The following is a 144,179-nucleotide window of genomic DNA, read 5'->3' as shown; positions in this document are numbered from 1 at the left end:
AAATTTATTTAAATTTATTCTGTTTGTGAAATGTGCACTGAAAATTTGGAGAGCTATAACAAACCACATTGATTACAGGCCTGTCGGTCTCAGTAACATTATGTGCAAATCTCTGAAACACAATATTGCTAAATTAATTAACAGTACCATAAATGACATGCAACCTGACCCACCAGATTTATTTACATTTTGTTTATAGAAGGTCATGCCTAATCAACCAGATCAACTTTTTTGACAAGGTCACTGAAGCATTAGATGAGGACAAGACTGTCCATATTGCCTACTTTAAGCATGCTAAAATGCATAACACCATTCCTCATGCAGGCTTCATAAGCAAACTCTTGAGTCTCAGTATTACAGTATTAACCCTTAAATTCTCCATAGGGTAACTAATTGGCTTACATGATGAACTTATATAATCCATGTAAGGGTCTCTCCTCTGGGTATATAAATGTTACTAGCAGTATCCCAACAGCTTTAGTCTCGGGTCACCTCACCTCTTGTTTGGAATCTACTTCCTGAAAGTAAAATCAGGTATCCAAGGTCTATGGATATTGATGAGTACAAATTGGATGCCGTTATTAACTCACTGTAAGATACCCAAATTCTCCAGGGAGGTCTAAATCCAACCTGGACTCGGTGTACTACTCCAGGACAAATCCTAAATGCTATGAAATGTAGCATAGTTATTTTTGGTAGTGCTCTCATCACACCCTTTTGTCATATTGCTGGCAAAATCTTAAAACAGACTCCATGCCCACATAAATAAGGAGCTCTTTTTGACAGCCATGTTTCAGCTGCGTTAAAAAGGTGCTTTTGCCTTGCAGAGTTTATCTGTCATAGCATCTCTCCTTGAACTAATGATGTCCTTGCCACCTTCAGTTGTCCCACATCATATCCATTATCAAATATATTGCTCCTCTGGAAAGTATTTATCCATATACCTTGTACAACCTCAGCAGCTCCACAATTCCTACTGGGAAAAATCTCAGATTTAAACCACTTAGGCTACCCCGACAGAGTAAAATCTCTCTTCCTCAAGTCAATCTCTTACAGGCTCCTTAGATGAATCTCTGTCTAGCATTTCTTGGTGTGGAAGGCCACTCAAGTTTCAATCTACTTTATCTTCAAAGATCAAACAACTCAACTGAAATCCACCTCAGTGACATAAATATCTACTGTGAGATCAGCAATGCCTGCTGACATGATAGTTTTCTTAATTAACAAATCTCCGCCTTTTGAAATAGACTTCTTCTGCATATCAAGATAAGTACCCAAATCACAATATCTGGATGGGTAACCATAAATTCATACTTGGTGTTAATGAATATGTTATCCTATCCAGAAAGAACTAGTCTATCCTTACAATTATGTAGGTGACATGAGTAAGCTTTCTGATGCTTCTTCAACCCTAAGTAGTATAAACATATGAATCCAAAATCAGGCTACATAATCCAATTGAAAGAACAGAAAACATAAAGAGATAATGATAGCTGTCTTGGCCACAAAAGTGTTATCAGAATCATATTTAATTTTTTTTATGTTCAAACTTTTACCAGAACTCATTTTATGAGGAAAATGTAAGAGACTGTATAAGGGAGATCTCCTGACCATAGCCTACTGATAGCATCCAGATCTCTAACATAAAATGTCAAAGGTTGGCAGTGCAATTGGTCCGAGTCTATGCTTAAAAAGGGTAAATAACCGTAGATTTCTCTTACAAATAGTAGCATTATGTAGGGTCTTTGTGCCTCAGAACTTTTTATTAGTCATTGGTATAAAACATCTTTGAAAATAGTTAAGTTTGAGAAGAAGGCAGATTTAAAAGTCATAGGGCAATCATCTTAGAAGAGAAAACACAGTGTCATTTTTTTAATAGAAAGTATAGTATGTGTTTGAAGAAATCTTTATTAGAGGTTATAGGATCAAACATTGTAAATGAATTAAAGAATTTGTGAAACAGACATAATTTTACATGTCTTATGAAGAGTAGAACAAGTAAAATGGTGATTAATGAGGATTTGCCACTTACCAAATAGGTAAGAAAATGGCTGACAAGGAAAGCTGAAAGGTGTCCATGTACTGTTTGCTTCCGTGTTATCTTATGTATGCCTATAGATGTATATATATATATAACATAGAAGAGTAGCCCACAAAAGACAGCTAAGTTAACAGCAAATAATAGTTATCCATTGAAATAAGTGGCAATTGGCATTCAGTTATTAAAATATTCCGATTTATTTCAACAAAGCAAGATTCACCAAAGTTCACTCTGATGAAATTAACCACTCAATTATCATCTTCTTTAATGTAGAATATCTTAGTGAAGTAAAAAAGTACAAGAAAGCTAGTGTTATTCTTTTTTTTTCTGTAGGAAGTATGCTCAGGTGAACTCTGTTTACCCATCATGCAAAAAGATGTAGTCTTGTGGCCCTTGTACCTCCCACATTATATAAAGCACCTCAAAGTCACTCTGTCTTGTCATGTCTCCTATAGCAACAGCTATAAAGTACTAGGACATGAACTTTCACACAACATAGAAATATATACACCTGATTCCCTTTTCCTATATGCCTAACAAACATAAAAACCTTCTGTCATCCCCTTATAGCGTACATATTCATGACCATATCTCCCTTACTCTCTGCTAGAACTAAAATACTTGTAAGGAAGTCCATCACATATCGATATTGTCTGTATGAAATAGATCACAGTTTCAGCATGCTGCATACATTTTTCTTGAGCCTTTTTTGGTTTTCTATACCATCAGTATATCGATCTGTAATGCAGACTGAATATTTAACCCATGCTGTATAGCACCCTTGCTACTCTCTTTCCCTTCAGCACTTCGTTTTCTTTATTGCACTATTGATTTAATTTATTTAAAGCCACATCAAATCAGAACTCTTCATAGCTATGTATATGCTATGCAAACTCATCTTTTCATGTTTTCATTCCCTCCCGGTATATCTGTTCCCTTGTCTGCCTTCCCCTCACCATTCCTTTCATTATTCCTTTTTTCATTACTTCATCATATATCACCCCCCCTCCTCTATAAACTCCTAACTAATGGTCGCCTTTACTCAAAGCATTCCTCTTGCCCATTAAACCAGACATTTTTCACATTTCTAATACCTTTATGTTCCCATCATTGCAATCCCTGGCATATCTCTGTTATCATACCTCTATAACACAAACCATATAGGCCTATTTGTCCTAACTTCACCAGTTTCTTTAGTCTTCCTATCCACCTTCACATATCTCTGTCTGACAGTTTCCATTCCCCACAAAACTCTCACCATGTTTAACTGCCCCATCCTTTCCCATCTTAGACATCTTAATGAATTATTTTCCAACACACTTTATTTGCTGTGCTAAACTTATTACTGACATGTGCTGGATGAACTCTGACATCTGCTACCTTCCCATGCAATTTGATGCCCTTGCTATTCTGCCATCTTCTATTTTCACACAGAATTATCACATACCTTCTATATATTAATGGGAATCAGAAGTCATGGTTCTCTCCTAGAAAATAATGATTTACCCTGATTTGCTGAGTGCAAGGGAGCTACATCAGTGGGAACATTATTGGCTATGTTGGAAATAACATGCACATATACTATATGCCTACTTCTCTCCTCTTACATCCAGCTAACAGTGCCATAGTTCTTACTAGCTATATCCTGACCTTTTCTAAGTCAGTTATCCTCAATATTTCAGCCTTCAGATCTACACAAATTGTTTACAAAAGTTTACAAAGTACGATACATGCTTTTGAAACTATGTACCCCCTCCATTGGATTACAGCACCTGCATCTCTCTCAGCAACCCTGCAGATCTAATGGCCCACTGATTTTTTTTCAATCATAAAGCAGTTCAAATGCCTCCCAAGAATTTTGAAACACCAACATTTCTGGCAAGTGAACCGTAATATCCTGTGACAGCAGCATACAGTATTCAATGACCATGTACAAACCACTCATGCTAAATTCACACCAAACTCCCCGCAAAAGCTTCCACAACCTTTACACCAACCTCAGTATAATCATTATGAAATGACTATGCAAAAGTGATTACTACTATTGGATGTTGTGTTACACAAACACACCGCCATTGATCTTACATTCATCAAAATACATCAAAATACATACATAAAACACTTCCTCTGCTATGACCCTTCCCTGTAACCTTTTACTTATACTGCAAATAAAAATTTATAAAAAATTTCTTGGACGTTCCAGGTCCATTTTTACTCATAAGGCTGGACCATCACCAAAATTTCTTCTGTTAGCTCTGGTAGTTAGCCTTCTTCACTTATTCTGTTAAAAAAAACTCATAAATACATACATACATGCATACATGCATACATACATACATACATACTTATGTTACATATCTGAGGAATAATTAAGATGTGGAAATGTTTCACTGAAGGAGTAATTAGACCTATGAGCAAAGGCTTGAGGAAGACGCAAGAAGAAAACAAAGAGGTTAAAGGTCACGGTAGCCTTAACAGCTAACAGTTAAATTAATGCAAAAGATAGGACATACAAGAGATAGAAAGGATGGGTGAAGAAGTAGAATAGAAACCCAACAAGGAACCAAGCATGGGAGAGCACTGCAATGCAGAAATTTCACAATGGGGTTAGCCAGTGGTATCAGGAAATGGTACATAAACTTATGTTGCCACATTACAGTAATAAGAAAAGGAGGGATAAGTCCTGGCATGCATATCACAGAGAGGATCAAGATCAGTGAAGACTGGGGAATGACATGGGTATTCAGTGAATACTTTACCCTAGGCTTAGGTAGCTCATGATGTAGCTCTTCAGTTCAACATGGAAATGAGAAATAATTCTGTGAACTATGGGCTGTTTACTCTTAATAGCAGCAAGGAAAGTCATATAGTGACTTGTGAGAGAAAAACTTGTTCATAGATGACAGCAATCTGCAGATCAAAAACTCACATAGTTTCATTGCAGAAAGGTGGTATCAGGGTACATTGTTGTAGTTTTCTGGTTATGATACAGAAGAACTAAGCAGTAAAATGCTAATAAATGTAAAGTACATGAACTTCCCCAAGATCTTTCACTCCTTCAGACATGCACCTGATAGAAAAACTGCAGGGTTTGGTACAAAGCCTAGACTGAAGAACTGCATTTGTCCAAATCTGATGGGACACTCCAGTGAGAAGGACTAAGTGAAAAGTCTGGTATCTGACACAGAAAATACTGCAGAGAAGGACAATGTAAAAAGTCTGGTATCTGTGACAGAGAATATTGCACAGATAGCTCTTGAGTCTACTATGTTCAAAGGATATGTTTCATACATATCAAAACAGAGACATGATTAGCCTCTTTGCTGCTGAAAGAATGATACATACAACATGAAAGATTGCTGGGCAATTGTAGCAGAGGATTTGTAAACACTGAAAGTATGCAGAATGATAATGATTTAAGGTACTTGTAGACATATGCAGTGGACTGTACTTGGCTAATAATAACAGGCTCTGAAGTGTCAGCTAGGTGGAGTAGGCAGATATTTATAGACTACAGACAGGATCTGAGAGTCAACCCCATACCTGCAGTTGTCCAGAAGAGACAATGTGAGAGAGAGAAGCATGAATAGGAAATCTGGAATATGTTTTCAGGGCAATTGTTACCTGACACAAACAGTTAATGTTTCAGTTTTATGATGACTTGCTCAGGCTATACCTTTAACTCTGTTCATTTATAGATGGATTACAAAAATATGGATATCTGATTAAACAGCTTCAGCAGAAAGTCACCTGGTTAGTGTGTGAGACAGAGGTGAAATGTTATAGCCATAGCAAAGAAGAGATGCAGTGTATTTACTATAGGTCAGATTAAATGTGGGAGTACATGATATGGGAGCAGAGTATCATACTGGGGAAATGTGTAGTAGTCAACCTGAACAAGATAGAAAGGGACTGGACAGGAGGCATGCACAGCAGATTACAGTCGCAAACTGTTCCCAAAAACTAGAAAAGTGTCTCTTTGTAGACTCATGGAGTGGATTAACAGAATGGGCAAGGGAAAGAAAATCGGTGGAGGAAGTTTTGAGAGCACTAGATAACTGGGAACAATGTAAAGGTGAAGATAAGGATGTGGGGAGGTTACATGTAGAAAGCCCTTAGAGTCAGAGCAGAAAAGGTAAACTGTATCTTAGAATCAACCACATGTAATTTACAATAAAATAAAATGTGTCTCTGTGGAACAATGGATAGCACAATGAACTTTTAGAAAAATGTTAAAAGGCTGTGAGTTCAAACCCTGCCAGAGTTGATTTTTCTCATCAAATCTTCTCTTACTAGTGAGCACTAGAAGATCAACCTGGGAAGGCCCTCCTGTCTGAGTGTTAAAGTCCTGAGTAGCATCCTGCCATCGCCCAGAATTATACCGCAGTACAAGGACAAAATGATTGACTTCAACAATTGTCTAAGCTTCTGGTGTCATTCTAAGGGAATCCAGCATCTGTCTGCTGGGATGACATGGTCGACAGACCATGATGCTTTGCCAGAGATGGCCTGCACCTGTCACCCCTAGGATTCTGGATACTGGCTAAGGCTCTTGCCACCCCTATAGTGCCTTTTTCAGGCAAGGTTCAAATGACAAATTCACCACTGTAACAAGAACATACAAGCAAAAACTGAGGGTAATGTTATTCAATGCTAGAAGTCTAAATCTCAAAATGCACTCCCTTGAGGCACTCCTTAAAATGGAGAACATCAGTATCTGTGCAGTGACTGGCACCTGGTTCAAGGCTCCAGACAGCAGCCCTGCATTACCAGGCTATAACTCATACTACACTTTTCGACCACCTAACCTGGACCGGAACACCAAAGGCAGAGGTGTGTCCATATTCATTAAGGATATCCACACCTCCAGGCTAGTTGCTCAGCATAATGGATCCGAGGTTATCCAAGTGCAACTAACTCTGGGCAAACTGCAATCCAAATTGTAGCTTGCTACAGATCCCCCACCATGCACCAGGATTCCCACTCCTCTTTTCTTGATATACTGAAAAATATTAGGATTCAAACAAACACCCCAAAAATGGGAAATTTCAACTACCCTGCCATTAACTGGTAAAACTACGCATGTACCAAATCCTTCACTCAATGCTTTCTGGAATTCATAAATTCCAATGCCCTGGATCAACTTATCCACACCCCCAACAGGGGCAACAATATCCTAGACCTGGTCATTACCAACATGAGTGACCGGTGTTCCACACCTGAAGTCAACTCCTCTTTGGTGAGATCCGACCATATGATAATCACCCTAGATATCCACATCCTGCCCCCACCCCCCATTAAGGAAACCACGAAAAAAAAATTTCTCCAAAGCTAACTTCATGCTTCTTAAGACAGAACTGGTGAACTTCATGACACCCATGCAGAGGGACAATATCGTTACGACTGCTGAATCCTACACAAATGCACTCTATAAGCACTTACATGTGTGCATGGATCATTCTATCCCTTAACAGAACCAAGACACTATCCTCCAAAAAAATAGGAAATCAATCTGGTGGTCCCCTGCCATAAACAAACTCTACAACAGAAGGAAGAAACTGTTGCAAAAGAGAGTAAAATCCCATGAGTGGAGGAGCTCCCTGGTCAGCCTCAGTAAGAAGCTGAGATCTCTTATAAGATCCTCCAAAGCTAGCTATGAAAACAAAATCATACTGATTCTAGGGACAACCACAAAGCATTCCATAGCTATGTCAAGAATCTCAATGGCAACACCCAGATTTACTTTGAGTTATAGCACAATGACATGAAAATTACAGAACCAACTGATATTGCCAACATCCTGGCAGATGAATTCAGTGCAACTTTACCCCCCTCTCACCCCCTAAAGGGCCAATATATATACAGGAAGAATGCAGAGTCCCTGTAATCACAACTACACAGATAAAAGCTGCACTCTCTAAAGCCAAAAACACAGCATCCATGGGAACGGACAATATCCCAGGCTGTGTTTTACATGAACTTCAGAACGAACTGGCTCCCCACCTAAGCACCATGTTCATTCATAGACTCACATTAGGCTTTGTGCCCACTGAATGGCGTACAGCAACACTTATCCCACTCCACAAAGGGGGAGCCACCACTGATCCCAGGAACTATTGCCCTATTAGCCTGATGAGCCTGGTCTGTAAGGCCATGAATGTATCATCATGGAACTCATAAACAAAGACATTGGTAACCTCCAAACTCTGAACCCCACCCAGTTTGGGTTTGTGAAAGGCAGATCATGCCTTCTGAACCTGATCAACTTCTTTGAGGCAGTCACCAAAGCCATAGATGAGGGTAAGGTTGTTCAACAGCCTATCTTGACCTTGCCAAGGCTTTCAACACCATCTCCCATTCTGGAATTATAGCTTAACTCATTAAACTAGGTATAAATCACTACATCACAAGATGGGTTGCCAACTGGCTCACTGAGAACCCACACTGTAAAAGTTGCAGGCTCCAAATCTGACTTCAAACTAGTGACAAGTGGAGTACCACAGGGTACAGTCCTGGGACCTCTCCTGTTTGGGATCTACTTCTCTGAAGTACAGGCCAACACAGAAGGGCTTTGGCTAATGAAGTTTGCAGATGACTGCAAACTAGGAATTTTAGTTGAGTCCCCAAATGATGTGGACATCCTACAGAAGGGCCTTACTGAGACAGACACCTGGTGTCAGAGCCATGGCCTCAAGCTCAATGCCAAAAAGTGCACTGTCATCCACTTTGGTAAAAATGGTTTACCTTTATAATGCCAAATCACAGTGGTACGAATGCTCATATGAGTGACTCTAACCATGAAAGTGAAAACGGCGATAGTGCTTAATGTTCGAAAAACAGCAAATCAAAAAGCAGATTCGCTGTTTTTCGAACATTAATGTCGAATGAAAAAAAAAAAAGAAGTGTAAAGCAGGGGGGCAAGACCCCTGCATCCCCCATATGGGGGGCTGCTCCCCACACCCCTCCTACTTTAATATTCTAACTCCGAGATTGCACTACAGTGTGGAAAGGGACCATTTCCCGATCCCAACTATAATGCAATCTGTCCCACAATGTTGAATGTTCAATGAGCGAATGTCAATGTGCAAACTGTCTTTTGTCCAGTTGCTGTTCTCCTGTGTGCAATACACACAACTAAAGGTAAACCAGTAAAAACTCTGTACCCATGAACTACCACATAGGTGGCAGTCTACTTAACACATCGCCACAGTAGTCAGGAAATCCTTCTACATGGCACACCTCATCACAAATGGGTTCTCATCCAGGAAAAAAGAGTTTGTTTCCCTCTACTTGACACTTATTAGCCCCATTATAGAGTACAACGCCCCTTTTGGAATGTACCTCACAAGACATCTGCAGCAGCTGGAAAGGCCAGAGAAGTACCTCAGAAAAGGATTACTGGCCTCAAACAGATGCCCTACACTGACCATCTCAAAAAACTCCAGCTTTACTCCGTAGCATATCGCCTACTCTGAGGTGATCTCTGCCTAACATATAAAGCTATGTCAAACCCAGAGCTGTTGGATATGCTACACCTAAAGAAATCCCAATCTCTCTGAGCTACACACTCTAGGGACCTAAACCTTGTCACTACAATAAACACAACATGCTGGAGGGATAGATTCTTGCCCACAGACTTCCCATACTCTGGAACAAGCTACCCATCTATGTCATGCAAAGTTCCTCATTAGCACTCTTCAAGAAAAATCTTGATGAGTGGATGGGAAATAGGAAATACACCCCGGGGATCACTACTGTGGCTTTGCTTGACAGGGACACAGGAAAATAACTTTCTTGGGTGTTGTAAGCTAGGGAATCTTGTTGGCTAGGCTTACTTAGACCCTTGGGGTGATAGCCTAGTACCTACTTATGAACCTATAATTACCCTGAATTTCATATTTTTTCACCCACTTAGTTACACAGTAATAGACAGAGCATCATCCCCCTTTTTTAATCTTATTTTTAAAGTCTGCAACATTTGGGTCAAGACTACTGATCACTGGAGAGCCTACAAACTGTTTCTTAGAGTCATCTTGGGATTAACTCTTCTCATTTGCCCATTGAGAGAGAATTGGTTAGAGACATTATGTCCTTGCCTTTCCAGAGACTAGCAATCACTGGAAGGCCTAAACACTGGTTCTTAGAAATCAGCTAGGGATTACTGCTACTGTTTAACCCCAATGAGAGAAGGAACACAGTAACATTAATTCTTGACTGTCTCTGAGTGAGTAGTACATCTGGGGCTTCCCTCGCTTGGTCTAGTTGATATTTTGGTAGAAACATCTTCAGGTTTAAATGCTGGACTGTTGTGCAACTGAACTCTCTGTTGTGTTGAACTGATTGACTCCTAGACAGAACACTATTCATGATTCTTGGCAAACCTGATGGCATAACTCTCATGTTAAGGCTTCTGCATACCGCTATAGCTTTTATTGTCCCCAGAGAGCCATTTTTAGGAAGACTCCTCCTAGGAGGCATTCTGACATAGTAAACTCTATCTTAAATTTGGACAAAATCATGGTGGTATTACTCAGTACTAGGAATCTAAATAAAAAGATGCCAGAACTTGAGATTCTCCTGTGACTCAAATGTCCATATTTCTGTAGTTACAAGAATGTGCTTAGTTCCTCTCATGTCTTTAGGTTCTTTGGTAACTGCTGGAAGTATTTATAACTGTCAGAAACATCAATTCAGCCATGCTCCTGATTTGGAGCTTCTGTAGATCCAACTTACCCTTAATAAATCCAACAATGACTTAATTGTTAGCCACTGTTCCCAACAAATGTCCCCTAAAGATCAGCAATATTATGTTAACACAATCAAGTAGTGAACTATTAAACCAACTACCATCTTGCAAGGGGACTTCAAATACACAAAATTGATTGGTGCACTTAGACATCTGAAAATGGATTCCCTTTTTCTTTCGTAGATTTTGCTAATACCAGTGCACTGGAACAAATTTTAGAAACTACCCATCAGAAGCTCTAATTCCCCTGGCCTTCTCTAGACCCCTATTTTGCCCCATCCCACATCTCCACATCTTAAGAATTTTGGATATGGGTGACAAGATGGATATAGGACCAAAATTGGATGGTTCAGAAGAGTTGCCTCCTTTGTGGATGGCAGTAATATGAGATTGTTTCCATATGGTAGGTACTTCTGATTTGGATAAAGACCAATTTATAAGGATACTGATTGGGTAGGCAACTGAGTTAGCAGTCAGTTTGAGGTAGTGTGGTGGAAGATTATCAGCTGAGGTGGAGCAGGGTTTTAGTTTTTGTAGTAGTTTCTTAATGGTGCCAGTGAGTATGGGCTGAAATGAGAATGGGGTTTGTAAGACACATTGTTGAGTAGGAGGGTTATTAATTACAGAGTCAGAAATAGTTGATGGTCTAGAGCTGATGTCTGACAAGGTTGAAGGGTGGGGGGTCCAGCATAAGTGGTGCTCGTTAGTAGGCCTGATACTGATTTTATGAAGTACTTGTTAAAAGTATCAGCTATTTGTGATAGAGGGGTATCAAGTCACGGGTTGTGCCCTCTGTTTGTTCCAGGGTTAAGTAGGAAAGATATGGAGTGCGAAAATTAATTGGGGTTGATTTTATGCTGGAGTTGAAGATGGAATAGTATGACTTCTTATCTCTGTTTATTAGTTTTGTCACTTTGTTATGTAGTGTTTTGAAACTGACATGATGTTGTTCATTTTTGTTCAGTTTCCAGGTTATCCAGGCTAGGTCCCTTTGCTTCATCAGGTGTTTACATTCCTTAGAGAGCCACTGTGCTGAGCTCTTTTTGATCCTTATCATATGAATGGGTACTAGTATATTAAGTATGCAAAGGAAGGTGTTATTAAAGTAGAGTACAGCTTCATTAAGGGGTAGTTGTTTAAGGGGTGTCCAGTCTTTTTCATGTAGCAGATAGTTGAATTTATGCTGACAAAAATTAGTTGAGTTGCTAACTGATTTTACAGTGTGTAGTCTTAGTTGTTGTGAGTTTGTTCTAATGGAATAAGCTGGTAGATGATCACTCAAGGAGCTAAGCAGTGTACTGAAAGATGGCAAATTCACGGGGTGGGATACTAGCATCTAGTCAAGGGTAGACGGGCAGGTAAGATCTTTGCTGTACCTTGTTGAAGTATTGATAAGCTGAGAAAAAGCATACAGATTTATACTATTTGTAGGGGAGTTGGAAGCTATGATTTGCCAATCAATATTTACGTTTCCCAAGATTATTGTTTTGAGGTTTATTGTTTGGGATGTCCAGGATAAAATATTTTCCAACACTGGTATATTGTGACCTGGTGGGATACATATTACTATTATGTAAATTCTTTTTGATGTGTTGAGATTCAAAAAAGAGATTAATACCTCAGCATTAGAAAATATAGGTATATTACTGATGTACGGTGTGATGTTGAGTATAGAGGGATATAGAAGGGCTATTCCTCCCCCCTTCTTTTTACATCTATCTTTTCTGGTTATTGCAAAGTTTGGCAGTATTATTTCTAAGTCTTTAACATTGGGGTGTAGCCAATTTTTGGTAAGGGCTAGTATGTCAGGTTTATTTTGATAAATCCAGGCATGCAGTGTGGTTAATTTATTACACATACTTCTAAGGTTCAGTGCAAGTATGACTAAACCTTTGGGGTTACTTTTGTGGTTAGGATAAGAGGGTGGGCCTGGGTTAGGGTGCATGTCTCCACATTTGAGTAGGTAGGTAATGAGGATTGAGAACCAGGGGAAGTGTTTTTTATTCATAGTTGATGGTACTGATATCAAGTGTGGTTTCATAGATGGTAAAAAGCTGGGGGGATATATGTGCGAATTTATATTGTTTATTGGGGAGATTGGTGGAGGAGGTTGTTGATGTGTATTGGTGTGTGGGGCTATGAGAGGTTGTTGCGAGGTTGAGAATTAAGAGTAAAGAGGTTAGACAGGTAAGCAGCAGCATGTGAACTGTGATGGTGGGTTTAAAAAATAGTAAAAGTGGTATGTGTGTGTTAGAATGTAATATCAGGTGTAAATAGAGGTTATGTTATCTAGTGATATGTGAGCAGGTTAAGGTAAGGTTGGAAATGTTTTTACTACAGGGTGGGATATGACAATGTGGTTAGATGTTTTGCCTTGCAGACTGTGGTAAGGAGGGGTGGGGGGAGATGTGATTGGTCAGCAGTAAAATTATGGGGCAAAGTTAGTTTGATGTGTGTATAATAGAAGAGAAGGTGTCAAGCCAAGAGTTAATGTAAGATAGTTTGAGGTGGTGATTCTATTGACTGTGGAGTAGAGTAAGGTGCAAAGAATTATAGTAGGGGGACAGAGAATTCAAGGTGATGGATATAAGAGAAAACATATACGTTTGGTTACATAAACACTCTCAGATGGTTAACCACCATAAACAATCAGTGAGGTAGAACATTCATGGATACAAAGATAAGGTGTCTGAACTCTAAATACTTGAATTGAGTCACAGCATTTCATTTTATGGCTATGGGCATTTCACTGTCTGTCCAGGGATATATTACACTGATAAGAATAAAATATGGTAAGGTGTTAATTTAGCTTCACCTTCAGCAGTAAAAGGCCTGTGATTGAGGGTAAGTAAGTGGGGGTGGGGATATCCTTCCAGCAGATTCAGCACTACAAAACAGAACACACTAAGGAATGACTTCACAAATTAAGTTATTAGTTTGAGGCTTGGAAAATGCCTTACATAGATTTAACTTAATATAGTGTTCCTTGTGAACCTTTGCAACTGCAGGTGCATTTGCGCAGTTTTGCGCACCGGGCAGCGCCGGTTAGCTAGGGTATAACTATTTCCAGCTGCACAAAGTCTACTCTTCAATTTTTCCCCTTGGAACTAGACAAACTTTCAATTTAAGCACTCAAACCATTCACTTCTCAGCCCCCCCCCCCCATACTGTAGAGAAGGACAAGGCTCTCTATTCGACCTTACTAGCCAATCAGTAAAACAGCTCACTGTACCTATCCAGGCATGTCCAAAGGGCAGTTTCAGGTGTACTCTCTGGTCCAACTGGTGAATCTGGGCATTTTGAGGCAATGTTACAACTGCCTCATGTACACAAACAACCCACTCCTCCTACCACCAAACACTAATACATGGGAGAGATGCAATTATACAGCCAAACTGGAGGCTAAGCTCTCTCAACCCAAGACTGGTCCTGACAGTCAAGAGGAGAAGGGAATTACTTGCATCACACCACCAGTCTCACATAGACCTATGAAACCAGCACTGGCAAAAAACACACATAAATACACAAAAACATACTCAGAGGCTCTAAATAAAAATCTGCAAAAGCAACAGAGATCTCCAAAGCAGACATCCAAGCAACCTCCACCCCCCAACACAAACCATGAGACACATACTTCACAAAACCAGTGTGCCATGCAATCACAGCCCTTAAGGCAAAATAACATACCCAACACACTAGTAATAGGTGACTCTATAGTCAGGCACACTGATGTCCCACTCACTAGGCTGAACAAGGAGAAGGTTACTGTTAGCTGCCTGTTGGGTTCCAGGATCCGCCACATAATGCAAGCACTGAGGTCACTCCTGAGCAAGTACAAATACGACTCTGTCATTGTCCATGTTGGTGTGAATGACCTGAGCCATACCTCCCTGGACTACATGAAAAGAGACATGGAGGAGCTCTCTGATCACATAGCCCAGGCCATTATGACCCTGACCCTGAGTAGCATCCTGACCTCACCAAGAATGATACCATGGTATAAAGAAAAAATTATCAATTTCAACAATTGGCTAAGCTTCTGGTGTCATTCAAAGGGGATCCAGTGTCTATCAGCCTGGGATGACATGCTCGACAAGCCACGCTGCTTCACTAGAGATGGCTTGCACCTGTCATCCGTAGGCTTTTGAATACTGGCCAAGGCTCTTGCCACCCTCATAGTGCCTTTTTTAGGCAAGGCTGAAAAGACAAACCCACCACCATAAACAGCACAAGTAACAAAAAAACTGAGGGTAATGCTACTCAATACCAGAAGTCTAAACCTCAAAATGCATGCACTCGAGGCACTCCTCAGTATGGAGAAAATTGATATATGTGCAGTAACAGAAACCTGGTTTAAGGCTCCAGAGAGCACCCCAGCACTACCAGGCTACAACTCATACCATACATTTCGTCCACAAAACCCGGACCGAAATACGAAAGGCAGGGGCATATCCATATTCATCAAGGATACCCACACCTCCAGGATAGTGGCACAGCACGATGCTTCAGAGATCATCCAAGTGCAACTAACAATTCAAATTGTAGCTTGCTACAGATCACCCACCATGTCCCAGGACCCCCATTCCACATTTCTGGAAACACTGGGAAACATAAAGGTCGTCCCAAACACCTGATATTGGGTGATTTCAATTACCCAAACATTAACTGGGAGAACTTCTCAAGTACTAACTCCCTTGCCCAACATTTCCTAGAATTTATAAACTCAAACACCCTGGATCAACTGGTCAGCACCCCCACCAGAAGTGACAACATATTGGACCTGGTTATCACCAACATGGGCGACCGGTGTTCCACACCGGAGGTCAACCCCACACTGGTTAAATCTAACCATAAACTAATCACTCTGTTTATCCAAATTCCGCCCCCACCCCTGGTAAAAGAAACCACCGTGAAAAACTTTTCAAAAGCAAACTTCACGTTACTTAAGACCGAGGTGGAAAGTTTAAAATCCCCCATGCTAAAAGATAATGCTGCCCAAGCTGCAAAATCCTTTACTAATGCACTCTACAGGCACCTACAAGAATGCATGGATTGTGCTATCCCAAGCAAAACTAAGTCTCATTCCTCCAAGAAAAGGAATCCAGTCTGTTGGACCCCTGCCATAATCAAGCTGTACAATAGAATGAGGAAACTAGTACAGAAAAGAGTAAAATCCCAAGAGGGGAAGACATTCCTGATCAGTATCAGCAAGAAACTTTGATCCCTCATAAAATCATCCAAGGCTAGCTTTGAAAGCAAAATTGCCAAGGACTCCAAAGATAACCACAAAGCATTCTTTAGCTATGTCAAGAATCTAAGTGGCAATTCCCAGATCTGCTCAGAGTTAGTGCAGAATGGCACAAAATACACTGAACCGACCAATATCGCCAACATCCTGGCAGACAGGTTCAGTGCAAATTTCACCCCCAAAAAGGCCCATAACCATACCAGAAGAATGTAGTGCCCCTGAAATCACATACACTTAGGTTAAAACAGCTCTCTCCAAAGCCAAAAACACAGCATCAGTGGGACCGGGTGGTGTCCAAGGCTGCGTCCTACATGAGCTCAAAGATGAACTAACCCCTCACCTAAACACACTGTTCAAACTCAGCTTCACCACAGGCTACATGCTCATAGAGTGGCGCACCACAACAGTTATTCTGCTCCACAAAGGTGGATCCACAACAGACCTCAGGAACTATCGTCTTATAAGCCTGACTAGCTTGGTTTGCAAGGCTATGGAGCGCATCATCATGGATCTCATTAACAGAGACATTGAGAACCTCCAAACACTGGACCATACCCAGTTCAGATTTGTTAAGGGCAGATCATGCCTCCTAAACCTGGTGGACTTCTTTGAGACAGTTACCAAGGCTATAGATGAGGGAAAGGTGGTCCACACAGCCTACCTATACCTCGCAAAGGCCTTCAACACCATTCCCCAGTCTGGTATTATAGACAAACTCACCAGCCGGAACATAAACCCCTACATCATGAGCTGGATTGCCAGCTGGCTCACAGACAGAACCCACATGGTAAGAGTTGCAGTAGCTTGATATGACTCTAAACCAGTTACAAGTGGTGTTCCTCAGGGCTCAGTCCTAGGCCCCCTCCTGTTCAGCATATACTTCTCAGAGGAATAGGCAAGCACAGGAGAACTATGGCTGACCATGCAAATTAGGGGCTATAATTGACTCTCCAGCTGACACAAGCATCCTCCATAAGGGTCTCACAGAGACAGATACCTTGTGTCAAAACCATGGCCTTAAGCTAAATGTCAAAAAGTGAATAGTCATCCCCTTTGGAAAAAACAAAGTACCTACAAATTACCACATAGGTGGTAGCCCCCTAAATACGGAAGGCGAAATAAGGGATCTGGGGACCCAAGTAGATGGCAATCTCTCCTTTGATAATCACATTACCAAAATGGTTAGAACATCCTTCTATGTGGCCCACCTAATCACAAAAGGGTTTGCATCCAGATTAAAAGAGGTCATTGTGCCCCTCTACACATCACTCATCAGACCCATCATTTTGTACAACGCCCCATTTGGGATGTACCTTACAAGACACCTGCAACAGCTAGAAAGACCACAGTAGTACCTCACCAAGAGAATTACTGGCCTAAAACAGATGCCCTATGCAGCTCGACTGAAGAAACTCCAGCTTTTCTCGGTTGCATACCGCCTACTCAGAGGTGATCTCTGCCTGACATACAAGGCCATGTCCAACCTAGAATTGATGGACATGCTCCACCTAAAGAAAACCATATCCCCCTCGAGCCATATGCTCTAGGGATCTAAACCTCACTACAACAATAAATAGGACATGCTGGAGGGCTAGATTCCTGTCCCAGAGACTTCCCATGCTCTGGAATAAGATTCCAATCTACATTAGGCAGAGCTCCTCACTAACACTCTTCAAGAGAAACCTTGACGAGTGGATGGGAAACAGGAAGTTTACCCCAGGAAATACTTCAGTGGCTATGCTGGACAGAGGCACAGGGTACTAATCTAAGGGCGCGGCGAAAGCCAACACATTCTGTCTAGGCTTATAAATGCCTTTAGGCAGATAGCCTAATACCTACCTATGAACATATAAATTCAGCTGTGCAAGTTTTTTAGGTAGTGGGATATGATAACTTTTGCAGCAGTAGTCAGACTTACTATGCACTTGGTTCAGTAGATTTAACTTAATGTGTTGTTCCTTGTGAACCTTTTCAACTGCAGGTGAAATTCAGCTATGATCATAAGAAACCTGGATACTTATGTAGACAGCTGCCACTCATTTGATCATCTTGTTTCCACCACACAGCAGTAAATCCTTTAATCTCTCCCAGATAATTTCAAAGAGAATATATTTCAAGATTCATAAAACTCATTCTACCACAATACTCTTCCATTAACAGGTCCATCATCAAATTCAATGCACTATTCGGTATGTACAAATACAAGCATATCACTCAACCAGAAAGGCCCAAACATTTTCTAACGAAGAAAATTAAATGACTTAAACACTTCAACTATCCTGATAAAACAGTAAGGCTCTCATATACATTAGCCTACTGCATATCTCTCAACTGTCCAGATTTTTCCAGAATGTCCAGATTTTTGTCTAGTAGTTTTGTCTGTTCCTCATACACTTTGTGGTTTTCTGGCAAATCACAATGGATTAAAGTCACTAAACAGTGAAAGACATTTGAGTTTCAGACTTCACATTCTTCAGAAAATCCCTACCAATGCAAAACCTGTTATTCTATCAACTAGAACAATATTTAAACTGTATCCCTGTTTGGGGGCCTTTGACCCCATTATTATTGGCTTTGTCCAGATTTTTTGTTCTAAAAAGTTGAGAGGTATGGCCTACTGGTTGCTCCAAGGTGACCTGTGTCTAACTTTTCAAGTCACAAATGACCCAAACCTAATTTATTTTTTTCTTCAGAAAACCATCTACATTAAGAAATAAACAAGACTCATTGAAGGGATTGGTTCCTAAACCAAAGTGATCCCAGCCTATGGAATACATTATCATTACAGATCAAGCAAAGTGATAGTAATACTTTGTCATTGTTTAGGACTAGACTTGACAACTGGACAAGGGAATATAAATGTATGCCAGTCATATCAAACACTGCTCTATTCAGTTTGGGAGGTGAGTACTATTAGCTGTTTGCAAAGGGTGGCAAGACATTTTAATTGTGTCTGCTCAAAGGTTTATGGTGCCAGTGATCACTTGTCAAGTATCGTTCCTAAGTTCCTATGTTCCTATACATGAAAGTTATGTGTACCATGAAGTGGAAGGCCAGTTTCCAAGTGCCTGATTGACCCCTTGGGCACTATTCCATATGTGCAAAATAAGGACATGCAGAGATTAGTGACATATGTTTAGGACTACACAACATATCATTTCTATGGCCTCACCCTCATTATTACTGGTACATCCTATCCAAACATGCTGCCATTATCATGTTTTGTCTCTGAAAATACAGTGGTAATGAATATTCTGACTGGTACTTTTAATGGTCAGTTTGTGAAAGCCAAACACTGCAGAGCATTTATACAATAATAACTTGTTCCTTTACAGCGAGCTAAAGTAATTACGTATCTTAGTCATTGTTTGAGAATACCCACCTTATTGGGATATATAGTAGCCCTATAACATAAGAAATCAGCAACAATGTAGTATTGTTTTGTATTTTAACATGAAATAAGGGATGTCAAAACAGCAGTCTGTAATATGGTATGTCACATTAGCCTAAAACTTCACTGTGACAGAATAGTGCATGCAGCATATTTTTTAAAGTAGAAAAGGACAATATGAAACTTGGATGTTTCAATTACAGTTACATGCATTCAGTACTCAATAGCATGAGCATCACATGCAACTACTTAGAGCTTGCAAGTACGTTTTCCTCACCTGGTTATTGTGGGTATAATGTGCAATGAAATTCTGTCCACAGATGAAAGTTACTATGATATCTGAATACATCAGCTATATGGCACAGCAAGCAAACCACTCCCATACAAATTCAATCTGTATAACTAGATTAGATTGTATCAGGAGCTATGTGGTTATCATCAATGACTTTTCTTGTATTTCCCATTTCTTGTTTGCAGATACTGCTGGTATCAGATAAAGTATGTTGCATATTGTGAACAGTTCTTGCATTTGCCCGCAAGTACTCCTGGTGCTGTAAAGTAGGTGGCACCATGCAGATCATTGGTCCATACTCCCTGTAAAGTATTGAGATGTTTTTCACTCTTTTGGGTTGCACCCGTTTTTGTCTCTAGGTTGCAGTTACTCTATATATCATGGATGGTGGCTCTAACTAGTCTGTTTTGGAATTATAGTTGTTGATACTACCATCCATCTTTTGGCATCATCGTATTTTGGCCAATTACCACCAATTATTAATTAAAACTTTGCCAATGACCACCAATTACTACTTAAAATGTAACTATGTTTGACATCCTGCACTGTGTGACTGAATCATGCTTTTAGTTCAAAAGGTCTGACTCACATACTGCTGTTCAGATTATCATACACTACATCATAGGCCTTCCTCTCAGGTTGCTAGACAGACAGCAGCATCTTCCACAAAGTCTTTCTCACTTTGGCCTTCATTATTAAATTAATATTTATTGTTAATTAGTCCATCTAAACAACTAACTTTTCCTAAACATTTTTCTCACTTTATCCCTGATTCCTGAATTAACATGAATTGTTAACTAAAGCACCTAAATGTATAAATGTTCCTAAAAGTGATTCTCCCTTTAGCCCTGATTATTAAATTATTATTCATTGTTAATTTTTCCATCTAAGCATATACACATTCCTATCAAAGTTTTGAAAATACACTGAGAATATTCAACCATAATATGCCTGAAGATGCTGAAAGGATTAAAACCCAGAGTCCAGATCAACCCTTTAGCTATACTCCGAATCAATTATTAGCACACACTTGAGAAAGCAACAACAGCCCCCTAAGAATACAGCTATTTTAATAGTTAAGTACTTTGTCTTTCAGAACCTGCTCGACCATGTGACTAATGAACAACTCACAAAGAACATTCAAAGGTGAACAGACAAGAAAATACACTGAGAAAAAATACATTGGGTAAAAAATAATGAATAAATGTATTAAAACCAGGAAATAATAAATCATTAAATAACATATTCATTTATAAATTCATTAAATTGTTAAATTAGGATGAAAGTATGAGGAAATGAATATTAAAGCTGTGTTCTGAAGTCACAATCTGGCAGCCTTCATTTTCAAATAATACATAAAAGATGCATTTTCAGTGATACCTGGAGGATGACAGACATCTAATTTCAACTACCATAAAAGTTCCTTAATTTCTATTATCTCGTCCCAGAGACCCCTCCCCCCTTGGATTTAGAGTTATTCTTTCCAAAATAATAAAATTAAAGTTTTTGAAAGCTGTGCAGTCAATAGAATGTTTATACAAGACAGTCATAAAATCTTTTCTTTTAATATCATATATGTATTTAAGTACACATTCCCATGATGTCCTGTCTGTTTTCCTATCAAAAAAGGCCAAACAACAATAGCACAAAGCGGCATATACAACTCTCTTTGACTTACAATTGACATATTCATTAAGTTGCACCATAATTTGTCCTACATTAAAGCTGTCCTTCTATAAAATATAGCAGCAGATGTTGCAACCATTGCATCTGAATGTCACGTTCTTTTCTTTTTTCATTAGGAACAATTTCTCCAGAACTTTCTTAATATTTGCCCCTTACCAAAAATTAACTCTTACTGAGGGGGACAATAATTTAGCCAAACTTTTATCTACTTTAAGTATTTCACAGTTCTTTCTTACAATACATGTAACAACACCACTATTAAGAGAAAAGACGGTAATGAAAATCCCACAATATTTGTTGGCATTACCTGTTGCTGCCATTGTATTAATGTTGTTGTTGTCTCCTAGAATGGGCCTGTAGATAACATTTTTGTACTTGCCAAACACTTCATCCCAGATCTTTTCTATGAATGACTTGGGGTAAGCCCTGTCCATAAACATTTGCTTCAAGTTAGAAATTTCCTGAAGCAATATATTTAGTCCTGAAATAATTTACATCATCCAAGCAAACTGGCCCTTAACTATATTCTTTTTTATAGCAATGGGTGGCAGTTGTTAAAAAATAGAACTGTGCTGGAATAAGTGTATTTGAAAAATTGTGAAAGAAAATTTAGCATTACCTTTTGTTAACTTAACATCCGATAACTCTAAGTAGTCTGCATTAATATTATGTGAACCTTAAAAAGGATGTAGTACTATTAAGAAAATAAATACATTTTTAAGTCAATTTCAGTCCCAGAGCAAAATAAACAGATATTATATAGATAATCGCTATAACATTTCCAAAATTTGGAGTACTTTGAGAGGAAAAACAAAATATATTTTCCAAAAGCTAAGAACAATTTCTACATAAACTGGGGCATATGCCACCACCATAGGGACATTTGTGTTCTGTAAATAATACTCTCCTTCAAAGAAAATAAAATTATTGTAAAGCACTAGTTCCATGAATGAAATAATTAGTCTAAAATTTACAGTCTTAATAGAATCTAGTTGTGAATCAACTGTACAGGACCATTCTAAAACCTATAGTATAGGGAAAGACTAAATATAAATCCATTACAGCAATAGTAACAAATTTAAGATCTGGTGTCAATATGTTATCCTTTAAAAATGCCAAGAATCTCTTCACAAGTAAGGCAATGTATGCATAAAAGCACACCTGGAACATTTTTTGTGGATTACATTGACTATACTGTGGATTATGTTGACTATACTGGTTCATAACATTGTTATACCTGCATGCCTTAAACAATGCTACACATTAAGATATCCAATCTTCTTTCATAACCTTTTTACTTAACCATTAGCTGTAAAATAGTAACAATTAATTGTTCCTGAATATTTATGTAGGGAAATTATCTTATTGATTTTTACTGTTAGTGGAACCTTGTTTTTAAATTGTATTGATTGCCAACGTGTTATCCAAAAACAAAAGAAGGCAGTAGTTCAGAGCTATTATATTGACTGTAATCAGTACTGAAGTGAGATGAAACTAGACAGCTCTTAATACAGAAATAGATTTTTGCTTTACAAGTATGGATTTTTTCATGTACACTCAAACAGGTTTTGTTAAGTTAGCTAACAGCAATTGTTTCAGAAATATTGCAGAAATCTAGGAGAAAATAAGATGTGTATTTAATATATTTTTTAAACACTTCACAAAATTGCAGCTTTAGCAAAATTAATAGGTACAGTCAAAACATATCAAGTACAAATTTTAGGGGCAGATAATTTGAAAGTGCTCTAACAGTTAACTTTATGTCCTCAGCAGTTCTCTGTATATACCACCTACCTAGTTCTATCATAACTAATTATATTAAAGTATGTAGATGGACACACAATTCCTGTAATATAACTTCAGAGACAAAAGTGATAAATTTGCATGCACAACTGCCTGCATTGTCAGAGTGATTAAGGAGAAATTATATTCCAGTACTGCATGCACAGCTGTCTATGCTTTAAGAATGATTAAAGATAAATGATAACTAAACTTTAAGTAAAACAAATGTAACAACATTTAACAAAATGTCACATTAAGCAAATTACCACCTAGAAGAGATGGTAGAATAACATTATAGGTACACAAAACTGATAAAAAAATTGTATTTTCAAAGTTCAAATAGTTATTATTAGCAAGAGGGTAACTACAGTGTGTCCAGAGGTATAAAGGTATTAATGCCAGTCTCTACTTCTGACTGAAAGCCACCTCCACCTTAAACGTATCTGTCACTCCCACGGCAGTCCTCACCAATGTCACACTACCCTTGTACATATCCTGTACCACTCTTACATACTTCTCTGCCACTCCCGACCTCCTCATACAATACCACAACTCCTCTCTAGGCACCCTGAAATAGGCTTGACCCCCTCTCATTGCTGTAATCTGCAGCTAGCCAACTGCACACTGCTCATTTTCTTATCTCTTTCTTTCCTAATACATTTGTATTAAATATCAGTAAAATAATAGGGCGGCCACGGTGGTGCAGTGGTTAGCATTGCCGCCTCACAGCAAGAGGTTCGCTGGTTCGATCTTCAGCTGGGGTGCCTTCTGTGCGGAGTCCGCATGTCCTCCCAGTGGTTGCGTGGGTTTCCCCCGGCTGCTACGGTTTCCTCCCAAATCCCAAAGACATGCTGTAGGTGGACTGGACACACTAAATTGGCCATAGGCATGAGTCCATGTGTGCGTGCCTTCTGTGGAAGGTTGGGCGCTGGGCTGGCAACTTGACACTGTAAAACTCCACTGCCAATCATGAGCGGACAGTGATCCGCTGTGGCGACCCCTAACCGGGAAAAGCCAAAAGAAGAAGAAGATCAGTAAAATAATAACAGAGGAAATAGCTATCATAGGTTCATAGGTGTCTACTACTCTAATGGCCCTGAAGCCTTTACAAGCCTAGCCCATAGGATTACCCTGGTATTGTGCCACCTGACCTTAGTTCCCAGTGCATCTGTCGAATAGAGCTACTGGAGTGATCCCCCAGGGTGAATTTTCTATTTCCCATCCACTCATCAAGATTTCTCTTGAAGAGGGCCAGTGAGGTGCTGTGCTTGACATGTATGGGAAGTCTTTTCCATAGCATGAAGAGTCTCTGGGTTATGAACCTGTTCCTCCAGCTTGTTCTGTTGATTGTGGTAATGAGGTTGAGGTCTCTGGAGCGTGTGGTGTGGAGGGATTGGGATTTCTTTAGATTTAGCATTTCTAACAGTGATGGGTCAGACATGGCTTTGTCACTCAAGCAGAGATCACCTCTAAGTAGGCGATATGAGACAGAGAATAGTTGGAGTTTTTTTGAGTCTGTCCATATAGGGCAAGTGTTTAAGGCCTATGATCCTCTTTGTGAGGTACCTTTGCTGCTACTTCACTTGTTGCAGGTGTCTAGTGAGGTACATGCCAAATGGGGCATTGTACTCGATGATTGGCCTAATGAGGGAAGAGTAGAGGGAGACAATGACCTCTTTCTTCCTGGATACAAAACCCTTAGTAATGAGATGTGCCACATATAAGGACTTTCTGACCACAGTGGTAATATGGTGGTCAAAAGAGAGTTTGCTGCCAACCTGTGTTCCCAGATCTGTTATAATGTCTTCTTTGTTCTGTGGACTACCATCGATGTGGTAATTCATGGGAACCAGGTTTTTCCCAAAGGGGATGACGACACATTTTTTGGCATTGAGCTTAAGGCCATGGTTCTAACACCAGTCATTGGTCTCAGTGAGGCCTTTCTGTAGGATGTCAACATCACTTGGGGAGTTAATAATAGTTCCCAACTTGCATTCATCTGCAAACTTTGTCAGCCAGAGTCCCTTTGTGTTGGCCTGGACTTCAGACAAGTAGATACCAAACAGGAGAGGATCCAGGACCGAACCCTGTGGGACTCCACTTGTGACAGGTCAGCAGTCTGACTTGGAGTCAGCTACTTTCACACTGTGGGTTCTATCTGTGAGCCAGTTTGCAACCCACCTAGTGATATAGGGGTTTATGCTTAGCTTAGTGAGTCTTTCTATGATTTCTGAGTGGGGAATGGTATCAAAGGCTTTGGCCAGATCAAGGTAGGCTGTATGAACCACCTTTCCATCATCCACGCTCTGGTGACTGACTCAAAGAAGTCGACCAGGTTGAGCAGGCATGATCTACCCTTCACAAAACCAAACTGTGTTAGATCCAGAGTTTGGAGTTTCCTTTTATCCTTGCTTATTAGGTCCATGATGATGCATTCCATAGCTTTGCATTTCAGACTTGTCAGGCTAATGGGACGATATTTCCCAGGATCTATAGTCGCTCCTCCTTTGTGGAGAGGGATGACTGTAGCAGTGCGCCATTTGGTAGGGACAATGCCTGAGGTGAGGCTGTGATTAAACAGGGCACACAGGTGCAGTGCCAATTGTCTCTGTAGTTCATGTAGAACAGAGCCAGGGATATTGTCAGGTAACATAGAAGCTGTATTCTTAGCCTTGGTCAGTGCTGTTTTAACCTGTGGGGCAGTAATACTGGGTGCCTGGCAATCAATGCCATCATCAATGAGATATAGATAGAAATGGGCACAAACAAAGAGGAGAAAGATCTCATAAATAATGACCATTCAATCTGGGTTACCTGCACTGCAGACCTGTACAGCTAATTTAATATGGAATTTAGGGCATTGACTGAAATGCTTTGTAAATCCCTACAAAGAGCCAAATTAAGATTATTTTACAGAAATTAATCCTAGGTAGAAATGGCATAGACCATGATCAGACCATGACATTGGTTCTATTTACATGACAGATGTAACCACAATAAGTGAAAACTCCAAGTCAAGGGTATGTCTTCTAGTATGTGTAAAACCTCTTCAACAAAGTCACAACCCTCCATAATCCATAATTGTTCATTAGGAAACCAACAGAATTCATCAATAATGCATGCAGCGAAATTGCTTGTAGTAAGTTATTTTGGATAGCAAGGTGCTGTGTCAATGAGGAACTCCTGTAGAAAGGTTCCAAGATAACTGATGGGACAACATATGAAGAGAATTTTGTAGTCTGCTACTGCCTTAAGGACATAGTCAAAGAATCCAGTAGCCACATCATCTATAAGTAACATTTACAGGTATAAAACTAAAGATAACTCCTGTGCAACTATTGCCCCCCTGTCACTCTTGTTAGTGAAAAGCCCAGTAGTATGGCAACAAAAAGAAGAGGAATAGATTTTGTATCCAGACATATTTCAGAAAATACTGCAAGAGCAACATTCTGCAGCAATTATTGGATAAGTCCTGGTTTGTTGCAGAACGAAGCTGGGCTTGCATAATTCAGCATGAAGACATTGAATAGCTGGCTCTCTGTACTGATCAGACCTGGTCAAATTGCTTTCTGTGTAGTTTGCTGAGACAGCACACAAGTCTATTAAAATAAAAGATCTTACCAGTGAACAAAAATGAGTATTAATCCCCAGTTGAACCAGCCCAAATGGAAGGCACATCTCCTATTATCCTCTGGTCTGTACACTTGTCAGACCCCAGGTAATGACAGCACAAGTTTGTGCTATGAGTTACAAATTGCAGGACAAAAATCCAAATTTCTAAAAGAAGGTCTCTGTCATATGCAAAATTAAGGGTAATATAAATATATCTTTTTTATATTTGACCCCAACGGTACTTTCATGATATATGTCCAATAAGTTAATTAAAATTAAAAGTAAAATAGAAGTATACAGGTAAGAATATGGAATTTTAAAATCCAGTTCTAATCAACAGTGAAAAAAAATTTAAAAAATGGCGCATGCACGCGTGTGTGTATGTGTGAGTCTGTGTATATATATATATATATATATATATATATATATATATATATATATATATATATATATATATATATATATATATATATATATGTCTGTATGTGTGCATGTATGTATGTAGTACCATACTGTTGGCTATGGAATATGTCTGCATAATGGTTAAGGTGTTTACCTAAGAGATCCAAGGTACAGGGATTGATACTCATTTTTGGTCACTGGCTAGTTATTGGTTAGGCATCTAATATTCTGCAGACAGATTGCCTAGTATTTACATAGGGACCTACATGTCCTAAATGTGCACTCTAAATGTATACTGCAAAATGGAGTCTGAAAAAAAATTATATATACTTATGTATTTAATTTTATATAACACACACACACACACACACACACACACACACACACACACACACACACACACACACACACACACACACATATATATTTGAACTGAAGAGTCTACAACTTCAAATCAAACATTGCTAAAGCTGAACACTAAAAAACTCAAAAGATTGAAGAAGGAAAACAGATCCTTTCCTTTCCTGAATATCAACTAAAACAAATATAAAACCAAAACCCTAACACTGCCACAAGACCAGTTATGTGTGACTAGCGATGCTGTTAGGGAAAAGTTTTTTCATAAAAAAAGACGCAGGGTTAGGGTCAGAGGTCGCATTAGGTGTATCATGCATAATAAAGTGGAGCAGGAGAATGAAGCCCCCAGCTCCACTTCACTTATGTGTGCTAATCCTGACACTGTACATTACCTTAAAAAAACTTTCCCTAACAGCACCAGTAAAAAATATACTTATACTCACATTCATGAGTTGTACATATGCACAGTACTGAAACTATTTCTTAACCTAACCCTAACTCTAAGCCTAATCCACAAACACTCTCAAGCAGACACACACACACACACACACACACACACACACACACACACACACACACACACACACACACACACACACACACACACACACACACACACTCACAAAATACTAAACATATCACCGTACATAAACCTTATACTAACCCTAACCTACAAAGAATTGCACAGACACTTTTACCCCTAATCATACCTCTCAATCTCTTAGAGCAAAAATAAAGACTTAAATCCTTAATGACTTCCCAGAAAATTCACACAATTTACAAGGAACAAACAGATCAAAAGTATGAAATAAAAATTTGGAGGTTCTGCAAAATTCTGATCATTTGAAAGGTAAGCTCCCTAATGCTTTGTGTTAGCATTTTAGCAGACATGCCTACTTTCTTTCACTAAAAGCACACACCATCAACAAAAATTGACTTCATCAATTTTGTGTGTGTGTGTGTGTGTGTGTGCGTGCGTGCGTGCGTGTGTGTGTGCGTGTGTGTGTGTGTGTGTGTGTGTGTGTGGTGCAAGAGGTAACACACACACCTTTGGTGCAGAAGGATGTGGGTTTGTGGGTTCTATTCCACACCAGGTAGTTGAATTGTTGACGCTGCAGTGCATCATGGGGAAGGGTGCTGTACTTTTATCCTTCAGATGAGCTGTTAAACCAAGGTCCCTGTTGGTGGTAGTTTGGATATATGTAAAAGATCCCACCACACCTATCAAAAGGAGTAGGGGAAGTTGCCCAATGGCCTGTCCAAATTTCCTCTAGTAGTATAAATGCAACCTCAGGTCATCCTTAAAAACAGGCCACTAACCTAGTGAAACTAATCTGATTAACAAAAGGATAAATCTACATATAAAGAATGTTGGCACAGGAATTTGAAGTTGAAATTATATCATACTCTGCAGAAAGGAATCATACGATTTTAACTGCCAATTAGTGTGACATAAAATGGAAGTGCTTGGAGGACTAAACAGAACAAGTTAGTTACATGCAGTTTCATCTAGAAGGAAGACTTGGAAGTGTGCAGTGACAGAGGTCCCAGTAAGGACTGTTATATGGAGTGTAAACTGTGGAATTTTTCTTTTTTACCTTACTAACAGGCACTTACCCTAATGCTGCTCCTGCCATAATCTTACACATTGCCTTTGAAAAACCCTTTCCATAACATTACCACTTCACAAGGCACTAGGACACACATGCAGCAAAAGGTATAGCAACAACTTACTCTATCTGTTGTATGTAAGCAATATATCTATTCCAACTAGACCTCACTCTTATCCTAACCCACAAACACACATACACACACTCCCACCTATAATGCCAACATGTTTGGCATATATGACACTTTGGCATTAACAGCCTAAACTACACAAGTTCCTGACTTGTTGAATGTTGTTATTGACTGTTAATCAAGTGTTATGTAGCAGATTGAAGGTACTGTGTTTATTTTTTTCACTGCCAGCAGAGACTGTAGGTAGCGACTGAAGAGATTTTAAATTGGGTAGTCTTATCTATTGCTTTAACACTTTTTATAAGATCACTGTTTGACTTCTATTTAGCTGGTGACAGTGAATGAAAGTGCACATCCATCTTTTCGGATTTGCATTTATTTCTTAGTGTTTAAGCTATCATGTAGTTAGTGTATATGAGTTGGACTAAATGTAAAAAAGGAATGTTGGTGGAAATATAATAGAGGATCGGCAAGTGGAGAGAATGTGTAGCACTGTATTTATATAAGGATCACTGCCAAGACTTCTGCTTTGCTACTGGCAGTGATTTAGTGTGTGTGTGTGTGTGTGTGTGTGTGTGTGTGTGTGTGTGTGTGTGTGTGTGTGTGTGTGTGTGTGTGTGTGTGTGTGTGTGTGTGTGTGTGTGTGTGTGTGTGTGTGTGTGTGTGTGTGTGTGTGTGTGTGTGTGTGTTGGGGGGGGGGTCTTCCTTTTTCTCTCATTCGTTATGCATTTGTGTAATTATAAGGATACTGGGAATACCCATAAATGCATATGTACTTAAGTTATGTTAGGAGGTAAGCTCAATTACTGCTGGTTCAGTGTAGTAATATGTCAATTGTTATGTACTTAATAGGTTTGGAATGACAAATCGTCTTCTGCAGAATGGAATTTTGTTATTAAATGCTTTATTTATTTGCAAGAAGGTAGTATATTTCTTTCACAAACTAAAGATGTGTGTGTATTGTTAACAGACAACTAAATTAGGGCTTTAAATTGTAGATATGCTACATGTTTGCAGTCATGTAAACAGTGTTGTAGGTATAGCATCAAGCTGGAAGGTCTCTGAAAAAGGAAACTGATGACAAAGTGCCATTAGAAAGAGATGTATCACAACTATATATGGAGAATGTTGAAAGGTATGTACATACTAAGGATGCCATAAAATTAAGCACTGGCTACTATAAAAGGCAAAAATAAGGATTTGTAAAGTAACAAATATGAACTGAACAAAAGAAAATAACTGTTGGTTAGTTGTAAACCAGTACTAATGAAACCATAATTTATTTTGTACTTCATAAAATTTAAAAGTCTATTTATTTGGTTGTCTATTTGTTGTTTATTTATTTGTTAGCATTTCTTTACTAGGAAAGTAAGGCTGGGCAGAAAAAAATCTTTTTCAGTGGAAGCTCAGGGAGAAAAGCTTCACAGAAACTATGAATATAACATGAATCCATAATAAATGACATGAGATGCAAAGTTACAATGGTTACTTAGTTATCATGCAGACATACATAATATTGCATTTCTTTCAAATCAGTATTGGAATGTTGCTGCCACTAAGCAAAGTGGAGGCATGATTCACTAAATCATATTCATAGACATGTAAATTTATTATTTAAATTCAATTTATTTTTTACTTGTTTCTGTTTATAGATTCATAGATTCATACTAGGCTAATGACCCTGTGTGGTCTTTCTAGGCCTAGCTAAGTTTTCCAGAAGAGTAATGAAGTCTTGTATCCAAATAGGACATTGAGAGCCAGGCATTTATAAGTTACATCTGTCCATAAGGGACATGGGTGCCACTGGTGTAGGTTGCCCTTAAACTGGGTAATAGATGAGCTCAGCCTGTTCCATAGGAAAAGGATAAAGTACGTAGTTGCAATGAATCCAATTAACAGTTAGGAGCCATCTTTGAAAGCAAGAAGTCAAGTCTTTATTTGTATTTCTATGTTTGACCAGAAGGAGAGCTGACCAGGTTACCAGGACTAATAAATCTTGCAGGACACAGCAAAATTAAAATTGTGTTCCACATCCCACCACTGTGAACTTAAGTTGCTGTCTAATAAAACTCTTTATATTAAGAACATTGTAAGCCTTTCTGAATGAGTTTTGTAGATGGTAGTATACTTTTTTTACAAAGAAGTCTGATGAATTCTAAAGAAAAAGTGATTAATTTCTAAATTTTAATAAAGTATACATTTGGGTTGCAACATTTTGTTGACATTTTTGTTTGGTTCTTGTGATGCCCCTGCCCTGGCCCAGTAATCAAGGAGCCTCAGTCCTCACCACTAACACCAGTGAGGGATGTGCACATTGGGAGGATGATAAGTATACACACACACAGTAAAGTACAATTTGCCTTACAAGCACACAGAGATCACAGCCATTCTGGGGCTAGCTACTCCCTTTCTCTCCAGATCCCCTATAAGACTCCCCACTGGCACAGCTATAAGGTTCAGATCTCAGCTGAGTGGTCAAGCCAAAACCTCCCACATCCTCTCTGTCCAACCAGTGCTTCGTGTCCCTGCCCAAGTAGCTGACGCACACACACTTTGAAATTTGATTTATATACAAACACACAGACACCTGGGAAAGGCTGGCACAGATTTACTAGCTATGCCCTCTTCTGCCCAGACTATAAAGTAGTAACAGCTGCCACCAACCACTCATATCAGCTACGCTAAGGCCCTTGCAAAGGGTGACCAATTCTACTGGGTAATGTTACTGTTATCCAATTGATAACTGTCAGCAGAACATTTAAGGCTGTTCTAGAATGGCCTGTACGGTATCACCAAATACTTACTTAAAGAGCAAGGCAAAGTGCTGGTGATGTTGTCAGATCCCTAACAAAATACAAAATGCACTCTTTGTCTCTGAGATAGTTCTTAAGATAATAATACACATTACTGCTGAATCATCTCAGATTACATCATTCTTTGACACCTTTGTCTAAGTTTCCCAGGCTAGCAGGAACTTATTTTTTAACATGTCTCTGTTAAAAATACTTATCTCTCAGAAGCTGGCAATTCTCTCTTAGAAGCTTGCCTGAAACTGAAAGTCGTTAAACAATTACCTTGGAAACCTGTAATTACCTCCGTTTCCAGACAAGAGAAAGAAGCCCCAAGTCTAGATATCCTGTCTCTTAGCTGAGATAAACTAACTTTATAACACATCATAAAACTTATTTTCTTAGAGTTTTGCTAGTTAACTCTGCATGTCTAAATTTCTACTATGAAATCATACATTTGCATTGACAAGTCTATACACATTTCTGCTTTTTTTTCCAGGAGGGTGCACTGTGGTTACAATCTTGAAGCTCAGTACAGAACATATAGTTTTCTTACATTTTTAAGGCAAGCATACAAATCATATTACTATTCACAAATAACATAGAATGATTTACAATATTCTATCTAACTGGGCTGGCAGTATCACATTTCTTTATAAATCATATTAATATTTTCAAGTGACATATAATTATTTACAAAATTCCAGCTAGCTGGGCTGGCCGCATCTCGGTTTATCACAGTTCTTATCATTGTAGCTCTGCAATCTGGGCAGCTGGAAATATTGCAAGCTGCCATACTGGTGCAGCAGGATAGAAAAATATAAATTCTTAAACAAAAGACTTAGAATACAGGTAAAATAATTTGTGACTTCAGATTCTAAATTGGGATGAAAGGTAATGATCCAGTAAAGTACTTTCATCATATACTGCATGCGACACAACATTTTTCTGCCACTGATATTTTTATTTAGCTTATGCACAGGGCCAAAATGCCAATTAGCTGTCTTTAATAAGTAACCCCATCAAATTTTGTTTAACTTCTGAATTTCCATGATAAGATATGGATTTTGGATGCCTTCAATGAAGGAATGAATTATTTTGGATGGATGTTCAGTCTGGCTTTACAAGAATGTTTACAATTAGGTTGTAGTCAAAAGAATAGTCTGTGTTGTAGTCAGATAAAAGTTCTAGAATAATGGGATTCACGTCTTCTTCATATTCTCAGTCATACAAAGCTGTCATGTGGAAACAGTCTGCCAAAACCTTTAATATCAGATATGTGCCAGCTGTATTTTGCAGCAGAACATATTTCTACTGGTTAATCACCATTTATCTCTATCTAATCTGTTAGGGCCTGCTCTGTTTTGCAGCAGGACCTGCTTCGCTATGCCAGTCACAGTTTAGCTCTATCTATAAATGCTACAAGTGGTAGTTCTACACCAGGGGCAGATGAAAAAGCAAGAGTTGATGTCCTCACCATGACTTGTTTGTTTGCAGATATGGCTAATCTGCAAAGTCTGATATGTTGAAATTCCTATTCAGCATCTTCATCGCTCCCATTTTCCCACTTTCTACATGGGGTCAGTGTTTCAAGTCAACCGTTACCATTTCTCTTGATTCAATGCCACTCCCCTACCTTCTAGGACAGTCATGCCTGACTGTCACACATATTCTCCCACACAATCCATCCATCTCTTTGCTGGACACCTTTGTTTCCTTTTGCCTTCTTCCTTTCTGTCCCAAATCTTCTTCACCATATTGTCTTCTGCTTTTATGCACGTGTCTAAACCACTATAATCTGTTCTCCTTGATCTTTCTTGCAATTGGATCTACTTTGGCTTCTGCTCTGATGTCCTTATTACTTCATCTGCCTCAAAATGTGCATCTCAGGTCCCATGGTCTCAGGCACTTCATCTCCATCACCTCTAGCTTCCACAACTGCTCTGTCTTTACTGCTCAGTTTTCTGTACCATACAGAAGTAATGCTCATTCCACTGTCTTGTACACCTTACTTTTCAGCTTCTTTGCAATTCTTCTATCATATACTATACCTGGCACACCATGCCAGTTGATTGCAGCCCCTCTAATTCTAGCTATGACATCCTCACTAAGACTCTCCTCAATCACCCCTCACAGATATTCAAAACTGTTAACCTGTTCCACTATCTTCTCTTCTTTATCAATTCTCAGCTTCTTCTAATTTCCCCATTTGCTGCCATTACAACTGTCTTATCTGTACTCAGTTTTAACCCATGTTCCTTTAGTTTTGCATTCCATTCCCCCATTCTTTGCTGAAGTTCTTGCTCAGAGTATGCCTGTAATGTTACATTGTCTGCATACAGCAAGTTTGTCAATCTGTTTTCTGCAACTTCTTTGCTGATGTAGTCCATCATCAGTATGAACAGTGGAGGGCTCATAGTTGAACCTGATGCACACCCACTTCCACTGGGAAGCCCTCTGTGAGACCAAGCACTCTTTGTACTTGAGCTATTGTATCCCTATACTAGCCTGCATTAATTCTATCAATGTTTCTGGGACTTGAAATGAATGCAGGATTGTCCAAATCAGCTATCTTGGGACCTTGTCTATGCTTTCTCAAAGTCTAGGAAAGCCCAGTTGGACTCTTTCCTAATCTCATAACTTTTTCTCAACTATCTGTCTTACTGCAAACATTGGGTTGGTTGTGCTGCATCCTGATCTGAACCTAAACTGTTCACCTCCCATCTAACTTTCTACTGCACTGCATATTTGTTCAACAATCATCCTCTCCAGAACTTTCACACAGTGCAAGAAGGTTTGATAACTCTGTACTGCACACAACAGTGGACGTCCCATTTATTCTTCTACACTGGTACTTGTATGCTTTTTGCCAGTCTTCTGGGATATGCCTTTCCTATGTAGTCCCAATAATGGAGAGTACTCTGGGTAGTATGTGCTCCCTCCTCCCTGGCCTAAAACATGGCAGTTATTCACAGGTTTCATTAGTAATTCCAATCAAACCAAGTCAGAAATGGGTGCATCACTTCTGAGAACTTAATGCAGACTAATGCTGCTACTACTGAAGAATAAAGCAGACTGAAAGGCATTTTTGGTCTTGCTGCTAATGGAATTGAAGGCAAATGAACTACACTCAAGACATATCCAATATTAAAGTCACTTTGCTTCTTCCAAGTATAACAGCTAACATTTCCGGTAATTTTAACTTTACTGTCTAACTTGTTCAGTTTGTCTGCTTGTAGTGCAGTACCAGACAAGTTAGTTTATCCATGAACTTCAACAACCAGCAGGTGGACCAAATTACTAATAGATATTGTTGTCTTCTTTGGAAGGCATCATTCACTATTTAATGCTAACTATTGACTTGTTTGTTTACTGTGAGGCAATTTGTGTTTTATTCAAGCACTGATTCTTTATTTCTTCACTGTGTAAGGCTGCATTGTCCTTACAAAATCACATACTTTGCATCACTTGTTCTCAGCAACATGCCAACTTAATATTTTGACAAGAGTTGAAAGCGATGAGGAGTCTTCATAGATGCTTACATTACTGGTCATGTGTATACCACTAAATGAGCTTGTCTATATTTTTTTCAGTGGGACCGCAGCTATTTTAATTCAACAGCATTTGGAATTCACTAAAACATATTCTGAGGGGATTAGGGATATCTGGCACTTAGTGCGGCTGATTAAGGTTCGGAGGTGTTAATGAGCTGTTCCTTTTACTCCAGGGTATAGGGTTTGATTATGTCTACCTCCTTTTGCCAATAGCATGATTCTGATCAAGTTACTGATACAAACAGTGCTCCTAAAAAGGGACACTTGCATTCAGTGGTCTTAGCTGTTTAACAAATAAATAAAAAAATTATATATATGGCTAAGACTGAAATACCCTAGGGTAATCTGTTGTGACTGCAATATAGACAAGCCTGAGTTATTCAACACCGCTTGTTTACTCAGAGTATTTTTAACAGAAATAACTTCAAAGTATTTTTGCGGGGGGTGCTCCAATGTGATTGTTGTGTTAGATAAAGAAATGCTAGATAGATACTAATCTATCTTGAAGAGACATTGTAAGGTACAGGTGGTGATTAGTAAGTAGATAGAACACTCAGCTGAATGGATATATGAAACACAGAGGGCCATGCAATCTCAGGATCTGGGATATTTATCTTCTACCCCTTCTGGTACCTCTCAGAGTGGAATAACTTTTTTGATCATCTTGACAAACCTGGTATCATTTGTTTATTCTTTATCACTAGTGAAGTGCCCTTTTCAAGATCAGTCATTTTTACTTCTGCTTCTGCAACCATCTAGCCTTACATGCAAGAACCAAGCTTGCGTAAGTGAAATACTTATATTGTAGGAATCTGGATGTCAATGTTTTCTAAGGAAGACTATTGCCCACTGCTTGTGTTATATCCTCCTGGTGATCACTTCTATATTTAGTAAAATGTAAAAGTGCTAGACAGCAATCACCGATTAGTACCTCACAAGCAACACCTAATCATGGATGAAGGATGAGCAAGGATACTAATTATAAAAAATCCAGCCAGCTCTCATTTTGATGAAGTCTCAGTTGAAATGAAAGCACTAAACTAACCTTTAATAAAATGAGTGAATTCTGTTAGTTCTGGTGAGGATTGATAACATTATTGTGAAAATTAAGTATTATGTTAAACACTTAATGAAGTACTATGAGATGAGTAATATGTTTATAAATGTGTATGCCAAATTGTATTCCCTTCCTAGCAAAGAATCCACTTTCATTACTGCTCACAAAAGCCTGCAAATCCCCAAACTACCCCAGACCTGGCCTATTCTGTGTCTGGGTACATTTCTAAAAAACTGAAATAAATTGTTTGAGGGGCCTCGGTGGATTAAGTGTACCTATGCCCTGTGTGGTTTTCAAACAGTGGCCCCCACATCCCATACTTGGACTATGTTTAGATGCACATGTTCTTTTGGATATATCTTCCTGTTTTAAGACAATTCAAACTGTTGTCGAACAACATAGTCCTAGCCTATGAGGCATACTGTTATCAATAATGGTAAATCTGAGAGCTGACATCATTTCAGGAAAAAAAAGACATGAAGCAGTCAGGGTGGCTACTTCTACAAACTTTGCAACTGTACTTTTCATTCCCATGCCTGTTTTTTTTATATTTTTATTTTTATTTCTTGATTTCATACTATGACTTCCTTGTTTCATCTCTAGTCCTTTTTCTGAAGAGAAAGTTAAGCCTGATCATTGTCCAGTCCTAGTCGTGGCACAGGTACGTTCTGTAATGACCTCTGGCAGAACTCCACATTCATCCCTCTTTTTATCCTCTGACATTTTATCAGAAATATAACTTCTGTGAGCTGTCACTGACTTAGATAGAACAGAGGCTGTGGGTAGGACTGTTGAGGACTAAACTACTGAGATAAGTCTGCAGAGGCTTGTAGAAAAGGCGGTATTGGAAGCTTACTGCAGGGCTAGCACTAGGTTATAACTGAGTCTATCTTACTCTCCACAGATTTCTTATTCTTACTTGAATTATTACTATTGGGAAGCACTACTTCATTCTTCTGTCATGTCAGTGTTATTGAAAGCTTTGATGTCTAATACCTAGGTTTGGACAGTAGGCATCCATTAATATTTTTGTAGATGTTAAACCTTTAGCCCTCCATTTGAGGATTCTATATCTTTTGCCTAGAATCTGCTGCACATTTTAAGGATCCTTAAGTTTTAGAGATGAGAAATAATGTAGAAAATAAACTCTTGGAATAAGGTTCCTGTTGATGTTTTAAGTATCACACTTGTGATTATCTGATCACTCAGACAGGAAGTACAAACTAAGGAAATACACACTAAATCCATACCATACCAGTCCTGGGGATTACACAACTTTTTTCTATTCTAATTATGTTTTGCTAACTATAGGCAGGGGTTCATCACTGTCAGAATCAGAGCTGCTCTCACTGACAGCCACAGATCTACCCAAATACATTTTTTTAATAGATGTATAACACATTTTATAAATAATGTTTCTAAAGATCTCCACTTCTGAATCTCTGGGGTGACTGGCACTCCAGGTCCTTCAGAATTGTACTGTACTGCCTAGGGTAATTTAATTCATTTTTGTACACTTATCAATAGTGCTTATGTCTCAAATTGTATTCTAAATCTCTGATTTTTCCTGCAAATATCTTCATAGTAATTCACTTTTGTACATGCTTCAGGCTTCTGATCAAGCTGAAGGATTTTCAGAGGAATACATTTATTTTCATCCTGTAATTTATGTTCACTCTCCCTGGGATTCAAGAAGCAAAATATTCCATGCAGGAGCTGTGTAGCTACTCCTGCATGGAATATGGCCGCCGAGTGATCCATGAATGTGCCGTTTTGACGTGCACGAGTGGCCCTACCCTGTTCCTGTAAGGAAAGCCATGCAGTATGCTAATCAGCTCATTTGCTGGTGAAAACCATGCAAATGAGCTGATTTAGCTATTTAGGAAGTAGGTAGGTCTCCGTGGAGGAACAGTGTAAGGTGCAGAAATGTATTTGGTTATTCACTGAAAACATTTTTGCAAAAAGAAAATGGAGCCATGACAGCTCCAATAAAAGCATGTATTAAAGTGGTTGGCCATGCCAATGGCCAAATATGTGGCCATTGGCATGGGAAAGTATTTCATTTTTATAAAAATTAATGTTTATTTTTTTTTGGCCAATCTCGGCCTTTTAAGCACAGGGCAGCACTGTGAAAATGGGATGGTGAAACCACAAGAGCTTACCCTCCATCAACTGCCAGGTTGTGCGCAATGCCCAGGGCATTATCATGAATGTGTGTGCTGACAGCCCTGGAAGCTATCTTTTCTCCCACATCTGGCATTCCTCATAGCTGTACCAGGAATTTGCCAGTGGATTCAAGAAGCAAAATATTCTATGCAGGAGCAGTGTAGCTACTCCTGCATGAAATATGGCCGCATCCCATATGGCCATCTGGTGGGGAATGTTGGCTATGCACTGGAGCCGTGGATGATGACACTCATCAGAAATGCACACACACCCATACAAGAATGCCATAATGAGGCACACACACAAACCAGGATCATTATAGAGCATGTGTTTGGTATGCTCAAGTCATAGTTCCGCTGCCTTGACATATCTGGTGGAGCCTTGCAGTACTCTCCAGCCCCATGTGCACACATGTTCATAGTATGTGCCATGCTACACAATATGATCCTGTGGAAGCAGCTGCAGCAGGAACAGCAGGGGGAAAGGCCACACAGCCCACCGCCATTGCCAAGGTCCCCACAGGCACAGAGGGACTCACAGGAGGAGGCCACTGAGCCTGTTCCTGTAGGCAGACGGAGGCATGCCCAGTATGCTCAGGTCTTGGCAAAGAGGCAATGAATAGCACACACACTGACACTGTAGGGACCCAGGGATTGACACGTCTCTCTGACTCGCACACACAGTAAAATGGATGACACACATCACATTACGTGTAACTTACCATGTATAGGCAGTGTACTGTGTGTATCCAATATAGGCGGCCCTCAAACACTGTGCTCAAAATTGCAGCAAGCACAGGTAAGTCAGTCTTCTTAACAATAAAGGAATGGAATAGTATGTTCTGCTAGCATATCTATGGTAATGTTGCATGCATGCAAGGGAATGGGGTGGCCTACTGGGATAGCAGCACACAACTGACAGCTATGTGGGCCAACAGGAAATATCTGGCCAAAACTAGCCTCCACAAACTATGCAGTAGTACCCAAGGTGGCAAATCCCACTGCAGTGTAGATGTGAAGATAATTAAGTGGGAGGGTCATAGGTCACAGGCATGGATGTCAGGGTGGGGGGTCCCATAACCACACCTCACACCCACACAGCAAGTTAGCTGTAGAAAACTACAGAGAAATGTCTGGTAAAGGCACACAAATGGTGGCAATGTTGAATTAACCCCCTACAGACTCACCCAGTGATAGCACAACAGGACCCGCAGTTGCAGTAAGGCTATGAAGGGTAAGAAGTCTAAAACTCAAATGTATGTCAGTACAATCTGACTGGAGTTCTTTACTGATATGCTGCCAGCCCCTAAGACAGGGCACAATATTCATAGTATGGTAAATGGAACCAAAATGTAAAGCAAATACCAGCACTGTCTGTGCGAATGTGTACAGTGGACAGGTGTGCCCCACATATACACACACAAATGCAGTAACATATATGTTTGCTTTGAAATAGTAGCATAGCACACATTGGCAGGGCTGTACCAATTTACATGAAAACACATTGCCTGTCCAAAATATGCAGGGGTCAATGAGCTATGTGCTTGTGTGGTTAATACTATCTGGATCTGGCCAACATGTTGTTCTGGCAGTTGTCTTGTATTGCCCTAGGTACAGTGCTGCCTTTGACAGAGCCATGTGCAGATAACTGCAGTGCCCGCTGTTATGCATGTCAGTGACACCCACTGCTCTGCCACTGACATACATGTAAGTCACACTGCTATGTGGAATATGCTGCACATATTACTGACATATTGAAGAATGTGTAGAAGAGGTGCCAAGGCTTTTGAGAATATAAGTGCTGTGTGGTACTGTTGCCAGTGGTCATTCTCAATAATACTTTTGCTTATGTTTGCTTTTACAAATAATAGACATGCCTGCACAGTTGAATGCATTCTGTACCCACACTCATAACTCCCAACCTCTGACAACAAGATGTCTGGACAAGGGCAGAAAGAAAAGTGGAACAAAGGCACAATGATAGGCATGTGTTGTAAATATCATCCTTACATACTGAGAAAGTTGGTGGGAAGAGGGGTTTGCAGTAGTGGGAATTGTTTGAGGGTTACATATTTGAAAACAGTAATATCTGTATTATTTTGTAATATCACACTTCAAATATATATAACCAACTTGCCATAAAAACACAAGTTTACGTAGAAAGGATGAAACTTCTAGCCAAATACCGGGACCACCTGCCAAAAAATGTACAGGTCAGAGGTATGCACACACAAGGATACGACATCTCAGGTTAGAAAGATACCATGCAAGCAGGAGATCCCCAGCCAGTATATCACCAGGTTGCTGGACTGTTCACACAGCTGTTTGTCATTACTACACTGGCTGTAGCTGCACCTCACAAATGGCCTTGTTGGGCAAGAATTTACTTAGCTGCCCTCATAATATTGGTCTATGCATCATACAACTACTATTCCTCTGGTAAAGCACTGTGATGATCTGAGGAAGTCTGGCATTAGGTAATGACACAATACATTGCAGTTTCAGACTACAGATATGTCAGAAAATGTATGTTAAAAAAAACAAGTACCCTGAGGAAAGTCTTGCATACACATGATAGGTATGGCTGTAACACACAAAACCCTGGACTGGAGTACACCTATCTCTGGAATGGAATCCCACCCTAACTATAGAATGTCACACTTGGCATACTCCTACACTTAGAGAATCACAGGACATGTTGGAACCCACATCGGAATATATGACTGTATTGTGTATATATGTCTGTGCATACAGACAGCTATGTACACCTCACCTGTCCCCACATACAACCATCAGACAGGATTACCCTCACCTAGCTGTAGGTGACCCATATGTGATATATATGCATCTGTTGCATGAGATACACACACACACACATATATATATATGGGCAACAGATAATGACATATGTCAAGCATACACGCACATAGATGTGAGGAACTGAGAGATAGACAGTGATACAGAGAGAGACACAGGGGGACACAGACAGAGTGAGTCACACACACAGATACCCTGAATGGTATACAGTGATGTCCTGCTGTGCACAGTGGCATACCACTTGTAAATAGTCGCAAGCACCATCATAAATGGTGAGCCCCATTGTGCAACATTACTGAGGATGAGTTTATAATATCACATTGTGTGTGTGTGTGTGTGTGTGTGTGTGTGTGTGTGTGTGTGTGTGTGTGTGTGTGTGTGTGTGTGTGTGTGTGTGTCTCCATAGGTCCGAGTATTAGGAGACTCTTCTCATTCAGTACACTTCACATTGCCCTACTTCACAAGATCTGCTGCTTTCATTCACCTTAGAAGTACCATTGGACATTGATCACCCCTATAAGCTCTGTAGGATGTGTGATAACTGTGTAACACTATAGTAAAAATAGCTAACTATCCTAACACTTCTCTACACACCTACCTTCTCCCCTGATTGTTTTTTGTGTGCATTCCTCTTTTTGCTTATCCAGCCAGCCGGTGTAGCCTCGCTCCATTCACCCTCGCAATGCTTGGGCTCGCTTCGCTCCCCTACCCTACCCCCATTTCCCACACACTCCCACTATATCTACATTTATCTTTACACATAACCACACCTCCCACGTCATTACCCAATCATGTACATCTACCCATATCATCCAACTCTCCTCCTAAGCCCCTCTCTTAATTAATGCCACTCTACTACTACTCCTATCAGTGATACACCAAGTATCACTCCCAAACCTACCCTGCACAAAGACTACAATCCACTCATCTTATTAACATGCTACTAGTACATATTACTTCCATAATTGCACTGCTTACACTTTCTCTCTTCATCTCTTACCATACTCACCTACAGGTAACCCCACATTATTCAGGTGCTGCTGCCTCTCATCATAAGTACATTCAATCTTACTTCTCTATCTCTTCTTCTATCCTTGCACTATCACCCACCGACTACTCATGCTTTAAAATACTACCTCACCCTAAATATCATCAACTGTCCCTAAAATTCAACAGATAAATCACAAAACTCCTGCAGTCCATTCTCTACATTGCCTCTAATTTATCTCACTCTGGAGGTTGTTGGTCCAGGTAGGTTCATCCCAACCCTGGACCAACAACTACTACTAACCTACCCCCCCCTGAAAATTCCCCTTCTCCCCAATAGTCTACATCAACTTCCTCAGAAAACTAATGACCTACTATTTCTAAATATAAACTGTAGATGTATCCCCAACAAAATCCATGACCTGCATGCCTGTCTTTCTCTACACCTGCCAGACATAATGGTTATAACTGAGACTTGGCTAAAGCCACATATCAACAACAATGAAATTATTCCCCCAGGATACAATATACTAAGGAAGGATAGAAAGGACAAAATGGTGGCATTGCAATATTATTTAAGAACCATGTCACAGTGCAAATACTAAGTATACAATATCCCTCTGTTGACAATGCAGAGATATTGTTCACCCAACTGCAACTCAACTCAAACAAATGAATAAACATAATTGAATGCTATATACCTCTTGGCAGCAATATACCCACTCTCAAAAATCTGCTCCATTAGTCCTGTTTTTCTCTCCAAAATGAAAACATAATTCTGGGTGATTTTAATATAGATTGGCTATCCTGTAACACTTCCACCCCAACAAATCATATTAATCTTCATGGCTTTATCCAAGCCATCTGAACTACAACAAGAATTGACAAGACAACTAACAGGGAATCAGTTCTTGAGTGGATTTTAATTAATAAACCTAGCCACCCCTCTTTTGCAGGTTGCTTCCCCGATAGTCTAAGCGACCATCTGCCAACCTTTCTTCTATGACAATGCAACCATAATCCCAAAGGTACAGTCTATCATTTTATTAGAAAGAAAAAGAACTTTAACCCCATCGATTTCATAGTAGAACTAAAATATTGAAATTGGGAACCCCCAAAATACATGGAATTAAATGAAGCAGTTACTTTAATAACACCTTCTTAAATGTATTAGATCTTCACACCTGTCCGACAACCATAAGAACCAGATCTAATCCCACTCCATGGCTTACCAAAGAAACCAAAACCCTCCTCAAAGCTAGAGATAAAGCATGGGGTCACTGGAAAACTGTTAAGTCCCAGCTGCAAAACAAAAATGTCAGGAGCTTAGGAATAAAGCTAAGAAGCTAGTAAAACTTGACACAATTAATTACTATTCCAATCTTCAAATCAAGCACAAAAATTGCCCTCAAACTTTTTGGGCAGCCATTAACAAATGACTACTACCAGGCAAAACTGGTACCCCCTCTCCCACCTTAGTAAATAACTCTGACAGCATTCCCACTCAATTTAATAAATTCTTTACTAAAACAATACTGACTCTAGCCAACCAACAGAAAAATCAACACACACACCATTCCTCTGAACCCATCACTACTCCCATAAGGAAAAGCTCCTTCAAATTCCAGTCAGTCTCTATAGATAGGATAAAAAAATACCTCAAAAAACTTAAGCCCACTACTCTGGCTGCTGACAAATTACCAGGGGAGTTCTTAAAAATTGCTGCTGATGCAGTGGTCTACCCTATAGCCATTCTAAATAACAGATCCCTCTTAGAAGCCACTGTCCCAGAGGTATGGAAAATATCTCACGTAATCCCCCTACATAAAGGAGGTAACTCCACTGAGCTTACAAACTACTGATCTATAGCAATTCTATCCCCTCTAGCAAAAATCCTTGAAAAGTGCATACACCTCCATATTATTCACTATGCTCTTATCAAACACCCAGCATGGCTTCTGTCACTTTCATAGTACCACCACTCCCTTATTGTCCTTCTCCAATACACTTTCATAGTACCACCACTGCCTTATTGTCCTTCTCCAATGCAGTAAACTTTCATAGAAATGCTGGTAAATTTGTTTCTGCCACTTTTCTTGACCTCTCAAAGGCCTTCGATATAGTTAAGACATGGCATTCTTATCAAAGAACTGTCCAAATTAGGACTCTCTCTTCCCACCATAGCCTGCTTCCAGAGCTATTTAGCTGGCCTCCAGCAAGCGGTCTTGTGGAAACAAGAACTCTCCCCCCTTCTCCCAGTTAATCTTGGTGTTCCCCAAGGTTCTATTTTAGGTCCTCTGCTGTTTACCTTCTATACCAATAAGCATCATTCCTCCACTCCCAAAGCATCTGTCATCCAATACGCTGAATATTCTACGTTAATTTGTGCAGCTTCCTCACTACAGGAACTTCACACATTAACTCAGGAATCTTTTCTCTATATATAAACATGGCTATCCAATATCCAACTCATCCTAAACCCTGCTAAAACCAAACTACTACTCTTTAAACTCACTAGGTCCACCTCATCAACTTCTACCTTTAATATCATACCCAGTAACAAAACTACTGTCTCTCACACAGAACACACCAAACTCCTGGGCATTGACATTAATACAAATCTAAGATTTGATATTCATATTTTCCAGACCATCAAGAAAGTACACAAAAAACTAGGTACCTTCTATAGAAATAGACAATTCCTTAGCCAACAACAAAAGTTACTATATCTCACACTCACCTTATTTCTACCCTACTCTATGCCTCACCTATTCTCACAAACCTTAGAAAAGCAGACTTAGCTAAGCTTGACTCCTGCTATAACAAAATAGCTAGATTTGCCTATGACTCCCAATTTAAATCTCACCACATCCTTGAAGCTGCTCAACTGGCTAGGACTTCCTCAACTCCTGCATTACAACCAACTCTCTCTGGCCTATAAAATTTTATATCACCCAGAAAAAAAACCTGCATTGCAAAGCCTACTTCACCTCCACACCAATAACAGAACTCGTCATTCCAGTAACAAACTTATTCTCACAGTAACTAAGTAAAATAATACAGCAGGTGATGCCTTATTTCCTAATTATGTATCCAAAATATGAAATGCTCTACCCTATAACATAACTACTATGACATCCTTCATACAGTTGAAAAAGGATTAAAACTACATCTCACTAATAACTGTTATGCTCTTGTACTTCACCAGGCTAGACCCTCCACTATGTTGACCCTACACCACCTTAACTATCTCACCTCAAGTGGAAGAGGTCTATATTCTATTACTGTATAAATACATACAATATAATAAAATAGATTGTTATGGTTTAGACCCCAATAATCTTTAAGAAGTTGTTGGTTTACACATAACTCCCTCCAGCAATGATTGAGGTCATTATATATATATATATATATATATATATGTGTGTGTGTGTGTGTGTGTGTGTGTGTGTGTGTATCTTTAGACTAATGAAACTATTACTGTAAGATTTCTCTGTTTTCACTAATTGTGACTGCTGTGTATGAATATGCTACTATTAATTAAGACTCACTGCATTTTGTATCTAAATATACTTTGTAAACTTTGTAGTTTTTTTTGTTACATGTTATTCATATGTGTGGAACTTTTCTCCCTGGGCCTCCACTGTAAATGTACCTATGTCCAGTGGACTATCCTGGTTAACAAATGTAAAATAAAATAAATAATAAAGGTAGGGGTTCAGATCTCAATACTGGCAACTGTGTGTGTGACAGTTGTGTATGTGAGAGCGAGGTTGTGTGTGTTTGTTTGTTTGTTTGTAGGTGGAACAGTTTTCGGCCATTCCCACCCACAACACTTCCCAGTGCCCCACTTAATCACTCCTGCTGATGTCATTCCCCTTATCAGCACCTTTGGCCTGTTGTCAGCCCGGTAAGCTTTGTAGCATGCACAATAACTGTGTAACACTATAGTACAAATAACTAGATAGGCAGGTTTCTACTCTCGGATCTAGCAAATGTGTGTGTGAAAGTGTGTATGCTTGTAGGAAGAAGTATTTTGATAAGTCTCCCACCAACTGCCCTACTTTATCACTCCTGCTGATGTCATTCCCCTTATCAGCAGCTTTGGCCAGTTGTCATCCGAGTAAGCTCTGTACCGTGTGTGATAACTGTGTAACACTATAGTACAAATAACTGGATAGGCAGGGGTCTACTCTCAGATCTAGCAAATGTGTGTGTGGGTGTCTAAGTGTGTGTGAAAGTGTGTATGCTTGTAGGAAGATGTATTTTGATAAGTCTTCCACCCACTGAAATACTTTATCAGTCCTGCTGATGTTATTCCCCTTATCAGCACCTTTGGCCAGTTCGCAATCCAGTAAGTTCTGTTGAGCATGTGATAACTGCATGACACCATAGTACAAATAACTAGATAGACAGGGGTTCAAATCTCAGATCTGGAAAATGTGTGGATGAGTGTATAAGTGTGTGTGTAATTGTGTATGTTTGTCGGAAGAAGTATTTTGATAAGTTATCCACCCACTGGCCTGCTGTATCAGTCATGTTGATGTCACTCTCCTGATATGTTCATAGATGTGTACAAAGCTAATGGCACTGGAGCCATGACAAGTCTAGTCCATAGAAGTGCCTTGCCATTGTGCCATTGTGCCACCCTATGTTAGTTCCCAGTGACCCCATCAACTAGATCCACTGGAGTGATCCCTGGGGTGATACCCATCCACTCATGAAGATCTCTCTGGAACAGGGTCATCTCAATGCTTTGACATATATGGGAAGTCTATTCCAGAGCATGTGCAGTCTCTGGGTCAGGAACCTGCCCCTCCATCATGTTGTGTTGATTGTGGTAATGAGGTCGAGGTCCCTGCAGTATGTGGTGCAGAGAGATTGGGATGTCTTTAGATGTAGCCTTTGTAAAAGAGTTGAGTCGGACATGGCTTTGCAAGTCAAGCAGTGATCACCTCTAAGTAGGTGATATGCAACAGAGAATAGCTGGAGTGTTTTGAGTTTGTCTATGTAGAACATGTGCTTAATGCCTAGGATCCTCATTGTGAGGTACTGCTGTGACCTCTCCAGCTGTTGCAGGTGTCTAGTGAAGTACATGCCAAATGGGCCATTATACTTGATGATTGGTCTAGTGAGGGAAGAGTACACAGAGACAATGACCTTCTTCCTCCCGGATGCAAAACCTTTGGTAATGAGATGTACCACATAGAAGGATTTCCTAACCCCAGTAGCAATGTGATGGTTAAAGGACAAGTTGCTGTCAACCTATGTCCCAGGATCTCTTATAACACCTATAGTGTTCAGTGGGCTCCCATCAATGTGGTACTTAGTGAGGCTGTGACTGAACAGGGCACACAGATGTGGTGCCAGGTATCTTTGTAGTTCATGTAGAACACAGCCAGGGATAATTTGGGGTCCCATGGAAGCTGTATTCATAGAGAATGCAGGTGTAACCTGGGCAGCAGTAATTCTGGGTGCCTGGCATTCCTCTGGCATTCTGATTGTTCCCCTGTGGGGGAGAGAGGAGTAAAGCTGGCACTGAATGTGTTGGCAAGAATGTTGGCAATATCAGTTTGTTCAGTATAGGAGGTAGCATTGTGCAGTAACGCAGAGCACTTCTGGAGGTTCTTGATGTCACTAACAAAGGATATATGATTGTTGTCAGTGTCTGCTGCAATTCTGCAATCATAGGTGGCTGTAGATGATTTCATGAGGGATCTCAAGTTGTTGTTGAGGCTAATAAGGGAGTTTCACCACTCTTGCGACTCCACCTTTTTTTGCAACAATTTCCTCCTTCTGATGTGCAGGTTATTAATGGCAGGGGACCACCAGTTTGACCTCCAGTATTTAGAAGAGTGTCATGGTTCTGTTGGGTATGGTTAGTTCCATGCATTGATGTACATGTTTGGACAGTGCATTAGTGTATGATTCAGTAGGCATGCAGGTATTTTCCATTGGCATGTGTGCCATGAAGTTAGCCACCTCTGTACTTATGAGTCCAAAGTCAGCTTTGGAGAAGTTTTTCAAAGTGGTTGCCTTTGCGGGTGGTGTGGGTAAGATGTGGATTTCCATGGTGATTACTCTTTGTTGGATCTGACCAGGTAGCGATTAACTACTGTTATCAAGCAACAGGCCCCGTATTTTAGTAATCAACACAGGTTAAGGATGTTGCTTCCTCTACTGGGTGTCAGAATGAGCTGGTCCAAGGCACTGAAACTGATGAATTCCAGGAAGCATTGGGCCAGTGTATTGGTGCTTGAGTATCTTACCCAGTTGATGGAGGTGCAGTTGAATTCACCTAGTATGAGAGTGTTGGGTCGAACCTTGATAGTTTCCAGGATGTTGAGGAATGTGGATTGAGAGTCTAAGGACATGGTTGTGGACCTATAGCAGGCTATGACCTGGATTGCACTATTACCCAATGTTGGTTGTACCTGAAGTATCTCAGATGCCATATGCTGTGATACTACTCTGGATATGTGCATATCAGTGATTAATATGGAGACACCACTGCCTTTGTAGCTGTGGTCAATGTTTTGGGGCTGACAGGTGTGGAATGAGTTATAGGCTGGTAGTGCAGGGGTGCTGTCTGCTGCTGTAAACCAGGTCTCTTTTACAGCACAAATGTCAATGTTCTCCATTTTCAGGAGTGCTTTGAGTGGCTGCATCTTGAGATGTAGATGTCTAGTGTTAAGCAGCATGACCCTCTGATTGCATATATGTATAGTTGTTACGGTGGTAATTTGATATGGAACACTGCCTAAAAAGGTACTATAGGGGTGGCAATATACTTAGCCAGTACCTGGAAACCCAGGGGTGACAGATGGAGGCCATCTCTGGCAAGCCACCTCAGTCTGTCAATCATGTCATCCCAAGCAGACAGATACTGGATCCCATGAGAGTGACACCAGACACTTAAGCCCAAATGTTGAAGTCAATCTGCGGTATCATTCTGGGTGACAGTAGTATACTGCTCAGGGCTACTGTCATACCTGTCTAGCCCACATAATTTGAGACCTCCATCATGTCTCTTTTCATATAGTCCATGGAGGTGTGTCTCAGGTCATTCACACACACATGGACAATGACAAAGTGATACTTGTAGTTGTTGTGGAGTGACCTGACTGGGTGTGTTATGTGTTGAATTCTGGATCCTGATAGACAGCTGATGGCTACCTCCTCCATGTTCAACCTAGTGAGTGGGACATCTGTGTGCCTCACTATTAATTCACCTATGATTACTGCATCAGGCAAGGTGATTGGCTTTTGGGGGTTAGGTTGAGGGGCACACTGTGTAGGTGAGATATGTGTCCTGTGGTTTGTGCTGTGTTGTGGTGGTTGAGTGAGTGTCTGTCTTGGTGGTCTCCACTGTTTGGATAAATGTCTATTGAGTGTCTCTGTGAAGGTGCATGTGGTTATTGTTTGCATGTCAGAGCTGTAATAGTGGGGGTTCTGGAGGGGTATGTGTTCCATGTGGTGTGTTGCAGGTGTTGACCCTTCTACTCTTGACCAACTAGTCCAGTCTTCACTGGAGAGTGGATATCTTCCTATTCGGTGATATAGGTCTATCTCTCACAAGTCTGAGTGTTGGGAGTTTAGAGGAGAGGGTTGTCTGTGTACATGAGGCAGTTGTAACAGTGCCTCAGAATGCCCATGTGCACCAGGTTAATGGGCAAAAGCACAGAGAACTGCACTTTAATCATGCCAGGAGAGGTGATCATAACTATTAAGTACTGGAGCTAATTCTGTGAGGAACAACTGCTGCTAATGGCTTTCAGGTGTGCTAGAATAATTGATAAAAAAACCTGTTGAAGTGCAAAGCTATTAAGCAATTTGAAGTGCAGGAGAGAAAGAACTAGCAAGATCTAAGGGAAAACTGAAGGCAGACTGGCACCTGTAACACTATAGTAGAAATAACTAGATAGGCAGGGGCTATAATCTCAATACTGGCAATTGTGTGTGTGTGTGTGTGTGTGTGTGTGTGTGTGTGTGTGTGTGTGTGTGTGTGTGTGTGTGTGTGTGCGCATGTGTGTGTGTGTGTGTGTGTGTGTGTGTGTGTGTGTGTGTGTGTGTGTGTGTGTGTGTGTGTGTGTGTGTGTGTGTGATTTTGAGTTGTGTACCACCCTGTACACTTCCCATCACTCTACTTTACAAGGCCTGCTGATGTCATTCACCTTAGAAGTACCTTGGGAATAGATGCAATCATGTAGGCTCCTTGGTGCATCTGATAACTGCATAACAATATAGTTGAAATAACTAGATAGGTAGGCATTCTAATCTCACTACTGGCAAATGTTTGTGTGTGTGTTTGTGTGACAGTCATATAGTGTGTGTGCTATACCATTTTGAGTTGTGTACCACCCTATAAACTTCCCATCACCCTTGTTTACTAGGCCTGCTGATGTCATTCACTTTAGAAGTACCTTGGGATGAGGTGAAATTATGCAAGCTCTGTGGTGTGTCTGATAACTGCATGACATTATGGTAGACATAACTAGATAGTTAGGGGTTCTAATCTCACTACTGGCAACTGTTTGTGTGGGAGTCATATACTGTGCGTGTTATACCATTTTGAGTTGTGTACCACCCTGTAAACTTCCCATCACCCTATTTTACTAAGCCTGCTGATGTCATTCACCTTAGAAGTACCTTGGGACAATGTGAAATTATATAAGCTCTGTGGCATGTCTGCTAACTGCATAACACTATAGTAGAAATAACTAGATAGGTAGGTGTTCTAATATCAATACTGGCAACTGTGTGTGTGTGCGTGTGTGTGCGTGTGTGTGCGTGTGTGTGCGTGTGTGTGTGTGTGTGTGTGTGTGTGTTTGTGTGTTTGGGTGAAGATCATATCCTGTTTGGCTGATACCATTTTGACTTGTGTACAATCCATGCCTGTTTACCACCTCCTGATGGCATTACTTTATACAGCGTGGTAACGACATCTGCCTCACATGCAGCATGTTAAACCATTGTGCATGCCATACCAGTCCTCTGTGCAGATGTCTATGGAATATCCAGATGTTTGCAAGCTATATGTGGCCTGTGTCCTTCATCAATGCCCATGTATGTGATACTGTTGCCAAATCAGTCACAGTGAGTGTAGTGACACACATGCCAGCTTCAGGCATCATACATGACTGAAACATCATGCTGATATGATGTCTGCTACACTATCACTTGTCCAGGCTTGTAGGAGCAATACATGAATACACATCCTATTTCTGGTGGGTTATATCACCATCCATGAAGGCATTCAGAACATTACGTGTTGTAAGAGGTGGTGTGTTATGTACCATGCATATAATCTATGTGGGGCATGTAATGTTTATGTAGTAGTACAGTACATCAAGGTGGAAATGTAGGTTTACTAATCTGTCTATTGCCAACTGTGTTTATGTTACTGTGTGCACATTCCCTGTGTCAGTCCTTACTGTATATATGCAAAGGATATATCATTTTGTCTCCATGTTCCACTCAATGAACTCAGGAATACATACCACAAACCTGTCATACACAGTATCATGCATGCCCTCATCAACTGCATCAGGGTTGAGTGTATGGGAAAGAAATGGCAGGGCCAACAGGTGTTGACAGGTGAATTTATTGTAGTTAATGTAATGGCTATGCTTGTGAGGGTCCTGCTGAGAGTACTGCAGTAACCTGTACTGTATGTATGAGCCTGTGGTACTACACAACACTGAGCTGACATGTCTGAAGGCTACCTGTCTGTGACAAGGGGTATGTATGCAAGGTCACACTGTCTGACAGCAGTGTCCCTCACACACTATTTCATGCATACACACCTGGTACATGTACATATAAGGTTGTACCTTGCCTATGACACAGTTGATGTATTCCTACACTGCTGTACTCCCTCTTGTGGATGTATGCAGGCTGCTGCAGACACACAGACACCTGGAACACAAACAGAATGCAGCATATCAGACTACATTCAGTCAGTGGTACTAACAGCAATAATGCATACTGGCTAATAAGGTACATACACCTGTATGTGCACCCATAACAAATGTGAGCAGACAGCACCATATATAGTATTACATAGCTACACTGTAATATATTCACCCTGTGCATCAGACCTATATTAGCATGTCCCTGCATCGATGGTATGGATGACAGGGATGTGGCACATGTATCATCATATGCACATGGTGTGGTGTGGGTTTGCTAGAGGCCTAGGCTGGGTCATATGGTTGACATCATGTGTGTTTGTGGGGTGTTCATTAAATGGGCTGTGCAGGGGTGGTGTGTGTGTGTGTGTGTGTGTGTGTGTGTGTGTGTGTGTGTGTGTGTGTGTGTGTGTGTGTGTGTGTGTGTGTATGTGTGTGTGTGTGTGTGTGGAGGTGACTTGTCTGATGATGATGTGTGTGTGTTTGTAGGCACACAGTGGCTGCCTTACACAGTGGTAGTTTGGACAGCTGTTGGCCGTACATGGCAGGATGTACAGTTCACCATCTCTGGCCATGGACATGAGAACTGGTCCTGCCAGGGGTCTCATCGGCACCACCAGGGCCAAGTCCAGATGCAGTACTACTACCCGATGGTGACTGCTGTCTGCTGGATCCGTGTCACTGTTGGGACTGGACAGGACCACGTCCCCATGGCCTGCTGCATCATGGAATGGACAACATACCCACTTCAGTAGTGCTGGTGGGACTGCCAGCATGGGAATGTGATGGTGCATAGCCACATAGACCCTCAGCTGATTGTAGTGCTGCCCTACATCCATGTGGCTGCTGGCCATCCCCCTCCAAATGCTCAAACACAGATATTCCATGGTCACGTAGTGCCAAGGTCTCCCCTACCATCTAACCATAACCTCAGTACGCTCACAGGTGGCCTCAGTGAGTTCATGAATATCGCCACGGACACCAGGGATGTGATCATCTATGGCCCTGCATATATGTCTGGTGTTACATTCATTATGTGCCTGTGCCTCCATGATGGACTGAAACATGCATCTAGTGACTGCTGCTGCTGTGGCACTTGCAACAGGGCATGATGGGCTGCAATCCTCCTCCAAGCACCCCTGCCCATCTGCCTGTGTGGGACCTCGCCAGCACTCTGGCTATGGCTAGTGCCTGCACCCTCACTTGTCATAGTCACTACACTAGAATGTTTCATTCCACCACCCATCAACTGTCCATTATCTGTGGCCACTGGTGATGGGGTATGTTTGGTCATTGTGACTGTGTGTGGGGATGGGGTTGAAAATAGTGGGATGCCAACTCATGGCACAGCTGACATCCCCACCTGTGCCTCAATAGGGGCATGATCATGGTCAGAGTCTGCAGAGACACTGGCATCAGGATCAGAGTGGGAGGGACTGCGGCCACCATGTCCACCTACGAGGAAAAAAACAACATATGTAAATTACTACCTGCACTATAAGGTTTGCTGGTACACACACACACACACACACACACACACACACACACACACACACACACACACACACACACACACACACAGGTGAGGTTCCTCAAAGGCATTACACAGACCTCACATTAGCCAACTTAGGACATTCATGACACATGGTCAGAAAATAACCTACGCACTCTGGACAGACCCTCAGCATCATGCAGTGCAGCCCTTTCCACTTACTGTTACTACTAATATACACCTCTGGGATACATGAGTGGTGTTAGCAGGTGATGGGCCTTCACCTAGCACACACTGCACCCATGTAAACATTATTGCTGTTCACCTGTATAGCACTGTGGCAACTGCTTCAGAACATACCACCCAACTGTACAGAGATCTGATGAATGTCTAGATGTCTGGCTCATATTTTTGGTCTGTTCCCCATAACTCCTGTGTTTGATATATTGCTGGGATGACCTGTGGAATGGTGCCACTGACTGATGTTATAATTTGTGGTGCAGACTGCATAACCTGCAGTACATTTCTGTTAAAACAAAGGTGGTTGCTCAAACAACTTCCCAAGCTTACAGTGGATATAGTAAGTGCACACACCCCTGTTAACATGCCAGGATTTTGTGATATATCACATGAGATCTCAGAAATCAGGTCATAACTTTTCCCTCATTTCATATGACATGCAACCTGTGAAATCCAACTGAAGTACATACACATCAGTCATGGGTAACATATGCAATAGGTACAATAGGATGGTTGCATGAGTGTGCATACCTTTAAACTAATACTCTGTTAAAGCAAGTCCAAGTCCAAGGTACACAAGAAAAATGAAGCCAGCCAAATGGATCCACTTATTGCAGTTTTAATATGAAATACACATACATTAATGCATACACTTTTAAAACAACAGCATTTTCATTTCTATCAAGTAGACTTCATCAGATGTGGATAGACAGATGCAATAATGGTTTTATACCCTCCACTCAACTCCACAGTAAGTCAGAAATCAAGATAGGATTGTTTAAACATGTTCAGTAATCATATCTAAACAATCTTATCTTGATTTTTGTCTTACTGTGGAGTTGACTGGAGAGTGTAAAACCATTATTGCATCTGTCTTTCCTCATCTAATGAAGTCTACTTGATAGAAATGAAAATGCTGTTGTTTTAAAAGTATATGCATTGATATATGTGTATTTCATATTAAAACTGCACTAAGTGGATCCGTTTGGCTGGCTTCACCTTTCTTGGGTACATTGGACTTGGTTTTGGTGATTTTTTGGTGCCTTTTGCTGCTTCCTGTGGACTCTATTAAAGCACCTTTTGATTTTGTCACAGCATTCAGTCCTCTTGGGTAGGTGTCTATCAGTATGGTACATTTTGACTTGCAAATGTTTGCACACTCTCCCTTGCAAAATACCTCCAACTATGTCAGATTGCAAGGGCATCTCCTGTGCACTCCCCTCTTTAGGTCACCCTGCATATTTTCTATTGGATGTAGATGTGGGCTCTGGCTGGGTCAGTGCAGAATGTTGCATGTGTTCTCGGGAAGCCATCCTTTCATTGATTTGGATCTATGGTTTGGGCCATTGTTGTGTGGAAAGGTGGAACTCCTCTCCATCCACAGCTATGTGGCAGACACCAGAAGGATTGGAGCCACAAGGGACTGGTGTTTGGAACTGTTCATAATCCCCTCCAACTTGCCTACAGCCCCAGTAACAGCAACCCCAAAGCAGGACACTGCCATCACCATGCTTCACCATGATGGTGGTGGTGTTGTGGTGATGCACTGTAGTGTTATTGTGCCGTAAGAACCTGTCAGAATCATGGCCAAAGAGTTCAACTTTGGTCCCATATGACCATACCACATTTTCACACTTCTTTTTGGAGACCTGATGTATTGCTTTCAGACGTTCTCCAGGCCTGGATATTGTTTGGTGTTAGAAACTGCTGCTATCTTCCAGCCCTACCCTATTGGCAAGATGTATGGAGACCACAGAAGATTGTTGTCACATGTAGTACACACCCAGTACTTGCTGTAGATTCCTGCTACTCCTTCAGTGTTGCTGTAGGGCTCCTGGCAGTCTCCCTGGCCAGTTTTGGTGTTGTATACTCATAGAATTTGGAGGGATGTCCACTCGTTTGCAATGTCACTGTAGCCCCATATTTTTACCATGTTTTGATGACTGTCTGCACTGTGTTCCATGGTATATGCAATGCTGTGGAAATGTTTTGGTACCCTTCTTCAGGTTGATAGATCTCAAAAATGTGGTCCTTTAGTAGCCTCATCAGCTCTATGCGGACCATGACTGTTGCGGTAGCAGGCAATTGGGTATATGTTAGGATAATCCTGGTAGGACAGCTGACCATTATTTGCTGTCAATCAAAGAGTCTCTGTAATTGATGGCAGGTGCGTACCCAATAAGATGTAATGCTGTAGTTATATCAAAAGCTGTGTCAACACAGTAGTAGCTTCAGCCTGTGCACACATATGCATCTAGGTTGTTGTCCGATTGTTATGTGTCATAATTGTTCCCATAACAGATTTGTTTGCTTTACAATTGAATTGTATAGATTATAGGTCACATGACAGGTTGGCAGGAATTTGAAATAGTCTATTGTACTCTCATTTTGTATATCACAAATATCTGACATTCTAACAGGTGTGTACACCATTTATATGCACTGCATAACACTAATTTATACAATATGACCCTAGTTTCTGCCCTTTGTCCCTCCATTTTGTCAGTCTTTGTTCAGATGTCCTGCAATGACAGGTTATGAGGTATGCTACAGATATGTGACATCTCCTGCAAACAGGCCCCTGTGATGATCATCATGATGATGCAATGCAGTAAACACCATCACAAATGAACATGCAGATATTGCCCAATGGCTGAGTGCAACAGTTGTGTGCATGGTCACATGGATGACCTTAACATGCCTGGGGTACTGGTGAGTCACAACAGGAAAATCCTATACTTACCGGCTTCAGACTGCTTTCCCACATGCATGCCAGAGGGACCCATGTAGTTGTGGGGGAGAGGTATTGTCAGCAGATTCACATATGGCATTGGTACATGATGAATGCTATGTTTCTGCACAGGTACAATACATGCTGTGATATTGCACAATTTGCTGCTTTCACCATAAATGTGCACTTATGTGCATTACTAAACCCCACCCACTAATCCATTTTGCACTGACATATGCATCTAGAGACTCTATAGAAAACAGTTTCACTACAACCTCATTACATTGATGTGCACTTTGGTCTTACCTTCACTTTCCTCGCCTGTTGCCTGGGTGCCATCCACCTCCACGACTGGTGTTTCATGTGTTTGATGTTATGGGAGGGCTACCCTGAGGTTGGCAAGGAGCTCCTTTGTTGCCATAAGTGGGGGCCTGTGTGGCTGGACCCCCACTGGTAGCAGTACGGACCCTCGCTACAGCAGCAGCCCTTTGCCGGGCATGACATATCAGGTCAGTTGCTCTGTGCCTGACCTCATTGTATGTTTGTCCATGGTGGCCCAAGATGTTCACTCTGTTGACAAGATCATCCCACAGGGCAGTCCTTGCCTGCTATGGCCAAAAAGAGCAGCATAGTGTGTTATTACAGCTTCCGTGATGGCTGCTGTCTCTGCAGCAGTGTATGCGGGTTCCCTCTGCATGGCACCTGGAAGACATAAACAGGGAAACACATCACAGGACCTCAGACATTTCCCAGAGTTCTTTACAGGGCCAGCACATGAATATTGCCTATCGTTAGCCACCACTTACAAACACATCATACCCCTATACCAAGCAGCACTGTATGGACATGCATTGTACTCCTTGTCCTGATGTATCATATTCCCCCCTATGAGGGCCAGTACATTGCATAAACCACCATTCCTCATTCACGTTTATGTAGAGGGATGTCAGTGGCTGTGTGCCTTGCAGATGTGATGTCAATGGTGCTCAGGCTTTGCTTTCATACAGTGTGTAATGGAGCTGGAAGCATATGCCTGTGTTCATGTAGGATGCAGATAGGAATGTTATCAGGCCCCAAGGGGACTTGCTTTTGTTAACTTTGATTAGGCAGTGTGCACCTGATCCATGATGATGAGGGGAGGGGTGCTTGTGCTGTCCATATCCACCTATACTGATGGTGAGCCGGGGGGAGGCTGTTTGCCCTAAAACTGTCTGCAGCAGTTTGACTGTAGCTATGATGTGTGTGTATGTGGTGTGATTGACCACAATTACAGGGTGGGTTGGGCTGTTGCCTCTGAGACTGCAGACATATGTAAAGATGGCCTTGTGATTACCCTTAGTGTACTCATAGTTAGCCTTACAGTAATCCACCTGTGACCTAATATGCTCATTCATGCAAAGGTTGATATGCTGCCCAGTTGGTGCATGACCCTACTTTGCCCTGTACAGCCAGTATAGCATCCCATTATGTGCTTTGCTGTCCAGCAAAGGGGATTACTCTACTTTGGTAGAGACAGGTTTTGCAAGTAAGATATTGCTGAGGCCATACAGCTATGTGGGTGGTCATATATCTGTTTGTAGTAGGCATGGACACAATGTCATAACAAAGTTGGACACCTCTCCAATTTCAACGTGATACCCATGCTTATTCTAGTACCCATGTCTGTGACAGGACAATGCAACAACCATTAGCTGTAAAAGTGCAACTCTGATGGATGCACAGAAACTAAGATTACACATGTGAACAACATGTACAGCTTATTTACCTGAAGTTTTGCATCCCATGTCAGTTGTTATGAGGCAGCCAAGTACACCTACCCATATATATATATATATATATATATATATATATATATATATATATATATATACACACACACACACACACACACACACACACACACACACACACACACACACACACACACACACACACACACACACGTAATACCTGCCATACATTTCTGTTTTAGGTCAGTATGGCACACTGTAATTACACATTTGCTGCTCAGTCATCCATGTCAACCTGTAAGGGCAAGACATCTGGAGGATACTGCACATACATGGTGGGCTATGTGCCAAAATTAGTGACACTTTCTTCATATTGCTGTAACACACATACGTCATTTGATAGTACAGTAGCCTTTGCATTTACAGAATACTCTGGAGGATGTCTGACACTCATATGGTAGGCAGAGAGGAGAAAGGCTAGGAGCGTGGTAGTGAGGGTAGGAACTGTTAATGTTGTGAATATGACTGGTATGGGAACAGAGCTAGCTGATATGATGGACAGAGGAAAGGTGGATATATTGTGTGTGCCAAAGACCAGATGGAAGGAGTGTATTGCTGTGTGTATTGGAGTCAGGTGCAAATAGTTCTATCATGGTGTTTATGGGAGGAGAACTGGTGTAGGGGTTAACCTGACGGAACATTATGCAGAGTGTTTGTGGAGGTGATAAGAGTGTTGGGTAAATTGATGTTTAGGAGGCTGGGGATTGATGATGTAATGATGGCAGTTGTTAGTGCATATGCTCTGCAAATTGTGTGTGTGATGGACGTACTTTGGAGTGGTTGGATGAAGTGGTGATGAGTGTACCCAAGGGTGAGAGAGTGGTGATTGGAACAGATTTCAATGGGCATGTTAGTGAAGGGGACAGAGTGGATGCAGAAGTGATGGTAGGTATAGTGTTAAGCAAAGGAATGTAGAAGGTGAGATGGTGGTGGTAGAGTCTGCAAAAGAGGTTGGAAATGGCTGTGGTGAACATGTAGTTTTACAAGACTAAGGGGCATAGGGTGACAAACAAGAGTGGAGGAAGATGCACACAGGTTGATTATCTCCTATGCAGGAAGAGCTGTTTGAAGGGGATTGGAAACTGAAAAGTGGTGACAGGGGAAAGTGTAGTTAGGCAGCATGGAATGTTGGTCTGTGGGATGATGTTGGTGATCAAGAAGAGGGGGAGCAGTATGGATCAAATGGTGGATACTGAGAAAGGGTGATTGTGAGGTTGAGTTCAGGGAAGAGTTAAGACAGGCAGTGGGTGGCAGTGAAGAGTTAGCAAATATCTGGGTAACTACATCTGAGCTAGTAAGGAAGATGAGTAGAACGGGGCTTGGTATGACATCTGCACAGAGGAAGGATGACAAGGAGACCTGCTGGTGGAATAAGGAAGCACAGGGGAGTATACAGAGGAAAGAAGTTGGTGAATGAGAAGTGGGATTGTCAGACAGATAAAGAAAGTAGACAGGAGTATAAGGAGATGGGGTGCATGGCAAAGAGAGTGGTGGAAAAGGCTGAGGATGGAGCATCTGAAGGGTTGTATGCAAGGTTGGACACCAAGGATGGAGAATAGGACCTGTACCAATTGGCTAGACAGAGGCACGTAGCTAGGAAGGATGTGCAGTAAATAAGGCTGATAAAGCATAATGGTGGAAATGTACTCACAAGCGAGGAGAGTGTGCAGAGCAGATGGAAACAGTACTTCAATGGTCTGTAGAATGAAGAGAATAAGAGAGAGAGAAGGTTGGATGATATTCGTATGGTGAATCAGGAAGTGCAATAGATTATCACAGAGGAAGTAAGGATAGCTATGAAGAGGTTTAAGAATGGAAAGGCTATTTGTCCAGATGACATACCTGTGGAAGGATGAAGGTGTTTAGGAGAAATAGCAGTGTTTTTTTTAACTGGATTGCTTACTGTAATCTTGGAAAGTGAGAGGATGCATTAGGAGTGAATAAAATGTGTTTGGCTACTGATTATGAGAATAAGGGTGGTGTGCAGAGATGTAGTAACTACAGAAAGATAACACTGATCAGTCACAGCATGAGGTACTGGTAAAGGGTGGTGGAAGCTAGGTTAAGAAGGGAGGTGAGGATTACTGATCAGCAGCATGGTTTCATGCCAGAAAGAGCAGTACAGATGTGATGTTTGCTCTGAGAGTGTTGATGGAGATGTACATAGAAGGTTGGAAGTAGCTGTGTTGTGTTTTTGTGGAGACAGCATATGACAGGATTCCTAGAGAGGAGTTGTGGTATTGTATGAGGCGGTTAGGAGTGGTGGAGGAATCTGTAAGAATGCTACAGGATATGTACAAGGCTAGTGTGACAGCAGTGAGTTCTGAGTCGGGAGTGACAGGTGCGTTTAAGGTGGAGGTGGGAGTAAATCAGGGATCAGCTATGAGCCCTTTCATATTTGCAGTGGTGATGGACAGGTTGACAGACATGATCAGACAGGAGACCCTGTAGACTGTGCTGTTTGCATATGACATTCTGGTTTGTAGTGAGAGTAGGGAACAGGTTGAGGAGACCCTGGAGGGGTGGAAGTATGGTCTAGAGAGGGGAGGAATGATGGTCAGCAGGACTAAGACAGAATATATGTGTGTGAATGGGTGGGAGGATAGAGGAATGGTGAAGATGCAGGCAGTACAGTTTGCAAACGTGGATAGGTTTAAATACTTGGGAACAACAGTTCAGAATAATGGCCTGTGCGGGGGAGAAGTGGAGAAGAGAGTACAGGCAGGATGCAGGTGGTGGAGAAGAGTGTCAGGAGTGATCTCTGACAGATCATTAACATTAAGAGTGATAGGGAAGGTTTGCAAGAGTGTAGTGAGGCCAGCTATGTTATATGGATTGGAGATATTGGTATTGAAAAAATGGCACGAGTCAGGGCTGGATTTAGCAGAGTTAATGATGTTAAGATTTACACTGGGTATGACGAGGGTGGACAGGATTAGGAATATGTATGTTAGGGGGTCAGCCCAGGTTGAACAGCTTGGGGACAAAGCCAGAGAGTGGCTGGATTATGTTGGTTTGGACATGTGATGAGGAGGTATGCTGAGTATATTTGGGAAAGGATGAGGCTGCCAGGTAAGAGGAAAAGAGGAAGGCCTGAGATAAGGTGTATGTATGTGGTGATAGTGGACATGCAGGTGGTTGGTGTGACAAAGCAAGATGCAGAGAACTGGAAGACATGGAGACAGATGATCTGTTGTGCAGAACCATAATGGGAACAGCCAAAAGAAAGAGAAGGTGATGTTGTAATGTCAGCGTTCACAAGTTTCCAATTATTTGCCATACATACAACTCTTGATGAAATAACTACAAATATGAGGCACACATATGGTCAGTGTGCATAACACTGGACAGTTGAATGGTATGAGCTCAGTATATCCCATGCTGTTCAACACACACAGCTGCAACAGTATTTCAGTATGCAAATAGGCTGTATAGGTCCATCACATTTCTGAGACAAACATGTATATCATATTTGTATTCACAATTAACATATGGATATCTGCAACATCCCAGTAGCTGGCCTAGCAATGTCACAGTCAGTGTTGCTCAGCACACACTCCAGTAGTGGTCATATGTGAGCCATCCTTTCCTGGGGTGACTCAGGGCCCTGAGCTGTGTTCTATGTCACTGCAGACAGACACAGATGCTATGGCCATAGGTTCTGATCAGCAATATATCAGTACAGCAAGTGTTGTTGAGACATAATATTTGTTGAACTTCCTATTTTCCATGTTTACATACCCCCTACTGCATTCTGTTACATGCTCAATTGTTTGACATACCTGTTTTTTGTTTTCTTTTTCAGTTCAGTTGGTATAATCCTTCAGTTTTAGTGTGTGTGTGTGTGTGTGTGTGTGTGTGTGTGTGTGTGTGTGTGTGTGTGTGTGTGTGTGTGTGTGTGTGTGTGTCTGTTTGTTTGTCTCTCTCTCTCTCTCTCTCTGAGACTGGTGTAGGATATACATCTGTTTTGCATAGGCAGCAACTTGCCTTTTGTAGGTAATGCTCATGAGCAGCTGATGGCCTGTGCACCAGATGGAGCCCCCCACTTGCCAATTGCATGTAGAACAGCTGTGGTATCATTCCTATACCCAATAGCATGGAAACACACTCCTATAACTGAGTACTTCATGTGGGTGTTACCCCTTTTCCTTGCCTGTGAGGGGGACTTCATGGAGGTGTGTAACAAAGAGCATCACAGAGGGTAGTTGGAAATACCTCTTACAACAAACACTGTGGAGAGAGCCCAACGAACTGGGGGAGATAGTTCCAGACATGGGGACAGAATGTAAGTATTGCTGTTATACAGTTGAAGTAATGCTAGTTTGACAGGGTTTGTGTGGATATGTCTGCTCTGCTTGATTGTAAATCTGACAGTGTTATGTGGTTGACATAACTCTCAACTGTAGGTCTATCCGCACACTGGCCAGAGTTAGGACTCATATTTGGTGTGTTACTCACACATTCTGTGCCCTTGGAAATTCAGTAGCATACTCTGAGGACTGCAGTCAGTATATGGTAACATCCAATTGTGTTTCTTGCCTTATATCCCTCAGAACAGATACAGTACAACAAGCCCTGTTACACCAGCAACTTTCTCAGTTTATAATATACCACACTAATGACTTCATTTAGTAAGTGTATATGATTTCACCTACATGACATGGCTGTATGTGCTTTCATTACAGTAGCAAGGGGTGTAACTATACTGTATGGGACACATGTATACATGGGTATTTTCACATGTTATATGTACTCGCACATCCATTTTACACCAGCTACACTACCCTGGGTGACAAAAATAACTCACCACATATTTTAATGTGAACATAGCACTTTTAACTCTGCTTTCCCATGTAAATTTGGATTACCTGTTGTATTACTCAAACCATGTACACCTGCATGCACAGCTGGGATTCAGACCACTACACTATCTTTGTTTGGGGATTTGAGCTGTATATTTATATTTATCACTTATTGGATATTAATATTATATTACCGTATTAAATGGAGAGTATTGCAGTTTTTAGCCATGCCATTGAGGACTGCTGTCATGACATTATGGCATACATTTCAGTTTCAGACCTGTGTCCTTCTGAACATTAATTCTAATGCATTACCTGTTTTCTATCAACTGTCTGTCTGTCCTCTGTACAGATGGGATGACACTGGTGCTCGGGCTGTGGTTGACTACACTACAGAGTGGGTCTGAGAGCCCATGCCTGTGTTCATGTTGGGTGCAGCCAGGAATGGTATCAAGCCTATGGAGACCTCTATGTGTTACCTTTGAGAGGGCATTACAGACCTGCTTCCTGATCATGAGGGGTACATGCACATGTGTACCTATGGGGTGACAGGGGGGTGATGTTTACACTTCACCTGTGTGTAGCCGGTTGCCTATATCCATGGCATATGTGTGTGTGTGGTGTTATTGACAACCACTACAGAGCAGATATGTGTGTTGCCTCTGGAATTGCTGACACACACCTGAAAGGCCTAGTGATTGGCCTTGGTATATGTCTCCAGTTTGCACTCAAAGACAGCCTTATGGTACATCACCTGTGACCTTATTTGCTTGTGCAGAACAAGGTGACGTGGCTTCCAGTGAGGCACCTGTTCCTTCCTGGCCCATCCTGTGATGATTTCCACCTGTGATGGTAGTTGTATATTGCTGCTGTCCACCACAGGTGTTTAGCCTACCTTGGGGGGGTTGATGTTGTTCTGCCGGGTATTGCTGAGGCCATAAAGCTATGTAGGTGCCCACATAGTATTGTGGTTTGGGCCTGGACACTGATGCTAGTTCCAACATGTGGGAAGCCCTACATGTGGGCCTTGCCCATTTTCCTTTGCCTGTGCTGGGGACATTATGGAGGTATGGGGGTTATAGCTTCACAGACAAGAGGTGGAAATACCTCACAGGACAAGACATGTGGATACAGGCCAACAACATGGGGGACAAAGCTCCAGAACTGGGTACAGATTGTATGTCATTAGTGCTGTTATACACATGGAGAGTTGCTAGATTGACAGGGTTAGTCTGGACATGCATGTACTGGGTGACTTGGCATCTGTCAGTGATATGCCTCTGACATCTCTGTCAACTGGCATGTTGTCCACAGACTGGCCAGATGTTTGCCTATTATGCTTGGTCTATTCCTCGCACAATGTCTGTTTTTGTGGGGTTGGTAGGATAATGTGAGGATTGTAGTCAGCAACTGTTGACATCCTTTGGTGTTCCAGACATCATATCCTTCATGTGTAACACCAGCTACTGTTTCAGTTTGTAACATCAATATGTGTGATATGTTCCTCTTTCCAGCCACCTGTCCCACAAGTACATCACAAGTGCATCATGCATTGTGCAGATGTCCTGCATTACAAAGTGCAGAGGTATGGTATATCATTAATTACCAACTGCACTCCAGTTATCATGCCAATGACTTGGCAGATTCCTGGCCATGGTATGCAGTGGTGTCCAGGATTATGGTTCCACACCCTGGTAAATCTGTGGACATCTGTACATATGGCAGTTATGTCTGTCTGGCCATTGTGAACAGACTGCCAAGATTGTGTAGCATAGTTGTGTGTAGATGTTTGTTGGGTTGGATATGGAGAGTAGAAGATGTGTGTGCTATACATCCTTTATCTATCTGACTATGCATGCTGCTACAGCTGCTGGCAGTCTGTCATGTCTGTATGCTTACAGAAGTTGACTGTGAAATGTCCTGTAACACCTCAGAATTTCTAGTACAATGTGAATTAGGCCAGTATATGTTGGTGTAGTATGTGACTGGCAATCAGGATATGTTTGTTCAGATAGTCGGTCTAGTCTAGTGTTCATTTTGGATACTGGTATGTTGGTGTGACTGTGTTGCAAATGTTTTTGGGTGGACATTTTTGCACCACTCTCTGCTTTTCATTACAGTTCCATCCCTGTAGTGCATGCTATATTTGAATATACATGGGTAATTTCCCAGAGGTGATGTGGGGGAGTGTCATGTTGGTCTTACTGCGCTTCATAAGGTGCTGGGTGACATGTTTGGCAGCAGTCAGGGGATTTCCATTCTGGTAAATCACTGCAGTCATACCTCTACACTGACCAGAAGCCTAGACCCTGTCCAGATGAGTGGCTCATATGTTTGGTCTGCTCACCAGACAGTTGTTGTCCTTGGCTAATCGGTAGGATACTTGGGGAATGTAGTCAGTAAATGCTAATATCCATTGGCGTTACTGACTTCATATCCCTCAGAAATATATGTTACAACAAAGACATCAACACCAGCAACTGTCTACATTTATTACAGCAATATGTCTAATATAACCCTGTGTTTGGGCCTCTGTCCCCCAATTATGTCAGGCTTTGTCCAGATGTCATGCACTAAGAGGTTCAGAGGTATGTAGTATCATTATTTATTGCATTCATTCCTGCTACCATCCCAGTGATGTCATAGACCCCCAGACATGTAACAAGGAAGCAGCCATAGATATGAGTCCTGTGCCTCTACATTCTCTGTGGAAACTGTACATTTGAGAAATCTGTGTATATCTGCCCATTGAAAAAAGACTGTCAGGACTGTGTAGTAGTGTATTGTGTACATGTTATTTGGGCTGTGTAGGGAGGTGGTACATGTAAGTGTCATGGGCCCTTTCTATCTAACTGTGCATGCTGCTCCAGTTTCTGTGTCCCTATCACCTGTATATGTTTGTACATGCAGACCGTGACATGTCCCATAACACTTCACCATTCCCACTACACTGTGACTTCGGGCAGTATATGTAGGGGTAATGTGTGAGTGGCAAACAGGATTTTGTTGCTCACACAGTCATTATACTATAGTGTTCAGTTTGCTTACTGGTATGTTGCTGTGATGTGGTGCAGTTTTTTGGGGGTATGCACTTTCACACCAGTGTCTGTTTTCCAGTAGTGTTACATCCCTGTAGTGCCTGTTATATTTTCTAATGCATGTATACAGCCCCAGAGCTAGACTTTGGTAGTGTTATGTCAGTCTGATTGTAGTTTGGACATTGCTCGATAGCTCACTGTAGTTTCCATACTGTTGTGTGATGTCCACACATTTGTAGGATGTCCAGTTGTCTGGCCGATATCTTTGGTCTGGTCCCCATAACTGTTGTGTATTCCTGACACATCAATGGGATGATGTGGGGATTGAGGTCGTTAACTAATGGAAAGCAATTGAGTCCTGGAATTTGATATTTCAGTCGATATATGTTAGGACATACAGTGTTACTACATCAACTTTCTCAGCTTATCTACTGATGTATTTTGGATATGTCCCTATTTTCATGCATTTGTCCCCCCCACTTTATCAGACTTGGTCCAGATTCATTGCACTAAGGGGTTCTGAGCATACCTCAACACTGCCAGGAGTTTCACAGAATGTCTGGATGTTTAGCCCATACTTTTGTTCAGTTCCACAATTTATTTGTATTTGTCTGGTTAATCACGGTGATGATCCAAGGATTTATGTCAGCAAATAATGGCATAACATTTCAGTTTCCATCCTCATATCCTTCAGTAATTATCTGCTGAAACGCACCCTGTTGCTGTAACAAATGTTTTCATTTGTAACAGCAATATTTGAAATATGTCCTCATATGTGGCCCATTCCCCCTCCCCTTTTACAGCCATTGTGAAGGTTTCTTGCACTAACAGGTTGAGAGGGATGGTTCTGAGCCATAACTGCAATGCATGTTTTATATATATATATATATATATATATATATATATATATATATATATATATATATATATATATATATATATATATAATTTTATTTCCTTCCTTTATATTTTTATATATGTATAGCTATATTATGACTCTACATTTTCATATATATGTTTCATCAGACAAATATGTATCTATATGTATATATATATATATATATATATATATGTGTGTGTGTGTGTGTGTGTGTGTGTGTGTGCGTGTGTGTGTCTGTGTGAGTGTGTGTGTGTGTGTGTGTGTGTGTATGTCTACATACAACACATGGCTGGTTCCACAAAGCTTTCTCCCAAATGCTGTATGCCTCTATTGCATGATATGTTTGAAAAAAAACAGCATTCTGTCTTTCAGCTCAGATGGTGTAGTTGAGCATTTTTCTGACTATAGTGCCCAGGGTCATGGGTTTGACACTTAGGACTGTTATTTTTTTTCTTTAATGTTAAATGACCAGAATGCATGATATGTTTGTAGAGAACAGCATCCCGGGTTTGAGACTTGGCAGGGGTGACTATTTTGTTGCTGGGCAGAACAAGGTCTGGTGAATACAAAGTGATGATGATGATACATTTAAGCATATTATACTTATAAATTTTTATTATAAAACAATATTTATATACACATTATAATTTTACGTTTACCTTTCATGACTCCCCCTATGTGCTTTCATTAAATTATGTTCTTGTGTGACTATAATGTATAGAGCACTTGTGTTTATATGGAGGTTTCACATCTTTTCTGCATGAATATCTCACTTTTGGAACTGCTACACTACCCTGGTTGACAAAAAAGGTTGCCTCATAATTTAAGTTTACTAAAATAATTTGTGTACTACTTTTATATAGGAAAATAAATTGCCTGTTTTAGGACTTGAACCATGAATGCCTGCATGTTACGCCACAACTCTAACTACTACACTACCTTGGGCTCGAAAATTCATCTATTTGTATTTAGCTCCTATCGGATATTTAAGCTATGCTAAGCAGATGGCCATAAAGTGCACACCCACTTAGCTACACTTAAACATTCCTTAGCCTACTGGAAAAAAGTTATATATTATTATGATATGCTAAATGCAAATAGATGAATTTTCGAGCCCAAGGTAGTGTAGTAGTTGCCTATCCCATATCTCTCATTATTAATAGAACCATCAGTGAGGGTACCATACCTGTTATCTGGAAAATTTCCCACATAATTCCTTTACACAAAGGTGGTAGCTCAAATGACTATTCTAACTATAGACCTATTGCACTCTTATCTCCCTTAGCAAAAATCATGGAGAAATGTATTCATCATCAGCTAATGCACCACCTTACTCAATATAAACTACTAGCCAACTGTCAACATGGCTTTAGGCCATTTCATAGTACTACAACAGCTCTCCTATCTTTTACTGAGTGTATAAACAGAAACCGCAATAATAATATTCTGTCATCTGCACTCTTTATAGACCTGTCAAAAGCCTTTGACATGGTAAACCATAATATGCTCATAGAAACCCTTGAATCCTCTCTCTAGATACCAAAGCTATTCAATGGTTCACTTCCTACCTTAATAACAGGCAACAGGCAGTTCTCTGGGATAATACTCTTTCATCCCTTCTGCCAGTCTCTCTTGGAGTACCACAGGGGTCCATCCTAGGACCTCTCCTCTTCTCTTTATTCATAAATGACTTACATGCAGCAATACCTCAAGCTACTTGTATTCAATATGCAGATGACTCCACACTCATATGCTCTGCAAACTCCTCCCTTGAACTACTAACCCTCACACAGAATGTATTTAGCACAGTTGAGGCATGGTTCTTGAAACGCTGCCTCCTTTTGAATGCTAAAAAAACCAAACTCCTACTCTTCAGGCCTAATATTAAGTCTCCTCTTAGACTTCACAATTACATCCAACAATGGCACACATATAGCCCCTGACTCTACCACTAAGCTATTGGGTATTTTAATTGACAATAACCTCACTTTTGATAATCATATTAATAACACTATTAAAACTGTTAATAGAAAGCTTGGCTCCTTATATAGAATTAAAACCTTCTTAACTCCACAAGCAAAAATCACACTTGCACACTCTCATCTTATTTCTACTCTTCTTTATGCCTCATCCATATACACAAACCTAAAGAAAAATAACCTTACTAAACTAGCAAATGCATACTATAGCATTGCTAGATTTGCCACCGAAACCCATTTGAACTCACCACTGTCACAATCTACAACAACTACACTGGCTTGAACTAGAAAATACACTATTACTCTCCCAACTTACTTTTGTTCACAGAATTTTTTACCAACCTAAAAATACTCCTATACTGTCTGACCTTATTTCTCCTTATTCTAACCTAAATTCTTTACGCTCCTCTAACAAACTTCTGGTCAAGATAAGTAAGTCCAATAACATAGCAGGTGATTCACTTTTCGCCAACACTATAGGTAAATACTGGAATCGTCTACCAGCCACTCTAACTTCTATCTCATCACCCTTCCTCTTTAAACAAAAGCTCAAACAACATCTAAAAACACTCTGGCTATGCCCATGCATCAATCCTGACTAATCTCATGATTCTACTAACTACTTTTCTCTAAATCTCCTTCTCTCTCCTGTTTCTACTCTTTGCCCTTGAGTAGTTTTTTTTCTCTACCTCTCCCTTGGTATTTAGCCTCTGTTATGAATGTATATACTTCTCTCTATGGTTTACGCTTACTTTTTAATTAAACTCTTCTTGAATGTTTTTACTAAAGTATAATCTCTCCAATCTTGTACTGTAAAGAAATTTGAGTTAATGTGCTTACTTATTTATATTTTTTAATTACTAGAATTTAGAATAAACCTTATTTCTGATGTATTTTACTAACTAATTACTTTCTTTATGTAAAAGACTTTGTTTGTATTAACTTCAACGTGGAGCTTTTCTCCCCGGGCCTCTGCTGAAAATGGAAATGTATCCAGTTGGACTAGCCCGGTAAACAAATGTAAAATAAATAAATAAATAAATAAAATATTATTAAGTTATATGGGTATATATTGTGGTGTCCTGACAACTACATTGGACTGCAATCATGAAATACTGGCACTGATGTGGCTTTTAGGCTTCTGTCCTTCAGGGACTCCTGCTAATACATATCCTGTTATCTATCAACTTTCTAAATGTGTGGGGCAATTTTTCAGGTGTGCCCCTAATGTAGTTTTATTCCCCCCATCATTGGTGCCTTTGTTAACATGAACTGCTGTGAGGGAATGTTGCCACACATTTGCTTTCAGACTTCTACCCTTATGTGATTCATGCTGCTGCATGATCTGTTCTCTATCAAGTTTCAATGTTTGTGGGGCTGTGCTTGTGCTTTTTCACTTTTGGGGGATTTATCTCTCATTATGTGTGCATTTGCACATATTTTCTAGATTGTCTCTCCTCTCATTTTACAGTTCCTCTCACCAGAAGCTCCCTCCAGAAGCTCCCTCCCTACCTCAAAAACCTAAGGAATACCTCCTGCAATTACCTCTGACATTTCCCTGGAGCTGCCGGCTAAAATTGGGCTAAAGAATTACTGTGAAGACTGCCCTAAAGTAAATATTGTGAATGTAGGTAGCCTTAAATCAACTACTGTCTTTGTAACTACCTACTTAATAACTCTTATATTTTTCTTTAACTTCCCCTGTAAGCGATTCAGCAGCCTACCGCGGACCAAATGAAAATACTCCCTCTCCCCAGGTCAACTGAGTCCTAGATATTTCTCTCAGTGAAGGTTAGGTGTCCCGCACCCCTTTCCTGCCTGCTTTCTTCTCTTTCACCACTAGGTGGCAACACCTACCAACCATAAGACGGTACAACTTTTATCTTACTTGGCTCTTCTCCTATGAAGCTGTCTAAATAGCTTAAGAGACGGTATTATCACTGTTAATTACCTGGTAATTTACCCCCTGTACAAAATTCCATAACTAAATTGAACTCATTATTTTCATTCCTGAAAGTTATTTCTCCTTACCTAATTTTACATCTACTATACCTGCTTACCTTTCTATTTTATTTGCAGTGGCTCATACTTTTTCTGCTGCTGTTTTTTTCTTTTTGTTCTTCCCCACTCCATTCACCCGGTGGGCTCACTCTGCTCCCCTACCCTGCCCCCAATTCCCACCCACCCCAACTACCTCTACACTTATATCCACATAGCCATTCCTACTTCCTCTCCAACTACTAAACTCCACCCCTTCCTCCTCCTATTCCCTCCCCTTAACAACTTCCTTTCACCACAAATCCCATTTCATCCTCAGCCTTAGTCAATTCACCAAATATCTCACTTCTTCCTTAGTGTTAACTATATAATTCTCAAAGAACCTAAACATGTCTTCGAAATATGCATCCTTCTCAATTCAACTACTTCTCTTACTGAACATAACCTACATCTACTACCTTACCCAGCCTAACACCTTAACTCACATCTTACTCTTTCACACAACCTGCTCTCTCAACACACCTCACTCCTACACATTCATATCAATATCTCCTACACTTTATTCCATCAACCACAATCTATGCTTTCATTACAAGCTTATCTCTCCTTATAAAACCTCAACTCCCACTCTACCCACCATAAGCCCCACAACTCCTTCTACACACATTACTTATAAAAAAAAACAAACACCTCTACTACATAAGCCAACTTCTAACATCCCTACTATTATCTGGAGATATACACCCTAACCCAGGCCCAAACACCTCCCCCTCTACATCTAAATCCATCCTACTAGCATCCCTTAATGCACAAAGCTTAGCTAACAAAATTCCAAACCTACAAGCCTGGCTACACCATAACAAACCAGACATCTTAGTCATATCTGAAACCTGGTTAAAACTTCATATAAAAGATGTGGAGATAGTACAGCCTAACTACTCCATTATCAGAGCAGACAGAGCCCCAAAAAATGTGGTGGAGTAGGTCTACTCTACTCATCCTCTCTATGCATTACTCCCTACAATAAAGCTATTCCCCAATTCAACAATGCAGAATTAATACTAGCTCAACTTCGATTAAATAAACACAAAAATATATGCATAGCCTCCCTTTACATTCCCCCTGGTGACAATATCTCTGTACTTGAAGATATCCTCTCCTGGTTTCTACCAATATCTCTAATGAAACCATTATCATGGGAGACACCAGCATTAATTAGTCCTCCATTCAGTCCCCTTCCCCCTCCCTTAACATCAACCTGTATAACTACTCTCAACTCATCAACTCCACTACTAGGCCCTCTGAAGACTTCACTAATGGCAGTATTCTGGACTGGATCTTAGTCTCTCACCTCCACTACTACCCTGACAGTGGAACTCTTCCTGACTTCCTTAGTGACCACCTTCCTATCTTTGCTAGGTGTCTTCCTTCTCCCTTACAAGTTACCCATAATTACGTCAGTTCCAGATACCAAAAAACTTCAACCCAGAAGCCTTCTCTAATTCCCTAAAATCACTTAACTGGTACCCCTAAAAACTCTACCCCTAGAAAATGCTATCGTTCACTTTAATTATACTTTCCTAAATCTTTTAGATATTTATGCTCCCTTAAAAACCAGAAGAATAAAAAACAAAACTACCCCTTGGCTAACAAAAAGCACACTAACAACCATGTGACTTAGAGACAAAGCCTGGGCATGCTATCAAAAGCACAAATCTCCCACTACCCTCAATGAGTACAAAACTCTTCATAACACGGTTAAAAAGCTTATCACAGCAGACCGTCAAAACTACTTCTCCTCACTTCAAAGTAAACATAAAACCAACCCACAAAAATTCTGGAAAGGTATAACCACCCACTTAAAACCTGGTATAACTGAAAACCCAATCCCTAGCCCAAATGTACAAGACAATGATCTTGCCACCCAATTTAACTCTTTTTTCATTGACTGTATTTCCAAACTAACCTCTTCCTTCTCTAACAACTATCCACCTCCTACTTCCACTTGTCCTCTCCTACCGCACCCCCCATCTCCACTCTATCATTCTATAACCTCTCAACCTACAACCTCTCAACCCCCTACATTCTCCCTGAAACCAATCCCTACTTCTACCATAAAAAAACTCCTGCAGAGGCTAAAACCATGCACCAATGCCCCCAATAACATTCCCTCATATTTCCTCAGCATAGCTGCTGAAGCCATCGCCCTCCCAATCAGTATCCTAATCAACCGCTCTATCCAAGAAGATCTTGTTCCACAACTCTGGAAAAAGGCTTTTATCATTCCCCTTCACAAAGGAGGTAATAATACTAACATTGCCAACTTCCAGCCCATCGCTATCCTCTCTCTTATTTCAAAAATTCTAGAGAAATGTATCCATCTTCAACTCCTTCCCCATCTATTAGACAACAACCTACTAACTCCTACTCAACACGGATTGTGACCCAATCATATCACTATGATGGCCCTCCTATTGTTCCTTGAAACTGTGAATAAAGCTAGAGATTCTGGTCTCACTGTATCTACCATCCTACTCAACCTCTCTAAGGCCTTTGACATTATCTCCCATAACCTACTACTTACTAAACTTTCTAAGCTAAACCTATCACCTTCAACTCTCAACTGGTTCACCAGCTATCGCTCCAACAGGCAACAAGCCGTCAAGTGGAAGCATCTCTTCCTTCCTTAACAACCCCACAGGTGTCCCACAAGGTTCCATATTAGCCCCCCTCCTCTTCAATATATTCATTAATGATTATTACCGCTCCACCCCCTATGCTAACATCATCCAATATGCAGATGATTCTACAATCATCTGTGCTGCCTCTTCCATCCCAACTCTCCTATTGCTGACTCAAGATGCCTTCTCCACCACAGATCAGTGGATGAAAGACAACCGTCTTGCACTTAATGCAGCTAAATCAAAACAAATGATATTTACCCCCTCTAAAACCAACACGTTTGATAGACAGCTATTCTCAATCACCAGTGAGAATAACACACCACTTGAACTAGTATCTGAAACCAAACTACTAGGAGTTCAAATTGATGACAAGCTTAAATTTGATTCCCATCTACTACTAAACATTAAAAAAACCCACCAAAAACTTGACCTGCTCTACCGACACAAGCGATACCTCACCCCAGCTACCAAGCTCACTCTCTCTACCACATTTCTCTTACCCTCCCTTCTCTATGGTGCCCCTCTTTTAACAAACCTACAATCATCTCTCAAAACAAAACTATCCACTTGTTATAATAAAATAGCCAGATTCGCCACTAGCAACAAATCTTCAACCCATCACTGTGCTCCACTCCACAAACTAAATTGGCTTGAACTTCCCAACTACCTCTCCTATACTCAACTCACCTATGCACAGAAACTCATTTTTCAGCCATCCCTCTGTCCCTCCCTGTCCACTACCTTTAAAATACACCACACACAAAGACTTCTCAGATCTACTAATCAAAACCTAATAGACGTCTACAGACCCATTCGTCTCCCAGGACAAAACCTCCTGTCCTTTTCCCTAGCATGCCTATGGAACTCCCTCCCTCTCTCCATTCGTACCATCACTAGCCTCCCTGCCTTTAAAAAATCACTCCACTCCCACCTAACATCCACATGGGAATGCTCCTGCTCCCACCCCACATAATCATTCTCCACTTTCTACAGTCTTCCATCTCATACATTCTTTATTGAAGCTAGTAATCAATTTCTTAATTATACCTACCAATCTGAAAGCCTTCTGCATCTATCTACTCACTTCCTAATCCTACTTGAACAATGCTCTCCATAAAAAAATAAATAAATAAATAAAAATAAAAAAAATATATATATAATTTTGTTTTTTAGTATTTTTGACTGTAACCTCAGTATTTTGTTATGTCTTGTAATCAGAAATTGTTTGAAATGTAAATCTCTGTAATTTTTGTGTAATCTGTGTTGGAGCTTTTCTCCCCAGGACTCCATTGAAAAAGGGTTCTTTTGGCCCAATGGACTATCCTGGTTAACCAACTGCAAATAAAATAAATAAAATAAAATAAAATTTCTTGCTTTAGCAGGTTGCAAAATTGCCATACAACACTTTAGCAATGCAGGGAGTGTGTCACAGAACCTGTAACACACCCCCTGCATTGCTTTTTTATTGCCGTTTTTATTTCAGTGTACATGGACACTGAAATTATCATTTTATCATTTCAGTGTCTGTGGGCACTGAAATATTGGCATAATATTAGAGAAAATCTTTAATATTATGCCAGTTAGGCTTAGAAAGTGTCATACAGCACTTTCTGAGTGCAGGGAGCAAGTTTAGTGTCTGTGCACTACTCAGACATGCTCCCTGCACGCCCCCTGCACTCATTCATGGTTTGTGTCCATTTAGATTAAACAGCAGCATGCCTTCATGCATATGCAAGGCGTGCTGCTGTTCTAAATAGACCAGAACTGTTCCATGCAGGAATAGTCTTATTCTTGCATGGAGTTTCATGAATCCCAGGGTCTGTCTTTCTTACTTATCAATGGAGACTCTGATTTCATCATAACACTACCAGTTATCTGCTGCATTTCTCAGCTGTGAGGACACAAGTAGTCCTGAGTCACAGTCCCACAAAAGGAACGAATGCTAACTACTGGCCCTTATTAATAATGTAAATATCTGTTCAAGAAGTAACCAAGGTTTTGCAATAATCTTACAAAAAAGTAAAAGCAATGTCAATTAACAAAATATTCTAAGCTGAAGTAGTGCCATTGTTTTTAACAATCAGAAACTCACTTATTTTTTCTACATTTACTCAGTTCATTTAAAGTTCTCTAATTACATGTTTTCTTGCTCCTGTTTTTAAACATGCCATTATGTCTCTTCAAAAAAAAAAATAATTTCACAAAAGTTCGTTAAAAAATGCTTGCATTGTGTAAACCTAAGAATACATAATTTGAAATGAAGGTACTTGAGCTTGCAACATTCCAAGTAGATTTGAAAAATATAAATACACTTTTTTGCAGGGTCACAATACAAGCATATGTAAAAAAATAAGTTTCACAGGATGAAAAGCTCCAACCTTACTTTATTATTCTCCCTCAGAGGTCACTGTACCCTAAGAAAAGCATAATCATTAACAGGCAGTGTAAAGCCTGTCTTATCTTCCTCCTGGGCACTGTAAGATGGACCATCCAAAACAAAGAAATACATAAGAATTAGAATCTCTCCTGTGTGAGTAATGCAACAGTAACACAAGCAAATTAAAACTCAAGCAATTATTCTGTAAGTCCAGATGATATGAGTAATTTCATGTAAACTGATTTCAATTAACATTATATCAAACAAAGCCCTCCACATCCAGGCTTTTTGTAAACAGATTATGTTAGCTATAGTAACCAGTTCTGGCTTAACAATAGATAAGAGTTTAATAGCAAATTCTCTTATTAATGATTATAAGTCTAGTTCCATAGCATAATAATAAAATATTCATAAACAAGCAGAAGGAAAATAAATAAGGTTCATGTACTTGCCCTTGTTTTCCTTCCAAGTCTAATGGTGCCGAGCCTGTAATAGGCCTCATAGTGACTCATTAAGTCTGATGTCATTACACACTGAACAACAAAACATTATGTCTAATTTCTCCATTTATATAAATGATGGCAGTGAGTATATTTGAGGGCTGTACCCCACACCTCCCTAACTTAGATATCTATCTTTCATGTTGTACAACCAGAAAGAAAGGGAAGAATCGGGTGCATTATAACAATGATTCATGTCTATGATGATATCACACCTGATTACTCATTCAGAATCCTCAGCAATAAGCTACTTAATAACATCTAACAACACTAATTTGTTACACTATCAGCAGTTGTCTATATATTATATAAAACATATTAACACAACTGTTCACACATAAATAAGATGTATATACAGCTAGAACAGTTTTACTTCTGCATGGATTCAATATTTCCAGATGAGAGAATTCAAATCCAATTCCAACTATTGCTTTACTTGATTTTTGGCTATATGGCATCTAAAATGGTCTTTAGAAATGAATTCTCACTCTCTTGAAATGAAATTGAGAAAATTAAGAGTCCTTCCAGCTGTCTGATATATTTTTCTCCTTTTTGGTCTTAGGGTCCATTGTATAGAAGATATAATTTTATCTGGAGCAAACCTATCCCTTTCTCTGCTGATAGACCTTAGAGCATTGCATTTGAAACTTCCTTTGCACAGAGTGTTGGTTATTTTTCAGAGAGCCTGTACTGCTTGGCTACTCTTTGTTGCAGTTTGTAGTATATCACGACAATATGCATATACGCATATGTGTGTGATTCTAGGAGATTACCTGCAGCTCCTGTCAGAAGGATAGTAGATCACTATTTTATTACCATCATAATTCATTTTATTTATATTTTACATCTGATAATCTGCTCTGCATTTCTATAGATCTAGTAGTTTAATGCTGAGAGTTGCCTATAATTTTCTAAGTGACTTGTCAGTTCTTGTATCGAACCTTATTTTAAGCAATGTGGGTCATTATGCAGTCTTCTGTCCAGGAGTGTTTTTTTTATTTATGTATATATTTTTGCTGCTGTTTAAGGTCCAGTCTGTTTGCAAGGTTATTTTGTGGGACAGGCTGAAACATTTCAGCTATTTTTGTATTCTCTCTTTCTTTGATGAGAGTTGGAAATAAATAAATAAAGTGAATAAAGTAAGACACACAGATATGCCTCACATGGTGGATAAGGAGAAAGTCACAGTTAGTTGTTTTTCATGTGCCAGAATCCACCATATCACACACACACTGAAGTCTCTCACAACAGTTACTGTTATGACTCTGTCATAGTCCATGTTGGGGTGAACAACTTGAGATGTACCTCCCTGGACTATATGAAGAAAGGCATGATTGAGCTCACTGAATATGTTTCCCAGGAAGGTATGTCCCAACCCTTAAGCAGCATTCTACCGTCACCCAGAATAATGCGTCAATACAAACAGAAAATGATTGACTTTAACAATTGGCTTAGTTTCTGGTGTCATTCCAGCGGGATCCAGTACTTGACAGACTGGGAAGATATGATCAACAGACCACGATGCTTTGCTAGAGATGGCCTGCATCTGTCTCACTTGGGATTCAGGCTTGTGGCAAAGGCCGTTACACCCCCATACTGCCTTTTTTAGGAAAAGTCCTAAGGTCGATAAAAACAAAATAAAAATTTCAACAAAACACAAATTAAAGGTCATGCTGCTAAGAGCTAGGAGTCTAAACATGAAACTGCACTCATTGCAAGCATTCTTAACCCTGGAAAATGCTGACATTTGTGCAGTCACAGAAACCTGGTTCAAAGCTGTGGAGAGCTCCCCAGCCTTACCTGGTTACTCATCCTATCATACATTCAGACCCCAAACTGTGGGCAGCAAAGTCAAAGGAGGTGGAGTTTCAATATATATTAAAGACACACACATCTCCAGGCTTGTCAAACAGTGTGACACACAGAAGACACTCCACATGCAGTTAACCATTGACAAGACCCCTTTTCAAATCATGGCCAGCTACAGGCCCCCAAATTTGACTCAAGATGCCCACTTCACCTATCTGGACCTCTTTGAATTTATCAAGATTCAACCCTTTACCCTGATCCTGGGTGACTAACTGCCCAACCATAGACTGGAAAAACTACTCATGCCAGAATGCAAATGCCCAGAGATCCCTCAATTTTATCAGTGCAAATGCCTTGGAAGAGCTAGTGGATACCCCCACAAGAGGTGATAGTGTCTTTGACCTCTTATTAACCAGCATAAGTAACCAGTGCAGCATCCCTACAGTATCATCCTCCCTGGTAAGATCTGACCATAAAGCAGTCACATTCAAAGTCAGCATCTCCCTGACCCCCACCCCCCCAAGCTAGAGTCAAACAAAAAAAACCCCTCTCCAAAGCTGATTACAACCTCCTGAAGGATGGTTTAAACAGCTTCATAAACCCCTACCCCTCTGTTGGAACTGGCACCAATGTCCAAATCTACACTAAAGCACTATACGAGCACTTGTATAGATGCATGGAATCAGGAATACCTGACAGGACAAAATCATCCTCCGCAAGGAAGAGTAAACATGTCTGGTGGACATCTGCAATAAATAAACTATATAACAAAAGGAACAAATTGCTGTCCAGGACTAAGATGGAGCAGGTGCCCAATTGGAAGCAATCTCTCCTTAGCCTAAATAAGCACATAAGAGCACCAGTAAAATCCTCTAAAGCTAGCTTTGAGTCCAAATTGGCCACATCTACTAGAGACAATCATAAGGTCTTCTTCACATATGTCTGAAATCTCAAAGGAAGCACCCAGATCCATGTAGAACTGGTGGTCATGGACACCACACACACATATGGTGTAGATACAGTCAACCTACTGGCTGACAGATTCAATGAAAACTTCACCCCTCTGTCCCACCATCAGTAAATCAGGACATCCCCAGTACCTTCCCTCCTCCCTTTATCTCTAAGAAACAGGTCATCACTACCCTCTCAAAGACAAAAATTACAGCCTCCATGGGACTTGATAACATCCCATGCTGCATCCTACATGAACTCAAGCATGAACTAGCAGCACCATTAGGCACCCTATTCAACCAAAGCCTAAGTACAAGCTTTGTCCCAGCTGAGTGGAGGACAGCCACTGTCATCCTTTTACACAAAGGTAGAGTGTCCATTTATCCAGGAAATTATAAACCCATCAGCCTAACTATCTTGATCTGCAAGACCATGGAATAGATTATCATGGAACTCATTAACAGGGACATTGGCAAGCTCCAAACACTCGACCCCACACAGTTTGGCTTTGTCAAGAGGAGGTTGTGTCTGTTAAATCTGGTTGATTTATTTGAGACAGTCACCAAAGCCATGGATGAGGGGAAGACGGTGCACACCACCTACCTTGACCTGGCCAAAGCCTTCGACACTATTCCCCACTCAGGCATAACAGATAAACTCTCTCAAATAGGCATCAATCCATATTGTTATCAGATGGGTAGCAAACTGGCTCATTGACAGAACCCACCTAATCAAAATAGGGGAAGCCACCTCAAGCAGTAGATCCGTAACGAGAGGTGTACCTCAGGGATTGGTCTTGGGGCCTCTCTTTTTCGGGATATACTTCTCTGAGGTGCAGGCCAAAACCAGTCAGCTATGGCTGACCAAGTTTGCAGATGACTGCAAGCTGGACACGGTCATCAGTTCCTCAAGTGATGTGGACGTCCTTCAAGAGGGTCTCATGCAAACAAATGACTGGTGCCAGAAACATGGCCTCAAGCTAAATGCCAAAAAATTAATCTTCATCCCATTTGGGGAGAGTGACGTCCCCAAAAATTATTACATTAATAACAATGTCCAAAGCACACAATCAGTCATGAGGGATTTGGGTACCCAGGTTGATAGCAACCTGACTTTTGACCACTATGTTGCTTCCGTTGTATGCTTTCTACATGGCCCATCTCATAAGTAAGGGTATTTCATCCAGGGACAAGGAGGTCATAACATCCCTGTATTCTTCCCTTTTAAGGCCAATTATTGAGTACAATGCCCCCTTCAGGATGTACCTCACAAAGCACATGCAGCAGCTGGAGAGACCACAGAGGTTCCTCACCAGAAGAATGCAGGGCCTCAAACATCTACCCTACACATATAGGTGAAAAAGCCCTGTCCATCTACTCAGTTTCATACAGACTCCTCAGATGTGACCTCTTTCTGGCATACAAAGCAATCTCATACCCCACCTTGATGGGACTGCTGCATATCTGCAAGTCAATCTCCACTCACGTAACCCACATGCACAACCTCAACCCGGTCTGTGACATCAATAGGACTTGTTGGCGGGACAGATTTGTGTCCCAGACACTCCCCCATCTGTGTAATAGTCTCCCTCTCCATGTCAAGCAGAATACCTCATTATCCCTTTTCAAGCACAACCTGGATAACTGGATGGGAAACGGAAAATACACCCCTGGGATTCCACCTGTGTTCCTGCTGTATAGGGACTTTGGGTGCTGACTTGTCTAAACGTGGGCTAATCTCTTGGCTAGTCTTATAAGGGCCTCAGGGCCAATAGCCTAGTAACATCCTATGATCCTAATAAATGAAAAAAAACTAAATAAAAGCCCAAGAACTAAACATCTTGAAAGTAATATAAAGCCATGCATTTAATACTTTTAAGTAATTAGCAGAAATCATTTAGACTATTGGAGGATTACTAACATATTATATCAGGGGACTGCCAAATCTACTAAGGAACAAAGCATGACAAAAACACAGACAGACAATCAACTGATCAATAATCAGTAAGCAAATAAGGAAAATACTTTTGATGGTCTGACACTTTACTTTCCTACAGTGCAAGTAGGAAGTATTAAGGACTATTTAGTAAGTGTTAGCCAAGATTATGCAGAACAGTATGTCTTAAGAGAGGATGAAAGTAACTGCAAAATCAGAGTTTAAAAAAAATAGTTTTTATGTGTAGTCAGAGAGCTCATACCATCAAACATGAATGAAGTATTTAGTACCCTTCACAGGTTCATAAGTTCATAGATAGGTACTAGGCTATCGGCCCTAGGGCCTATATAAGCCTGGCCAAAAAGGTACCTTGGCTTTTGCCACCCAAGAAAATTATTTTCCTGTGCCTATGTCAAGCAGAGCCACAGAGGTGATCCCCGGGGTGAATTTCCTATTTCCCATCCAATCATCAAGATTTTTCTTGAAGAGTGCTAATGAGGAGCTTTGTTTGCTATAGATAGGTAGTTTGTTCCAGAGTATGGGAAGTCTCTGGGACAGGAATCTATCCCTCCAGCATGTTCTGTTTATTGTGGTGACAAGGTTTAGGTCCCCAGAGTGTGTAGCTCAGAGGGATTGTGATTTCTTTAAGTGGAGCATGTCCAACAGCTCTGGGTTTGACATAGCTTTGTATGTTAGGCAGAGATCGCCTGTGAGTAGGCAATATGTGACGGAGTAAAGCTGGAGTTTTTTGAGGCGGTCTGTGTAGGGCATCTGTTTGAGGCTGGCAATCCTCTTTGTGAGGTATTTCTGCAGCCTTTCCAGTTGTTGTATATGTCTGTGAGGTATATATCAAAAGGGGCATTGCACTTTATAATGGGTGTAATGAGTGACAAGTAGAGGGGAACAATGACCTCTTTTTTCCTGGATGAGAAACCTTTTGTGGTGAGGTGTGCCATGTAGAAGGATTTCCTGATTACTGTGGCAATGTGATTATCAAAGGAGAGACTAGTGTCCACCTGTGTCCCAAGGTCTCTTATCACACTTTCGGTGTTAAGTAGACTACCACCTGTGTGGTAGTTCATGGGTACAGAGTTTTTACCAAAGGGGATGACAATGCACTTTTTGGCATTGAGCTTGAGGTCACGGCTTTGACACCAGGCATCTGTCTCAGTGAGGCCCTTTTGTAGGATGTCCACATCGTTAGGAGTTTCAGTTATGGCTCCTAGTTTGCAGTCATCTGCAAACTTCATTAGCCAAAGACCTTCTGTGTTATCCTGTACTTCAGAAAAGTAGATACTAAACAGGAGAGGACCCAGGACTGAACCCTGTGGTACTCTACTTGTCACTGGTCTGAAGTTGGATTTGGGGTCTGCTGCTTTCAAAGTGTGGGATCTGTCAGTGAGCCAGTTGGCAACCCATCTTGTGACATACAGATTTATACCTAGTTTAGTGAGTTTATCTATAATTCCAGAGTGGGGGATGGTGTCACAAGCCTTGACGAGATCTAGATAGGCTGTGTGAACCACCTTACCTTCATCTACGACTTTGGTGACTGCTTTAAAAAAGTCAGTCAGGTTTAGGAGACATGATCTGCCTTTTACAAACCCGAAATGGACGGGCTCCAGAGTTTGGAGATTACCAATATCTTTGTTTATAAGTTCCATGATGATATGTTCCATGGCCTTGCAGACCAGGCTCATTAGGCTAATGGGGTGGTAGTTCCCGGGGTCCGTGGTGGCTCCCCGTTTGTGAAGTGGGATAACCATCTCTGTGCGCCATTCAGTGGGCACAAAGCCAGAGATGAGGCTATGATTGAACATGGCGCTTAGGTGGGGTGCCAGTTCATTCTGTTGTTCATGTAGAACACAGCCTGGGATGTTGGCAGGTCCCATGGATGCTGTGTTCTTGGATCTGGAGAGTGTGTTTTTTACCTGTGCAGCCATGATTACAGGAACTTTGCATTCATCCAGTATAGAGATGGGCCCTTTAGGGGGTGAGGGGGGGGGTGAAGTTAGCACTGAACCTATCTGCCAGGATGTTGGCAATATCTCTTGGCTCTGTATATTTAGTGCCCTGTAACTCAGAGCAGATCTGAGTGTTTCCATGGAGATTCTTGACATAGCTATAGAATGCTTTGTGGTTGTCTTTAGGATCAGTGGGAATTTTGTTTTCATAACTAGCTTTGGAGGATTTTATGAGGGATCTCAACTTTTTACTGAGGATGACCAGGGAGTTCTTCCAGTCAAGGGATTTAAATCTTTTTTGCAACAGTTTCTTTCTTCTGTTGTAGAGTTTGTTTATGGCAGGGGACCACCAGATTGGCTTTTTTTTTTTGGAGAATAGCATATTGGTTCTGTTAGGGATAGCGTGATCAATGCACTCATGTAAGTGATTATAAAGTGCATTTGTGTAGGATTCAGCAGTCGTACCTCTATTGTCCATCTGCATGGGTGTCGTGAAGTTTTCCGCTTCTGTCTTAAGAAGCGTGTAGTTGGCTTTGGAGACATTTTTTACAGTGGTTTCCCTAATGGGGGGTGGGAGCAGGATGTGGATGTCTAGGGTGACTAGCTTGTGGTCAGATCTGACCAACAAGAAAATGACCTTTGGTGTGGAACACCGGTCACCCATGTTGGTAATGACCAGGTCTAGAATATTGCTGCCCATGGTTGGGGTGTGGATAAGTTGATCCAAGGCATTGGAATTTATGAATTCCAGAAAATGTTGAGCAAAAGAGTTGGTACATGAGAAGTTTTCCCAGTTAATGGTGGAGTAGTTGAAATCGCCCATTATTGGGGTGTTAGGTTGTACCCTAATATTTTTCAGTGTATCAAGAAACGAGGAGTGGGAATCCTGGGACATGGTGGGGGATCTGTAGCATGTTACAATTTGGATTGCGGTCTTGCCCAGAGTTAGTTGCACATGGATAATCTCAGATGCATTATGCTGAGCAACTAGCCTGGAGATGTGGATACCCTTAATGAATATGGACACACCTCCACCTTTAGTGTTTTGGTCCAGGTTAGGTGGCCAAAAAGTGTGGAATGAATTATAACCTGGTAATGCAGGGTTGCTCTCCGGAGCCTTGAACCAGGTGTCGGTCACTGCACAGATGTCGATGTTCTCCATTTTAAGGAGTGCCTCGAGTGAATGCATTTTGAGGTTTAGACTTCTAGTATAGAGTAGCATTCCCCTCAGATTTTGCTTGCTTGTACCTGTTAAGGTGGTGAATTTGTCATTTGAACCTTTCCTAAAAAAAGGCACTATAGGGGTGGCAAGAGCCTTAGCCTGTATCCAGAATCCCAAGGGCAACAGGTGTAGGCCATCTCTGGCAAAGCATCGTGGTCTGTCGATCATGTCATCCCAGGCAGACAGATGCTAGATCCCCTTAGAATGACACCAGAAGCTTAGCCAATTGTTGAAGTCAATCATTTTGTCCTTGTACTGTGGTATCATTCTGGGTGATGGCAGGATGCTACTCAGGGCTAGGGTCATACTTGCCTGGGCTACAGATCGGAGAACTCCTCCATGTCTCTTTTAATGTAGTCCAGGGAGGTACATCTCAGGTCATTCACACCAACACGGACAATGACAGGGTAATATTTGAACTTGTTTGGAGTGACCTGAGTGCATGCATTATGTGGCGGATCCTGGCACCTGTCAGACAGCTCACAGTAACTTTCTCATTGTTTATCCTGGTGAGTGGAACATCAATGTGTCTAACTATAGAGTCACCTATGACTGGAGTGCTGGGTATGTTGTTATGCCTTTTAGGCTGTGGTTGAGTACCACACTGAGGTTGTGGGCTATGTGTCATTTGTGTTGTGTTGGGGGGGGGGGGGTTGCATGCATTTCTACTTTGGAGGTCTCTGTTGCTTGACCAGATTTGTATTGAGAGCCTCTGCGAATGTAGGTGTGTGTTTTGTGTTGCTATATGTGCGTTTTGGTGGTGTAGGTTTTGAGGGACTATGTGATGAGTGTGGTGTGGTGCAAGTGTTTACCTTCTCCTCTTGACTGTCTAGTCCAGTCTTGGGTGAAGAGGGCTTTGCTTCCAGTTTGGCTATATAAGTGCATCTCTCACAGGTTGTAGTGTTTGGTGGTAGGAGGAGAGGGTTGTCTGTGTGCATGATGCAATTTCTGCATTGCCCCAAGATGCCCAGATTCATCAGGTAGACAGGAGAAAGCACTGGGAGCTGACCCTTAGACATTCCTGGATAGGTGCTTATTTATTAAGTACTAAAACTGTTTTCCTCTAGACAAGTGAGGAAAGTTGAGTGCTGTAGTAATTTGTAGCTTATTTAGTGCTTACAACGAGTTCTGAACAAGTGCTGAGCTCAAACATACAGATTTGAGTGCTAAAACTAAAAAAAACTGGCTAGTTCTAAGGAAAAATTTGAAGAGCAGACTTTATGACACCAGGAATAGTTTAACCCTAGCTAAGCGGTGATGCATAAAGTGTAATTTTTTTAATATAACAGTAGCAAATGAGCAAACTGTTTTAAACAAATTAACCAGTAAAAAGCTAAAAACTGAGCCCCATTCCAGCAGTCTTCAATTAGACAAGTTCTAACTGCACACTCCTGTCTCTAGGGTGCAGGGGAACCTTCTACAAAAAAAAATGGTCTGGATTAGTGCTTAAGTTATACAAACAAAGCTAGATTCAGCAGGTCTGAATTTAGTCTATGCTACAGCAAACAAAGTGTACCAATTTCAGAAAGAAACAGTTCATTCCGGATATGAGAACCAGGCAACATTATGAGAGGATATACATCTTCAGCACTAACTAAATCCAGCAGAGGTGTTTTGTATACTTTCTTTCCCATACAAAAGGAGTAACAGGAGTAACAGGAGTACTAGTACCTATGAAAAAGATACTATACAGCCAATAAGTATATATAACAGGCACTACCTGGTAACCATGTAGTTAGCTCAAAGACTTACACAAAAGGTGCATGTCATGTTTAAAGGGGGCAGAGACCTGATTAGTTAGGTACACTGAGGCAGGGATCTAGCGATGTTTCTGTAGGACTGCTCTGAAATGTAATTTGAAGGATAATTGTGCATTGCAATATCTATCTAAGATGACTGCATAAGGGAAAAATAACTGCCACAAATTGAGGAAAAGGAGAGGGACGAGGGGTAATGGGGATATTTCATTAGCACTAAAAAGTACTGTTATGGTGCAATCTAAAACAGAGTATGTAGGCATAACACATTAGATATCAGCTCTTCATCTGAAAATATGTGGCTGGTATTTCTTAGGTAATTACTACACTAGCTACCCCTGTGAGGCATCTTAAGGCCTAGCCAATTGCGTCTATATCATATTATTGCACGATGAAACGCGCAAACGCTTTTTCATCGAACTGATAAAATTGAAATAAAAAAGTGAAGACACGGAACAGCAATTTTTTTCTCAAGGAAAAAATTTGCTGATCCAAAAAAAAAAAAAAAAAAAAGTTTTACAAAATCGATGTTCTGTGACTTCGGTTTTTTCTCCTTTCAACATTATCAGATCGATGAAAGAGCGTTCGCTCTTTTCATCATCCGATAATGTGATATATAACCTAGCCAATTATGCTAACCAACAACGGCTGCACAGATTTCCTGTTAGGGAATCAAACCCTGCTCTCCTGTGTGACAGGTGGGGATACTCACTATTATACTAATGAGGAAGACTAGTTGTTTTTGGCTAAAGCAACATGATCATATCATGACTTGTCAGAACTTCTACAAAGGTTATTCAATACTATCCTCCAAGCAGGTTTCACGATGGATGAATGGAGGATAGCAATAGTCATCCCCTTGCATAAAGGCAGGGTGTCAATGGAGTTGGTTATTTTTGGAGCCATAAGCCCTACCAGCCTCATCTGAAAGGATATTGAAAGGATCATTATAGACTTTATAAATAAGATCATAGTTAACCTATACATTCTGAATCCAAGCCAGTTTAGATTCACCAGGGTCAGTTCCTACCTACTTAAACTGACTGAATTCTTAAGGAAGGTTACTGAAGCAATTGGTAAGGGCAAGTCAGCATAGACCACATTTCCAAACCTTGCAAAAACACTCAACATCAGAGCTGCATCATGGTCCAATAGGGCCATAGACAGGGTAATGGATTGGGCCCATGACAGCCATTCCAGTGTCTTATTACTTGGCTATTTTAGCCCAGTTACCATAGACACTGTTCAAACCTGTCAGTGTGCATACTATTTTCTTCTGTACTTCTACAATGATTACAGATATTTGGATTTAATATACAACTGTTATTTCAAATTTTATAGCACAAACACTAATAGCCATTTGCTAAACAAAACAATGCAGTCTCAGAATGCTAACACTTAACACGAATAGTAAAATTATCTGCCCTTGAATTTACATTGAAACCCACATTCAAAGAGAATGCATCTGGCCAGTGGCAGATTAAGTTGGGCTGTTTTCAAACCATAGACCCCTTGCACACATTTTAGGATCATGTTCTTTGGTTCACCTTCATGACTGCATTAAATTATATTCCTTGTATAATACAGCAGCACTTGTTAGAGTGTTTTAAGTTTGTAGTTTTCAATCTTTTTTCCAGTAAGCAATGTAACAAAATGTATGAACAATTAAAGACAGAACTATTCATTTCAGAACATTTCAACCATAAAATGCCACTCAAACTTCATTACAGTCCACCAATATCAGTCAAAATGAACAATCTCTGCACAAGTAAACTTCATCTGAATAGTTTCACAACAAAGAGATCTGTAACTGACTAAGCAATTGCTACTGACAAACAACTCTACATTTCAGTGTTTTATCTACAAATTCACTGCCTGCTGCCCTTGAAGAATAAATTGCTTATGTTACATTAAAAAAAGAATGGTATGCTGGTAATATTGCAATAGGGAATGGCTGACAAATCAGCAACAGTTTGTAGTTACTAGGCATCTCATCCTAAAGACATACGCAGGAATGCAGAGCCCCCCCTGTAGATTAGAGCGTGTGTATGTACCTTTAAGAAGCATTTCCAGATGTAGCACATGCATATAAATACAGAGCACGTACAGGCAGCAGTGCCATTTTGACAAAACAGGCAGAGTGTTAACATGTATGAGGGTAGTAGTCAATCAGTTTATAAGTTTAAGTTACAAAGCCTCATTTCTGATGTGTGTGTATGTAATAAAGCTTCTTGAACAGAACCCATGAATGTTCGTCTATTTTATCCTGACCAGATGAGTGACATGGTGTCAGAACTGGGATTAAGAGAGCTACTTCTTCGAGCCATGAGATGCAGATTTGAAGGTGAAGGCAGACCAAGGAGGTTCAGTGAAACAGAGTACAGACAAATGAAAAAAGGCCAGAAATTAGCTGAAGGTAAAGAAAACTACACAGATGATTAATTTGGCAAAGAAAATTAAATGGTTCATTTATAAGGCACAAAACACATTATTAATCAAATGAGTAGCAAAAACAATGTATTATTAAGCAAATGAAAAGCACAAACTGCATTATTAATTAAACAAAATGTATGAAACCATGATATTTGATAAAACTAGCATACGTCTAAAAGAGAGAAGCGCTTAGCATTTGGACAGCAATGCCACAAGTGTAAAAAATGGAACCATTTTCAAAAGTTTTGCAAATTAAGCAAGCCTCATTTAGTTATTAAGAAAGGTCACTCAAAAAATCAAGTTGATCATATAGAGATCTGCAACCCTACTTTCTATGTAGATGATGTGTCAGTGGTCAGTGAAAAGTTTAATGCAGCAGCAAAGAGCGAATTATTTTGTACTGTCCTGACCAATAGTAAACCCAGGGACCTCAAAGTAGACACTGGTTCAAAATGTAATATAATGTCAGCAGAAACATTTGCTAAACTGAGAACTAGTGAGCAACTTAATTTGGTCAATTGTGCGAAGCTTGTTGCTTATGGAAGTGAAGATATTCAAACCGAAGGCTCGGTAATGCTTTCCTGCTATTCAGCTGGGAACAGTTACAGCTTGCAATGTTATGTAGTTCAAATATCCATGCAGTCTTTATTAGGTCTCGGAGACAATTTGAGAATGAAGAAGCTTTTTTTTACCAAAGAAGTACATCATGTAAACACGTGTCCCAGTTCTAGCTTCAGTGATACTATTTTCTCAGAGTATGCTGATGTGTTTGATGACAGGCTAGGCAAATTTCCAGTTGTATACTCCATGAAGTTAGACCCAGAGGTCAGTCCAGTGGTCAGACTAGCACAAAGAGTTCCAATAGCTATGCAGGACAGAGTCAAGGTACAGTTAGACAAAATAATGCAGCAAGCTGTGATCTGGACAGTCACAGAACCATCTGAGTGGGTATCTTCTATGGTAGCTACTCATAAGAGAAATTCAGATAGAATCAGAATATTCATTGACCCAAGAGACTTGAACAAGGTATTAAAAAGACCTCATCATCCTATATACCTACAGTCGAGGAGATTGCAATCCTCATGCCAAATGCCACTGTTTTTTCTGTCTTAGATGCAAAGAGTTCATTTTGGCAAGTGATGCTTGATCACAAATCTTCCTTACTGACTATATTTGGTATTCCATTTGGTCAATACAGATTTCTCAGGATGCCTTTTGGAATAAATTCTGCCAGTGAAGTCTTTCAGCATGCAATAAAACAATTTTTTTCAGGCTGTGTGCAAAAATAGTTGAGGATTTACTAGTTGGAAGTAATGGTGAAGCAGAGCATGACAGAAATCTCAAGAAAGTTTTGGACAGAACACATGAAGTGACTTTAAAGCTCAGTCCAATGAATACAAATTCAGACTACTAGAAGTTACTTATGCAGGTCATTTATTTGCCATTACTGGCTTATGATCAAATTCTTCTAAGCAAACAGCTATTCTTGAGATGCCGGCTCCAGACAATGTCTAAGTCTTACAGTGTTTTCTTGGTATGGTTAATTATTTGGGCAAATTTATCCCTGACTTTATTGAGTTATCAGCAACTTTGAGAGAGCTGACATGCAAAAATGTTGCATGGTTGTGGTTTGGACAACACCAGAGAGCATTTGATAACCTCAAACAGCAAATTGCTAATCCTCCTACACTAAGATACTATGATGTCCACAAACCAGAATTTCTTTCATGTGATACTTCAAACTTTGGTTTTAGTGCAGTTATTCTTCAAGAGGGCAGACCTGTTGCCTATGCATCTAGAACTCGTACACAAACTGAGATGCAGTATGCTCAAATTGAGACAGAACTTTTGGCAATTGTGTTCACATGTTCAATGTTCCATAATTATATTTATGGCTGATCTATCCAGTGAGAAACTAACCATCAACCCCTAGTCAGTTCTTTAAAGAAGCCTATGCATTCAACTTCAGCAAGACTACAAAGAATGATGCTCTAATTGCAAAAGTACAATTTCAAAATAGTCTTTACAAAGGGTAAACTTTTTACCTGGCTGATACCTTATCCAGGTTGCCCAGAAATAACCAGTGAACAGCTTGATGCAGCGAATTTTGACTTTGATGTCATGGAAATGCATAATTTTTCTACCATGAGACTATGAGCTGAGAGATCATTCAAAGACTGATCTAATATTGCACAGGCTCAACCACTTCATCAATGTAGAATGCCCAACATAGTGCCAGATGTAAATCTTACTTTCCATGCAGAGATGAGATGCTGATGGAAGATGATATTTTCTAAGGTACAAAAGTTGTTTTTCCTACTTCCTTACAGTGTGAATACATTCAGAATTTGCATAATGTCCAATCAGGTTCTGATTCTACCAAAAGAAGGGCGAGAGGACTAGTATTTTGGCCTTCTCTAGCAAAAGACATTGATAAAGTGCTTTTTTCTTCTTCAGTGTGCAACATTACTAAGCCGTATTTTTAGAGCCACTTCAGCTAAGCCAAACGCCTGAACTACCCTGGGTCAACAGTAACAACTAACATATTTGACTGGGACAGTCAACATTACTTAGTGTTGGTAGACTCTTAGTCAAACTGGTTTGAGATCAATTTGCTGCCTAACCTAACATCTACTGTTGTTACTACTGAGATAAAACATAATTTCTCAGTCCATGGTATTTCAGACAAAGTTATTTCTGACAATGGTTCTCAGTTTACCAGTCAGTTGTTTCAGAGATTTGCTAAAGAGCGTGACTTTATCCATGTTACTAGCAGTACTGAATATCCTCAGTCAAATGGCCTTGCTGAATGTGCAGTACAGAGTGCAAAGCAATCACAAGAGAGGTCAAAGTATGACAATACCGATATCTTTTTGAATTTACTTAATCTCAGAAATATACCCTGTGCCAATCTATCACCTGCTCAGAGACTTCTATCTAGGCAAACCAGAATGACATTGCCTATCAGTTCTAGTTTGTTGGTGCCTAATGCTAAAAACAACAGAGCAATCAAAGCCCGACTTTTTAAGAAGCATTCTTTTCAGAAGTCCAGCTAGGACAAATGGAGCAGATTTCTTTCTCTGTTAAAAGAAGGAGAGACAGTGAGGATGTAGCGAAAGGCTTTGATCAAATTGGTCAAATGAGAGGTCTTCAAATTTTCCTTTAGAACTAGTCAGCTTTTTTAGTTTTAGCACTCAAATCTGTTTCTTTGAGCTTAGCACTTGTTCAGAACTCATTGCAAGCATTAAATAATCTACAAATTACTACAGCACTCAACTTTCCTTACTTGTCTACAGGAAAACTGTTTTTAGTACTTAATAAATAAGCACCTATCCAGGCATGTCTAAGGCTCAGCTCCTAGTGTTTTCTCCTGTCTACCTGATGAATCTGGGCATCTTGGGGCAATGTAGCAATTGCCTCATGTACACAGACAACCCTCTCCTCCTACCACCCAACACTACAACCTGTGAGAGATGCACTTATATAGCCAAACTGGAAGCAAAGCTCTCTTCACCCAAGACTGGACTAGACAGTCAAGAGAAGGTAAACACTTGCACCACACCACACTCATCACATAGTCCCTCAAAACATACACCATCAAAACACACATAAAAACACAAAACACACACCTACATTCGCAGAGGCTCTCACTAAAAATCTGCTCAAGCAACAGAGACCTCCAAAGCAGAAAAGCAAGCAACATCCACCCCCCCAACACAACCCAAATGACACATAGCCTACAAACTCAGTGTGCCACTCAACCGCAGCCCATAAGGCATAACAATGTACCCAACACTCTAGTCATAGGTGACTCTGTAGTCAGGCACACTGATGTTCCACTCACAAGGATAAACAAGGAGAAAGTTACTGTCAGCTGCCTGTCAGGTACCAGGATCCACCACATAATGCACGCACTCAGGTCATTTCACATTAATTATAAATATGACTCTGCCATTGTCCATGTTGGTGTGAATGACCTGAGATGTACCTCCCTGGACTACATAAAAAGAGACATGGAAGAGCTTTCTGATCTTGTAGCCCAGGCAGGTATGATACTAGCCCTGAGTAGCATCCTGCCATCACCCAGAATGATACCACAGTACAAGGACAAAATGATTGACTTCAACAATTGGCTAAGCTTCTGGTGTCATTCTAAGGGGATCCAGTATCTGTCTGCCTGGGATGGCATGATTGACAGACCACAATGCTTTGCCGGAGATGGCCTGCACCTGTTGCCCTTGGGATTCTGGATACTGGTTAAGTCTCTTGCCACCCCTATAGTACATTTTTTTAGGCAAGGTTCAAATTACAGATTCACCACCATAACAGGAACAAGCAAGCAAAATCTGAGGGTAATACTATTCAATGCTAGAAGTCTAAACCTCAAAATGCATTCACTCGAGGCACTCCTTAGAAAGGAGAACATCAACATCTGTGCAGTGACAGAGACCTGGTTTAAGGCTACAGAGAGCACCCCTGCATTACCAGGCTATAATTCATTCCACATATAAACATGAACAGGAACACCACTGCTGAGCACAAGAACTTCTTTACTGACACGTTCGCTGGAATGTGTTAATAAAGAAGTTCTTGTGTTCAGCAGTGGTGTTCCTGTTCATGTTTATATGTGTTTATTTGGAGATACTCATTCATTTTGATATGTGTGGAAATTAAAATTCATACCACACCTTTCGGCCACCTAACCTGGACTGAAACACTAAAGGCGGAGGTGTGCCCATATTCATTAAGGATATTCACACCTCCAGGCTAGTTGCTCAGCATAATGCATCCGAGACTATCCAAGTGCAACTATTTATTTATTTATTTATTTTACATTTGTTAACCGGAGGTGTCTGACTGAACCGTAAAGGCCCTTTTTCAGCAGAGGCCTGGGGAGAAAAGCTCCACAAAGAAAAATTACAGACACATTTAGTTATTTAGACATGATCAGTATACACACAAATTACAAGAGACATGTTTTTACAGTGGTATGCAGCACATAAAGAGTTACAGTGGAGAGAACAAACAAAAAAATATTAATTTTAAAAATAAAGGTAATTAATAGATTTGTGGCGTACAGCTGAAATTTGGAAGATAGGTAGAATGCACACATAGTACACAGGGTACAGTACATACATTGTAGATTAGCCAGTGTTTGTGAGTAAGGTTGAAAACTATTATCAAGTGCTCTAGATTTAGTATGTATATGTTATCCACTTTCACTAGCCTGGGGAGCAATCATTGCACTGCCAACTTTGCTTGAGATGTTGCCTGATGAGGTCTTTAAAGGAGGCTTTGGCTGATGTGTTTTGAGTGCTAGTAGGGACAGAGTTCCATTTTGTAGCCACTGAACTACTATATAGAGCATCTCCAAAGATATTGTAGCTGTTGGTGACTTCTAGTAGTAGTTTGCTTGATGATCTAAGAGGCCTTTTGGCTGAGTGATGTACTAGGTTTCTGATGGCAGGACACTTATTGAGGAGGTAATAGATAGAATGACAGAGGCAGAGCTGATTGTAGGTTAGGAAGATGGGCAGTTCAAGCCAGTGGAGATGTCTCAAAGCAGTACAGTGATGATTTGCAGCAAAGCAGGCAATTCTGTTATAGCAGGCTTCCATTTTGCTTAGTTCAGTTTTGTTGAGATTAGTTAGAAAGGGAGATGCATAGAGTAGGGTGGATAGAAGTTGGGAGTGAGCAATGGCTGATCTTGTGTTGTTGGTACGAAATTGTTTGATACGGTAGAGTGACCCCAGTTTGGCATGTACTTTTTTAATAGTTAAGTTGAGATGACTATCAAATTTTAGGTGGGAGTCTATGGTTATTCCCAATAGCTTAGCCTGTGCCACTGGAGCAATTGGAGTAGCATTTGTGGAGTAGATAGTGAATTGACTGTTAGTGTTTTTGTTAGAACTGGTTATAATCATAAGCTGAGTTTTCTTTGGATTGAGGATAAGTTGGGCTTTGGTAAGGTAATTTTCAACGTCAGATAATGCTAGTTGAGTTGTTTGCTGGAGGGTGGGAATGTTTTGTGCAGCACAGATTAAGTAGTGTCATCTGCATACTGAATTATAGATGCATGCTGTGTGAAGGTATGGAGGTCATTTGTGAAGACTCTGAATAGTAGTGGTCCTAAGATAGAACCCTGTGGGACTCATATAGTTATAGGCAGCTGAGGAGAGAGAGAATTTTCCCATTTCATAGCTTGGTATCTGTCAGTTAAGTAGCTTTGGAACCAGGTAAGAGGGGAATTTGATAAATGATATTGGTTTAGTTTGTTTAGCAGGATTTGGTGTGAGACTGTGTCAAATGCTTTGGACATATCCAAAAAAAGAGTTGACACTTGTGGGCCTTCATTTTTGAGACAGTTTACTGTGTTTGTGAAGCAGAGGAGGGCTGTAGTGGTACTATGGGCAGGTCTGAAACCATGCTGAGTAGGTGACAGGATGTTGCTGTCTAGAAGATGGTTTAGCATGTGGGTATGGATGCATTTTTCTAGGATTTTGGCCAGGGGGGAGAGTAAAGCAATGGGTCTGTAGTTATTAAGTTCAGTGGAGGTCCCGCCTTTATGTATGGGTGTAACATAGGATATTTTCCAGAGTTTTGGCACATAGTTTTCAACAATTGATCTGTTTATGAGAGTGGAGACTGGGATAGCAATAGCATCTGCTGTAAGTTTCAAGAAATAGCTGGGGAGTAGGTCAGCTGCTGTTGATGAGGTTTTTAGTTTGGAGAACATGCTTTTGATTGAAGTGGTGGAAACTGTTTTGAGGGTAAAGCTTGTATTAGAGTTATTTGTGTTGGGGGGATAGTGAGGAAGGAACTGTCCTGTGATACTAAGGATAGAATTGAGTTCACAAAGTGGGAGTTGAATTGTGTTTCGATGGGAACTTTAGTGTCAGGGGTGGTTGGTTTAGGGGTAGCCTTTTGGGTGGATTTTAGTAGCTGGTTTACATTTTTCCAAAATTTTTGTGGGTTGTGTTGGTATTTAGTTTGTAATGTTGTGTAGTAGGATTTTTTGTCCAGCCTAATGCATTTTTTTGCACGGTTGCGCAGTTCTTGGTACTTAGTTAGGCTTTGTGTTTCTTTGGGGGTTTTTTTGATAGTAAAGCCAGGTAGTGTCTCTGGACTTGAGGATTTATTTGGTTTCTTTACTGAGCCAGGGATTTGTAGAAGTTCTAACCTTGATTTTGCGCAATGGAGCAACAGTGTCTAGGTGTTGTAAAAATGTTTTGTTGAAATCTGCTACAGCCTGGTCAAGTGGGAGGGTTTTTAGGGGGGTCCAGTCACAGTTACAGAGTAAAGTGTTGACGACCTCAGGAGAGAATTTCTTTGTGTTTCTAGTGGATATATAGTTAGTGGTTTTGCATATGCTTGTTCTGCTACGTATAAAGTATATTATGTTGTGGTCACTTAAGGTGTCTGGGAGACTGCCTGCGTGACGGTACAATATGGGGTTATTAGTTAGGACCCAGTCAAGGAAGGATTCTCTTTTAGATTTTTTATCACATCTGTTTGGAATTTGGACTAGCTGCTGATAGCCATGGAGATTTACTAGATTACTTGGTGGTTCTGATATACAGGTGAACCAATCTAGGTTGAAGTCCCCCAGAATAAGGGTTTCTTGTGAGTATGTGGAAGAACACCAGGATAAGAAGTCTTCAAGGCTAGCAGGTGCATTACCAGGTGGAATATAGATCACAATTGTGGTGATGACCTTTTTAAGGTGAAGTTGAAGTTGTGAGATAAGTATGTCCAATTATTGGTGGAGGGGTAGGAGTTTGGCAATTGATGGACAGTTAAGTTGGACTTGTACAGTAAGGCAGTTCCACCCCCTTTACAAAGTGGTCTGTCTTGTCTAATGATATTGTAGCCAGTAGGGAGAACTTCTGAGTTAGCTATGTTTTATTTAGCCAGGTTTCTGTTAAAGCAACTATGTCTGGGGAGTAGTGTGCTATTGTGGCCTGGAGTTCAGGTATTTTATTTTTGATACTTCTAATATTAATATTTAGCATTAAAAGATGGTTGGTTTTGCTGCTGTTGTTGATTTGCCCAGGGATGAGGAAAGTGGGGTTGTTATGTTCTGACATTTGTGTTGGAGCAGTTTGTGTTGGACAGGATGGATTTGGGCCTGGGTTGGAGTGGATATCCCCACTTATGGTGAGCCCGGAGTTAAAATGGTTATACAGATGTTGGAGTTTGGTGAGGAGTGTGAGAAAGTATTGTGTTTTTTTGGAGTAGGAATGAGAGCATATGTGTTTAGTTCTGAATTGGTCCGTTATGTAGTTCTTGAATAACTGTGGGCAAATATTATTATAATGTGTGATGTCTGTATATGAGAGTGCATAATGCAGTGTTGTGCTACTAAGTTTAGGGATATTGCTAGAGTGATAATTTGTGGTGTTGTAAAGAATTATGAGAAGACATACTAAACTTAGTTGTGTGATAGTCATGGTTATAAAGTTTAAGTTGTTTCTAGGTGGGTGGTCTGAATAGGAAATATAGGGTTGCACTATATGTGGATGGGGAAGTAGTGCGGGTGATGTAAAAAATGCCTAGTGGTAATGAGAGTGATTGGGAGTATTTTGTGTGGAGCAAGTTGGTGTGGTATAATGTGATGTGACTTGAGGAGCTGTGATTGGTGGAGGTAATGTGAGGGTGAGCTGTGGGTGTGGCTGTGATTACTATAAATGTAGAGGTCGTGGGGGTGGGAGGAAATAGGGGGCAGGGCAAGGTAGTGGAGAGAGCCCGAACGTTAGAGAGGGCAAACGGAGCGGGGCAGAGCCAACCAAGACAAGAAAAAAAAGTATTACTTTACAAATCTGAACACTTTTAAAACAAATTCCTGAGGTCTAATGGCTTACCGGCAAGCCGAAGGTAATTGCTGAAGAGCACTTGTGTCCTGGTGGGAGACTAGAAATTTAAAGATGGCTCCATGCTCAGCAGGATTCTAATATAGACTTTGCATTGGGGGAGGGAGATAGCACAAGGGGTGTAAACCAGGTGGAATGCAAAGAAACCAGAGAGGCAATCAGTGGAAATCAATGAAGGCCTCACAGGGGGTAAGTAATAATTCAAACTACCTGTAAACATCAACAGAACTAACTCTGGGCAAGACCGCAATCCAAATTGTAACTTGATACAGATCCCCATCATGCCCCAGGATTCCCACTCATAATTTCTTGATACACTGGAAAATATTAGGGTACAACCTAACACCCTAATAATGGGTGATTTCAACTACCCTACCATTAACTGGGAAAATTTATCATATAGTGACTCTTTTGCTAAACATTTTCTGGAATTCATAAATTCCAACACCTTAGATCAACTTAGCCACACCCCCACTAGAGGCAGCAATATCCTTGACCTGGTCATTACCAACAAGGACAACCGGTGTTCCACACCAGAGGTCACTTCCTCGTTGGTCAGATCTGACCACAAGCTAATCACCCTAGACATCCACATCCAGCCCCCACCCCCCCATTAGGGAAACCGCCATAAAAAATTTCTCCAAAGCCAACTTTACACTTCTTAAGACAGAAGTGGCAAACTTGGCAACACCCATGCAGATGGGCAATAGAGGTATGACTGATGAATCCTACACAAATGCACTTTATAAGCACTTAAATGAGTGCATGGATCATGCTACACCTAACAGAACCAAGATGCCATCCTCCAAAAAAAGAAGCCAATCTGGTGGTCCCCTGCCATAAACAAACTCTACAACAGAAGAATGAAACTGTTGCAAGCAAGAGTAAACTCCCATGATTATTGGAACTCCCTGGTCAGCCTCAGTAAGAAGCTGAGATCAGTCATAAAATCCTCCAAAGCTAGTTACGAAAACAAAATTGCCACTGATTCTAAAGACAACCACAAAGCATTCTATAGCTATGTCAAGAATCTTAATGGCAATGCTCAGATCTGTTCTGAGTTACAGCACAATGGCACTAAATATACAGAACCAACTGATATTGCCAACATCCAGGCAGATAGGTTCAGTGCTAATTTTACCTCCCTATCACCCCATAAAGGGCTCATCACTATACCAGAAAAATGCAAAGTTCCTGTAATCATGGCTGCACAGGTAAAAACCACACTCTCCAAAGCCAAGAACACAGAATCCATCGGACCTGACAACATCACAGGCTGCATTCTACATGGACTACAGAATGAACCGGGACCCCACCTAAGCACCATGTTCAATCATAGCCTCACCTCAGGCTTTGTGCCAACTGAATGGTGCACAGCAAAAGTTATCCCACTCCAAAAAGGGGGAGCCACCATGGACCCCAGGAACTACTACCCCATTAGCCTAACGAGCTTGGTCTGCAAGGCCATGGAACGTATCATCATGAAACTTGGTAATCTCCAAACTCTGGACCCCACCCAGTTCGGGTTTGTAAAAGGCAGATCATGTCTCCTAAACCTGATAGATTTCTTTGAAACAGTCACCAAAGCTGTAGACAAGGGTAAGGTTGTTCACACAGCCTATCTAGATCTTGCCAAGGCTTTTGACATCATCCCCAACTCTGGAATTATAGATAAACTAACTATAAATCCCTATGTCACAAGATGGGTTGCCAACTGGCTCACTGACAGAACCCAGACTGTGAAAGTAGCAGACTCCAAATCCTACTTCAGACCAGTGACAAGTGGAGTACCACAGGGTTCAGTCCTGAGTCCTCTCCTGTTTGGTATCTACTTTTCTGAAGTACAAGCTAACACAGAAGGTCTTTGGCTAATGAAGTTGGCAGATGACTGCAAACTAGGAGCCGTAATCGAAACTCCTAATGATGTGGACATCCTACAAAAGGGCCTCTCTGAGACAGATGCCTGGTGTCAAAGTCATGGCCTCAAGCTCAATGCCAAAATGTGCATTGTCATCCCCTTTGGTAAAAACTCTGCACCCAGGAGCTACCACAAAGGTGATAGTCTGCTTAACACCAAAAGTGTGATAAGAGACCTTGGGACACAGGTGGACAGTAGTCTATCCTTTGATAATCACATCATCACAGTTGTCAGGAAATCCTTCTATGTGGCACACCTCATCACAAAAGGTTTCTCATCCAGGAAAAAAAGAGGTCATTGCTCCTCTCCACTCGTCACTCATTAGACCCATTATATAGTACAACCCCTCTTTTGGTATGTACCTCACAAAACATTTACAACAACTGGAAAGGCCGCAGGAATACCTCGCAAAGAGGATTACTGACTTCAAACAGATGCCCTATGCAGCCCATCTCAAAAATCTCCAGCTTAACTCCGTCGCATATCGCCTACTCAGAGGTGATCTCTGCCTAACATACAAAGCTATGTCAAACCCAGAGCTCTTGGACATGCTCCACTAAAAAAAATCCCAATCCCTCTGAGCTACTCGCTCTAGGGACCTAAACCTTGCCACAACAATAAACAGAACATGCTGGAGGGATAGATTCCTGTCCCAGAGACTTCCCATATTCTGGAACAAACTACCTATCTATATCAAACAAAGCTCCTCATTAGCATTCTTCAAGAAAAATCTTGATGATTGGATGGGAAATAGGAAATTCACCCTTGGGACCACCTCTGTGGCTCTACTCAACAATGGCACAGGAAAATAATTTTCTTGGGTGGCGAAAGCCAGGGTACCTTTTTGGCTAGGCTTCTATTGGCCCTAGGGCCAATAGCCTAGTACCTACTTATGAACCTATGAACCTACGAATATGTAATGAGCCAAGATCCCACTTAGTGGAATCTGAGGGTATAGAGTACAGGAGAAACCTCAGACATCTTGTTCCTGTATCAGAAATGATATTGCAGTATTTCAATTGTGATACAGATCCAGGATCTCAGAGAAACCCAGGCAATGTTCATATCGAAGAACATGTCACAGAATCCATTTCCATTCCTGATGATATCCCAGATGTCCCCAAAGTTGAACATTCCCTGAAGACAGTTCCTGTTGCTAGATCCAATTCTGACTTTTATGTTACATGGTCAGGTCGTATGTCAAGACCTAGTATAAAATACCCAACAAAATGGACATAATTGTTTTATATCTGTCTGATTTTGTATGATTGCATGTCAAATAATTAGTTCTGTATAACTGCATGCTAAAAGATCTTTTCTGTAAATTGCATGTCATTGAATACTGTCATTTCATATAAGGACTATTTCTCACAGATGGAGGATATAGATCAGAGCGTGTGTATATACCTTTAAGAAGCATTTCCAGATGTAGCACGTGGATATAAATAGTGACCACGTGCAGGCAGCAGTGCCATTTTGAGAGAACAGCCAGAGTGTTAACATGCATGAGTGCAGTAGTCAGTCTGTTTATAAGTTTAAGTTACAAATCCTCATTTCTGATGTGTTTGTGTGTAACAAAGCTGCTTGAACAGAACCCATGAATGTTTGTTTTCTCCTGACCAGATGAGTGACACCCCCTCCCTTTAAAGTTCACTGCAGTATCAGCAACCCATCTGCATAGGGTGAGTGTAGAACCCATAACCTTCTGCACTAGTTTTAAGGGCATTGCTTTTTGTGCTAATAACACTGTTTTCAAATTGCATAGAACAAGCACTGATGGTCATTTGCTAAAGAAAATATTTGCACACTGAAAACAGATTTAGCATGAGCAACAGTAAACTACTCTTGCTTTGAAATTCATTCCTTGAAAATGCACTCAAGCACAAAATTCCTTGAAAAATGCACTGAAACTCTTAGGTAGTGTGGAGTTGGTGTAGAGGATCCAAGATCTTGTTTCTTGTAACCAAGGTACAGGGTTTGATCCTGAGCAACTTAATTAACAAAGCTACCATCCCTAACGGTATCACACATGTCTTACCAAAGGCAAATACATATGTGTTATAATGTCCCTGGAATGATTATCCATTTCCCCAAGCAACTTTAAATAAGTAGCAGTAGTAACAAAATTATGCATGTGTTGACACACGCTGCTTCTCTGGAATGTAGATGTGTGTGCATCGACAGAGTGCATTCTTAGAAAAGAATGCTGTTAAAAAACAGACATAATTTTTTTTTAATTAAATGTTGTGGCAGCTCTACTGGCCAGTGGGCTCCCCCAAACGCCTGTGGCTGGATCCAGCTGTGTTCAACACCATCCCACAACCAAGTATCATAGATAAACTCTCCCAGTTAAACATAAATCCTGTGTTACTTGTGGGATAGAAAATAGCTTACAAATAGAACCTAGGGAATCAGCATCATTGGCTCTAGCTCCTCCAAAGACCTGTCATTATCAGTGCACTCCAAAGTTCAGTCCTTTGCCACTCATCTTTGGTATTTACATCTCAGAGTTCAAAGCAAGCGTTAAGGGTTCATAGCTGACCAAATTTGCAGATGGCTGTAAACTCCGTGCATAAAGAGGACACAAAAATCTGTCATGAGGGCCTTTTCCAAACAAATAGCTATTATCAAAACCATGGGCTAAAAATAAATGCCAAAAAATGTATAATCCTATCCTTCTGCAAGCATGACTTTCCTTGTAACTATCACTATGACGACAAATATGGACTCAAAATCTGATCAGAGCACCTGTGTTGACAATGAACTTTTATTTAATTAGTTCATATCTGCTACTGTAAGCAAGTCTTTTTGTATTGCACAGTTTATATTTAATGTTATAGCATCCAGGCCCAGGGATGTCATCTTTTCCTTGTACTTGTCCCTCATCAGGCCAGTCATTGAATAGAATTTGGTATTCACTTATCACAACTGGAATGATCACAATGCATTCTCACTATAAAATCAAGGGCCTAAATCACAAAAGCTATGCAGACTATCCCAAAGTCTTGTTTCTCTCCTCAGTATCATACTGACTAATAAAAGGCAACCTCTACTTCTCATATGCAGCCTCAGCAGGTCATATCCTGTCAGGTCTATTACACACGTCCAATGGCAGCATGCACACCTTATCAAGGGAACTCAGTCTTTTTGCAGCATAAACAGAGCATGCTGGAGGAACAGGTACATATTACTGAAAATAAGTCTTCTATGGAACCATCTTCCACTCTACATTAAGAGAATTACTTCTCTTATTATATTCAATTGCAATTTGGCTGAAGAGATGGGAAACCATACATTCACCAGTCTTTTATCACACATCCCTTACTGACAGGTGCAGCAAGTAACTCTCCAAACATATACTTGCTCTCCCCACTTGCTTGCTATTTGTATGAATAAGGGATAAAAGCTACCATGGAAATGTAAGGCTAGGCTTCTTTAGATTCTCACAGATCAATAACTGTGAACTACAGCAACTTTCACTGCAAACTAGATTTGTTATACAGTTTTAAAACAGCAATCATAAGAGCTCAAATATTGAATGGAATACAAAAATATTTAAAACAGAACTTTAGAAGCTAGGGAAAAAGTTAACATTAACTACCACCCATCACAGAATCAAGCAATCATTAAAGACATCATGGGAGCTCTTTGTTCAGCAAGTTGGCTTTTGCCACCATTTGAAAAGAAATCTGGTGATGCAAGCCATCCCGTGAAGTGCATCGTTATTCAGAATTTCATTTGTAACTTCAGAGAAATGTATTCATATAGACCAGATACATCTGTGCCCTGCTCATTCTGGTCTTACTCCCAATGGGAAGTCCATGGCAAACTGCAGTTTAATAGGTTCCCATAGGACTTTCTGAAGTTAGAACAAACTACTGGCCCAGAATGCCATCTTTATTTACATATTTGAGAAAGCAATTACAGTGTAAGGGGCAGCTTTGAAATAGATCATATGTTGCCAAGCCTAATGCCCATATTCAGTGATGTATGTGCACCATGCCTTGAGAGGCCTGCAGGTTCTGTGTGTAAACAGTGCAGTTTCTGTACAAAGAGCTTTAGAGTATTCCTTTCTTCCCCTTTTGTTAGCCTAATGATGAAACAATTATTACACTGGAGTCTGCATTGTAATACCTCAAGCTTTAGCCCTAGGTTTTTTCCTGAAAGATTCCAGTCTATTTATCTTTTTTTGGACAGAAATGACTAAGCAAATGTATATCTGTCAATTACTGTTTCAATTTTTTGTTTCATAGGTGCATACTAAGCTAACTGCCCTTGCGAGCCAGTTTAAGCCTAGCCAATTATCCCTTGTGAGACTCAAACCCTGCACCTTGTGCTTGTAAGGCAAGCACCTTAACCATTAGGCCACCCTCCCAACCTGCTTTTGGGTACAATAACATTCATGCTAAGGGAGGGAAGCAGGTTTTCGACACTGTTACCCTAAGCAGAAACTTTGATTCTCTGTGAGAAACAGTCTTATATACTGTTCTCACATTTTTGTATTTTGAGGACTAACAAGCTGGTTAAAAAGAATGGATTGCATATTATTGTAGAGTATTTCAGCTGTTGGCTTTTTTTGCTGTTGAGGTTGTGCAGATGACATTTCAGCTGAATCATGATGTGGAAAGTTGATTGTAAGCCCACAAAGTGAGCAAAAGACAGATGTATTGAACTACAGAGAAACAATTCCTAGACTACGTTAAAGTGAAAAGAAACAAACATGAATCTGCTAAAATAAAGGAAGTGGATTAAACAGAACTTCACTGAAATGGGACTTTAGCAATAATGCCCACATTGAAGTATTATGATATTTTTTTTAGCTATTCAAAGTTTAACCTAACTTTCTGTTATATCACTAAAATCCATCTGCAGAAAAGGACTAGGGCTGTGATTCATAGACACACTCTGGCATGACTGGACAATGCATTATGCTGGAAAATTTCAACATCTGCTGTAGTGCAACAGCATTGGGAAGGCTCTGGCATTTAGTGCCACAAGGGAATATGCTGGAGAAATCCGAATGCAAACATGGCAAACCGTGGCTACAGCTAATACAAATTAGCCATGAGTTTTTCAGTGAGAAATGCATACTATAGTAAAGCAATTCAGAAGATTACCTCTTCCATTCTTTTTTGGGAGCAAAGCAATAAATATGTTCAAAGTCTTGTGACAGTGTTCACCCACTGATATCTAAGGCTAGGAAGGGGGCTTTTACCACCACAGCAGGTAAGCACTGCAATGCTATGCAAGTAAGTGTGTGTGTGTGTGTGTGTGTGTGTGTGTGTGTGTGTGTGTGTGTGTGTGTGTGTGTGTGTGTGTGTGTGTGTGTGTGTGTGTGTGTGTGTGTGCGTGTGTGTGTCACACCTCTCATCCTCTTGGAGCAAAAAATCAGGACAAAGCCAAAAAATAATAGGGGGGGGGCAAAGTCTCAAAAATAGGGACAGATTGTAAATATCACTCCTTTCAACTTAGTTGCTGGAATAACAGATTTTGCATTAGCATGCATTTTCTGTAAAACAGGAAGTCTGAAATGTCTGTCATTACTTACTGCCTTCACTTCTCAATAATTTGTCAGAAAATGACAAATTTTATGAGGACGAAAAATATAAGTAAAAAATCTGGATATTCTGTAAAAATCTGGACAGTTGAGGGGTATGTTGAGTGTGCTCCTGTTTGTGCATTTATGTTCAGATGTGCGTTCATGTGTGTGAGTGAGTACTTAGGAAATGCTGTGTGTGTGTGTGTGTGTGTGTGTGTGTGTGTGTGTGTGTGTGTGTGTGTGTGTGTGTGTGTGTGTGTGTCTGTGCGTGTGTGTGCGTGTGTGTGTTTATGTGTGTGTTTATGTGTGTGAGTGAATACTTATGGGCATGCTCGGTGCTGTCTTGGTGTGTGTGTGTGTGTGTGTGTGTGTGTGTGTGTGTGTGTGTGTGTGTGTGTGTGTGTGTGTGCGTGTGCGTGTGTGTGTCTGTGTGTTGGCACATGTGTGAGCGTGTTCATTGTTAAGTGCCTATGCAATTGAGTTAAGATTGCTGGTAGAAACAACACTAGCACAGTTACTTATAACTAGGCAATGTTCATTTCAGAGACATGCTAACTAGCTACTTTTATGTCTCTGAATCACATTTTATAACTGTGGGACATGAACGCACCATAAATGTTCTGATAGCTCTATGGCAATATTTTCTTTGAATTCCAAGGTAGATCTTTTGATTAAATACTTAAGATGGATACTTCATATTTGCTTTAGACAAGGTGAATAGACCGACCTCAGCCCAGACACAAATGGCATCCTGACCTGTGCAGTAGGGTTGCAAATTGTATTTGCTTATTTTAAGTATAATTAATTATTATTCACACGTTTAATCAGAACTTTTAATAAATGTGCCATGTTTCATAGTTTGCTATTTGCTTAGTTAAACAATTGCTACATACACATGCCAGTTAAACAACACATACAGGAATTTCCCAGTACATTTTTTTGGCTAAAATTTGAAAGAAGAGTTATGTTCTAAGAAGAGACCTGGAGTAAAATTTCAAACAAATTGCACATAGTATGTAGTGGAAATTTGTATGCTCAGTAGTCACAAACATGTTAATGGCTTTTCTGAGACTCTGTGCAGTAGCTCAGCAAGTCTGCATCTAATGCAATGTAACCAAATGAGTACATAATAAGATGCAAATTAAGAAGCTTAACCACTTCAGGTAGTTATGACATGCAGATGAACACAGGCAAAACAGTGCCTCATGCAGGGCTGTAATGTTGAAAAATTTATTGAGAAAAAATATTCTCAAATAAATGCAGTAAATCTTACGGCACTGTTGTTGAGCTGTTTCTTTCTACTGGAAGAACAGGCAGGATGGTGTTGCCTGATGTTATCATAATGGTGCATATACTGTTCTGCAGTCTCTAGGATGCCTGTAGCCTTTGTTAATGCTTAGGTCCATTCAGAACAGTTTTTGAAGCTTCTTATGGGAGGGTGTGAGAGCTCGGAGTGAAACAGAAGTACGTACATCGTGGGGTTTGACTTCCGTACTCTAGCCGTCCAACCACACACACACACACACACACACACACACACACACACACACACACACACACACACACATGCACACACGCACACACACGCACTCACACACACTCACACACACACACACACATGTCCAGGTGGTGTTTGATCCTTATGGGTGTACTTTAAAATTATTTAAAATTAATAAAATTCAAAAGAATCTTTATGGAGCTCAACCCTGCACATTTCATTAATCCACAAACCCTCGGGCACTAAACCCACCAGTGTACAAGTAAACAAACTGCCAGCCAAGATTTCAGACAGGAACAGTTACATGACAGCATGAATTAAGACTCCATCAAATCAACTAAAACAATCATAATCAGTTTGAACACAGATTTAAAAAAAAAGAATGTATATGGTTGCCATGTACATTAGAAGTCAAACTTCTGTAAGGAAGTGCAAGTAGCTAATAATGTACTTTACCATTTGCTTTCCCTCACACTTCCTTACAGAAATTTCACTTCTACAGTGTATGATGACCATGCACATATTTTCTTTAGAAAGTTTTGATGTGATTGAATTTAGGGTAATTTAAGATGGGATAATAAAGGGAGAAATTGGGGGCAATGGGATTTGTGTGAGGTGAGAAACTGGAGCTAGAAGTTGTCTGCAAGGATATTAGGTAAGGATTTTAGGTCAGATTGGGATTTGCCATTGGAGATAAAGTCAGAGTTAAACTGAATATTATTTCAGAATTGTATAGCATAATTAAAGGACTTGTCCTTATTGTTTTGTGTTTGTGGCTGTTGTCATTTCATAATTGGCTATGGACTCCTGACAGTAAAGAAGGCTTTTTTGTTGTTTTGTTTTTGTAATCTGTAATTTCCTATAGAGTTGGAACTTGGATCCCTGATGTGCTAGTTGCCATAAAATCAGGCAGATATTATAAAATTTAAAGTGACTAAGAGGTATGAATGGGTTGCAGCATTTGATACTATGATATAAAACTCCATACCTGGGACATCTGCAGTTGAAATTCACTGATGCCTGTCCAGCTCTTCTTCAACATCTCCCACCACACTGTGGGAGTCTGTGGAGGTGGCATTACTTTTAAGCAAGGCCAGACACTCATCTGCCTCTATAAGGGGCAATGTGGTTGATGGCCTACCACTTGTTGCCATTTGTTCACATGCAAGAGACTTTGCTCTTTGGGTGGCAACATGGATAATATTTGTTGCCCTGCAGCAGATCGTATGATAGCTGTGATCCTGACTACCAGAAACATTAGTGCTGGTTACAGTGTCAAACCAAACATGGTTCAAAGTGGCATCTACCAAGGAGAAGGAGGGCCTCTCAGTATCTATAAATCTATGTTTGCCTGTGGAAGCACCAGCAGATACATTTGCTTTCTTCTGGGCTTGTTATTTAGGCATAGCTATGTTAATGTGAAAATAAGTAGAATTAGCCATGGTCCTGCATGGATCTACCACATCCTTATATCACTACTGTACTACTAGGCCATCTAGTATACTGAAGTTGTGCCTCATAGTTTAATTTCTGTATTTGCAAACAATCTGTAAGTAAATGTCCAACTTGTATGTATCATGAGTACATATCTTCCCCCCAAGAAACAAGCACAGAAGTTCAGTTCTACAAGAGCACATGACCATTACAATACCAGTGTTACCAAGGTTGTGGCTGATTACATTTGTGCAAGAAACACAACATTGCAATAGCACTGCACTGTAATATATATCCCTCATACTGTAACAATTCTGCAGGCTACTAAATCAGTACACTTGCAATGCACCCCCTTAAGACAACTGTTGCAATACTAATGTAGGACTGATAAACTGATGTTCTAGTTGAGTCTTGTATTAAAGAAAAATTTAAAACTACCCTTAGACCAATAGGTACATGATTATATAAGTAGATATCACACCCAGAATCAAACGTTTGAGCTTTAACAGGTTACATGATTAAAATTCAGGGTAGCACAGTTTTCTATTGTAACGCATTAAGAAACACGCCTTCTTGTTGTACTAATATTATTTAAAAATTGTCCGCAGGGTACAATAATTATGCCAATTAGGACTCATATCATTATCATTTCTGAAACCTCTATCTGATAAGTAAACCTGATAAATATTGTGCAGATTTCTACATAATCCCATACACATACCTGAGCACCTGCTGGCAGCTCTATGCCCTTACGGTAGACCAATTATGCTGGGGTGGAGAATATTATTACTTCATAATTAACCATCTGAAGCTGGAGCTACTGTAGGGTATGCAGTCTGAGTAGCATACAGAGGGTTGGAGGACTACCATGTTTTACACCTTAAATTGCCATTGGAACCATAATAATATGAGTGTATTTTGTTTTTTGAATGCTGTATCGTTGAATGGCATTTGTAGACCCACTTTTGGTCCAATATGGTTTGAAATCGGCATTTAGTAGTGAAAGGAAATATCTCCTTTTTTCCCATTGTTGCATGATCTCAGAGTTGGCATATACAAGTATCATGGTTGCTGAGGTGCAAAGGGGTTTGCCCCTTCAAACAAGATCTTTTCTTTTTTTCTGTATTTCGCACCAGTGTTGCTTCAATAATTATTTAGATGTTTTGTTATTTGATGAATTTTAGTTTGATTTATTGGAGTATATCTGGCAATACTGTACGTATATTTTATTAGTTTGCCATCCATCCTGTAAGTGATATGGCTGTTCATGCTTGTTGTGCGAAGGATGGGGCATGTGAAAACTACTTTGGGTGCCAGTTATCTGCCATTGTGTCATGAGAAGGTGAGACATTATGGCTGGAGAATGAGATGGTGGTGTCTCTTTAAGACCACAGACGTGGTGTGAGAAGGAGTCCAGGATTATTCTTGACACCCTCCATAAGCATTACAGCTGGAGGCATCTGCCTGAAATAGTTTGGCTAAGGTTGTTGACTGAACTAGTAGCATTCCACTCATGGGTGAACCATGCGGTTACCACTACAATGACATGAGTCGATGCAAGCCTGACTTTCTATGAAGATGGGAGGGTAACGTTAAGGTGCAATCACCACTTCAGTAGTGCAAGTATTACATCTTTTAGATAATGATATAATCTGCCACTGTATGCCACCATCCAATTTTTCTTTATACCCTTTTTATATCTCTATCCCTTGCAGAGATTGAAAGAAATATGCAGCTGCACAGTAGCGAACTACAGCACCTAAGAGAATGTGTGCATTACTGTGCATGCTGTCAGAAAAAAATGTCTCTGTTTTCATTGTAACAACTGTAAGCATTAAAAATAATTATATATTATTATGTATAACTTTTATACAACAGTACGACATCTGTCAGCACAGGCATACTTCAAGGGTAGTTCTGTGCAATGCTACACATGCTTTTCTGCATGCTTCTTTCTTTAAGGTGGAGAAGTAGATCATCATGCTAAGTCTATGTTGATAAAATTCCTGCTTAAGTACTATTGTTTTATTAGAATCCAAAACTCCAAAGACGAATATAATCACCACCCAAGCAAAGCTTCCGATGCAGTGCAAGACAAGGACACCACTGTAAGGTAATAAGCACTTTCATTCCCTTTATTCACCAAAACGGAACTTCATCAGATAAAAACACCTTACACACTTCCTCTTTTATACAGCCTCCAAGTCTCATCAGCCAATAAAAAACTTTCATGCATATGAACAATAAGATCACTGTAAAAATCCTCATTTAGAATAAAAATTTAATTTTGGAAAACACACCCAAAATAAAATATTCATTTAACATAATTTTTGGTGATAAACAGTAAAAGAGGTCATGACATCCTACCCTAACTGGGTGAATTATAGTCTGAGAGGTGTGAAATATAAATGCATATCTTATCCTGCTGCTACTTACTGTAATAATTTCTAAACCCTGTCTGCTTTAAATGCCAACAAACTGTTAATTAATACCCTAACCTGCCAATGTGTTTCTCTGTGTTCCAAGAAACTCGACCACTTTCTCCCTCATTCCTGTCTGGTCACCCTTTCCAGTACACAAAAGAGAAATTTTAGTTATTGCATTTTATATTGTCTGTATAAAGCATTTGACCTGTCCTGTTATTTTATTGCATAGGTATGCTGACAAATCCTCTTCCTCAGTTAGTTTTCAATTTTTCCGATGTAGAAAGCAATACAAGTCTGGCATAAATCCACATATATAACTCCCCAAGTGTTACAGTTGTAATTCCCCTGTATTGGCAACACCCTATTGTGCCCTTCAATGACCAAATTTCTGGTTTCATAAATATACCTACATTCCTTACAAGTGTTACACTTATATATCCTCCCCATTGGGACATAACTTTTGTCATGGTTCCTTTCAAACATATTCTTCATGTTCATTCCCCTTCTAAACACTATTTTTAGGGTTTGTCCCAATTTCTCTGTTAAGCCAAATGCTCCAAATACACAACTCCAATTCTTTTCCACAATCTGTCTAAGTTTTGAGGAATGGTGATCGTACGTTAGCACACAACAAGTAGAACTGTGTTCTTTGTTGTTTTCTCCCATCTCATTCTCAGGGTTTCTCAAAAAAGTGGCACAGATGTCTGCTCTCTTACCAATCATGTAGGATTCCTGCTTCTCTAATAATGGTGTGGGGTATCCTCTTAACCTGAGCATTTCTATCAATTTCTCATGTTCTGTTTTGAACTGCTGTTCCTCTGTTATTAACCTGCATAGTCTTATCATTTGCCCCTTCACTAAGTTTCTTTTTGCCGAAAAGGATGGTCACTTCCAAAATGTAAGAAACTATTTGAGTGTGTTGGTTTCCTATAAATGGATGACTCAAGGCATCTCTCACTCATATTTTTGTAAATATAGACATCTAAATAGTTGACACCCTCCTCTTCCACACTCCTTGTAAATGTTAAAATGTCAGTGGTACTATTAATGTAGTTAACGAACTCTGGGATTTCATTACTCGCTCCTTCCCACAACACCAAAATGTCATCCAAAAACCTGTAGTACTTATAAATGCACTTCATGTAGTCTGAGCCAAAAACAAACTTAGTTTCCCACTGCCATAATATAATATTAGCAAAAGAATGGGAGACCATTATCCTACCACCTGTGGTAAGATCGTCTGATAGGGAATCAGTGACAATGTTTACTTAAACTATGACTGTTTTAATAACAACTGTACAAATATGGTATTTGAGCATCAAGGACTTAAAATTTACAACTACAGTCATTTGGTAATTTATGAAAGACATGGGGAGTTATTTTCAAAAGGGTTCAACTTTAGTCCCCAGAAATGAAACAACATAGTTAACACCATATTAGATTTAAAGGTGTTTGCAAGGAACATTAACTTGAGCTTATTACTGGATAAAGTGAAAAAGGGAAATGAGGATAAAGAACAACTAGTCATAAAAAGTACCTCTAATCCCCCATTGTTGCAATCAGTTGATTTGTTTGAGAGTGAAATGGAGATTAGAGCCTTGATAACAACATGGGTAAATTCCGGAGGAACAGGATGTATTGTTAGAACTTACGACGGACAATACCATTAGAATTATGAAACTGGACAACGGGGGTGGGATTGTCATGGAACAGCACGATTATAATGCCAAAATGTTTGAGTACTTATATGATAGTACTATCAAATACAACAAATGTAAAATAAATAAAAATAAAATAAATAGTGAATTCTTTACAATAGCTTCTCTTAATGAGATCAACATTTTTAATTACAGGCTGGATATGACATTAGAAGAACTTTTTCAGGAATACAGTTTTAGTGAAGCTGAAATGAAGTACTTAAGGGTGGAAAATCCCTTGATTTCTTCCTTTTTTTGGGATTCCTAAAATCCACAAGTCAGTTGCGAATCCCCCAATGAGACCCATAGTGGCAGCAGGGGATCTAAGACTGAACTTATAGCTAAGCTTGTGGATTATCATCTAAAATAATTTTTTAAGGGGAAGGAAGGATTCTTGCCATTTGATAAAATGTTTAGCTAAAACTTAGTATAAGGAGTATATTGTATTTCACAGCATTGATATAAAGATTTGTTTTTTGACAATTCCACATGAAGAGGGGATGGAATTCTTCCAGGAAGCTTTGAATGTGGGTTCTAATATTTCAAAGGAGTTATGTTTTGTTCACCCTGATGGAATTGGTATTAACATACAATTTTGTTTTGTTCCAGGGTGAGTATTTCAAACAAATTCGAGAGGTAGCAATGGGGGTAGCAGTGGCCCCCACTTTTGCTAACATTACATTATAGCAGTGGGAAACTAAGTTTCTTTTTGACTCAGAATACATGAAGTACATTTATAAGTACTACATGTTTTGGACGACATTTTGGTGTTGTGAGAAGGAGGGATTAATGAAATCCTAGAGTTTCTTAACTACATTAATAGCACCACTGACTTTATAACATTTGCAAGTAGTGTGGAAGAGGAGGGCATCAACTATTTAGATGTCCACATTTACAAAAATAGGAGTGAGAGACGCCTTGAGTCATCATTTTATTGGAAACCGACACACTTGAATAGTTTCTTACATTTTGGAAGTGACCGTCCTTTTTGGCAAAAAGAAACTTAGTGAAGGGGCAAATGATAACACTATGCAGACTAATAACAGAGGAACAACGGTTCAAAACAGAACATGAGAAATTGATAGAAATGCTAAGGTTAAAAGGATACCCCACACCATTATTAGAGAAGCAGGAATCCTACGTGATTATTAAGAGAGCAGACATTTGTGCCCCTTTTTTGAGAAACCCTGAGAATGAGATGGGAGAAAGCAACAAAGAACACAATTCTACTTGTTGTGTGCTAACGTACGATCACCATTCCTCAAAACTTAGACAGATTGTGGAAAAGAATTGGAGTTGTGTATTTGGGGCATTTGGTTTAACAGAGGAATTGGGACAAACCCTGAAAATAGTGTTTAGAAGGGGAATGAACATGAAGAACATGTTTCAAAAGGAACCATGACAAAAATTATGTCCCAATGGGGAGGATATATAAATGTAACACTTGTAAGGAATATAGGTATATTTATGAAACCAGAAATTTGGTCATTGAAGGACACAATAGGGTGTTACCAATACAGGGGAATTACAACTGTAACACTTGGGGAGTTATATATGTGGATTTATGCCAGACTTGTACTGCTTTCTACATAAAAAAAACTGAAAACCAACTGAAGAAGAGGATTTATCAGCATACCTATGCAATAAAAAAACAGGACAGGTCAAATGCTTTATACAGACATAATATAAAATGCAATAATTTTAGAAAATTTCTCTTTTGTGTACTGGAAAAGGTGACCAGACAGGAACAAGGGGGTAACTGGTTAAGTTTCTTGGAACACAGGGAAACACATTGGCAGGTTATATTAAATTACACATGTTTTCCTGGTATTAACAATAGGATATGAATTAGAAGTTTGTTGTTATTGAAAGTGGACAGGGTTTAGAAATTGTTACAGTAAGCATGGGTAGGACAAGATATGCATGTATTTTTCTCTTTTTTCACACCATAATTTATCCAGTTAGGTTATGATGTTATGACTGTTTTTACCGTTAATCACCAAAAATGATATTAAATGAATATTTTATCTTGGGTGTGTTTTCCAAAATGAAATGTTTATTCTGAATGAGTTTTTTTGCAATCATCTTATTGTTCATATGCATGAAAGTTTTTTATTGGCTGATGACACCTGGAGGCTGTATAAAACAAGATGTGTGTAATCTGTTTTTATCTGATGAAGTTCCGTTTTTATGAATAAAGGGAACAAAAGTGCTTATTACCTTACAGTGGTGTCCTTGTCGTGCATTGCATGGGAGCTTTGCTTGTGTGGTGATTATTTTCAACATTTAAGTACTGTTGTTAAAAGTGTATTGAACTGCAGCATTATCAAAATAGCTAAGATTGCAATTTTCATTGTGTCTGTATTTCTTGTCAACACCTTTCTTGTTGATATAATTTCTCTAACGTGCATATATTTGTTTATTATTTTTTTCTTTTCTTTTCTTTTGTTTCTCTCCATTTCTTTTATTATTTTATGCAGTATGGTAACCTGCACCTATGTCACTGGCAAGGCCTGTTATCCCCCCACTGGTGGGAACAGTAGTGGCATTACCACCAGTACCACCAGAAGTAGCACTCAACACATCTGGGTCCCAGGTGGTCAAAGTCGCCTCCACACCTCCTGCCCTATGAAACCATCCTCAACAAGTGTCCCTGAACCTGAGGCTATTACAGTGGCACCTGGTGGTAGCAATGCAAGTAGTGGTAACACCTTTGTCACATGTCAGGAACTGGCAGAACCTGTGGGGGAGATAATAGAGAGGAGGTAGGATGTCCACACTGGCCACTTGGAAACCATGCTCTGCTGATTCGTTGAGTTGCATCCCACCCTAGCATTGACCCTACTTTCTTAGGCAGGATGCAGAGATGATAACTCACACTGTGATGAGTAATTATCTTATGAGTTTAATTTGACAGAGACTGCATCTCCGAATGCCCAGTCCTATCCCCCAACCTGTTGTTCCCCTCCCACCTGCCTCTTTATGTTGTACAATACTCCCCTCACCATGTCTTCACTCTGTTTTTCTGATGTCTTCTTTCACATTCTGTTCCTCACCCTCATTGTGCTTCCCCACACCCTGTCAGTCACGTGTGCCTTTCCCTGCAAACACTCTCCCTCCTCTTTACCACCTCTTACTACCCTGATTTCCTTCCCATCCTTCCTTTCTATAAAAATAAATAAATACATATGTACATACATACATACATACATACATACATACATACATAAATAAATAAATAAATATACTTGTTCCACACTAAAACTCCACACACTCAATGTCTCATATTTCATGTATCATATCAGACATCAGTATAGAGATAAGTAAATAATAATAATAATAATAATAATAATAATATTAAAATAAAACCAGTATAAAATTAGCAACAGCAAAATGTGAAATCTGTCAAATTTACTTTCTACCAAAATTTATTTTTGGTTTTGTACAGGGTTATTGCTTTAAAAAGTTGAATAGTATACTCCTACCTCACCTCTACCCTGCTCATTTCTTACTGACTCAGTTTGCATTCTATCCTTTTTGCTTCCACTTTTCATCTCAGTCCTACACCCCAATTTCCAACATTTAATCTTGTCAGAAATAGATAAATATACCACACGCATGCCCAGAAATGGCTTAGAAAACAAAAGATAATTCTGTGGTCATGTGCTGTGTGACTCATCATATATAGCAATGTCAGTACAATGTATAACCAACAAGAAATATCCCTACTCATTCTATGGCAAAAACTAAGTCCAGTCCATATCATGTGCTATGGATACTACCATCAGTTAAGCAAATGAGCTGAGTGCCAATGTGTGGTACCAAGGAACTATGAAATAAGGTAAAGCTAATTCCTTTAGTCTAAATGCTTCCATTGGCACAATTTACTCATGAAGTCATTTGTACAGTGTCAATGCACTAGATGGAGAGTGCTAATCCCCAAAGGACTATGTGTTGCTTTACAATTTAGGTTTAAAGTTTGCAAATATGTAATATCCCACTAAAATGTGTGTTTTCTGACACTTTCAGTATGCGTGTTTCTGTGGTTCCCCTTGCCAATGCATTTTTATAAAGAATGTCACTCTCAAATGTACAGGCTCAAATCTCTGCAGGCTTATCGTTCTTTCTTTGTTATCAGTCTGCAGATGTGTTAAATTTTCCTGACATGTATGTGCTCTAATGCCTTCAGTATGCGTGCTACTGTTGCTCACCTTGTTAAAGAACTGAGGATTGAATGCAAATCAAATGAGTTGATGGGTCAACTCCTCAGACTGTTATATTTTCCTTTTTTAATGATGTTCACGTTATAGTACAGGCACACTCATTAAGCTCTGATGCTATCAGGACTAATGTATGATTGGTACATCATGTTAACTTACTGCATCCCACCTCTCCTGTCTACGTTTCACATAATTATAAATTCAAGTATTTAATTGCCCCCCCTTCTCCATTGTGTTTTGCAGCTCAGCTTTGGTGGGGAGTTTCCTTTGCAGTCTTCTGCCCATCTCTCTGGTTTCTCTTGCTATAGTACAACTTCTAAACTCCATGCTTAGCCATACCTGACATTTTCCTTTACTAGAACATTTCTCTCTCTCTCTCTCTCTCTCTCTCTCTCTATATATATATATATATATATATATATATATATATACACACACACACACATATTCCAAGTCCATCTAGACAAGGTGTGGAAAGGGGTATTACTTGTTATCATATTTTTATAGTTATAAAGATAGCAGATGCATATGTACTTGTGATGCTGGGTCCTAATTACATTGGATATTTTTTGCTTTGGTTTAGTCACAGGTGATTCTTTATCCAACACAAGCACTGTGGAACTGCACCTGTCTGACACTGGTGGATCTGTAGCCCCTGATAAAGATGGTGGGGATTAGCTACCACAGTCATGGTGTGGAATGTGTCTTGGACACTGAGACTTTGACCCATGAATCCCCTACACAAAGTATAGACACAGTCTGTATGCCTGTGGATACCCAGGAAACACAACCATCTGAGTGCAGACATGTTCATGGGGACATTACAGAATATGGAGTTGTTGTGGCATCCAAATCAGAGATGTCTGGATCTGTCCCTAGCACTTCTGGGCAGCAGGGTCTACATAGGGAGGGTTGGTAATTGTACTCATTGGAGGTATAGGAACTGTCCTTCCCCTGAGCTTGATATATCAGTAGGTGTCACCCAACATATGTGCAGGGCGATCTTGGAGGCACATGCTAGTTCCCTCCAAGACCATGGCAGAGATAGTGAGGATGATCCAGGCTATGCATGCTGACCTATGGGAGTGAATGACCTATATGTGTAATTTGCAAGACAGACTAAATAACACACTGGACCATGCACTGTCTTCTCTCAGTCATCCTTTAGGTGCAAGAGGATATCCTTGTAGCCATCATCTGCTACATTCACATGCCAACATGGCAATGGACAATCAAGTTCTCACTCCTTTGCTGTCAACAGGCATAAATTTTGGAGGTATCTATGCTCAGCACATGACATCTCTGCATTGGTCTAGGACTCACTGCACACTGACATCTAGCCAACATGGTTCTACAGGCAGTGTAACCTCTGTCAGAGCCAGTTCTGGTGGGCAGAAATTTGCAAAGCTGGCTAGACCCTCTGTCATGGATGCTGTGGACTTGACCAGTTGGCCAAACCACGGTGCAGTCAGTAATGAGGTTGTATCCCAGGCAAATGCATTTCCATTCCAGAACAGCCCTCAGAACATCCTGCACATCTACTGACTCTGGCCTTTGTTGACATTAACCCCCCATTCAGTTGTCACAATAATCATAAAATAATTTTTCCTTTGCTACACATTAACACTCACACACATCTCTGTGAAGGACATGGACTCCTGTACTTTTTCCCCCACCTGTCCAAATGATATTAACTGAGTCCTGCCCTTTGTACATCATTGTTTGGGTTGCCTATATCTTATGGACAGCATGGTCAACATATGCTATGTAAGCACAGTCTGGTATTTTTGCAGGCATCACTTTTACTGTAGTGTGTCTGCTTAATTCTTGCATAGCTATGTTGTAAAGCTATGTGCTATCTGTTGCATTTTTGCTAGTGGCACTGAATACTATGCTTCCTCTATCTGGCCCAGTTATTGCCTGATGCTGACTCCTCCTCCTCTACCTTCTCATCTGTTTCAGCTGCCGCTGCCTATGGTGCTGCAAACTGCTGGCCCTGTAAGAGGTCAACGTGCTGTAACTGCTTCCTTACTGTTATATTGTGTAACACAGGACTCATGGTTATTATTTTAGCACACATGATAGGGTCATTCTGCAGCGTCTCACCAGATGCAACTTCAACAGCCCAAAAGTCAGACCCTGTCATGCTTCTGTTTTGTGGTAGTGCATGGTAATACCCCTGGGCAGTTTGAGTTTGTGAATTTCTAATAGGTGTCACGAGCCATGTTTCCCAAGCAGTGTTACTGTTGGTAAAAGTCACATTTGTGCCATATGTTGGAATCATAAAACCTGCCTGAGTAGCCTGCATGCACATTATAGATGATACCCAATGCATTACAGACAACCTATGCTTTGTGGTTTATGCACGTCCTTCCCAGTTCACCAGGTGGGCCCTTTATTTCAATGTATCTATAGCCTGTGGTTCCCAGTACCTCAGAAATATGAGCAATGTCATAGAAGTCCCACTTGCTGTTGCCTCTCTCCTCTAGTTTACACAGGAAGCAGAAATGCTAATGCTCCCCTATATGCTGAAGCATGGCATCAAGAAACTGATATACTTTTCTCAAAGTATTTGCCTGAGATAACACCAGTGTTTCCCCAGTATGTCTCTGAAAGGTCCCTGTAGATAATATACATAAAGTCAAACAAACCTTTTTATCCCCTGAGATAGGTACTCCAAAACTCCCATGGGACTGCAGACAAGTCCAACACTTGTCCATGATTTGTTGAAAAAGTCCATGTCCACACGTTAACAGCCATTGTCATGGAGGGCAGGAAATATTACCTATGACCTGGTGCCTCCTCGGACAACTTTGTTCACCAAAAGGCATATCAGTTGCAATAAGAGTCTCTTGCAAATACACATTTATAGTAACTACAGTGACCCATATCATGATTCCCTACTTTACTTTAATCTATTCGGCCTGAACACAGGCGAATGGCTGAGTACAGATCTAAGACAGGTGTAGTGTCACTGTGTGGAATTTAAGTATTTCTGAATCCCTTCACCATCTTGTTTGCTTTCATTATCATGTGCGGTGTTTCATTATACGGCCATTGGCATGTAACATGGTAGAACATGTTATTTCATCTGGCCATGTCATGTTGCTTAGTTTTCTGTATTGAACACACCCTGACCATCACTACTTATTGTGCAAATTAACTTGTTATATGGAAAAGTTTTATGAATCCAGTCCGTAATACTTTTTACCCATGTGAAAATTAGGAGTTTGAACAAGGGTGACATTTTCTCTGCCTGTGTAATACTTGTGAGACTTGTGAGCTTGAAAAAGGGTTATTTATTTATTTTACATTTGTTAACAGGGGCTGTCTGACTGAGCCAAAAAGGTCCTTTTTAAGCAGAGGCCCAGGGAGAAAAGCTCCACAAAGAAACATTTCTGGGTGGCGCAGTGGTGCAGTGGTTAACATTGTCACCTCACAGCAAGAGGTTCTCCGGTTCGATTCTCGGCTGGGGTGCCTTCTGTGTGGAGTTTGCATGTTCTCCCTGTGTTGGTGGTGGGTTTCCTCCCTCTCTCTGGTTCTCTCACATTCCTAAAGACATGCATCTGCATTTCTCACCGGGCCTCGCTGAAAGAAGGCAGGCTCTGTGGAACCTAGTTGGACTTTCCCGGGCAACAAATGATAAATAAATAAAATAAAATAAATAATTTCAGATACATTTACACATGATCAGTATACACCCAAATTACAAAAGACATTTTTTTGACAGTGGTATGCAGCACATCAACAGTTTCAGTGGAGAGAACAAACAAAAAAAAAATATTTAAAAATAAAGGTACTTAATAGATTTGTGGTGTACAGCTGAAATTTGGAACATAGGTAGAATATATACATAGTACACAGGTACAGTACATACATTGTAGATTAGCCAGTGTTTGTGAAAATAGTTTTCAATCTTTTTTTTTCATGGAATGATGCCACTGGATTTGGGAATAGGTGGTTTTGTGTTGTTCCAGTACTGCAGAACTTCAGTCCATCCTGCAATGAGCAGTACCCAAAATTCATAAAACTTATGGTACGGATATTTTCAGTTTGTGTATGATCACCCTGATTTAATAATATTTGATTGTGCTGTGGTGCTTTTGGTCTTTTTGTTTCAGCTGTATTTGGTACTTGTCCCTTTGGCAAATATACTTCAGGCTTATTATAAGCTCAGTATTTCAGAGCATAGCTAAGTGCTTTACTTATGCTGTAAAGATGAGCTCATGCAGGGGGGAAATATCTACAGGTAGAAGAATCTGCCTTACTGCTCTGAGAATACTACTAAACACCTGCAATTCACTGCAGTTGAACGATCCTGTATGCTAAGCACTATTTTTTTTCCTTAGGGAGTCTGCATTTCTCCCATGATGCACTGATAAATGAGGCTTGTAAATATTTTTGTACAGGTGCTCACATATGACAGCCACGTCTGCATGTTGAAAGCATTTGCTTCTGAGAGAGGCTGTACTTTTAAAAGATGGCTTTCTGGCATGGAAATAGAATATATCCTTCAGGACTGACAGTTCCTGTAAAGAAGTAAGAATCATATAAAAAGGGTAATACTATAGTGCAGCTCAAGGAAAGTGAGATAGAAGCTATCTTTTTTCACATGGGGAGACTACTGTTATCCTCTTTTACTGTTGAGTGTGCAGAAAAAAAATCTGCTAGCAGCAGACCAGAACAGCCAGGCACCTGCACACCTGCTGAAAAATGTATGTACTCTGTGTAGGTATGTACCAGTATGTAAAGCTTTGCATATTAAAATCTTCTGTGAGTTAAGCATGTATAAAAGTCATGAGCTATCTGGACTGTATCTGAATGACATATTATAGTGCATTTTAGATTTCTCCTTTGGCAACTTTAAGATACATTTTTTTCCAGAAACAAAATGCTACTCTTCTACTGGCAATTTGTGATGTACTGAGAGAGCATATCTAATTATAGATGAGACATACAACCTCTTCTACTGCACGTAGAAAATAAAGTGCAAACTAAAAACAAAAATGCATAGCAACGGAATTATTCCAGCACAGAACTGATAGCAGAAATACTGCAGAATTTTTTCATTACTTCTTCTTTGGCAGTCTGGTTATGGAAAATGGAATCCACACTTTTCTGAATATCTAGCTGAACAGTGACTTCATACTCTATAGCTTTATAAATCAAAACAAATCCTCCTTTCAGGAGATTTTCAATTTATATTCAAAGCACATTCTGCTTACACTTACGTAACTCATCTACCAACAGTGGTCACATGACAGATAACTATATGCTAAAATGTGCAGTAAGCTTTCTGTTTGTTATACTGGAACTGAATGATGTCACTGAATTTGGGAAGAGGTGGTTTTGTGTTGTTCTGTACTGCAGAACTTGAATCCATCCTGCAATGACAACATTATGTTTTCATCTCTCTTGCTGTCACTGGATTTATATTAACACCTTAGCTAAAGAGAGGTAACAGTCATAGATTCAACGCAAGCAATAAATCTTATTGGTTCCTGCATAACATGATGTAATCGCCAGCCTATCAAAGATCAGGTTTCTTTTCCTAATTATACAACAGTGTACCTCAAGTAGCTTTTGCCATAGTAACCCTCAGATGTCTGGAAGGCATTCCTTCCTGCATTCTAGTAATGAAACATGAAATAACATCCAAACAATTTTGACCACATTATGTAAGCATGACAGCTCGGTTTTAATCTTCTGGTACAAAAATAAATTTATCTTCAAACTAAGAAGTGGTATTCAGAGTTTATTTAGTATAAATCCATTTCATATTTCACTGCACAGCAATCTGTAACAAAAGTATTGTTTCAGTCTAAAGGATGACCTAGTGATCCTGAAGGAAGAGCAACCAGTTCAGAAACCACATTTTCTACTTGATCCAGCCATGTAATCAGTATAATTTAGTCTCTAGGTTTCTTTACTGAGCTTTTATATCTCAGAGATATCTTTAAGCCATATTCGCTGAAGAGTCAGTAGAGAGCTGTTTTAGGCAGCACAATTAATTTGTCAGTATTAAATATGACTCTTTGCAATGGGTTTTCAATGTTTTATAGTGAGGCAGTGCTACTAGACCAATTTCTGTAGTAAATACACACATTGTAACATAGTCATGCAAAAACACAAAATGCTGCTACTACAGCATATGTTTATTTTGCTGTTTTCTTCTGTGACCGCTAGAGATGTCATCAATTACAAAGGATTTTTCCAAAATGTCTATGGTTCTTTTGTTTAGTGTTATATTTGCTGCCTAAAAAAACAGCACATGCATGTTTCCCTTACATCTCTTCAAAGACGATATGGAAAAATGACCAGGAAGGAAAGTTTCACTCACAGCAGTTCAGTAAACAGCTTAAAATGCACACACACACACACACACACACACACACACACACACACACACACACACACACACACACACACACACACACACACACACACACAACAGAAAAGTTTTAACTCAAATTAGAGTTCATGGAATTACATGGGGATCTACAGTGGAGACAATGAGATCTCAGATATGATATATATTTTTTCTTATTCATGACTATTTATGACAAATAATACCATGAAAGCACGGAAAGTCAAAAAAATGGACTGAAAGGCTCACAGTCATGTGAATATTTTAGAACCTATACAAGAAAATAAAACAAAATGAATCAGATATTTGTATTTGAAATATAAATACAGCGAGTAGGATGCTGATATTCTGTAATGGGCCTGAAGGAAACTGTGTACATGGTTGTCAAATCTTTGAACTTTGCAGGTTTTATGGCATTCTGTACAGAGTGGAAGTTTTGCTGAAGATTCTGTCATAGGATATCCTTTCTGTGAGTATTCAGTGCTGCATCACTGTAATGAAGTTGTTTGTACAATCTGGAAATAAATTTCATAGTAAACCATACGATTTTTGACAAAAATATGAAACAAGCAGATGGTGATTGTTTTCAGTTTGGGGTTTGCCTTACAAGTACAAATATAAGTTAAGTATAAACATTTCTTGAGAAATCAAACAGAACATAAGGTGTGACAGACTTTTCTCTACTAATCCACTCAACTGATTTCATACAACAAATATAGAGTAAGAGTTTCCCAACTTTTACAACTTTTAAAGTTCAACATTGATAATTACTGCTGTTTTCCAAGCTCAGGGTAGTGCCTCTGCACAAAGGGGGCCCAATCATAAACCCTGAGAATTACAAGCCCATCAGCTAACCTAATTTGCAAGGCCATGGAACATATCATATATGACTTCTTAAATGATGTTATTAATCAAAATCAAATACAACTAGATCTACACCCTTCAGGTTTTGGGAAGGGTATACCATGTCTAGTCAGACTGGTAAACTCTTTGAGAAGGTTATAGAGACAGACAAGAGGGCCACTTAGTCAATACACCATATCTGGGTCTGACCAAAGTCTTCAACACTATACTCCATGTTAGAATTGTAAACAAGCTAAAATAACTAATGGTACACCCTTATGAAGGATTACAAACTGTTTGGAGGATAGAATTCACATAATTAAGGTGTCAGGTGCCAGTTCAGTAAGTAAGAAAATAACTAATGGAGAACCATGGGGCTCTGTTCCAGGATTTCATGTTTTGGTTAGATATCCTTCTGACCTCCCTACCACAAGCTCTGACATATGGCTAACCAAATGCAGTGACGACTGTAAGCTGGGTGTAATAATCATTTCTCCCCTTGATACTGAAGGGTTTCAGCAAGAACTAGTGTTTAGCTTACAAACCAATAGTGTACAGAGGAATGTCTCAAACTAAAGGCAAAACCATACAGCTTTGTTAACTAAAGAAAATACTCCAATCTACAATTACAGGGTAACCGATACTCTGCTTCACATAGGTAGTCATGGAACTTGGCACATGGGTGAAAATTGCACACTTTTGGCCCCCATATAGTTTGGAATTCCTTCTTTGTAAGCATGACTGATTTCCAAATGTATTTCATCTAGTCCAAAGGATGTTATATTTCTTCTGCACTTTGCCCTAGTTAGAACAGTTATTGAGCACAATGCCCCTTTTTGCATTCACTTAACCAGACATATCATGCGGCTAGAAAGGCCCCAAAGGTTTCTGAGGAAAAAAAATTACCGGCCTAAAAACTTTTAACTACCAAAACAAACTAGAAATCCCAGATGTATACTCTGCTGCTTTTATATTCCTACATGAAGATTTATGCCCAGTATTCCATGCCATCAAATACCCTACTCTAATGACTCTCATACCTTCACAGAACAAATGGCTACATACACCTGTACCAAGGATACAAACTTCCTCCAACATAGAATTAAAACACAAACAAATGGATTAATTACCCACTGATTTCCCATATCTGAAACAAATTATTCCTGCACATGATGCAGTGTAAGACCCCTGCCTCATTAAAGGTTAACTTTGACAATTGAGTGGATACCCATAAGTTCATCCTTGATCTGTCAGGTTTAAATCTGATTAGATTGTGGGGGGTACATGTTGAAGGTGGTATTTAGCAAGGTGGACGTGGACTTCAAACTTAATTGCCTTGTAGTCCCAATGATCCCATAATCTTATGAACCTCTAACTGTGTTGGCTGCAAAAAAAAAAAAAATAGAAAAGTAGAGAGACCAACAGGATGGTAAAATATTTTAGAAAGTAATTACACTTTTATGGCCATTGTACATATCAGACCAATATAGTTAGTACTACTTTTCAGAGTGTAACTAACCACATGATCACTACACTTTATACAACACCCTTTCTGTTCTGTTTTACAACTATTGTAACATTGTTAGCTAAATTAGACAGAGCAGTGGTGCAGCAGTAGCATTGTTACCACCCAGAAAGAAGTTCTCTGGTTTGATTCTCGGCTGGGGTGTCTTCTGTGCAGAGTCTGCATGTCTTCCCTGCATTTGTGTGGGTATCCTCCTGGTGCTCTGCATTCGTGTGGGTTTCCTCCTGGTGCTCTGGTTTCCTCCCATGTTACAAAGATATGCATCTGGAGCATTTCTCCCAGGGCTTCTGCTGAAAACTGGCTTTGTTCCAAGTCGGACTCTCCCGGTAAACAAATGTTAAATAAAAACAAATGTGTGGAAAGAAGTTTTTGACACACTGCTGGTGACAAACATCTGAAAATTTACTCGGATACTGAAGAGTTGGCCCAAGGCATGCTGAGGTATGAAAGGCCTATTACCAGCTAGCATTTTAAGAGAAATATACAAGAATATGCTATCTGCTGCAGCAATGCATACGATTGCATGTGCACAATCTGGAAGTATATGAGCAAACTGACTTGGCATCCTTCTGGATACAGGAACGCTGGGGAGATGTTTTAATGGTAAGTGAAGCAAAAAAGCATATCTCCATTGCATGATTGTACTGGGGATTTCATTTCTCAGTCTACATGCTTAAAGGTTAGTAATAAGGTAATAATTGGGTTATAGGCAGACCTGAAATGAAATGATGTGTGGGTCAGAAATAATCATGTTGTAAAATTAGGTACTTTGTGTTAAGAGTCACAGCTTCCCCATTTATGCTGTGCTCCAGAGGAATAAATAGAAGGCTGCTTTGGTCACAGAATTATTCAAGAGGGTAGCAAATACCACAAAAGCACCAGCACACTGCATGAACACCCCCACCAGTTTCCAGAGGTTGGGTACAAGGCTCAGTGCAATGAGACAGTCAGCTGAGAGAAGATATAATTTGATTCAAAACCTGCTACAGATTGTAATAAACACCAGAAATGTGTAGTGACTTTATGGAGTGAGAAAAAGAAGAATAAAAGGAGCACATAATCTATGAAATAACAAGAAATAACTGCTTCACTGCTATATAAGTTGAGAACATTAGTAGAAGATATTGCAAAAGTCAACAAATACAGCACAGTATTAGCACTGCAAAGCCATTTGAGGTCAGAAGACCCACTGCAAAAGGCATCCTAGAGCATCTTGATGGAGAAAAGGTACATGCATAATGGCATCAGCTATGGCTCTACCAAAGGCACAAAGAGTGCTTAGTAAAAGTATATGCCTAGTAAATAGCAGCTTAACAGTAAAGCTAAATTACACAGTTAAGCATTTTTGTCAAGAGACACATCACCAGGTGATGTCCTGATTGAAATTACTGTTGCAATATTCCTGACATACGGGTTCTCACTGCTGACATCTGGCCAGGGTACTAAAGCTTTACATCCCTTAGGTCATACATCTAACATATGACCTCAACTTGTAAATGTTAGGTTGTATAGATGGACGAACAATCATGGATTCCCCAGACTATCTCACCACCAGTCCAAATGTAGGCCATGCAGTCATCGGACTGATGGCCGTTTGGTCGATGGTACCTTTGTTTTTATCATTTAGCCAGATAAATGCCCCATTGGGGAAGCTTCCTTTTCACTTGTGCTATTTTGATGAAAGTTGTTACATGTCAGCTAGGAGAGGTAAGTGCAAATGTGGTAGGCAGATTCCGTACAAAGGTTTGCATACCATATGTCCTGTTACCTAGGCCCGGAACATGATCACAAAACTTACTAAATCTGCCATTTGTTCATTTCCAAAACCCTTAGGTTGAGACTTTCCACTTTCAGCAAGTTAAATGCTTGGCACAGTCCCAGATGACTGACTCCCCATCACCAGACATCTGTCTTTCGCAGAAAATAAAAACTAAAGAGGCATTAAACGGACATGCAGTTCAATGTTTCTGACTCTGACATACCCAATGAGGTTCCAGAACCACAGTACACCAGATTACCTCTCAGATGCTCATTACAGAGACCCTGTCAGAGGCTGGTATAGCTCCTGAGGCTTTGCAGACTGTTGATTCATCCAATGAACCATATCTCATGATTTCTGAGGGACTACATGGCGTCCCTAAAATTTTAGTTAGGGAAGATATCCCAGGCTCTCTACTGGAAGTCAAACAAGGTTCTGAACCTCCACATCTCACCCAGCTGAATATCACACCTTAAAAAAAAGTAGAAGACAAGGCAAGTGGCTTCTCCCTCAGCAGCTAGAGAAAAGGAATGGACAGACGCCTCACAGGGGTTGTTCAAAGCCATTATGTATTTGAAACCTCCTTCTTTTGGGTCTCTGCAGCCACAGGCTACTCCTCCAAAGCCTACCCTGGTTTCCTCTTCTTCTAAAGGAGAACAGGACCATGACCCTGACCATTCTCTGGACTATTCTGCTCAGCTGCTTTCTACAAGACAATTTCTTCTGATGAGGAGAACTTTTCTCACTGGATTCACCTATTAAAGAAGCTTCCTTTGAGGAGACTATAGAGAACATGATGAAAGACTTTGAATGGCAATTCATGCAGATCTCTGATGTTCAGAAAAGGTATTTTAGTCTCTTGGAGATGTGTCCCTCTGCCCCTTCTCAGTCTCTAATGTCCTTGAGGCTTTCCAGGAGGCCTTTTAGTCCACCTCTTGTACACCTGATTCTCAGTCAATGGCTCTTAAAAGACCAGACAGATTTACAAGATGCCTGATAACCTAAATTATTTATACAAGAATCCAGTGGCAGACCTCTCTGCAGTATCTCTCTCTTCAGCCATGTAAGCCTCTGCCCAGTGCTAGTGTTCTACCTACTGACAAAGATAATAGGCTAATAGATAGATGATGATAAAAAAGTTTATATCTCTGCTGACCTTGCTTTTAGGGCAATTAACTGCCAGACTCAAACGACAAAGTACTTGATCTCTGTCCTGCATTCCTTAAACAAAGTTATACTGGCATCTCCTACAGCAGAGTCTAAGCATCAAATGCAGAGCTTACAATCTCAGTCCACAAAAATTACCAAACACAGCATTAAGTGCAGTTAAGATGCTGTGGATGCTTCTGCTACAGCAACTGCCACTGGAACTGTTATTTCAGATATGTATGGCTTTGCAGTTAGCCTTTCCCTGAGGATTTCAAATCAAAAACTTTAGACATTCCTTTTGACAGAGATTTACTGTCTGGTACTCAGGCTGCCAGCCTTTTCAAAACTCTCCAAGAAGAAGGTAAGACCATGAAAGACTGCAGATAGATTCTATTCTCTTCAGTTCCTAGATGATATAGGATCTACCCATCTAAATCTGCCTCCTTAATTAGAAAGGATCTGAGGACAGTTCAGAAAAAAGAAACCCCCCTGGAAAAAGGTACCCTGAAAAAAACCCATAGGGAATCTCCAGTGGGGATGCCTCTCTTTAGAAGCAAAAATGTGTTACTACCTCTGCAGCACCCCCCCCCCCCCACACTCTCAGACCCAAGGACGGTGACTCTCTTGGTATGGTGAGAAGCTATTACCACAGACAAGTGGGTCCTTTCCATCATTAAGGATATTTATGCCATGTCGTTGGGAAATATTCCATCTCTTAAAGGCATACCACAACCTCCTCAAAACCAAATATCCCTTCTGGCTGGTGTGCAAGGTACATTCTGGGTCACTTTAGCATGTAATGTTTATCTGTGCTGTCCTTTCATCTCTCACATTGCATACCATGCTGCTCTGCATTTGCTTCTGCATGCAGAGCAAGAAATTGAATCCTTTAATGGGTAAATTAGTTTGGTCACAAAGGATCATTTTGCTGTTAAAATAAAGGGGAAACAAACTTTTTTAAAACGGACTTTTTTTAAATAATGTTGCATGGCCAGACCATACAATCAGCACCAGATGCCAGGCAGATGCTTAGGTCACCTTGTGCTGGATCTGCCTCTGGATTTAGTATTAGTGGTAGATGACATCAGACCAAATTCAAGTAAAGTAAAATGCTGTGACTGAGTTACCACATCCAGGTAATATGGAATTCTGACAAATGTTTAGCATGGCAAATTGCCTGTGCAAGTTAATGCCAGGACTGTCAGTGGTTCTATGTTCTTTAACAGAATTGCTAAAGAAAGATGTTACATGGATATGGGGTAATGCCTAAGAACAGGCTTTCTAGTAAGGTAAGTCTACATTTGTGTGTGCACTCAATGCCACTAAACTGAGTGTGATGGGTATAATAAATGGCAGCAGTTATCATACTGGAGCAACCTTATTAGAACAAAGCAAAGGTAAACTGAAGTCTGTGGCTTTCTGTTCTCGAACATTAGAAGAGACTGAAAGGAGATGTTGCCAAGCTGAAAAGGGATGTCTAACAAATGTATGCTCATGTGAGCACTTTTCAAACTGTCTCTTCTTTCTGGAGAGCTGCTACCTGCAAACAGATCACAAACCACTGAAATCAGTAATACATTTTTTATGACCTGGACAAACTTCTTCCAAGACGTTAATAATCATTGATGAGCCTTAGAGGATTTAGTGAAAAATCAGATGAGTCTGTGTAGAAGGTGGTTATACCTCTCATGAAGAAGATTGGCAAGACGACGATTTTCCTGCACTTCCTATAGCCGAGCAAAGAGATAGATTTCATCATACCTTTCGGGGAAATCCATCCTCGTCCTCGATTCCTCCAGCCCAGGGACAGAAACGGACTTGGGAACAGTTTTCCAACCAAGGTGGGCAACGCTTTGGACAGAGGGGGTCAAAATGTGGAAGACGGTAATGTTTGCCTTACACAGCGGATTCATGGGTTGTTGAATGCTACAGACTATGTGGTTAATCTTTCTAGTTATAATTTTACTGATGTAGAAATGTCTGTGTTAAATAAGGGACTTAAATTTGTCCCTACAGTGGTTACCCGCTTACATGATATCAAAAGTGACATGTTTGTTTTTGCTAGAAAATTGCATTTAAAATATTTTTTTAGCAAGAATGTTTTTCCTGTTTTAGAAACAGAAATGAATAGTCTAGATAGTTCTGTAGATAGTTTTTACTCATGTGTTTCAGAAAATGATGTTAATAATGCATATTGTCTGTTTGATACGTCTAATGTTCCTTCATACAGTACTTGTATGCCTGAAACTCTCAATAATGATGTATGCCATTTTGTTAACTTGGTAAATCATTTTTCTGAGTTAGAATTTAAGCAATGTATGATTAATAAGTCTAATATAGTGTATAATATGTCTCTTCAAGAATGGAAAGCATTGTTAACTTTGAGTAAGAAACATGATATTGTTTTTAAACCCTCTGACAAAGGCAACAAATTGGTTGTGATGGGTTTTAATGATTATATGGAAATGTGTATGCAACATCTTGATGACAATAATACATATAGAGCTGTGGAAATTGATTATTTCTTTTCAGCTATTTGTGAGTATAGGGAGTTAATTAACAAAGGATTAAGACTTGGTTATTTTTGCCAGGCAGATGTTAAAAAGAAGTTTCAGACTACAGGCTGTAAAATGGCTCTTTTTTACTGCCTACCTAAAATTCATAAGAATCTACGTAAACCCCCTGGGAGACCTATTGTCTCTGGGTCTAAGTATTTTCTTCATAATTTAGGTGTGTTTTTGCATCATTTCTTGTATCCCTACGTTATCAGGCTGCCTTCCTATATAAGTGATGTCTTCGACTTTTTGACAAAAATAAAAGATGTCAAAGTGAATAGGAATTTGATGTGGGTCAGCATTGATGTAAAAAGTTTGTACACAAGCATTGGACATGAGTATGGACTTGAAGCCCTTAAGTTTTTCCTTGGGAATTCTCCTACATCTGAATATGTTATGGAAATGGTTCATTTTTGTTTGACACATAATTTTTTTGAATTTAACAATATTATATACCATCAGTTACAGGGTACGGCAATGGGGGCTTCATTTGCCCCCATGTATGCAAATCTTTTTATGGGTTTTTTTGAATCAAATATTATTTATAGACATAGATTTTTTCAGGAACATGTTATTCATTACTTTAGATATGTTGATGATTTAATATTTTTGGCAGATTGTGACAAAGATAGAGTTATTGAATTCTTTAATGAGATTAATGTTAATAAATTTCATATTAAATTTGATGGCCTAAATATGGGTCACACTATTCCTTTTTTAGATATAATATTGGATATTTCAGATGGTGAGAATATTAATACCCGTCCTAATAAGAAATTTGAAGGGACCTGCCAGTATCTACATGCAAGTAGTGGCCATCCTTTACATGTTATTGAGGCTCTACCTTTTGGAGAAATGCTACGCATTTCCAAGTTATGTAATAGATCTGATGTATTTCATGAAGAAATGTGCCTTTTGGTGCAATCTTTCTCCACCAGAGGCTATAATTCTAATATTTTGGATAACAGCTTCAGAAGATTGTGTACAGGTGTTAAACCTAGACATATGAAATCTATTTTACCAAGGGAGTGCAATATACAGCATGACAATTCAGGTTCTACTAAAGAAAATATTTATTTTGTTACTACTTATGGTAGTTTTACAAAACAGTTCCTTGATATTGTCAGCCAATATTGGTGTTATTTCTGTTCACTCAGTAGTGTTCAACAATGGCTTGATGCAAATATGAAGTTTTCTTACCGCAAAGGTAAGAGTATAAAAGATTTTCTTGTAAGATCTAAGATTAAGAGGCCTATATCACAATTATATATGGAACCTGTTAAAATTGGAACCTTTCCTTGTGGGAAGTGCAAGGCTTGTAAATATATTGTATCCAACTTTAATTTTATTAATAATGTTAAATTTGATAGTTGGGGTACATTTAATTGTAATTCTGAGGGTGTCATTTATGCTCTTAAATAGGTTCATAGGTTCATAGATAAGTACTAAGCTAACTGCTCTTGTGAGCCATTTTAAGCCTAGCCAATTATCCCTTGTGAGACTCAAACCCTGCATCTTGTGTTTGTAAGGTAAACACCTTAACCATTAGGCCACCCTCCCAACCCCTAAACACATGCTGCTGACACCCAGGATTGAACCAGAGATCTTTAGATTTTCAGTCTAATACTCTCCCAACTGAGCTATTTTGCCCATGTAATAAATTTTACATTGGGGAAACAAAGAGGCCTTTTAAAATAAGGCTGTTAGAGCATTTAAGAGACATCAAAAATGCTAAAGAAGATAGCCCAGTTGCAGTACATTTTTAGATGCACATAATAAGTGTAATGAGGGCTTAAAAGCCACAATTTTAGAACAAGTTTGTGTTTCTATGTATAATGACATTGATGTTAAAAGATGTTCCATTTAAGGATATTATGCATGTTGAAATATTCCATCTAAGCATTTTTTGCTCTGCTTCAGATGAAGCTTCCCTCCCCTTTTTTTTGAAAAGGGACCCCAGAAAAAATTGAATCCTTTAATGGGTAAATTAGTTTGATCACAAAGGATCATTTTGCTGTTAAAATAAAGGGGAAACAAACTTTTTTAAAACTGACTTTTTTTAAATAATGTTGCATGGCCAGACCATACAATCAGCACCAGATGCCAGGCAGATGCTTAGGTCACCTTGTGCTGGATCTGCCTCTGGATTTAGTATTAGTGGTAGATGACATCAGACCAAATTCAAGTAAAGTAAAATGCTATGACTGAGTTACCACATCCAGGTAATATGGAATTCTGACAAATGTTTAGCATGGCAAATTGTCTGTGCAAGTTAATGCCAGGACTGTCAGTGGTTCTATGTTCTTTAACAGAATTGCTAAAGAAAGATGTTACATGGATATGGGGTAATGCCTAAGAACAGGCTTTCTAATAAGGTAAGTCTACATTTGTGTGTGCAATCAATGCCACTAAACTGAGTGTGATGGGTATAAATGGCAGCAGTTATCATATTGGAGCAACCTTATTAGAACAAAGCAAAGGTAAACTGAAGTCTGTGGCTTTCTGTTCTCGAACATTAGAAGAGACTGAAAGGAGTTGTTGCCAAGCTGAAAAGGGATGTCTAACAAATGTATGCTCATGGGAACACTTTTCAAACTGTCTCTTCTTTCTGGAGAGCTGCTACCTGCAAACAGATCACAAACCGCTGAAATCAGTAATACATTTCTTATGACCTGGACAAACTTCTTCCAAGACATTAATAATCATTGATGAGCCTTAGAGGATTTAATGAAAAATCAGATGAGTCTGTGTAGAAGGTGGTTATACCTCTCATGAAGAAGATTGGCAAGACGACGATTTTCCTGCACTTCCTATAGCCGAGCAAAGAGATAGATTTCATCATACCTTTCGGGGAAATCCATCCTCGTCCTCGATTCCTCCAGCCCAGGGACAGAAACGGACTTGGGAACAGTTTTCCAACCAAGGTGGGCAACGCTTTGGACAGAGGGGGTCAAAATGTGGAAGACGGTAATGTTTGCCTTACACAGCGGATTCATGGGTTGTTGAATGCTACAGACTATGTGGTTAATCTTTCTAGTTATAATTTTACTGATGTAGAAATGTCTGTGTTAAATAAGGGACTTAAATTTGTCCCTACAGTGGTTACCCCCTTACTTGATATCAAAAGTGACATGTTTGTTTTGCTAGAAAATTGCATTTAAAATATTTTTTAGCAAGAATGTTTTTCCTGTTTAGAAACAGAAATGAATAGTCTAGATAGTTCTGTAGATAGTTTTTACTCATGTGTTTCAGAAAATGATGTTAATAATGCATATTGTCTGTTTGATACGTCTAATGTTCCTTCATACAGTACTTGTATGCCTGAAACTCTCAATAATGATGTATGCCATTTTGTTAACTTGGTAAATCATTTTTCTGAGTTAGAATTTAAGCAATGTATGATTAATAAGTCTAATATAGTGTATAATATGTCTCTTCAAGAATGGAAAGCATTGTTAACTTTGAGTAAGAAACATGATATTGTTTTTAAACCCTCTGACAAAGGCAACAAATTGGTTGTGATGGGTTTTAATGATTATATGGAAATGTGTATGCAACATCTTGATGACAATAATACATATAGAGCTGTGGAAATTGATTATTTCTTTTCAGCTATTTGTGAGTATAGGGAGTTAATTAACAAAGGATTAAGACTTGGTTATTTTGCCAGGCAGATGTTAAAAGAAGTTTCAGACTACAGGCTGTAAAATGGCTCTTTTTACTGCCTACCTAAAATTCATAAGAATCTCGTAAACCCCTGGGAGACCTATTGTCTCTGGGTCTAAGTATTTTCTTCATAATTTAGGTGTGTTTTGCATCATTTCTTGTATCCTCACGTTATCAGGCTGCCTTCCTATATAAGTGATGTCTTCGACTTTTTGACAAAAATAAAAGATGTCAAAGTGAATAGGAATTTGATGTGGGTCAGCATTGATGTAAAAAGTTTGTACACAAGCATTGGACATGAGTATGGACTTGAAGCCCTTAAGTTTTCCTTGGGAATTCTCCTACATCTGAATATGTTATGGAAATGGTTCATTTTGTTTGACACATAATTTTTTGAATTTAACAATATTATATACCATCAGTTACAGGAACGGCAATGGGGCTTCATTTGCCCCCATGTATGCAAATCTTTTATGGGTTTTGAATCAAATATTATTTATAGACATAGATTTTTCAGGAACATGTTATTCATTACTTTAGATATGTTGATGATTTAATATTTTTGGCAGATTGTGACAAAGATAGAGTTATTGAATTCTTTAATGAGATTAATGTTAATAAATTTCATATTAAATTTGATGGCCTAAATATGGGTCACACTATTCCTTTTTTAGATATAATATTGGATATTTCAGATGGTGAGAATATTAATACCCGTCCTAATAAGAAATTTGAAGGGACCTGCCAGTATCTACATGCAAGTAGTGGCCATCCTTTACATGTTATTGAGGCTCTACCTTTTGGAGAAATGCTACGCATTTCCAAGTTATGTAATAGATCTGATGTATTTCATGAAGAAATGTGCCTTTTGGTGCAATCTTTCTCCACCAGAGGCTATAATTCTAATATTTTGGATAACAGCTTCAGAAGATTGTGTACAGGTGTTAAACCTAGACATATGAAATCTATTTTACCAAGGGAGTGCAATATACAGCATGACAATTCAGGTTCTACTAAAGAAAATATTTATTTTGTTACTACTTATGGTAGTTTTACAAAACAGTTCCTTGATATTGTCAGCCAATATTGGTGTTATTTCTGTTCACTCAGTAGTGTTCAACAATGGCTTGATGCAAATATGAAGTTTTCTTACCGCAAAGGTAAGAGTATAAAGATTTTCTTGTAAGATCTAAGATTAAGAGGCCTATATCACAATTATATATGGAACCTGTTAAAATTGGAACCTTTCCTTGTGGGAAGTGCAAGGCTTGTAAATATATTGTATCCAACTTTAATTTTATTAATAATGTTAAATTTGATAGTTGGGGTACATTTAATTGTAATTCTGAGGGTGTCATTTATGCTCTTAAATAGGTTCATAGGTTCATAGATAAGTACTAAGCTAACTGCTCTTGTGAGCCATTTTAAGCCTAGCCAATTATCCTTGTGAGACTCAAACCCTGCATCTTGTGTTTGTAAGGTAAACACCTTAACCATTAGGCCACCCTCCCAACCCCTAAACACATGCTGCTGACACCCAGGATTGAACCAGAGATCTTTAGATTTTCAGTCTAATACTCTCCCAACTGAGCTATTTTGCCCATGTAATAAATTTTACATTGGGGAAACAAAGAGGCCTTTTAAAATAAGGCTGTTAGAGCATTTAAGAGACATCAAAAATGCTAAAGAAGATAGCCCAGTTGCAGTACATTTTTAGATGCACATAATAAGTGTAATGAGGGCTTAAAAGCCACAATTTTAGAACAAGTTTGTGTTTCTATGTATAATGACATTGATGTTAAAAGTAGATTAGTGCAGAAAGAAACTGTATATATTTTAAAATTTCAAACTATGGCTCCTTTTGGGCTGAATGAAGAGCTTAACTGGAGAACATTAGTTGATTGAATTATTGTACTAATTGATTAATTATATAATTATCTTATTTGTGAAGTATATAAACTGTTGCTGTTTGTAAGTGATTTATTCTCCTTGAAGGCTTCTAGCCGAGACGTCAGAGAGTAGATTTTGTGCTTTTAATAAATCCTGGTGGAACTTGTTCCTGTTGTTTGTTACTATTTCTTGGTTCCTGTTGTTCCTGAGTCTGTGTAGAAGAAATGATTGTGGCAGATACAGTGTGCAGAAATCCAGTGAATGAGGCAGTCCAATGAGTCACTGAAGATGCACATATGTGCAAACAATAATGTCGAGCAGGCCACTGACTTCCTATCAGATAGACATTCTTAAAGAAACAGCTAGACAAGATGCAGACCCAAGAGCTATAATCAGCCATGGTTGTGATGGGGAAGGGGAGCAAGTAAGTGAACACAAGCCACTGATTGTATAAACACTTCATTGAGAAAGCTCATTTGTCAGAATGCAAGGGCATTATACTGTACCAGGATAAGATTGCAGTACCAGTCTCACAAAGTGAAGTCCTGTGGCAACTCCCCAAAGGGCATCAAGAGTTAAGCTTTACACAAAGTTGTTGCCCAAAACTACATCATATCAAGTTGTGGAACAAAAGGAAAAATGGGCCAAATCTGTATAAAAATATTTTTATGACAACAGGCATTCTGATTTTTTTCATGCCTGACTTGAGTCTAGCTCAGATCCCCCATCTCAAATTAAATAGGAAAAAGAAATGAGAGGAAGCAAGTATAACTCTTTGAAATCTGCAGAACTGAGATCATAATCCAAACTGATGATGTAGGGCAAGCAATGAGAAACTGAAGATGTATCCAGGTCATCCCCGAGATGGAAAAAAGGAGCAGACAGTTATTACAAACATATGAGCAATTGACATCACCAGAAGAACCCACAGAAGTGTGAAACTCTGAGTCTGTGTCTTCAGAGATGAATGGCTGGACTATTTACATTGCACCCAAAAGAGATACGTTGTCCATAAGTGGAATATTGACCAGAAATGACATTCTTCCAAAAATTCAAATTACCAAAGGCACATTAACAAACTTGTTAACAATAACAAGACAGTTTCATTAAAAGCCAACAACTACTTTCCATTACTTTAGGAGCACATGAGATAGGGCTTACAGTGAGGTAGCAAGACTTGTGATTGTTCCATAAGAGAAACTGAAAAGAGGAATTTCTGTGTTAGTGCAAAATAAAAGTTGCTTTATGATATTGCCATTTTTTTTTCTAAAATGGATAAGCTTCATGGGCTAAACACAAATCATCATTTTTCTGAAGTCACTCCCTTTTCAGCGACATAAATTTATTGGCCCTCATACTGTATTTCACAGAACCAGAACACTAAGTGCCCACTCCTACCCGATCTATATTGTTCTTAAAATTAGTGGCTCTCCCATTAGATTGTTAAATCTTGTTTGACCCCCTTCTCTTTCATATCTAACTGCTTTGTGCACACTGTACTTCTTAGGATATTAACCCATTTCTTTCCATCTTACCTTTCAAATCTGCAGAATTTGGTCCAAGACCACCAATTATTGGAGAACTCACATTCATCTTGGGATTAGTGCTTTTGTTTTTTTCCTGGTGAGAGAGGTGCATAGTGACATTATTTCCTGGAGACTGCTGATCATCAGAAAGCCTGACAACTGCTTCATAGATACTGGCTTGGAATATGTGCTAGTGATTTATTCTTGGTGAGAGAAGGAGCAGAAGACATTGAGATCTGACTATGTCTGCCTAGGCAGTGAGCATCTGTGTGAGACCTTCCTGATTGGTATGGTTACTACTTAAGGTTTCTGTAACGTCCATCCTCTGGGTCAGTGATCAAGAAGCCTCAATCCTCACTCTGCCACTGGAGCAGAATGTTCACTGTGAGAAAAATAGACACACACAGTATTTTCAGATACAGTCCTCTGCACCAAGAACAATTTCCCTTAAGAATACACTATTGCTGGAGCTGGCCTTCATATCCAACCTCCAAATAAGACTCCCCACTGACTGCTATAGAGCTAAGTTTTCGGCTGGGTGTTCCAAGCAAAGTCCTCCACCACCCTCTGTGACATCAGTGCTTTCCATATCTCTGTTTAAAGTAGCTGTCACACACATTCTGAGATTTTATTTTCACACACACACACACACACACACACACACACACACACACACACACACACACACACACACACACACACACACACACACACACATGCACCAACCTGGGAAAGTTTGGCACAGCTTACCCACCCTGCCACCTCCACTCAGACTAAAAGGTAGATTTACTGACACCAGAACATGTGAAGCCAGCTACGTTAAGGTGCTTACCAGGGTACCCAATTACACTTAGTAAAATAAATATGTGTACAAATGGTAATGTTTAATAAATATAAATACAGAACAAAGATAAAGCAAATACGAAACAACAAACAATCATGAATCAGCCTCTTTAATAATCCACAAAACAGGTCATTCAGTTAGCACTTTCGTCTAATGCCAGACTTCTTCAGACTAAACAAAGAAAAGATAAAAGACACATTATATACATACACCATAATTGAATAATTAAGCAATTAACATCATTTAGACCTTTCTTAAAAGTATATACACAAAATACTGCTAAACAAGTCAATACTACTTAAAATGTAATAATGCCTGCATTTAATGCTTAATTCTTTTCCTTTTCAAATAAATTTTAACATTTTTTTTTATCATTAAGCCATGGGGGAGTACTGGCCTCCAATTTAACTAGCCAGCAGTACTCGTTACATTCTAATTCATCTTCAGCTTCTAGCCTATTATCTAAATCAGACACCTTATCTAACACTAAAAACTGAGGCGCCTCATTACACACAATGGTACTATAATGCTTACTCCATGCATATAAATGTTCATGCACTCTCCTAAATAATTCTCAAGTACTCTTGCCAACATAATATGAAGGACAAGCAGAGCAAACTGACAAATAAACCACATACCTACACCTACAAACACCCGAATACCACACTTTCATTTTTATATTTTTAACATATATTTCTTTCAAACCCATTAGCAAAAATGTACAAAAACTGCAATTCAAACATTGAAATACTACCTCCTTTTTATTACTAATATATTTTTTAATTTTTACATCAGGAAAACTACTTTTTGTTGCCATGCTGCTTTAAAAAAAAAGAATGTCCCATTGTAGCAGTTTTAATTTAATAAGGTCATTTTCCAAAGAGGAAAAGCACTCAGTTAAATTCAAACCAGCCTCCCCTTCACTTGCATACAGGCTTTCCCCATAATGGATTCAATGGAGCAGCCAAACAATCACATAACAGTTCATCTCTTTGTGTTCCAAACACCGGCTTTGAAACATTATGAGCACTGGACTTATTTTGAAGCTTGACAATTGCTTTACTTACATTGCCTTCTTGATTGAGGACAATAGAACCATTCTGGGTATCTTGTAACATAAACCCCGATGGTAAAACCATAAAACTGGAAATAAGCTGACTACTCATGATAACTCTAATCTAAAAATCCAATAAATGTAAATCTGGAACAAAGATAAAGCAAATACAAAACAAATGATCATGAATCAGCCTCTTTAATAAGCCACGATTCAGTAAGCGCTTTTGTCTAATGCTAGTCTTCTTAACAACAAATGAAAAAAAGATAAAAGGCACATTATATACATACACCATAATTGAATAATTAAACAATTAACATCATTTAGACCTTTTTTAAAAGTATATACACCAAATACTGCTAAAAAAGTCAATGTGGTAGTGTTTAATCAATCAGCAATACTTTCAGGAATGTGGAACCACAGTGCCACTAAATAAATGCAGGTACTTTCAAAGGTTAAATATTTTCTAAAAGACCAACCACAATAAAAGGTTTAGATATATTTAATAATAAATAATAAAAAAAACATGAACATACTGAATATATAAAAAACAAAACAAAACACCAGAGTTTCAATCACTGGAAATATAAAAAACAGCACAGATGGAGAAACTCAGACAGATACAGAAAAAAATAGCTAATCTCATTAATTTTTAGTTGACTGAAGAATTACTGTTTTCAAGTTATTTACTAAAGCAAGGCAAGATGAAAGTGGATGAGTGTCTTGTTGGGTCCAAAAACAGTGCACACCTCACATCACTCACTAATATTCAAATACAATTTCAGTGCTGGCTACAGAATGACATCACATCTGATCACCTGACTCTGTGGCTCCCACACTACCCTCTCACTAGAAACAGAGCCAGGATTTGGCACTGGTGTGTCACAATAGACACATAAAACTTTAACTGAGGTTTATTATAAAACATCTGGAAACTGTAAAACATTTCCAACACTTCCACTCTTCCTGCAGAAACTAAACATCCATTCTCTATCATCCTATGGTAGCAATTAGTTCACCACTAAGGACAATAGAGCAGGATCCCATCCCAGGCCTTTCACAGACATTGCATTTTTGACTACATTCAGACCTGTGAGATAAAATTTTTTGACCTAAACCAAGTTGTTAAATTTCAGACCATTTTTCTTAAGCTTAGCTGGCCTGAGTTTAATCTCTTCCATTCCAGTATTCTCTGTTAAAATGTATACATTTCATTAGTTACAGCAATACAGTCTGACAAACATGTATATTTCCTTTCTGTCCAACAGCACCCACTATTGATACATTTTAACAAAAGCAACTTTACAAATACATTTTTAACATAAGCATCTGTACAAAACAGTTTTATATTCAAATTACATATAATTCTTTACAAAACTTCAGCTAGCTATGTTGGCATATGTTACACATATACTGACCTACTCCCTCTGGTGGAGCTGGTACTGCCCCACATCATCACATCTCTCCCCCTTTAAAGAATCAAGCTAGTTTTTCAAGTGACCCTGGAGGAACATTGCTTGAGAGAAATGAACCTGCCTGGGAATACATTAACCCATACCCTGTATTGGGAGCCCATCTGCATTGGCATTGCTGACCCCACTTTGGTGCTGCACTGTCTTGTCATATGCCTGAAACCCTAGGCTCCAACTTAATAACTTGGCATTCTGCTGGCTGGCTCAATGTAACTATGTTAAGTTATTGTGGTCTGTAACCACACTGAATTTCCTTCCATACAGATAGGGCTGAAGTTTTGGTAGTGCCCATACTATAGCTAGACATTTTTTTTTCTACAGCTACATAACATTCCTGCCTGGGTTGGAGTCTATGCCTGATATATACAACAGGGTGCTCCTCTCCATCTGAGTAGACCTAGCTGATTACAGCCCCACCCATGGTTTGAAGCACCCACCTGCACAACAAATTATTTGCTATAATCTGGACTGGATAGCACAGGGGGTCTTCCCAAAGCTCCTTTAAGCTTTTAGAATGTCTGCTTGCAAGTTGCAAGTCCATGCAACTTATCTGGCCTGTTTCTCCTTATCAGGTCTGTGAGAAGGAGTAGATATTATACTATAATTGTGAACAAACTTTCTATAGTACTTCTCTGTCCTCAAAAATGTCTTCATCTGCTTTTTGGTAACAGGAGCAGGCCATACCTGAATAGCTTCAACTTTGGCAGGTTGTGACCTGATCTTGCTACTCCCCACTCTATGTCCCAGTTAGGAGACCTCTGCCATACTCACCTGACACTTACTGGGCTTAATGGTCAACCCTGCCCTTTGCAGTATGCCTGGGACCTTCCTGATATGGTTTAGATGATCTCATCAGGAATGGCTATAGATGGCAATATAATCAAGTAAACAATGGCATAATCTCCTGCTCCTGCTAGGATACAATCTACCAGGCTCTGGAAGGTTGCTGAGGCATTTTTTTCCCAAAGGGCATCTTTGTGAACTCATATAATCTGAAAGGAGTCACACATGCTGACCTTTCTCTAGTGGTTTGAGTGAAGGGCACCTCCAAATAGCTGTTGATCAGCTCAATAGTGGTCAGATACTTAACCATGCTCTAAGGCTTTATCTGTCATAGGCATGGGGTAAGCATTTGACTCTGTGTGACTGTTTAGTTTTCTGTAGTCCAAACAGAACCTGGTTCTGCCATCCTTCTTTGGAAACAGCAACACTGGGGAGAACTATGGACTACTGGGCTTCTGGGTTACTCCCTATTCCAACATTTCCTGTATCTCTTCCTTCAGAGTCTGTAGGACTCCCTCAGGTACCCTGTAAGGGGCCTGCTTGACAGGTCTTTGGGGTCCTGTATCCACATGGTGCTACACCAGGTAGTTGCACACAGGTTTCCCAGCAAACATGTCCCCAAACTCCAGTAACACTTCTTGGATTTCTTGAACCTGGGTAGGGGATAGCAGCTGGGACACTACCACTCCTTCCACTGAGGTGTCAGTCTGATCCTCACTGAGGAGACCAGTCAGCTGGTCTCCGTCAGACTTATCCTTCCACCCAGTGCAAATACTCAGCACAGGGGCCTCTCTATCATGCTGAGGATTCATCATGTTAACATGGTACAGTTTGTGCCACTGCCTCCTATCTAGCAGTTTTACCATGTACTTAAACTCACTGATCTTCTTCACAACTTTGAAGGGTCCTTTCCAAGCTGCTTGCAGCTTATTGTGTCTGACAAGAATGAGCACCACAACCTGCTCTCCCACAGCATACTCTTGGGCTCGAGCATTCCTGTCATATCAGACCTTTTTCTGCTGTTGGGCTACTGCTATGTTTTCCTGGGCCAAGCCCATGAGCTCCCTAAGCCTTGTCCTGAGGTTATATCATATACCACAACAGACTCCTTGTGGGATTCACACTCACCCTCCCACTCATCATGAATCAAATCCAAGGGACCCTTCACTACCTGCCCATACAGCAACTCAAAGGGTGAAAAACCTCTGGATTCCTGTGGTACCTCTCTGCATGCAAACAGTAGATGGGGCAAATATTTGTCCACTCTTTCTTAAACTGGTCTCCAAATGCCCTTAGTCTAGTCTTCAGTGTAGTGTTTAACCTCTCCACAAGCCAATTAGTCTAGGAATGGCAAGGGGTTGCCTTTAGGTGCTTCACCCGACAGCACTCCCACAGACAAGCTAGTAGGTCTGACATGAAATTGGCACCTTAGTCAGTCAGTATTTCTCTCAGGAAACCTACCCTGCTGAAAATATCTAATAAAGTATTTGACACCTTCTCTGACTCAATGGAGGACAGAGACACCACCTGAGGGGATTTAGTAGTATAATCTAGTACCATTAGGATATACTTCTTCTCTGTGGAACTTGTGGTACTCAGATGCCTTACAATATCCATAACTACCCTCTGAAAAGCCTACACAATCACAGGCAAAGGCATCAAAGGAGCTTTGACCTTGTCTCCTGCCTTGCCTACTTTATGGCACTGCTCACAGGTTCTGCAGTATCCTGTTGCATCTCTTGCAATTCCAGGCCAATAACAGTTCTGCATAATATAGCTCCTGTTACACTTTATTCCCATATGACCTACAAAAGGAATGTCATGGGTTATGACTAGAAGTTCCAGATTGTGGGCACCACCAACTATTGTATTACCTTACTCTCTAGCCCTCCCTCAGGGGTCCACTCTGTATAGTAACTCTTTGTTCCACTATACAGACTCCCCTTTTCCAGTGAATCTTCTTGGGCTAGGTTTATATAGGTTCC

The sequence above is a fragment of the Protopterus annectens genome, chromosome 2.part1 (genome assembly GCF_019279795.1).
Source record: "Protopterus annectens isolate FY-2018-M chromosome 2.part1, PAN1.0, whole genome shotgun sequence".
NCBI classification, from domain to species: domain Eukaryota; kingdom Metazoa; phylum Chordata; order Ceratodontiformes; family Protopteridae; genus Protopterus; species Protopterus annectens.
The sequence above is the reverse complement of the archived record's forward strand: the minus strand, read 5'-3'. Positions refer to the sequence as shown.